The sequence below is a fragment of the Canis lupus genome, chromosome 25 (genome assembly GCF_003254725.2).
Source record: "Canis lupus dingo isolate Sandy chromosome 25, ASM325472v2, whole genome shotgun sequence".
In the NCBI taxonomy this organism is placed as follows: Eukaryota; Metazoa; Chordata; class Mammalia; order Carnivora; family Canidae; genus Canis; species Canis lupus.
Window position 1 is genome coordinate 14,347,950 of NC_064267.1, and position 144,179 is coordinate 14,492,128.

Sequence of the window (144,179 nt, forward strand, 5' to 3'; positions counted from 1 at the left end):
TTCTTCTCTTCTGAGAAAAGTTGAGTATCTTTTCTCTGTTTAAAAATCAATAGCATGGGACGCCTGGGTGGCTCAGTGATTGAGCGTCTGCCTTTGGCTCAGGGTGTGATCCCAGAGTTCCTGGATGGAGTCCCTGCATGGGTCTCCCTGCAGGGGACCTGCTTCTCCCTCTGCCTGTGTCTCAAAACTCAATTGCATTTGTTTTTCTGTTAACTGTTCTGGTCATTTTTCTATTGGACTGTTGGTCTTTTTTTTTTTTTTTTTCTTATAGATCTCTAGAAGCATGTTGATCCCTCCCACTTCATGTGTTAGCATTACTTCCAGTGTTTTTTGTTTTGTTTTCTTTTTAAAAGATTTTATTTATTCATGAGAGAACGCTGAGAGAGAGAGAGAGAGAGAGAGGCAGACACACAGGCAGAGGGAGAAGCAAGCTCCATGCAGAGCGCCCTGATGTGGGACTCGATCCCGGGTCTCTAGGATCAGGCCCTGGGCTGAAGAAGGCGCTAAACCACTGAGCCACCCGGGCTGCCCCCAGTGTTTTTTTGTAATACGAAACTTTAAAAACATTTTTATGACTTCTGGATTTTAAGTCATAAATAGAAAGGCTTTTACCACTCTACAATTATAACAAATGCTCTCATATTTACTTCTAGTACTTTTTGACTCCACTTTTACACTAAAATTTTTTATTCATTTGGACTTTTTCTGGATGTATGTTAAACTGCATGGATTCAACTATACTTCCACCCCCCTGCCCCCAGAATGCTACCTGTTGTCTCCAAAACATTTATTAAATAGTCCTTTCCCCAACTGATTTGAGATGCAATTTTTTTTAAGTAGGCTCTACTCTTGTGATGCAATTTTTATTGTAATGTCTTATAAGGATTTGTATATATTTCTGGGCTTTCTGTTTAATTACATGGGTCTTTTCTGTTCATGTTCCAACACTATAGGTTTCTAAAACATTGATGACAACTTTATTTTTCAATGTTTGTTTTTCTTTTTCAGAGTTTTCCCAGTTATTCTGGTTTGCTTGTTTTTCAACATAAATATTAAAACTGATTTGTTTAATTAAAAATGAAATAATAACAGTAATAGCAACAAAACAATAGAAATATCTGTCGGTGTTTGATATACAAATTAACTACAGAAGAATTGACATCTTTAGAGTGTTGAATTTTTTTGTTCAAGTACGTCGATGTCCCTCCATTTGTTTAAGTGTTCTTTGGTTGTTGATTTTAAACTGTTTTTACATAGATCTTGCAATTTCTGGTTTGTGAATCCCAATGGAGTTTTTATTCTTTGTTGCTATTGTGAGCTCTGTATCAATAAAGTTTCTTTTTTTAAAAAAAAGATTTTATTTATTTATTCATAAGAGACACAGAGAGAAGGCAGAGACATAGGCAGAGGGAGAAGCAGGCTCTCCGCAGGGAGCCTGATGTGGGACTGGATCCTGGAACCCCCGGGTCATGCCTTGAACCAAAGGCAGACTCTCAACAGCTGAGCCACTCAGGCATCCCAGTAAGTGTTCTAATAAAGAAACAAATGACACCATTTAGGTTGGATAACTTGAGATAAATAAGAGAAAAGTGATATTTACAAATATCTCAACAAAGTATAGAAGAAGCAAGAGGACAGAGTAATACATTTAGGATAGTGACAACACTTCCAGGGTCTTTCATTTTCACACATAGGCTTGAATTATTAAGGGCAAGGAGTTGCTGTACCCCATATACACAGCTCCTATTGGAGATAGGAGTTATAACCTTGGTCCAGGAGTAGTACCACTAGCCTTCTGTGGTCCCAGCAGAGAGAACAGAAGTAGAGGAGAAGTAAATATGCTACCTCTCCCTAATCCCTCCCTTCAGATCTTCCACTGGGGCACTGGCTCAATCCAACCATAGGCAAGAGCCCATTGATAGAGTCAATAGGCAATATAATTAAGCCTATCTGGGTAGAGAACAGGGTAGGATTAGGTGAATGAATCTAGTAGAGAAGCAGAGGATGTCCAACACATTGTCCTTTCTTCCACTGAGTCTTTTACTGGTTGATTTTTTTTTTAAAGATTTTTAAATTTATTTATTCACGAGAGACACAGAAAAAGAGAGGCAGAGACATAGGCAGAGACATAGGCAGAGAGAGGGAAGCAGGCTCCCCACAGGGAGCCCAATGTGGGACTCAATCCCGGGACTCCAAGATCACACCCTGAGCCCAAGGCAGACCCGCTCAACCACTGAACCACCCAGGCATCCCTACTGGTTGATTTTGGGTTTTTTAAAATTATATATGAATTTTAAGTAATCTCTGTGCCCAGTGTGAGGCTCAAGCTCATGACCTCAAGATCAAGGGTAGCATGTTCTACCAACTGAGCCAGCCAGGCACCCCTGATTTTTTTTTTTTTTTTAATATTTAAAACATACTGATATTTAGCAGATGGATTTTTGGCAATGTTTGAGATAATTTTCTATTCAGTAAAATTCATAGATTTTAGAAGTATAGTTGTATGAGTTTGCAAAATGTAGACAATGAATGCAAGCCTCACCAAAATCAAAATTCGTGTTCCCTGTCAATCTGTTCTTTTAGCTCTGGCCCAAGACAACCACTAATCTACTTTTTGTCACTCTGATTTTAACTTTTCTAAAATTTCTTATTTAAAAAAAAAAAAGATCTATTTATTTATTCAGAGAGAGAGAGAGAGAGAGAGGCAGAGGGAGAAGCAGGCTCCATGCAGGAAGCCCAACGTGGGACTCGATTCGAAGTCTCCAGGATCACACCCTGGGCTGCAGGCGGCGCTAAACCGCTGCGCCACCGGGGCTGCCCTAAAATTTTTTATGAGTAATGTGTGTCTCTTGTGTCTGGTTTCCTTCAGCGTGCATATTTTGGAGTTCTGCTTATGTGTCCTACATGTATCAGGGGTTCGTTCTGTGATTTCACCAAGCAGTGTTTTATTGTCTGGATATACAACAACTTGTTTGCCAATTTACTAGTTTATGAATATATTAGTTGTTTCCAGCTTGGGGCAATTAAGAATAATGTTGCTATGACCATTCACATACAATGTCTTTGTGTGGATGTATGTATTCATTCTTGGCTATCTAGCAAGGAGTGGAATTGCTGGGATGAATAGTAAGTGTGTATTTAACATTGTAAGAAAGTGTCAACTTGTTTTGCAAGTGGATAGATCATTAGAGTATCACTACTAGCATTAGGTGAGTATGCTGGTTGTTCCATCTCCATGCCCATACCGGGTATTGTGAGGCTTCTTAAATGTTAGCCTTTCCAGTGAGCATATAGCAGTATTTCTTTTTGTTTTAATTTGCATTTCTGGGCAGCCCCGGTGGCTCAGTGGTTTAGCGCCACCTTTAGCCCAGGGCGTGATTCTGGAGATCTTGGATCGAGTCCCACGTCGGGCTCCCTGTATGGAGCCTGCTTCTCCCTCTGCCTGTGTCTCTGCCTCTCTTTCTTTCTGTATCTCCCATGAATAAATACACAAAACCTTAAAAAATATATTAAAAAAAGATAATTTGCATTTCTTCAAAAACTAATGATGTTGGGCACCTTTTCATTCCCCCTTTTTATTTTTTTTTAAGATTTTATTTATTTATTCATGAGAGAGAGCCAGAGACACAGGCAGAGGGAGAAGCAGGCTCCCTGCAGGGAGCCCAATACAGAGCTCGATCCCAGGATCATGACCTGAGCTGAAGGCAGAGGCTCAACCACTGTGCCACCCAGGCGACCCGCACCTTTTTGTTCCTTATTGGGCTTTTACATATATTCCTTTATGAAATGTCTTTTTTAAATCTTCTGTCCATTTTCTGACTAAGCTGTGTGTCTTTTTATTGGCAAGTTGTAATAGTTCTGTATATATTCAGGACACAAGCCACTTGTTGGATGTATTGCCAATTTTTTTCCACTTTATTTTCTGAAGAGTCTTTTGAAGAGCAAAAGATTTTTGTTTTAATGAAATCCAATTTATCAATATTTTTCTCTTGTTTCATACCTTTATGTCTTTTAAAAATTTAATTAAGTGTAGAAAGAGAGTGCAGGAGTGGTGGGGGGAAGCGGTAGGGAGGAGAAAGAGAACCTCAAGCAGACTGTGTGCTGAGTGTGGAGCTCAATGCTGTGCTTAATCTGACAAGCCTAGATCATGACCTGAGCCAAAACCAAGTATTGGATGCTTAACTGACTGAGCCACCCAGAAACCCCCATGCCTTTATGTCTTAATAAATTATTGCCTAATCTTGTGTTACATATATTTTCTCCCATGTTTTCTGCCTAAAACTTTTAAGATTTGAGCTTTTAAATTTAGGTCTATGATCCATTTTCACTTAATTTTTTTCATATGGTGAAAGTAAGAGTCAAGATTTTTTTTTTCCGATGTGGACAGTGTGGCATGGTTCCAATGCCATTTGCTGTCTTCCCATCATTTAATTACTCTGACACCTTAGTCAAAAATTAGTTGATTATATATGTATAGATCTATTCCTTGACTGTACTCTGTTGCACAGATTGGTGAGCCTTTCTTTACATGTATATTACACTTTCTGGATTACTGTAGTTTTACAATGTCTTCTTATCAGGTGGTTTAAGTCTTCCAACTTTTTTCTTCTTTTTTTTTTTTTCTTTTTTCTTCTTTTTAAAATTGTTTGGTTATCTTAGGTTATTTGCAATTCCATGTCAATTTTAGAATCCACTTGTCAGTTCCTAAAAGAAAATGCCTGTTGGGACACCTGAGTGGCTCAGCGGTTGAGCATCTGCCTCTGGCTCAGGGTGTGATCCCAAGGATCCGGGATCGAGACTCATATCAGGCTCCTTGCATGGAGCCTGCTTCTCCCCTCTGCCTATGTCTCTGCCTCTGTGTGTGTGTGTGTGTCTCCCATGAATAAATAAATAAAATCTTAAAGACAAAATACTTAAAAAAAAGAAAAGAAAATGCCTGCTGTGCTTTTGATTAAAATTGTGTTAAATCTGGGTACCTGACTTAGTTGTTAGAGCAAGCATCTGACTCTTAATCTTTGGGCTGGGAGTTCAAGCCCCAATTGGACATGGAAACTACTTTAAAAAAAAGAGAGATTGTGTTAAATCTATTGATTAGGGAAGAATTGCTGTTTTAATAGTAAATCTTCCAATGTATAAACATGGCATATCTCTCCATTTATTAAGGTCTTTTTAAATTTCTCTCAACATTGTAAAAATCTTCTACACCTTTCATTATATTTATTTCTAAAGATATTTTGTGCTATTGTAAATTATTTTTAGATGCCATTTTGCTTGCTGTTAATGTGTAGAAATAAAATGAATATTGCATATTAATCTTTTATCTTGGAGTCTTGCTAAATCATTTATTAATTCTCATAGATTTTATATTCCCTTAGGATTTTTTATATATGTGATCGTGTGGACTGTAAATTCAGTTTTACTTCTTTCTTTACAAACTCTATGCTTTGGGATGCCTGGGTGGCTCAGCAGTTAAGCATCTGCCTTCCGGCTCAGCACATGATCCTGGAATCCCTGGATTGAGTCCCACATGGAGTTCCCCGCGGGGAGCCTGCTTCTCCCTCTGCCTGTGTCTGCCTCTCTCTGTGTGTCTCTCATGAATAAATAAATAAGATAAAATCTTAAAAAAAAAAACCTCTATGCTTTGTATTTTATGTTTTCTTGCCTATTCACTTGTTTAGGACCTGCAGCTGATAATAATGCTAAATACAAGTTGCAACAGTGTGTATCTTTGTCTTGTTCATGTTTTAGGGTAAAAGCATTTACTTTTTCAACATTTGATATGATGTTCCATTCTAAGGTTTTCACTGATGTTTTTTCCAGGTTGAAGATATTTCGTTCTGTTCTGAGTTTGCTAAGAGTTTTATCAGGAATGGGTATTGAACTTTGTCAAATACTTTCTCTGCATCTGTTGAGATGATTGTGTGCTTTTTCCTCCCTTATTTTATTAATATGATGAATTACATTAATTGATTTTCATATATTAAACCAATACTACGTTTTTTGGACAAACCCCATTTGATTATGATTCATGATTCTTTCACTATATTGCCGGGTTCAGTTTCTGAATATTTCCTCAAGGGTTTTTACACTTATATCCATGATGAATATGGGTCTATAGTGTTTTTTTTCTTGTTATGTCTTTGTTAGACATTAAATCAGAGCCATACAGTAAAGTATTTCCTCCTTTTTTGTGATGTAATTTGTGAGAGATTGGCATCATTTATTCTTTAAAGGTTTGATAGGATTACCATGAAATCAGCTGAAACTGGGGTTTTCTCTATGAGAAGACTTTTAATATAAAACATTTTTAAGCTTTATTTGTTATAGGTCTTCTATTTTCCCTGAGTCTGTTTTTGTAACTTGTGTCTTTTGAGGAGTTTGTATATTTCATATGTCATTGAATTTTTTGGCATAATGTCATTCACGTTCAGACCATTCCTTTATTATTCATCTTTTAGTGAGTATAGAACTATATAGTAAGAATCTTCTTTCAGTTTTTCATCTTATTGGTAATTTGTGCATTTGTAATTGACCAGTTTACCTAGAAGTTTATGTTTTATTGATGTCTACAAGAGACCAGCTTCCAATGTCATTGATTTTCTCTTTAGTTGTGTCCATTTTCTGTTTCATTGATTTTTACTGTTACCTTTATTATTTCTTTCCTTCTACTTGCTTTGGGTTTAATTTGCTCTTTTTTCTAGTTCCTTAAGAAAAAAGTTTATATCATTGAATTTATTCATTTCTTCTTGATCTCTGATATAAGCAATGCCATAAATTTTCCTCTAAGCATTTTTTCACTCTATCACACAAATTTTATGTGATACTTGTTTACATTTTTGTTCAATTCAAAATATTTTATAATTTCTCTTCTGACTTCTTTTTTCCTCAAAGGTTATTTAGAAGTAGGTTTAATTTCCAAATATTTAAGGATTTTCCAGGGAGCTTCTTGTTATTGACTTCTAGTTTCATTCTATCGTGGTCTGAGAATATACTCTAAGCAATCCCATTATGTTTATATTTATTGAGACTTGTTTTATGGCTTTAGATATTCTATATTGGTGAGTATTTCACGTGCACTTAAAAAAGAACATATTGCCAATACATTCTTTGAATGCCAATTAGGTCAGGTTGGTTGATGATGTTGTTCAGGCTTTATCTATCATTACTGATTTTCTGCCTACTTGCTCTATCAATATTCGTCGAATTTTCTCTGTACTGATTTTCCGTCTACATGATCTGTCATTAACTGAGAAAGTGTGGTTTCTTCTGTAGCTGATTTCATGGATTTGTCTATTTCTTTCCTTTTTTGTCAATATTTAATGTTTTGGAACTCTTATTAAGTTAATATACAGTTGTAAATGTTCCATATTCCTGCCTTTTGATCTTTGTATCGTTTTGAAATTCTTTGTTTCTCATAAAACTCCTTCCTTAAAAATCTATTAACCTATAACAACATAGCTACTTGGGCTTTCTCATGCTGTTTCCATGATATGTCTTTTTCTGTTCTTTTACTTTCAACTCATTTGCATATTTGCATTTAAAGAACATCTTTTGTAGACAGCACATAGGTTGGTTTTGTTTTTATATTCCATCTGCCAATCTGTCTTTTGATTGGAATGTTTAATCATCCACTTATATTTAATTCTTGATATGAATTATTTTAAGTCTGCCATTTTTCTATTTGTCACATCTCTCTCTCTTTTTTAAATTACTCTAGTCCTGCTTTTTTTATCCTCCTTTTTATGTGTTAAACCTTTTTTAGTATACTGTGTAACTAATTTCTTGGCTTTTAAGCTAATTTAGTTTTTAGTGGTTGCTCTAAGATGGCAGTATTTGCTTCTTAAATGTCATTTTCAGTCATTTGCTGTTAATATATACAAATAAAACGACTCATATTGATCTTTTATTCCTGGTTATATTCTGGAAATCTTTTGCATTCTTTCTCACCATACAATCTTTTTAGATCTTATCTTTATTTAGCACATGTATAGTGGTCAGTGTTTGTGTGAGATAGTATCATATTCATGGGTCATATATCATTTTAAATAGCTACATATATATTTATTTAAAAAAAACACATTCTTAATTTTTAAGGCAAAATTTTCCAGTTTTCCTCATTGTGTAGCTGCCTTCATTTGCAATTCATCCACAGAAACACTTCCCACTCTCACAATCTGTCAACATCAGCTAAGCTTATAGAAGCTTTACCTTGTAATGGAGATTTAGTCTCCCTATCAGATAACAATTTGAAGCAGATGGCCTTAATTATCAGCAATGGGGAGCTGAACCCATCAATTAGTGCCCACAAATCTGGCCTAGGATATTGTCAGTATATTGATGAGTGACTAGGAGAAAGAAGATACTTTATACCTTAATTCTACAGTCTACATCGTATAAAGAAAAACCAAGATCACAGCACACATATGAGGAATCAAAGCTATTTCTCCAAAGTAATACAGTTAAAGCACCAACTTCTTTCTAGACTTGGCAGAGGCTGCAGGCCTTGTCGTAAGCACTCCTTCCTCCCCCTCTTAGCTGGGAAAGCCCCAGCATCCTGTGATCTAAGCTGGAGCATCACTCGACTTTCCCAAGTCACTGCTCCGCCCAAACCACCTGCCCAGATTCTCCAGGCACGTGGCCTCCTCCATCACAGCACTTCCCACCCCTGTGATTTCACATTATTTGTGTGACTAATTAAGGAATCTATCTTTTCCAGCAAACTGTAAGCTCCAAGAAGACAGAAACCACATCCATTTCTGCTCTTGGTTGTGTGGCTAGCCCCAAGCTGAGCAGAGCCTGCACACACTGCTCATTACCTGCTTGTTGAGTGACAGCTCCTATGACTTTGTGCCACAACTTTTGGGGCATGAAAGAGATCAAGTACCTTTGTGTGATTCTGATTTGTAGAAGAGATCATATGAGAATCTGAGAGCAGATAAAAGAATTTTTAAAAGTAAATGAACATTTATCTGCTCAAGAAAGAGTTAAAAGACTAATTCAAAGGCAAAAGGGGTAGGAGAATTAGGTTTAAAGAGATTTAAACATTTTTAACTCTTTCTCATTTCCTTTCTTTCTTAATTTCTTTCCCTGTTCTATTCCCCCTCTGCATGTGCATGTTCATAGGCATACAAACAAACATACTACTTTTTAAAAAAAATATTTTATTTTTAAGTAATCTCTACATGCAACTTGGGGCTCAAACTCACAACCTCGAGATCAAGAGTCACATGCTCCACTGACTGAGCCATCCAAGTGCACCACAAATATACTACTTTTGATGGGGGAGGGGCAGAGGGAGAGGAGAGAGAGAGTGCAGCTGGATGCAGGGCTTGATCTTACAACCCTGAGATCATGACCTTTGCCAAAATCAGGAGTCAGAGGCTTAACTGACTGAGCTGCCCAAATACCCCAACATACTACTTTTTATACATTTTTTTCTTTACAGGTAGCCAATGATCCCGTCCTGTAGATCACTGACACTCTCTCATTTGTCACTTATGATGCTTTCAAGAAAATCTCTCCTTTTTAACTTCTCTCGGTTGATGTGACCCAAGAAAAACTAGAGTCATGGAATTATATTACATATATTAAGTCTCAAATGAAGTTATTTTTTAGTCTCTTGAAATGAGATCTTCTTACACTGTAAAGTTTGGATTTAAGAAAAACGTTTATATTCAACACTCAAAACTTATTAAAAAGTCATATCAATATATTATATTCTCTAGAGACATTTTTACAGGCTCTTTTAGATCTTATGACCTCGTTAAAACCTTATGAAAAGCATAGGCTCTCTGGAAAAAATACACTGACGTGCATTCTCAAAAATTTGCTCACAACTTTAGGAGGGTCACAGAACTAAAGTTCATTCATTAACAACAAAGATCTGATGGCAAAATTCCCTATTCAAGAGTGATCTAAATCCTACTAAGGAACATAATTACAAATTCAATTTTGCAAACATTACCTCATAAAAAGCATTAACATTTAAACATAAATATTTTGTAACAGCACTAAGAGTACTCTGCAAATGTCTTTCACGTACACATACAGAACTCAGAGTAGTGCATGGCACATGGTAAGTAACCAGATGCATATTTATTTGGACCACCTCATGAGTTGATACCAGCAACAGTAATGACGACCATCATCACCATGACTGCGTGTCCTTCTGCACCAGTCCTTGTGTGCTAAGCACTTTATAAATATCGTCAGTAACCCATGTAACAATCTGGTACAGTGGAGATTTTAAGCTAGTTTTCATTTTCATCAAAGTAATGTATGCACATAGCTCAAAAAAAATCAAATGTGGAAGGCTCAAATCAAAATAAAGCCATTCCTTGCTTTTGCTTTTCCCCATCCATTGCTATCATTTGCCTTTTCAGAAACAACCAGTTTTAACTCTTTGTGATGTTTGTTCTGGCACTTAAACATTCCCAGAGGCCTAAACAATATATGTATATTGGTTTTTTTAAATCAATTTCAACATGACTTATTGACTTTCTATATTTCTGATCCACCATCATGTTTTCTGCCTTTTCTCCTCCTTTTGTTCAATATAGTTATAATTTATTTTTTATTCTTTATTTTTTAAGATTTTACTATCAAGTCATCTCTACACCCAATTCAGGACTTCAACTAACAACCCAGAGATCAAGAGGCACATGCTCAATTGAGCCAGCCAGGTGCCCCTCGAAATAGTGATAATTTTAGATTAAATCTGTGTTCACTGTCCACATTTTTCTGCTTATGCAACTATTAATCACAGTTCAGGATTTAGTGTACTGTGATGATTTCCTTTCTTTTCTGGAAGTCAGGAATTCCCTGGCTTATCAATCAATTAATGATTTTCCTCATATTCTCCAATAGTGTCTCTCATGGCTAAGGAATTCCAGAGTTCCTTGGCCGTGATCCTCCTTAAGGTCTCTCTCCTCCTGTGAGGCTGACAACTGTCCAGTCTGCTGCAGCTGGCATCTAGCTTTTTCTAACCTCTTCCATGCATTTCCCCACTCCCTGGATCTCATGACCCCCTCTGTGTTGCTTCAGTCTTTTGTTTTGCAGGGGCTCATCCTCTAGTAGTTCACTCATTAAAAGTTGGTACAGAGGCAGGCTGACCATGCCAAGTGCCCTAGGCTCTGTCTTTGAGGGTGGCTGGCGCCCCCAGGCTGGACCAACGGCCCTCTGCTCTCAGGGATCAGTTGTCATCCCGCATCGGCCCTCTGGAGAGTCCTTTGCTGTTATTCTCTGGATCTTCAGTCTTCCACCTCACTTTCATCTCTTTTCCAGTTTACTCCTCATCTGAATAGAAGACATCCTTAAGATACTATGTGTACCAATTTTAGAAAAAGGCTCTAAGGCCAAAAGAATGGCCTCAAGTCTCAAACTGGTAAGTGCTGGCTGGACTTCAAAACTGGCTCTTTTGCTGACCTAAGCACCTGCTCTTTTTGTGGCTCCATATAGAGAAGGCAAGGAGGGAACAGAGCATCTCTGTGTGCCATGAGTAGAGACTAATTGCCCCTGCCCAGGTAGCCACACAGCAGAAGGGGGACTTGGGCTTTTGGGGCAGGTGCCCGGGCTCTGGTAGACCTAAGCTGACTGGGAAAACAAGATTATGGTAGAATCCAGTTTCAATGCTCAGACATAGATGGGTCAGGTCCAAAACTGAGCCTGACTTAGCTTCCTGCTTTGGATCAGCCCACAGCATTGGCTTTCCCTCTCATTTTGCTGGCTTCGGGTCCATCATTGCTATGGGTCTCTGGAGTGCAACCAACACTGCTTCTGTATAACTTTCTTTTATTTTTTAAAGGAAAACAGCTGAAGAAAGGGGCAAGACATTGACATATGAGTGACTAAAAAACAAAGGACCTGGACTAATGGGGGTTTAACTGAAGGTATTAAGGAAAATATAGGTGTACTATTGTCTACTATTGTCATCTTGTATATTTACGTCTATTCACATTAGTGTATTTTCCCCCCATGATTTCTATGATCATGTAAATGCAAACGGGGCTTGTGTCAACCAGAGCATTTGTTTTATTTATTTATTTATTTATTTATTTATTTATTTATTTATTTATTTATTTATTTATTTATGATAGTCACAGAGAGAGAGAGAGAGGCAGAGACATAGGCCATAGGAGAAGCAGGCTCCATGCACCGGGAGCCCGACGTGGGATTCGATCCCGGGTCTCCAGGATCGCGCCCTGGGCCAAAGGCAGGCGCTAAACCGCTGCGCCACCCAGGGATCCCAACCAGAGCATTTAAAGAAAAAAATAGCAAATGGGATTTGCAACAATTTAACTTAACCAGTTTATATATCTCATGTAGCCATGGTCTTTAGAGAAGTATGACTTGGCCCTAATGTGTACATATGTATTTGTGTTTCCTGCTTATATAATTTATCTGTTCTCTGACCTTTTTTTCCCTTTTTTAATATTTTATTTATTTATTCATGAGAGACACACAGAGAGAGGCAGAGACACAAGCAGAGAGAGAAGCAGGCTTCCTGTGCGGAGCCCGATGCAGAACCGGATCCCAGGACCCTGGGATCACACCCCCAGCCAAAGGCAGATGCTCAACCTCTGAGCTCCCCAAGCATTCCTTTGTCCTTTTTTTTTTTTTTATCAATTAAGGATGAAATTGAGAGGCATTATGCCTGGTGTCAAAATACAGATCATTTTAGAAACTTAAATAAAAAGATCCAGGGACTTATTTATGAGGGCACAATGACCCTCTTGTTCTCAACAAAATCTTGAGATAGATTTAGAACTATTGGAATACTCTATTTGAAAGTGGCACTCTCAGAAAAATCTAGAATGTTGGGCTGCCAAAAAAAAAAAAAAAAAAAAAGCAGCAGCCAGGTCTGTTCTGGATCACTTTCCAATCTTCTGACTCTGAATTCCTGCTACATTTCTTATTTGTACTTAAAATAATAATAACATTAATAATAGCTGATATTTACATAAAGGCTTAGTATATGCCAAGCTTTGTCTTAAGGCTTAACAAATGTTAGCTCATTCAGTCCCCAGAACACTGGGAAATGGATCCAATGTTATTCTCATTTCACAGAGAAGGAAACCAGCACACACAGGGGCTAAGTAACTTGCTTGAGGTCTCATACATCCGGCAAGAGGCAGGAGGCCAGGAGGGCTGCCCCCTATGGGCTTTCTTATCACCCTCTCTCCTCTCATAGCCCCCTTCCTCTCTCCAATTTCCACCTGTTCAAATCTAGTCTCATCTTTCATGGCATGATTCAAAATCTTGAGAAACACAAATGGAAGGTCTTTTTCTGAATTTTCTTAACACTTACATGTACATTATTTCTCTTCATGCAGCCATTCCATGTGCATGAACTAAATGCCTCTGTATACCAGATCTATGACCCCTGGGTAATTCCTGCCCTCAAGTAGTTCAGTCTGGGGATCAGGGAGGTGGATAGATGAATTGACAGGCCATTAAACAGTGACATTAGTGCCAGAGATGCTCCGCTGAGCAGGATCTCCTGTGCTGGGAGGTCAGAGGATGCTTCCTGGCAGCGGTCCTAAGCTCAGCCAAGCCAATGAGTCTGGGGAGCAAAAAGGTTTTCTTGACAGAGGGTTTGTAGAATCCCATGAAAGAAACTGCAAGTGAGTTCAGCATATTGGAAGTTTAGGGTGAGACCCTAAGGGGTGTGTTCACTGCTTGATGGCTGGGGTTTTATTCACAGCACAGCTTATTTGGCCTCACTGAAGCTTCACTCAGGGTGAAGATCTCTCAAGAGCAGGAAGCTAAGGTCACCTATTACTCCTCTTGGCTGAGAGCCAGATGGGGGCAGGCCTCACTGCTACGAAAGCGGGACAGTTTAGGATACAGGGCTGACAGGGATACGTGTTGGGGGCCAGAAACGGTGTGCACTGTTGCTCACTGGCCACCTCAGTCCACCAGCTACACTTATGCTTTTTCATCCGAATCCATTTCCTCCCCCTCCTTGGGACTCAGGTGTCACCATGAGGCTGTCTACCTCAGGGAATGCCGGTGGCACAAAGTAGCAGTCCTGATGTCTTTCCAGCCTCATCTCAGCTTTTGTCGTCCTGCTGTCTGGACTGGGGTGCTGGGGTGGGGAACACCATGGGAATAGTAACCACTGTGCCCCTCCTCGCCCAGCTCCTGGAAGTTAGGGGACCTCAGAGCTGCAAGGAGATGGGGCTGTGGCAGCAGGTCCACAGCTGCTGCACGATGCTTCCAAAACACTGTCAGGTGTGATAGAATTTGATCCACAGATCACAACACTCAAAGCTTTTTGAAATTTTCTCCATTTAACTTCCTCGTCTTCTCTCTGATTTTTTTTTTTCTTGAATCCATTATCAAATGCAACTTCCTTTAAAGATGAGTCATCTCAGATGACTTAACACAGAGATCAGGATCTGCCATTAGGCCCCACAGATTTTCAATCAGTATTAAGATGCAGAGAATCCTCAGCAGGTCCTATGTTCTGAGACCTTCTTTATGCCTCCATTGTTGGTATTTTTTTAACTAGTGACCATAGCTGGAAAACAAAAGTACCTGTTTGCTAGCTGCTCAGCATCTTCCTGAACACTTTCTAAATTCATGGGGACTGGTCATAGACATTTAGTATCTTTCTCCTTTTTTTTTTTTTTTTTTAGATTTTATTTATTTAATAATGAGAGACACAGAGAGGCAGAGACATAGGTAGAGGGAGAAGCAGGATCCCCATGGAAAGTCCGATTCCAGACTCAATCCCAGGCCCCCAGGATCATGCCCTGAGCCAAAGGCAGATGCTCAACCACTGAGCCACCCAGGTGTCCCTCTCCTTCTAAGTTCATGAGGATTGAAGATCAAGTCTTACATTTTGAAATTCAGAATTCATTAAATAAATATTTTTGAATAGTTCTCAAATATTCTAGGAGCCAAAGATAGAACAGAACAAAATAGAAAAAAATCTTTTCTTTCTGGTGCTTTTTTTTTTTTAAAGATTTTATTTATTTATTCATGAGAGACACACATAGAGAGGCAGAGACATAGGCAGAGGGAGAAGCAGGCTCCCTGCGAGGAGCCCAATGCGGGACTCGATCCCAGGACCCAGGATCACTAACTGAGCCAAAGGCAGATGCCCAACCGCTGAGCCACCCAGACGTCCCCTCTGGTGCTCAATTATAGTGGGAGAGGAGAGGCAGTGAGCACATGATTAAGCATATAATATGTCAAGTGGTTGTATGTGGGATGGAAATATAAATATGAACATATCATGTATAGTTTAGTGGACTAAAAGCATCAAGGTTGCTAGTTAAATGGCATAAATCAATGTGTTTTATTTTCTATTTTCATTGCTTTGTCTTTACTCAGGCCATAAACACTTTTTAATGGAATGTGTATCCTTCTGTGTTCCTGAAAGACAAAGAGGCAGGAGAGGACTTCTCATGTGTGATCTCTTAGTTTCCAAAAGGAGGCTTGTGGCGCATCTACAGGTGCAACTATTAGCATCTGTGGCTCTCACACCCTCCTAACAAAGGTCTCAAGGTAATTGTAAAAGCCCTCCATCAAATGCTTTCAGGAGCTTTCTCCTGTCAGGGCAGCCAGAGAACTTTCAGCATCCGTGACCTGAATCACAAACTTCAGAATGGCTCTCATTTTTCAAAAGTAGAAGTTAGTTGCCAACAATATCCTGTTTGGCTGTAGGTGACTCTGGGATTTTTCTCACCGGCCTATCACTGATATTTTATATATCTACTCAAATGTCTTACAGGAAAACACACATCCTTTTAAGAACAGTTAGTTGTCACGGGTACATTCTAAGTAAAGCATTCTGGGCAGGAGGTTTAGTATTTATGAAAGAATTTAGCCAACGTTAGCCACAGTGTACCATGAAGAGACAGACACAAATGAGCATACGTGCACACACACCATCAGTTCGTGGCAAGAAGAGAAGTTTTCTAGAGTGCCAGGTTCCCAACAACTACAATTTCAAGAGGATTTCAAAAGAAACTAATAACTGCAAAATTATATGTGAGATTGATATTTAAGAGGGAAATAGCCTGAGGGCACAATCTTACCTTTTGATAATGTTGTGCCCACAGTTGAAAGATTCTTCAAGGGCACCCCGGTGGCTCAGCGGTTTAGTGCCGCCTTCAGCCCAGGGCGTGATCCTGGAGACCTGGGATCGAGTCCCACGTCAGGCTCCCTGCATGGAGCCTGCTTCTCCCTCTGCCTGTGTCTGTGCCTCTCTCTCTGTGTGTCTCTCATGAATAAATAAATAAAAATTAAAAAAAAAAGAAAAAGAAAGATTCTTTGATTTCAAGTCAAATGCCAAGAAAGATATAACAAATTGTACATTTAAAAAGTTAAGGGACACCTGGCTGGCTCAGCAGTTGAGCCTCTGCCTTTAGCTCACGGGGTGTGATCCTGGGGCCTGGGATCGAGTCCCGCATCGGGCTCCCTGCAAGGAGCCTGCTTCTCTCTCTCCCTGTGTCTCTGCCTCTCTCTCTGTGTCTCTCATGAATAAATAAATAAAATCTTAAAAAAAAAAATTCAAGAATCTACAGAGGCTTCCATAAGGGGCTGGATAAAAAGATAAAAATTATTTATATTGAAAAACTAAAGATAATAACAAAAAAAATCATCGAAATCTAAAATGTCTAGACTGGAAGTGGCAGGCAAATTCCCAAAGTATTGCATATTATTTTAGGAAGGCACTTTTCTTCATTGCTTCTACAGCACCTTGCTCAGACACTCCTACTCGTGTTCCAACTATAGTGTCAGTTTTCCCAGTCTGTCTCCACCATTAGTCTATGAATTCCTCAAGAGCCGGAAGCATGTTGCTTTGTTTCTTCCATGCGTGGCACAGAATCCAGCACCTGGTTTGTGCTGAAGCAATGCTTATTGAGCAAATGCATGAGTGAAGGGCAGTAAGCTGAGTGCTGAATGAGTTATGTACTCTGTGTGTACTCTGTGACACATGAATATCCTACCAAGGTAAGCAAAAAAAAATAAAAAATAAAAAGTAGATCATTTTTCAATGATTATAAAGACACAGCTCATTATTTCCAAGATATGCACAGGCTAAAAATAGAAACAGTTCAGAAAGGATTTAAATAAGCTAATGGTTGATGGTTCCACATAGATTATTTGAAGGAAGCTAGGACAGGAAAAGATAAAACATGTCACAAAGGTGTGTGTATCCAGAGAGCTGAACAAAGGTGATGGTGCCAGGTATGCAGAATGTGTTCAATAAAACTCTTGTCACCTTCCCTTGTTTGTTCCAGGGTGAATAGTCCTTGATCAACTGGAGGCTGTCGCCAGTGATGTAAAGATGCTTCTCTGGAAAGGCTGCTATTTTACATGGCAAGAAGTTGTGGCTCTCAGAGACATTGGCTCTTCTGTGTGTTTAATGAAGCGCCTGCTTGTCTCCGTGGAACTTAAAGAACTAGTGGAACCTGGATGGATCCGAGTGTGGTAAGGAGCAGCTGGCAGAGAGCTGGGGTGTGCTTAGCTGCCTCTCCATTTCCTCCACATCAGTCTCCCTGGGCACAATTCCTTTCTCCTGGAGTCCCTTGAATCTGTCTCAATCTTGCCCTGTCCTGAGCCCCAGCCCCATGCTGTCCATTCCTGGGTGACCAACAGCTGTGATCGTTTTACTGCTTTGGGCCACAAGGCTGTCACAATGATACAAGATGGTAGCCCTTACTAAAGGCTGTTTTTTGTTTTTTTGTTTTTGTTTTTTTTAACCAAACTCCCAGGTCCTTGAGGGTGACAGTGGTCATTTAATCGCTGTGCCTTAGATCAGAGGCCCCTTCTCAACTGGTGCCATGGTATCTTTTGCTCTTTGGGGTTCCATTTCCCACCCTGTGGCCTTCCCCCCTTCCTTCCATTTAGCACCCTGGTCCGGGTCCCTCATTGTGTCCAACGCCCTTCTCACTACTTATGTAGCTTGAGGAACTTTCATGAAGAAATCTGCCGTCGGGTTGCCTGGGTGGCTCAGCGGTTGAGTGTCTGCCTTTGGCTCAGGGCATGATCCTGGAGTCCCAGGACTGAGTCCCACATTGGGCTTCCTGTATGGGGCCTGCTTCTCCCCTTGCCTATGTCTCTGCCTCTCTCTCTCTCCCTCTCTCTCTCTCTCTGTCTGTGTGTGTTTCTCATGAATAAATAAATAAAATCTTAAAAAAAAAAAAAAGAAATGTGCCATTCCTCAGCAACCTCTCACCTTAAAAATGTGTCTTTATACTGAAATTCCAATTTACAAATTAAGACTGTTGTTTTACAATTGTATTCTTTGCTTTATAAAAGAATTTTTCACAGAATTCTTCAAATTGTTCTTTTATTTTTTTTCAAGATTTATTTATTTATTTGAGAGAGAGAGCATGCGTGCACAAGTAGGGAGTGGGGGAAGGAGAGAAGCAGACTCCCTGCTGAGCATGGTGGAGCCTGATGAGGGGGCTCCATCTTGTGACCCTGAGATCATGACCTGAGCTGAAATCAGAGCCAGAAGCTTAACTGACTGAGCCACCCAGAAGCCCCACAAATTGTTCTTTTAAAGTCACATTTAAGCAGCAATTTAATTTACAGGAAGTAGATTTACACATATATGTTCTCATTATATTTTCATGTCCTTATGGACAAAGGTTTTTAAAAAAATTCCCATGTGCCAGGCGTCTTGCTTCATACAGAGTTGTGCGAAAAACAGCTGCCAAGTGAACGAATGAACACAAGTCAAAGTGAGGAAGAACAATTTGTAATGACTTCTTCAATAGCAACAGAGCCATGTGCAGAGCTGGTCATAATTAATGCTTTTGGGAAAATCTGATTAGCAATTGATAAGGGCTTCCTAAGTGGTGACTTTACAACAGAACCTTGACTCATCTCATTTCTCCTCCCTCCGTATCTACCTGGTAGACTGAGAGCCAGGAGGTGTTAGTATGTAGCAGCATATCATAAGGGGATTCTGTGCTACGATGATCAAGTTTGACGTCGGTGGTTAATAACACTGTCAGAGCTTGTCAGTTTTGCTTATAAGCCTATTTCTCAGGGGTACACAATGAAAATGATGAAAACTGACTTTAATTAGGATCTCAAGGTAAAATCCTAGTTTGATGCCTAGAATTGAGAACAGTAGACATATGTGAATCTTTATCACCACCCCACCCCCCAATTTCTTTTCATTTAATTTGAGTCCCAGTAATGCACTAGAGCAATTCATGGGAAGTCGGAATAATATTACATTTGGAAATTTAGAGATTCTAAAGCATGTATTTGTGTTTGTAAGCAGCATAAAATAATAAACTTCCCCCATAATTAGCCTAACAGTATTTGTGTATTAGGAATCCAGGAAGAGAACACAATGCATTTCTGTGTATTTCAAATGCAGAAGAAATTCTCATCCAAATCAATTAACCATACATGATCACAGAGGCTAAGAAAAGAATTAACAAGGGTGAAAATTGAGTTAAATCTTGTAGATGACAATATCTAACAAAGTAGTGTGTTCATAACAAGATTCAAGATCTCCAGACAAGTGAACAAATATTTTACTGTATTTAGAGCATGCTACTAGGAGGTAACATTAGTGTCTGGCCATCATTTGTGAGCTACTTACTTTTTTTTTTAAAGGTTTTATTTATTTATTTATTCATGAGAGACACAGAGAGAGAGAGGCAGAGACACAGGCAGAGGGAGAAGCAGGCTTCCCACAAGGAACCTGATGCGGGAGTCGATCCTGGACCCGGGGATCACACCCTGAGCCAAAGGCAGAGGCTCACCCGCGGAGCTACTTACCTGAGATCTAGTTGGCACCTCCAGGTGTGGCTGAATTACCGGTTGTCTTTCCTGGAGTCCCAGGCATTGCTGATTCATGCTGCTGTGCCACGGGGCTGCCGTTCACCATGGCCCGGCCTCCCCCACTCCCCTCTTCTCTCCTTCCTCGTTAGTCTCTTCCTAATCCTTTGTGTGAAGGTCAATCTCCAACCCAGAAACACTATCTAAATGCTTACACAGATAAATTTATGGCTAATGTCAGATCTATTTCTCGGTGAGCTCTCAAAGTAGGCTTGCAACAGAGATGGGAGAAATACCCATCCAGAAAACTAGTCAAAGTCATTCACAGGAATAAACAAAAGAAGAAAGGCTGATCAGCAAATTAGTTAACAAGGACTTACTGCTCATAGGTTGTAGAGGACCCTCTTAGACTAGAACCTGGGGGAATGGACATAATTGTTAACCCCTGGGTCTCTAAAATGATTTTATTTTATTATTTTTTAAAGATTGTTATTTATTTATTCATGAGAGACACACAGAGAGAGGCAGAGACACAGGCAGAGGGAGAAGCAGGCTCCACACAGGGAGCCCGATGTGGGACTCGATCCCGGAACTCTGGGATCATGCCCTGGGCCGAAGGTGGTGCTAAACCGGTGAGCCACCCGGGCTACCTTAAAGTGATTTTATTTACTCTCAGAATCACTGTAGTAATTCTACTATAGTGCTAATGAAAGACAATTACAGACACATATACACACACAGACACAGGTATATTAGATTTTTCTCCTATCATCAGGAAGCAAAACAGTAAATGTTCCAAAAGTACACAAAACAAATATGTACAATTAAAAAAATTATAATTATTTGCATCTTGGAAGCTTCTAGATCTCTTGCCTCATCACAACTCCATCCTTCCCTTTAAATGTGATACTGTTTTTCAGGGCCACCTGGGTGGCTCAGTCAGTTAATCATCTGCCTTTGGCTTGAGTCATGATTTCGGGGTCCTGGGATCAAGTCCAGAGTGGGGTTCCCTGCTCAGTGGGAAGTCTGCTTATCCTTCTCCCTCTGTCCCCTGCACCCATCTTGTGCACTCTCTCTCTCAAATAATTAAATAAAATCTTTAAAAAATATATAGTTTTTCATGAAATACATCATGTCTTTTTACTTATTTTAAATGGACTGAAGATTAATTTTTGTACGGTTTGCTTACATTGCTTTCAGAGTTAGTTCTAAAAGGGTCTTGATGAAAACAGATATAAATGCACTAATTTACATAAGTATGTGAATGTGTGTTCATCTTTTCTGTTCTCATTTCCCGTGTGTTATATTTTCCTCATCTGCCTGTTTTTAATTCTCTTTCTTGTTCTATTGGATTGGATGTATTTACATGTGCCACCTAAAATTCTTTCCAGACCAAAGTGTGACGTTAATAAAACAAAAACAGACTTATTCAGGACATACTGACAACCAAAATTAGCGTTTCCAAAAGTTTAAAGTTTAATCCATTAAAAATGGATTCCAACACATATATCAGAAAATAATATTTTATTTTTTAAAAAGATTTTAGTTATTTATTCATGATAAACACAAGGAGAGAGGCAGAGACACAGGCAGAGGGATTAGCAGGCTCTCTCTGGGGAGCCTGATGTGGAACTAGATCCCGGGACTCTGAAATCATGACCTGGGCCAAAGGCAAGCAGTCAACCACTGAGCCACTCAGGCGCCCCCGGAAAATAATACTTTGAATAACATCTCCCAATAAAACCAAGTATGAATGCTTAGAGAAGTGATGCAACATTGTACCTAGAAAAGAAGGAAACAAACTCTTTCTCAGTTTAAGTGGAACATTCAAGAGGTTTATTCTTAGATCTGCACACATTAATTTAGATAGAACCCTTACTCAGGGCAACTTTATGCTCCAAATCCTTCTTTTCTTTTCATTGACCTCTAATTTCATTTTTCCCATTTCCCTGATGCATCTGATGCCCACCAAAATTTATGCATTTCAAAGCACTATGCCATATGGGGGGGATTGCTCTATAAGCTCCCTTTGGAACCTTGGAATATTTCCATGGTTTCTTCTACTGGGTCCTCAATCAGAAGACTTATTTCTAGGCAGTGGGCTCTGACAATGTCTGGTGTAAAGACATCTGGGTGTCTTCCATGTTCTTACGTTTGGGAAGTGGGTGATGAGAGGAGTTGTTTTGTTGGGAAGCAGCCTTCAGTGGACACCCCACAGGAGGACTGACCAGGGCCCTCTGGGAAGCAGTTTGACAGGGGGGACCGAAGGTAGGGTCTCCTCTGCTCTACCCCCTGCTGCCCAGAGGCTGGTCCAGACTAACCTCCTGTGGTGTGTTTCTCCCTGGCACCTTTCAGGGTGGGGGTGGTGATGGGAGGCAGGTCAGGTGCAGCTCTTCTCTCTAACTCACTGCTATGACCCCAGAGATACATCCAGCTGGCTCCCAGGAGCTAGAAGATGTACCTCCCTCTCATTTTTGTATAAGAAAATAATCACATATTATTATTATTATTCTATTGTTTTTTAAGTTTTTATTTGAATTCCAGTTAGTTAACATACAGTGTAATATTAGCTTCAAGTATATAGTATTGTAATTCAACACTTCCATACAACACCCAGTACCTATCACAACAAATGTCCTCCTAACTTCCATCACTTATTTCTCCCATTCCCCTACATACCTCCCCTCAGGTCACCATCAGCTTGGTCTCTATAGTTAAGAGTAGGCTTCTTGGTTTGCAACTCTCTCTCTTTTATTCCCCCTTTGCTCATTTGTTTCTTAAATTCCACATATGAGTGAAATCATATGGTATTTGTCTTTCTCTAACTTATTTTGCTTAGCATAATACCCTAGCTCTATCCATGTCGTTACAAATGGCAAGATTTTTCCTTTATGGTCATGTAATATGGCCACATTTATCCATAAATCAGTCTCTGGAAACCTGGGCTTTTTTCATAATTTGGCTATTGTAGGCAACACTTTTATAAAACCTAAGGGGGGGGGGAAACCTCAAGGGGCGTGCATCTCTTTGAATTAGTATTTTTGTATCCTTTGGATAAATGCCTACTAGTGCAATTTCTGGATCATAAGGCAGTTCTATTTTTCACTTTTTAAAAAAATTTATTTATTTATTTATGATAGTCACACAGAGAGAGAGAGAGGCAGAGACACAGGCAGAGGGAGAAGCAGGCTCCATGCACCGGGAGCCCTACGTGGGATTCGATCCCAGGTCTCCAGGATCGCGCCCTGGGCCAAAGGCAGGCGCCAAACCGCTGCGCCACCCAGGGATCCCTATTTTTCACTTTTTAAAAAAATTTTTTTTTAAATTTTTATTTATGATAGTCACAGAGATAGAGAGAGGCAGAGACACAGGCAGAGGGAGAAGCAGGCTCCATGCACCGGGAGCCTGACGTGGGATTCAATCCCAGATCTCCAGGATCACGCCCTGGGCCAAAGGCAGGTGCCAAACCGCTGCGCCACCCAGGGATCCCCCTATTTTTCACTTTTTGAGGAACCTCCATACTGTTTTTCCAGAGTGGCTGCAGCAGCTTGCATTCCCACCAACAGCACTGCAATTCTATTATTAAAGAAACAGCAAACAAGGAGAATCTTCTCCTCTTGCTTCACAGTGGTTTGTTGCTGCCCAAAGTAGCACATGCCCTGAAGGAGCCCGGTGCTGTGGGCTGTAACCTGGCTTTGGGAGGGAGGGATTAGAAGCCCAGCTCCACAGTAATGTGCTGCGAGCTGTTGGCAGGGAAATTGACCTCTCAGATCCTCTTTTGAATTTGTACAATGGTTCGTGGTAGCTATGACAAAGAGATAATGTGGGTAGAAGGCTAGCAGGGTGCCTCGGTAACCATTAGCCTTCTCCCACTCACATCTTACTTCTCTTTATAGGGAAAGAATTAATTACAGATGACCAGCAAGAATTAGAAAGATGCATAGTCTTATAATCAAGCAACCACAGCTTTCAAAGCATGTGCCACAGGCTAGCCTCCTGAAGGCCAGTGGCTCCAGTGAGAAATTATAATAACTAACCCTGAGATTTTTGTACATTATCTTATTTAATATTCTTAGCAACTGCTGAGGTGGTTTTTATTTTTTTATTTATTTTTAATTTTTTTTGAGGTGGGTTTTATTACCCATGTTTACAAGTGGGGAAACCAGAGTCAGAGATGAAGTGTCTTGCCCAGCTGATGGATTTAGAACTCAGTCTTTAGTGCTTGTTGACCAGCAACATTGTCAGACCCTCTGAATCTCTGTGTACACTAAATTAGTACAACAACTTTCTCTGTCCATTCTAAAAACTACTGAAAATAGAGACTACTCTTTGTTTGTTTGATGGGGAAACAGGTTCAGAAAGGCACCCATTTGCCCATATACCTAATTGGACCTAAAACCCTACCAGAAAACCTCAATTTAGTCTCCAGTCTTAGTGGGTTCCATCGGGGAATTTATGACACTTCCACACTCCCTGGGCTTCCAGCACCTTTCTAAATGGCTTTATTTTTTTTTTTATAGCAATAATAACTGCCTGACTCTTATTTCTTTGTTGTCTGTTCTGCACTCCAAGTTTGGCTCCCAAGGCAGGGACCTGGGCTCTTTCCTTGTCAGTGGTCTCCCCAGCATGCACCATCCACCGGTAGATAGCCAGTGAGGATTTGTGCAATGAATGGATTTCTAAAGTCTGTAAGTCTAGCTACCTGCAATTGCAGAGGGGTAATGAGTACAGGTCATCTCTTTCAGCTAACAGGTTTATATCTTAACAGGGAGTTTTCTGTAGCACTTTAACTCAGATTTACTATCAGATTTACTGATAGTAAAAGCACCAGGCAGGCTGTTTGGGGGCTGAGCCTTAGGCAGAAGAATCTTTGCATCCATTCAGATCACCTTACCCAGGTAACTACCTGTACCTTAAGTGGTAGACTGGATCTGAATTCCAGGCTGTGCTTTAATGATGATTCTCCTGGTGGAAATTTCTGGTAGGAAAGAGAAACCGTTCTGGAGGGCTGCTTGTTTTGTCTGGGTAAGAGTTCCCCGCCAATGGCTTTTACTGCTTCTCAGACTGTCCTTGTCCCCTAAGTGAACTTCCTAGGGCTTATCATTTTTCTTACTCTATTTTTATGTTCTGAAAATGGGTTCCAATTAGCAACTTGACTGTTTATAGATCAGAATATCTAGCTTTTGGGGGGAATGGTGGAGGGCTGTGCCAATCAATGATGATGCAGTTCAATAGAATGGATGCAATTAGCGGGGTCTGTATATACAAATTTTCAACCGCTCTCTTCGGTATGAAGAGCACACGGTTCAAATCATTGTTAAAAATCCTCGGGGAAAAACAAACAAACAAACAAACAAACAACACCAGTTAGTCTAATAGTATAATTAGGAGCAAGAAATTTAGTCAGGACCGTCTTGAAATCTCCTTTGCCCAATTCAGGCTTTGAGAAATGGTGAGAGTGTGTGAGTGTGTGTGTGTGTGTGTGTGTGTGTACGCGCATGCGACCGGTGAAATAGGGGTCCTGCGTTTGCTTATTTAGGTTACCAGTTATTTTCCCACCCTCTTCTCGCAGCGTTTCCTTGCAAATCAAACCGTTCCTCTCCCTTCCCTCGGCTTCCTCAACCCGGAGGATTCAAAAACGATGGAGAGAGACTCCGCCCTCTCATGAATATGCAACCGCGAGGGGCGGGGACGGAGCCGGGGAGACCAGCCCTGCGAGGAAATTGACCCAGGGCCGCGGGATCCGGCTCCGCCGGCCGCCACGCCCTGCGCCCGCGCCCCCGCCGACCTGCGCGCCGGCGGAGCCGCGGGCCCGGGGAGCCCCTCGCCCGGAGGAGGGTCAGCGCCCTTGCCCTCGCCGGGGGCATGTGGCATCTGAGCAGCCCCTCGGAGCCGCAGGGAACTCCCGCCGGGAAGGCCAACGCCGGCCGGATTAACGTCTCCCGACGGCGGGGCCCGAGGTCCCGCCCTTTGTGGTGCAAATGAGGGGCGCTCAGGGGCCCGGGGGCGGCGCTCGCCCGGGTGCAAGTTTGCGCGCGGCTGCTCCGAGACTTCCTTCACACTTTGAGCTCGGCGCGGGATGCTCGGATCCTCCCGGGGAGCCCCCTGCCATCGTGGAGGGATGCTGAGGAAGGTAAGTGGGTGTCCTTTGCCGGCTGTCCCCTCTCCCTCACGTTTGCAGGGGGGACCACCCAGCAGCAGGTGGCTGCAATCCTGTGCGCGTGTAACGCTTTTTCGGAAACGAGGGTGAGAGAAGGCGGGGGTCGGCGGCTCTGGGGAGGAGCCGGGCAGAGCCGTTGGACGGCGAAGGTTGGGAAAGTTGGTGCCCAGCAGGTGCCGTGGGCGAGCGCGCCGAGCGGTCCCCCGGCGCCCCGAGCACAAAGCCCGCGCGCCGGCGCGGCCGCGTTGCCATGGCAGCAGGGGCGGGGCCGAGCCACGGCGTGCCTGGGTTGCCGGGCGACGGAGGGGCGCGGGAGGGGGGGGATGCAAAATCTTCGGGAGCTTTTCCCCAAGATGAGCCAACTTTTGTCTCGCCCCGATCGTTAACTCAAGTGTATTGGCCGACACTTGTCCTTCGGTGAGGCAATCAGGCTACCACCTGCTGAATGCTGTAGTCCTCTGCTTTCGAAATGTTGGATTGTGGTCTGATAGAAGGCATGGAAAAGTTAGAAAATACTCCTTTCTAAAGTAATAACAATAAGTACTCTGTTTCATATAGCATCAGCTGAAGGATATTCCTTAATTTTTATTTTTTAAAAAAGATTTATTTATTTATTCATCAGACACACACACACACACACAGAGGCAGAGACACAGGCAAAGGGAGAAGCAGGCTCCATGCAGGGAGCCGGATGCGGGACTCAATCCCTGGACTCCAGGATCACGTCCTGAGCCAAAGGCAGAGGCCCAACCGCTGAACCACTCAGGCGTCCCTTTATTATTAAAAAAATACGGAACCCGGTTTGGATGCATGCAGACGAATTGGCCTTCAACCTTCCAACATAGTGACCAAAATCTTTGCAAAATAAAAGCACATGCAGTAGGTAGCAGGCACAGTGTGAAACGTTCAAACAGTTGCATCTTAACATGTTTTACAAAGACACGAATTTCACAAAGCTTGAAGGAGAATATCTTTTTTTCACTGGACATTTTCTTACATGTAAATGTGCCAGATAATTTTGGCTTATTATCTCAAAGATTATTTGTTTTAGCCATACACTGCAGAAAAAATATTGGAAAGGAATTTGAATGCTCTTTTCCAGAGTAGTGATTGACAGCTACAGTAGTATTTTTACACCCTCCCTGCCTTTCCCATTTATCCTATTATAGCTAAAGCTATCTTTTGGTGTTTTTAGTTTGTTTCTCAGATTTTCATTGTGTTTGTCAAAGATACTGATCTGTTAATAGTTCATAAGCTGCATTCCACACATTGATTTATTTCTTTTTCTGCTTCCAATTATTTAATTAATTAACTTATTTAGAGAGAGTGCACGAGGGTAGGGATGGGTGGGCAGAGGGAGAGGGAGAGAGAGAATCTTAAGCAGGCTCCATGCTCAGGGCAGAACCCCACGTGGGGGCTCCATCACATGACCTTGAGATCCTGACCTGAGCCGAAATCAGGGAGTGGGTCGCTTAACCCACTGAGCCACCCAGGTGCCCCTCATGCCTCTGATTTGAAATTATCTATGTGGGGACGCCTGAGTGGCTCAGTCAGTGAAATGTCTGCCTTCAGCTCAGGTCATGATCCCAGTGTCCTGGGATGGAGCCCCCCGTGCCTATGAATAGAGCCAGACTTGGGATTAAGTGGTGAGAGAGACATACAAAGTTGAATTAGAAAAATTCACAGTTTAGGGAGAGGAAAAGGCTAGAAAGCAACTATAAATCCATTCTGATATGTTCTTATATAGAAATTGCACCCAGGATATCCCCTGCCACTGATCTGAACAGAGTTGAGCTTTGTGCTTCATCTATGCCATCACCTTTGCCTTTGCAATGCACACGTTATTCATGGACCGATTTAAACTCTGAGGAAGATGAGACTTGGAAAGTACAGTAATTTGCCTCAGGTCTTACAGTTAGTAAGTGGTAAAGTCAGGATCTAAATCCAAATATGACTGCTAGGACATGCTGCTGCTGAAGCGTTAAATCTTTTATCCCCATATCCCTACCAAATTACTGTATTTGGATCATTCTTAATAGTGACTATAAATATCTAAAAATAATTATGTGGTTTTCTTTTTGGTTGAGATGTTTTCAAAGTCAGATATCTCTAAAGTCAAATATTAGTTGCATTTCTGAAGAGTATATGTTCTTTCTACTGGAATGTTGCTATTGTCAATTATCTTATTTTCAGGGGTCCCTGAGGAGCTAATGAAAAACAAAGAATTTGATTATTCAAATCAAGTTTTAAGAATATTAGAGATACTTGTTTATGAAAGCATTCTATTTTATAAATAATTATAGAATTAGATTTGTTTAAAGTAAAATACACTACTTAGCATTCCGGTTTTTATTACCTTTCTTCATTTTAAATCTTTTAAATCAGATTTATTAGCTTTTGCTGGCAGTGGCTTTAGTACATGATAGTTGGAAAGTGCTTTCTGAGTAGTTGTCCTGGAGAGTTCAGGTAGGTACCTGATTTGACCTGATCAGAACCCTGAAAACCACTGTGAACTGATTTTATAAGCGTATTTTACTATAAAAAATATTTTTCTAAATAGATTACAGGATCCATGAAGGCAAGAACCAGGTCTTTTTTGTGTTCAGAACCCATCTTTCAGTATCAAGTACAACATTCTTCATAAATATTAAGTGGCAGGAGAAACAAAAGTAAATTTTATTGGGCCAATGAAATATAGAGTAGAAATAATCCTTTAAAATACATAGTATCAAGAGTCACAAAAGTTCTAATTATTTGCTGATCTGTTTTTTTCATGGTACTATACTACAAACTTCTAGGCAGTACCTATTTTACCAATAGAAAAACTGAGCCACAGTGATTAGTATATAAAGTATTTTCCGAGGACGCCTGGGTGGCTTAGCGGTTGAGCATCTGCCATCGGCCCAGGGCGTGATCCTGAGATGTGGGATGGAGCCCCACGTCGGGCTCCCTGCATGGAGCCTGCTTCTCCCTCTACCTGTGTCTGTGCCTCTCTGTCTCTTTGTGTCTCTCATGAATAAATAAATAAAATCTTTAAAAAAAATAAAAGAGCATTTTCCAATGTTCTGTCTGAATTGAAATTCACAACCACCCCATGCAATAATTCCCATTACTATTTTTTTAAATATATAAAGACATAGAAACTCAGAGAAGTTGAGTGACGTGGTCAGAGTCAGCCAGAGAGGATACCAAATGATTTTGTGCACTAGGCTCTTGAAAACTAGATGCTTCGGGAACCTAAGCCTCTAGACAGACACGGGGATGCCAGATGTAAGATGCCTTCCAAGGTTTCACATCTGGGCAGAAGGGAAGAGACCCTCTTTTAAAAGACAAGTATAGACAGAGTCAAGGCCAATGAAAGGAAGACATGCTCAGTAGGGTAAAAGAAAGTGAAGGGAAACAGTGAAATGAAGTTCATAAAAGAAGGAACCAGTGTCCACAATTGGTAGTGAGGAGCCCTGGATATATTAGTTTGCTAGGATTGCTCTAACAAGGTAGCACAGACTGGTTGATTGAAACAACAGACATTCATGGTCTCATAGTTCTGGAGGCTGCAAGTCCCAAGTCAGGGTGTCAGTGGGGTTGTTTTCTTTCTGATACCCTTCCTTAGCTTGCACATGGCCATCTTTATGCTGTATCCTCACATTCTCTTCCTCTGTGTGTACATATGTCTGTGTCCTAATCTCTTCTTAGGACACCTGTCCTGTTGGATTAGAGCCCACCCACATGACCTCATTTTACCTGAATTGCCTGTTTAAAGGCCCTGTCTCCACATACAATCACATTCGGAGGGAGGGTTAGAACTTCAACATGTGAACTTGGGGAGAACTCATTTCAGTCCGTAATGGAAAAGTGAACTTGATCTATTATTCTGAAGACATGGCCTATTGCAGTTGCTTTCTTCCTACGAGTATTTTCTCCTGGCACAAATAAATGTTTGAGCAAGTTGTGGCAATTTTTTTACATCAGTGTATTCCACTGGATGTACAAAGGGGAAAAAAAGAGAAGATGAGAAGATATTCAGAACTGGATTCTTCTATATTTAGCTTGCTTCATACTTTATTTTCACTCTCACCTCTGGAGGGCCAGCTTCAAGCCTTGTCAAGTTTTGACAAGGGCAGACGAAGCAGATGATAATCCCATTGCCAGCTAGGTCTAACCTATCTCTCTGCCTTTTTTTGAGCTCTGGAGTGCATACAATTTGAGTCCTACAGTCTTATGCACTCCCCGTGTACCGTGATGAATCCAGTAAAAATGAACACACAATACTGAGAGGACAATGAAGCATAGATTTTACAACCCTCACAGCCATGGAGCTAAGCTAGGGTGACCTATCTGAATGGTTTTTCTAGCTTATTTAAATAAGATGTGTTCAGCGTAAAACTTCAGACTGTAAAAGGCAGCCAGAAGAATTTGAAAGTTTTCTCTGAGGCACTGAGCAGCTTACAAAGTTATAATTGGAATGTGTTGCAAAGACTCAAAGTATTAAAAAGCTGTGGTCATAGAATAACAGGGGCGAGGGGGAAGCCTGTGAGTCTTGTGGCCAGCGCCTTGCTCAAAGCACAGAGACTGCTTTGTAAAGGTAGGAATCAGTGCTGTGTTTCAAGACAGCCAAAGAAGATTCCAGAGTCTTCTATAATAAAAGTTTCTGTATCTAACCAGTCATCAGAATCTCAAAGTACTTTTGTTTCCTTGACTTCCTTCATTACTTCACGTTCAGCCTTCAGAAAAGGCTGAAACATACCTGTCTACTTTTCTTCATGCAATATCTTGTGATTTGCTAAAAGAGTTTTTATAGGTCACTTCTTGGCCCTTTTTTTGTAAGTTGAACTGAAACTCTGTCCATTGTTTTTAGGAATCTGTTTCTATTAGTCCCACAAAAGCTACCCCTCACCATCTGGCATTGTGGAGTTGTTATTTATGTCTTCATGGCACCTTCCTGACTTGTTCCCTTTGGGGACCATCCTATTTACGTCAAGTATGAGGCTCCGGACTATATTCTGAAATATCCCTACTGAAGAATATGCATCCAATATACTTGGTGGAGCTTTTTCAAGAAATACCAGAAGCTTTCGAAATGCACTCTCTGGATGTGATCCAGTAGCTTTCCATTCCATGATGGGTGGTTTCAGAAACAGGTTCTTGTGTGGAATAGCTATTGTTACCCAGCCAAAAAAAGAGTGCCTATTTCTCAGAGCAATGCATACTTAATTAGTAAAGGGATTGATGCCAGTGCCTGGAATTTGAAAAGTCAGCTTTGAAAGTTAGTGTAAGTCCCTGAAGGGCAAAACTATGTATTTTTCCTGATATGAGCCAGATGTTGGTCTAACTGGTCAGTTGTGCGTTTCGGCTGACATCGGTCCAGGAGGTGGGTTGACCTGCTTCATAGCTACTTCTGTGACACTTTTTCATTAAAAGTTTGCCTCAGAGGCACTCCCCTTAAATTAGGAGAAAAGTGCCAAAGATATGTGTAAGGAAAACCTACCGTCCATGGCTGTTTAGACTTCTCTAGATTTTGATACAGTGAAATACCTTTCACTCCCCTGTGTTACTGAAGAAAATCATGCCCTTGAAGTGGCTTGAAAGTTCCCAGGCAGTCAGCAAGTATTTATCAATCACTTACTATCTACTCAGTGCTGACAGGGCATAAGAAGATATATCATGAGTTTTCTCCTCAGGTAGCTGATCCTGGAGTTCCGGGTAAACAGGCATGAAAATAGGAAAGCTCTGTTGTGTGCACCGCTAGACAAAGGGCAGCCTCAGCTGGGGCTGGGTGGCCAGGGAGCTACATCCTCCTTCCTCTCTGTGGCTTTGAAGATGCTTATCTTCTTCAAGTTCTCATCTTCCCAACCCCCTAAGCCCAGGCCCTTTTTGGCTTTCAGAGTCTTGCTTCAATCCGGTAAGGATGCTCAAGAAATCCTATCTTTGAATGTGTTTACACCTGGGTGAGTCTGGCCACAGGATTCTAAGCCTTTATACACCTGGAGGAAACTCATCACCATTTGAAGGAAATAAAAGAAGGGGCTAGGGTTGAAGGAGCAGAAGAGACAACCATTTCTAATCTCTTCCCTCACTAAGAGTAGTTGTAAATCCTTGGCAAGCCATAAAAACACTGCTTGAGTGTACATTTGAAGGACAGAAAGGTATGTGGCAACAACATAAGACTATGAGACTGTGTTGAGGGCAACAGCAGGGCAGAGAGGAGAAAAACACTGGTCCAGAACCCTAGATGGTGACAGAAGATAGGGCAGCAGCAAGTGGTCATTATCTCAAGCCTGGGAAGAAAATAAACATGGCAACTGGGAAGCCAGCTCCGGAAACAGAAGTACCCCCTGGGGTTATCCTCCGGAAGCCCCAAGCTTCACACTCCTCACCCACTGGACCCCAGCTGAGCAGCAGGGATTTGGAGCTGGAGGGGTCCTCTGTAGGAAGTGTAGATGCCTCTGTTCCTTGCCTTTCAAGGCGGAACATACATTCAGTTCAGTGTCAGATTTACAAGAAAACAAGTTTGCTTGTTTGTTTTTCAAGCATACCACTGTTTCATGTGCATGCATTCAGTATTTGGGGCTGGCTCCGAGACATAGTCATTGTATATCTATTGCTAAGGAAAATATATGCCAAATTCCAAACAAGTGAAATGTATTTTTATTGCACTAAGTGTTTGTGAAGATTAGTGAAGATTAGTGCAACAAGAACTTTATTTGGCTGGCCAAATGTAAGAGCAAAGAGCATCAGTGGAGGGTTAGGACATGTGCATGTAAGCTTTGTGTCTAATACCAATTAAGAAATGTTTAGCAAGCCAAATTCCCAGAGGTTACATTTTGTTATCTGTAAGAGGAGGGACTTGATTACATAATTTCTAAGGCTCTTTATTGTCTGGAATCCTGTCCTTTCTAAAAGGCAGCCTGAAATGGAATGTGTCTTCTCTAAGAATCCCAAATGCTCAGTCCTGTGCCTTTTCACCCATTAGTTTTCCAGGGACCCTATGGGACTATAACTGTCAGTGATAATGTTACCAACCTGTTTTCATGCACAAAGTTGGGAAAGTCCAGGAAAAGTTTTAGAGGTGAGAAGTTACTAGCTTTTCTTAATTCATACTCTCGGTTCATGGCTTTGTAAAAATGTAATTGTCTTTGGATGCTCCTGGCTTTCGTGTCTTGACTGTGAGCTCTCAGCTTTGAGAAGCCATCAGGCTATACAGCAGTCATAGTGCCATAAAATGTCACAGTCCTTTGAGGCTGTTTTTGTTGTGATTATATTATATTTCAAGTCGAATATCACAGGATGTATCCTCAACCCAAACGCGTAATTTCTTTGGATTGGGAACTTAGAAGGATATCCCTGTGTAGTCAATTGCAACAAAACAAAGTGAAGTACAATTATCATTTAGTGTAGAATATGTAATAGGGTAAATACTTACATATTTACAAATAGTGTAAACTATGAAGCATAACATGAAATTCTGAAAAATTTTAAATTTTGGTATTTTAATTTATATTTTAAATGAACTAGTGGATCAAAGCTTAAGAGAAAAAAAAAAGAAAGAGAACAATTTTTTCCCATCTATCTCTTAAATATGTCTGTGACTTGAAAGCTAGGAACCACACTACTTATACTCACATTTTTAGTGGGTTGGAAGATAGTTAAAATAATGTGGAAATCAACTGTTCCTCTGTGGGAATATATTCTCTGGAGAAAAGTGTAAGCAGTTTTACAATTAAATATATTAATCACTGTCAGCTCTGGGAATCTGCCCAAACAAATCATTGTTCCAGCAATGTTTGTGTTGAGCCAACTTGAACAGTCAACCACTGAATGAAGCACTTTTTTACCCCTAAAAGACATGATTTGGCCGGTAAGAATTTGGCTATGCAATTAAATGTTCACCAATTAGGAGCTAAAAGCTCTGGATTTGGAAAAGTTTGGTATTTTAATGATCCAAAGTATAAATCGTTTTTTACCCCCCACAATAAATAACAGATGTAAAAATTTTAATTTCATATTGGCCAGTCTTCACAGCCACACTGCAAGCCGTATACTAAAGGTATTGAGGATAATAAGAAAAACTAGAATGCCACTAGCAGTGAGAAACTATTTTTAAAAGAAAAAGAAGGGCCAATTCCTTCAGAAAATGACTTAAGATTCTTTTCCTATTAAACTTGAGAAAAGTGAAAGAATTTTCCAAGAATGTTGACCAGTGATGGAGTCTCTGTCCATCTAGTAAAAATACAGTTTTTACTAGAACTCTAATCAGAAGTTTAGGAGTCACATTGCCTCTTCTAAAGGCAATAGGAGACAACATGATCAAGATTTGATGAGTATTATACCTGCAGATTTTAATCGCAGGCACTTTGTGCTAGTTATGACTAGATGGGTGTAAAGGAGAAGAGACAGCAGAAGTCCCCAGCCACTGAATGGAAGGCACCAGGCAGGACAGAAGCTACGGAAGCAGACTGGAAGGAGGGTAGGGACAGTGCTTCCCAGTGTCCTTGTTTGGCTCTTTCTTTGGGAAAGGTGCTTCTGGAATTTTTACTGGCATCCGATTTATGCAAACAGCTTATGAGAAGATGGGAAAGATTGGGGCAGCCCGGGTGGCTCGACGGTTTAACACCGCCTTCAGCCCAGGGCCTGATCCTGGACACCCAGGATCGAGTCCCACATTGGGCTCCCTGCATGGGGCCTGCTTCTCCCTCTGCCTGTGTCTCTGCCTCTCTCTCTCTCTCTCTCTCTCACTCTCGCTCTCTCTCTCTGTGTGTCTCTCATGAATAAATAAATAAAATCTTAAAAAAAAAAGAGAGAAGATGGGAAAGATATAACCCAAGTAGCTGGGCTAAAGGCTATGTATGAATTAGATGATAGAAAACAACATCCTTCATTAGTTATTTTTATTCAAGTAGTTTCATATTAAACATTAGTGTTCTTGATGGTTTAATTTGCTAATTGAACAAAAAGATCTATCCCGCTGGTTTACTAAAAATCTAACTTAAAAAACTGATGATTTAAAACATGGGTTTTCATAGTGGGAAAGATGGCAGGAAAGCACGAAAAACTCTTATTTTACTTAGAAAATTAAGTGTATTAATTTTTAAAAATTGTGTGAATTTAAAAAAATATGTAACTTATTTATGTGCTGCGAAATTAGAGGGTAGAAAACAGCATCTACTGAAAAGTCGCCTCCTGTCTTCTCCTGTCTTCCACCCCACTACCATTTCCATGTCACCAGCTCCCTGGAAGCTGCCAGTATTACCTGCTTCTTCCATATGCTTCAGAGGAAGTCTGGACCTGTGTTAGTGAATATAATTTCTTTTATCCCCTCTCTATTTGTTATATAAGTGATGACATCATCCACATGCTATTCTGGATCTTTCATTTTCAGTGAATAATGCATTTTGGAGATTATTCCTTATTGGTACATAAAGCAATTCTCCATTCTTTTTTCTATTGTGGTAAAATATGTATAACATAAATTTTATTATTTTAAAGCATACAGTTCAGTGGCATTAAGTACTTTTGCATTGTTGTGCAACCATCAGTACCATCCATTTCCAGAACTTTTTTATCATTCCAAACTGAAACTCTGTCCCCATTAAACAACAGCTCCCCATACCCCATAGCCCCTAGTAACCACCATTCTACTTTCTGTGTCTACGAATTTGACTCTTCTAGTTTGGCTGTTCTAGCTGCTTCCAACAAGTAGAATCCTACAATATTTGTTCTTTTGTGTCCAGCTTGTTTCACTTAGTATAATGTCCTAAAGGTTCATCCATGTTATAGTCTATATCAGAATTTCATTTCATTTTAATGGATGAATAATATTCCATTGTATGTATATACCACATTTTATTTATCTGTTCATCTGTCAAGGGACATTTGGGTTGTTTCTCCTTTCCTTCATCTTTTTTGATGGCTGCATAGTATTCTGTTCTGTGGTTATAACAATACAAAAACCAGTTTCCTATTGATGGTCAGGTTATTTCCATGTTTCAGTGGATAATTGTGAACTAAAACCATTTCATACATGTATATCTATTAAACTCATTTCTTGAAATGGATTTGCTGGAAAAAATGTTATAGGTATATTAAATTTGAGGCCATTACTAAATTATCCTCCATGGAAATTATACCAATTTTACACACTCTTTAGAGGCTGTCTGTTTCCCTACCTCTTTACCAATACAGAGTGTTACCAAACTCCTTCATCTTTGTTCATCTTTTTTTTTTTTTTAAGATTTTATTTATTTATGCATGAGAGACATAGAGGCAGAGACACTGGCAGAGGGAAAAAGCAGGCTCCATTCAGTGAGCCCGACGTGGGACTTGATCCCGGGCCTCCAGGATCACACCCCGGGCTGCAAGCGGTGCTAAACCACTGAGCCACCTGGGCTGCCCATCATCTTTGTTCATCTTATGGTGGAAAAGAGTGTCTCAGAATAGTTGCAATCTCCATTTCTCTTATCTTGAGTGAACTCTGGGAGTTTTAGGGCCTTCCCTCCACCCAGGACTATCTTCATTTCCTTTGTTCATTTCTCAATTGGGCTATTGAATCCCCCCCACCACCTCTGCTATTATATTGGCTGTTGTTGAAAAATTTGCTTTTGTTTGGAATCCTTAATATAGCTTACGGGAGACTTTTGGAGACTTTTTGGAGCTCTGCTGTGAAACAGGAGCTTTGTCTAAGAATAATGGAACCTGCTTTTCAACACCATTGACCAAATGCTGGCTCCATGACAATACATTTTACTGAGGGGACAGACCATCTGATGCTGTAGGAGGCTTTATTGAAGAGGTTATATTCAGAAGAAAGTGTATCGCTGTGAGAACATTATAAAAACTTCTCACCATGTGTTTTAATGCTGTTTAGGATTTACTCATCTTCCAAAAGGTAGATGTAAAAACCCAAGGTAATAAATAGCTTGGTATATACTGAAAAAAAAAAAAAAAAAAAAAACCACCACAACAACAAAACAAAATAGCATATTGTTAAATTTCATTTTGCTAATCCAAATACCCCATCCTGGATACCTCCAAGTCAATAGGCCCCACTCTGGACTCATGTTCCTTGGACCCACAAAGCTCGTCCTCAGTTCCTCAACTTCCCATGTGGATTTTCTAAGGCAGTTGTAACTCTCCTCCATATCCAGCTGGCTTATTGCCAGTGTCCCTACCATGTACCCACCAGCCTGGGTCCCCATGTCCATCATCGTGTCCAGACCCCCACTGGAGCTCTTTGGGGTTACTGGAGCAACCTCCAGCTCATCTTCTGTCTCCAGAGTTGTCCCTGTTCAGTAGTCCTATAATCTGTAGCCAAGAGCGAAGTTTATGAAATGCAAATCAGATTGGCACATCTTTGCTTAAAATCCTTTGATGAGGGATCCCTGGGTGGCGCAGCGGTTTAGCGCCTGCCTTTGGCCCAGGGCGCGATCCTGGAGACCCGGGATCGAATCCCACATCAGGCTCCCGGTGCATGGAGCCTGCTTCTCCCTCTGCCTGTGTCTCTGCCTCTCTCTCTCTCTCTCTGTGTGACTATCATAAATAAATAAAAAATTAAAAAAAATAAATTAAATTAAAAATAAAATCCTTTGATGGTGCCCTTTTGCCCCTAGGATAAAGCTCAAACTCCTTAACAGGGCTTCCAAGGTCAGCTCGCCCTGGCGAGCTGACCAGCTCTCACTTATCCCTCGAGCCTCCTTCACTCACCCTTTTTTCTACACTTCTTCTTCCCTTTGTCATCTTTCAGTTTCTCAAACTCAGGGTGCACACTCATGTTTTGGGAACTTTGACATTTTTTTTTTTAAAGATTTTATTTATTTGTTAATGAGAGATACAGAGAGAGAGGCAGAGACACAGGCAGAGAGAGAGAGAGAAGCAGGTTCCATGCAGGGAACCCGATGTGGGACCCGATCCAGGTCTCCAGGATCACACCCTGGGCAGAAGGCAGGCGCCAAACCACTGAGCCACCCAGGTGTCCCGGGAACTTTGACTTTTCTGGAATGTTCTCCCCCGTTCCATTCCCTCTACCCCCTCCACCTGGAAAACTCCTACTCACTCTTGATCCAGCAAGACCTGCCCAACACTCCCCGAGTCTGAGTCAGGGGTTTCTCCTGGGCCCCTGAATATTTATCTTACTTGACCACCCTTTACTTGGAGGGCCTGTTTCCTTGTACAAATAAGTGCTCCCCACCAGACAGTAAGTGCCTAAGGAGCAGGACCATGTCTCCATTGCCCCCACAACTAAACACATTGATTGCTCATAAGTGTGATGAATGGTTGTTGAAAGATGCCTAAAGAGCTGAAAGAGAGTGTCTTCTGGGAATGGAGTGTTGCTATGTGTGAGTGGGTTGTGATAATATGTTACATATTGAAACCTTGAATGCCTTCCCTGCAAATTCTGAAATCTGTGCAGCAAGTGGGTGAGGTTAGCTGTGCTTTTGTTTGCTTAATGGCATGCTGGCCTCATGAGTGTGACACTGAGCATAAGACTTGCTCAAGGTCAAGACTGGGTAGCTGGGAAACAAAGGGCACCTGCCAATATTCTGGGCAGAGTCCCAAATAGGGAAGGAGCTCCCTGAGGGCAGTTGGGGTGTTCAGGTTTGGGGCAGAGGTCCCAGCTGTGGTCTGTGAGGAGGGGATTGGTTTTGAGCATAACATAAATTGCCTTGGAGTATAGCCTTCAAGAGAGTCTCTGCTGTCCTTTCTTTTTTAATACCATCACGTCCTCTTTTTGAGAAGTAAGTGTGGTTTGGGGCTGATTCAGGACAAGGAATCCCGTGTTTGCAAAACAGAGTCGCTGATTTGGGACTTAGCATGCAGTAGAGTAAAAATAATAAAGGTCCTGCTTTAGTGGATTCTGTCTAAAGTAAGCAAGCAAATCGTGAGCTTAAGACACTCTTGAAGGGCATCCCTCCTGCTCACCAATTCTCCTTGGAAATTTACCGTGAATGTCGTGGTCATAAGAAATTTTTCCTCTGCCGGGCTTCCCCTGCAAAATTAGTGTGATCCAGCTTCCCGGTGACCAGTGGTCTTTGTGCTGTTATTTTATTCTCTCCCTCCATAGGTCAATAGAACTAGTTTTCATGGCGAGGTTAACAAGGAAAAAGAGAGGGGATTGTAACTGTAGTACAGTTCATGTTGCCATTGGGATCAAAGGCACCACTTTTGAGGACAAGCGTTTAAGAGGTAAATATTCATCTCATTCCTTAATACCAGGAGAACCGAATATTCAAAATACTGTGTGACCTCTATTTATAGAAGATTGGGTCAGAGAGACTGTACTAGTTGGTGTTGGGGAATGCAGTTTTTGTTTTGTTTTTGAGAAGAAAAATCTTATTATTTTTTTAAAGATTATTTATTTATTTATTAGAGAGGGAGAGAAACAGGCAGAGGGAGAAGCAGGCTCCATGCAGGGAGCGGGTCTCGATCCCGGGTCTCCAGGATCACACCCCAGGCTGCAGGCGGCTCCAAACCACTGCACCACTGGGGCTGCCCGGGAATGAAGATTTTTAATACACTGAAATGTGTAAATATATATAGTGACCCTGAACAGGAGGAAGAAATGGTCATGATGACCACATGGTTATTGTAATGATAGGAGCTAATGTTCTTAAAGCCAAGCCCTCTGCTAAGTGTTTTACCTGGATTATTCCACATAGCTTTTGCAATAAGATACAGAGTCTGTAAAATAATTAGGCCCACTTGCAGCTGGATGACTGAGGCACAGCACACTCCCTGATGCTCCCCAAGTGTTCGGCAGAGAGCTGGAGTTGACCCAGGTGCTCTGAGCCCTGGACACAGCACACCCCCTCAGTGCCCAGGAGCCATGGCCTGGGGTGAGCCAGCTGCTTCCAGCTGGGTGACCCGTGCAGTTTACAGAAGGCCCCGCTTCAGAGCCACATGAGGCACACAGGCTGTTGCTAGGATTAAATATAACAGCGTCGTGTCTTAGAGTAACACTAAGTCCTACAAGAAACAAAGCCCAATGTTCTGGTGGCTTGATGCAGGAAAAATGTACTGTTTCACTAACGGCGGAAGGCAGATGTTCCTGGTCAGTGGTGGGTGGCTCCTTTCTCACAGTCTGCAGGGACCTCAGTTCCTGAAGCTTCTAGCACCTTCAACAGGTGATTTCCAGGCCCCCAGGGCCTGGATGACTTACCCACAGGCCAGGGGAAAGGTGTTGGCAGGAGTGGTGGCAGATATGAGGCCTGGAGAGAATACCATTTGGGAGACACCTTTAAAAAAAAAAAACAAAGTGGCCTGTGACCAAATTGCTACAGATCCTTACAAGGCCCAGATGGGGCCCTGCAGCCGAGATTCATTGGTTTCATGGCACATGCACCTCTGTAGTTTACACTCCTTTGGCTGGACCCTGGGGGCTGTCGAGTACCCAGAAACATGTCTGGTATGTCCAGGTGAAATCACTGCTAGAAGTCTCTGCTATATGTATGAAAGTACTTCTAGCACATGGCAAAAGCTAAATAATAGTGCCAGCCACTGGTTTATAATGCTGCATGAGGATTTCTATCAAGACCAGCATGCCTTGATGGTTACTTGCCATTTATACCAGTGTGTGTCAGGCATTGTGTTAATGCTGGACCTACAAGCAAGCTTAAGTGTTCAACAGCCTAGATGAAGAGATACCATGTTTCTTTAGAAAAAAAGAATGGACAATACAAAACCCTGTCACCAAAGAGACAAATGTAGTATCTATACGAGTAATCCTTTTGGGGTGGGCAGACCGATCAGAATGTGTGTATACACATACCCACAAACATACACATACATGCACATGTGTGTATATATCAGAATATACATGTATCTTTATCCAGTTGAAACAACCTAACTTATAAATTAATAAAACATGTGTATAGGGACATATAGAATTTTTAAAATTTGTTTATAGGGATGTGTAATTGGAAAGGTATGGAGACCATTTAACTTGACAGTAGATGCCCTAGGAATAAAATGGCAACATAACCTTTTAGAGTGTTTTTAAAAAATATTTTATTTATTTATTCATGAGAGATACACAGAGAGAGAGAGAGAGAGAGAGGCAGAGACACAGGCAGAGGGAGAAGCAGACTCCCTACAGGGGAGCCCAATGTGGAACTCGATCCCAGGATCATGCCCCAAGCCCAAGGCAGATGCTCAACCGCTGAGTCACCCCGGTGTCCCAACCTTTTAGAGTTTAATATGCACACACCTACTGGGTACAGTACAGACATTTTAAAAGAACACTCTGAGACAGAAAGATACTGTCTTTGAAGGTTGATGTGATGGTTAACTTTAGGTGTCAACTTACCTGGACCACAGGGTGCCCAGACATTTGGTTAAATTTTGTTCTGGGTGTTCTATGGGGTTATTTCTCTTTTTTTTTAAATTTTTTAAAAATTTTTATTTATTTATGATAGTCACACAGAGAGAGAGAGAGAGGCAGAGACACAGGCAGAGGGAGAAGCAGGCTCCATGCACTGGGAGCCTGATGTGGGATTCAATCCCGAGTCTCCAGGATCGTGCCTTGGGCCAAAGGCAGGCGCCAAACCGCTGCACCACCCAGGGATCCCTATGGGGTTATTTCTCGAAGAGATTAACATTTGAATTGATGGGCAGGGTAAAGCAGATGGCTCTCCCCAGTATGGTAGTCCTCATCCAGTCCACCCAAGGGGGAGTTTGCTCTTTCTGCTTGTCTCTGAGCTGGGACATCTGTCTTCTCTCACCTTTGGATTCAGATTGAAATTTATGCCATCAACTCTCCAGCATGTTGACTCACCGGGGAGATCTTGGGACTTGTCAGCCTCCATGACCATGTGAGTGGATTCGTTATAATAGATCAGTTTTTCTCTCAATTGGTAGATAGATAGGTAGATATCTCCTATTGGCTCTGTTTCTGTGGAGAAACCTGATGGACACAGCTGGTTAGGTCCTTGCGGCAAAGCAGTGTTAGGCAAGGTGGTTCTCAGTCTGGCTGCCTGTTGAACCACATGGGGAGCTTTAAAAAAAAATCCCAACGCTTGGGTCCCTCAATCAAAGATTCTGATATAATTGGACCTCTTTATTTTTTTAAGATTTTATTTATTTATTCATGAGAGACACAGAGAGAGAGAGAGGCAGAGACACAGGCAGACGGAGAAGCAGGCTCCATACAGGGAGCCTGACGTGGGACTTGATCCCGGGACTCCAGGGTCACGCCCTGGGCCGAAGGCAGACACTAAACTGCTGAACCACCCGGGTTGCTCCTAATTGGACCTTTTTTAAAAGCTCTCCAAGCATTTCTAATTCTTAAGGTCCCCTAGGGACGCCTGGGTGGCTCAGTGGTGGAGCGGCTACCTTTGGCTCAAGGCCTGATTGAGTCCCACATCGGGCTCCCTGTGGGGAGCCTGCTTTTCCCTCTGCCTGTGTCTCTGCCTTTCTCTCTGTGTCTCTCATGAATAAATAAATAAATCTTTAAAAAAATACATAAAATCTTTTAAACAACAACAACAACAACAACAAAAGGTTCCCAAGTGGTTGGGACTGAGAATTGGGACAAATTCTCTGTAGCATTGTAGGTGTTAGAAATGTGATTGGTCAGCACTGAGAAAGTGACCCTCTGTTTCAGGTGTGGGCTCAGACTGGCCAAGCATAGGACTGAGGAAGATGCCAGAGTGCTACGAGGACTAATTGCCATCTGAGACTGTCACTTAGAGGAATAGATAGGAATAGATAGCTACCCCCCACCCCTCCTACCCGATGGCCAACAGAGGTGGGGAGTGGAGCCTGGTTCTGTACTTGGAAGATGGCTTTGTGAGCATGTGGGCAGGAGAAAGGGGCCGCGAGGCTGGATGGTGTCATATATGGGACCCCTCACATCCCAACTTTGCCACCCTGCTGTGAGCCTTCCTCTAATTCATCCATGCCTGAGTTTACCCATCTGCAGAATTGAGATGGTTAATGACAGAGCCTACCTTCTAGAATTGTTGAGAAGATGGAGTTAATATATAAAGAGTGTTCAGAGCAAGAATTAATTGTCACTTGCTTAGTGCTCAGTAATGTCAGTTATTGTTCCTCATATGTTTGTGGCCCCTCAGCGAGATAGCAGATGTCTGGGATGTAGCCCTCCTTCACGTACAGTTATACTCTTTCTTCCAGTTTGCATTCTTTCCATTGCTGACCATTACCTCCCTTTTTGGTTCTTTCTTGACTATAGTAATTAATGTCTTTACTAGGTGTACTCAAGTTCCCTAGATCCAGAAGGCTGCATATATTTAAGTCTGAGAATAGCCCTGCCTAACTTCGGGTTTTTCTGCTTGGAACCTGTGTTAATTTTTAAAGTGCAATTCTCAAAGGGACTCTTTAGTTGTATATCAAGGTAGGATGTCTCACTTTTAGCCACATTATCTACTGACAAGGTGCAGTGGTGTCACCTGCGCTTTCAGAAAAGAGTGGAAAGCACTAGGAAAGATGTGGTTTTAAAAAGTCAGCGACCTGAGCTGCCACATAGAGGATGAAATGAGCCAGCTCTATGAAAGGCCATGAACATAGAATCCCCCAAGCGTGTCCTGCCATGGCAGATCAGAATCCTAAGCCTGATACTTTGCACCTGAAGAATTACACACAATTTATTGCCTCCTGGAGAAGGACAGAGTATCCCGGGGTCAGTGGCATTTATAGTTCAAGGCAACAGCTTTAGATGGATGACAAATTACTAAATGTGGTCATTTTTATTAATGGTTTTGGTTGATCTGCTACTAAGTAGTCTGGGACTGGTGTAAATTGCATTAAAATGCTGTTATTTCTAACAATGTGTTATGCACAAAATCAGGCATATTTCCCTTGTCAGCAATTTACAGCTATAAGGCCTGTCTGCAAATAAGAGATAACACCACCTCTCAAGAAGGCTGACATTGTTTCATGGATGCCAAGTACTTGATGCCAGATTCTGCCAATGACATTCTCAGCCAGGGAACCGATAGGATGTGCATTTATCATCCCCATCCCCCGCCCCTCCTCACAGACTGCCTATATTACATTCTTGAACCATAGATTCAAACCCACAAAGCTAAGATAAAGAATTTACCTAGAAAAACCCATCTTCTGGCAAGATGGAGAGAAACTGGCGGATCCCTCTCTGATGGGGTCTCTGGGTGCTTTCCCAGAGAACCCCTTCATCTGGCTGCAAAACCAATCCTACTCACAGCAGGTGATATTTATGCTGCTTGAGGGTGAGATTGTTGAATATTTGAACAACAGATTTCGTTAGGAAATTAAATTCATTTACTGTGTTCAAGGCACTAGTGGTTTGGAAGGCGGGGGATGCTTCTCTGGAGTCTGAGAAGTGGGAAGTGTGTCATGCTTCTTCAGTCTTTTTTTTTTTTTTTTTCCTGACGAGTAACAAGCAGTTACAACGAAACATCCTTCTTCTCAATAATGAGGTGATGGCCAAGCTTTGGAGTCAGAGCTCATTCTTGCAGGTTTGGGGCAGGCTGCTGCAGTTTGGGGTAAAGGAGGTGTATTCCTGGCACCATAAACTTCAACTTGGAAAAATTCTCTAATGGAAACATTCTCTAATTTCACTACTATAAAATGTATTAGGGGCTTAATACCCATAATACTGGCTTACAAAATCACCTTTAAAAAACTTTTGGCAAAACTAGGGTTTAAAAGGTCCTATGTGGGCTTATGTCATAAAGTTGTCAAGAATTTGAAACATAATGTAGCATGAATGGAACACTAACATCTCTAAGAGCTTCCTTCCAAGGAGGACCTTGACAGATTCTGCCGTGGCCCTGGAAAGCAGACTTAGGGTGAAAGCTAGAGGATGTTGGAGTCTTTCTTAATAAAGGCAGCACTTTCTATCCGAATAAAAATAGAGATATGGTTGAGAAGATTCACATGTAGGGTTGGCCAACATTATTCTGAAGGCATCTTTCAGAGGTGAATTCTGTGATCCTCCAAGTGGTGGAAAGGCCCCACCCATACATAATTGGGAGCCTGTCTTTAATGGCTACAGGTGGGAAATGTTGGAGTTTCCTGTTCTTAAGTGAGTAATGACAAAGAGGGGAAAAATGAATGTAGAGTGACTTAAAATTTTATTCAGTTGTTATTAATTGATTGCTTCGCTTTGCAAAACTGGTGTCTCTGAGTACTACTTTTGGGATACAGAAAAGTAGAATTGTAATAGGCAACAAGCAATAGATTTTCTCCTATAACTCCTTGGAATTATGTAGAAAATAGCTTGTAACCAAGCCCTACATTTTAGGAATATAAAGCAGATTAGAAAGTAAATTTACATGGGGAGAAAGTAAATTTAAAGTATCTGCTTTAATCTACAAAATGTTTGCTTTAATTGTTACTAAATAAGTGAGCTAGTTTAGCTGTGTTCTCAATGGGGAGAAGAGTGATTTTGCTTCCAGGGGACATTTGTCAGGGTCTGGAGATGTTTTTGATTGTCCTGAGGTATGAAATAGGATGCTTTTAGCATCTGAAGGTAAAAACCAGAGATGTTGCTAAACATCTCTCAATGCACAGGATGGCCCCTAAGCAAAGAATGATGTCCAAAATGTCAATAGCGCCAATGTTGAGAAACCTTGGTAGTCATAGGATATATAGCAATCTTTTATTTGTTTTTGGAAAACTATGAAAAATTATGTGTTAAAATGATTTATCATTCATGGCTGATCTTCTGATTCCTAGAAAGACAAAGAAAGAATTGATCTTTGAACACATATGAGTTAAAGATTATTTTGTTTTTCCACTTTGCTTTGATCAGATCCAAGGAGAGTTCAGTGTTGTCCTTGGATGAATTCTATTTAACTCGGTTTGACATTAACATCAGCACTACTGGGTCTTAGTTTCTAGACTGGTTATTATTTCTAGCTTATTTTTAGAACATTGATTATACTGATAACTTGAAATGAATCATGCCCAGATGCAGAGCCACAGAAAGCAATCAGCTTGGGCAGGTGGCCTTAAAATAAGATGACAATATCAACACCAAAAAATGCAATCCTGTGGCTGACTGAGGTTTTCTTTTTGTAATAAATATGTGGTGTTATGTTCATCTTTATATGATATGCATTTTCATGTTTATAATAATCACATTCTGTGATCTGGATCATTCTGATTCTTCTTACCAAAATCCACTGAAAAAAAAAAAAAAACAAAATCCACTGAAAAAATAATGTAGATAGTGAAAGGCAGGGAAATGAAGAAGGTGATGTTAAGTAGCATATTTATTTGCAACTGAGAACAAAGGATCTAAGTCTGAAAAGAGGAGAGGATAGGGCAAAAGGCACAGAAATTCAAATTGGCAGCCTTCCCAACATGGAAAAAATGAAAACGTTCATCCTCTGGCCATGAGAATTCCTAAGAGTGAGGCTGCCTTGAATTGGATGGGAATCAGTGATCCATTACTCCTAGTACTGATCAGACTCCTAATAGCATGTGTTCTTTCCATATCTGATTTTCATTTTTTAAAAAAGATGTATTTATTTATTAGAGGGAGATCATGTATGTGTGGAGTGCAAGTTCGGGGAGGGGCAGAGGAGGAGGGAAAAAAAGAATCCTCAAGCAGATTCCACACTGAGTGTGGAGCCTGATGTGGGGCTTGATCCCAGGACCCTGAGATCATGACCTGAGCCGAAATCAAGAGTCAGACCCTTAACTGACTGAGTCACCCAGGCACACCTGAGCTTCCTTTTTGAAGAGGGGCATGTGAGTTTGGAGAGCAGGTTAAGTGGAGAGGTACAGAGATACTGAACAGGTCAATATGGTGTCTATGAGATGCATAGGAATTGAGATATTCATTCTAGAAGAGAACAGACCCTTGATGGTGGTCTTTGAGGAAATGAAGGCTTGTGCATAGATTATGAATATATTAATTTCTTCTCCCTGCTGTAACATGTTACCAAAACACACACTTAATGGCTTAAAACAACACAAATTTTTATCTTATAGTTCTAGGGGGCAGTACAAAATAGATTTCACTGGGCTAAATTCAGGGTATCAGCAGAATTGCTTTCCTTCTGGAGGCCCTAGGAGAGAATCCACCTTCTAGAGGCCACCTGCAATCTTAGGCTTGTGGTGTCTTCCTCCAAAGTGAGTGAGCACATCACTGCAACCTTTGCTTCTACTGTCACATCACCTTCTCTGGCTATCCTTTCCCTCTCTCTCTTTATAAGGATCTTATAAGGATCCTTGTGATTACATTGGGTCCATCCGGATAACCCTGTAGATAGGTGTTATTATTCCCATTTTATGGGTAAGAAAATGTGGCTCAGAGTTCTTGCTCTTTCTCTTAAGAACAGTGAAAAATGGAATAAGTCGTATTAGTTCTAAGTTTCTAATCACTCTTGTAAAGATCAGTTATGATTAGCAGAAAAACCTAGGCACCTAAAAGTAATACTTTTTAGGCACACCAAGGTGGCAGAGTCAGTTAAAGGTCAGACTCCTAATTTTGACATTGGGCTCTGTGTTCAGCAGGGGGTCTGCTTCTTCCCCTCTCCCTCCCCTGATTTGCAGTCTCTCTCTCTAAAATAAATAAATAAATCTTTAAAAAAATAATTATTTTTTGTCTATTTAAACATCCACTAAGTTTAAATTAGGAATATTATGAGTGGAAATGGTCACCATTTTTGTTTTATCTTTGCTTTTTTTTTTTTTTTTAACTTATTAAGGTATAATGGACATAGGATAAGTTGCATATATTTAAAGTGTACAATCTGGCAAGTTTTAACATACGTACACACCCATGAAATGATGACAATAAAAACAATGACTATATCCATTCCTGCCAAAAGTGCCTCATGCCCCTTGGTAATCTATCTCACCTTCATACCCTCATTTCCAGACAAACATTGATCTGCTTCCTATCACTATAGATTAGTCTGCATTTTCTAGAACTTTACATAAAAGAAATTAAACAGCATGAACTATTTTTTGTCTGACTTCTTTCACTAAACATTATTTTAAGATTTATTCCTGTCGTTGAATATATTGCTAGGTCATGCCTTTATATTACTTAGTAGTATTCTTTGCATGTGTGTGCACGTGTGCATGTATCAAAATAATTTCCCCCAGGGCACCTGGGTGGTTCAGTTGGTTAAGCATCTGACACTAGCTCACGTCATGATCTGAGATCACGTGAGCCCCACATTGGACTCCCCACTCAGTACAGAGTCGGCTTGTCCCTCTCCCTCCGCACCTCCCCTACACTTGTACTCTTTCTCTCTCTCAAATAAATAAAATCTTCTAAATAAATAAATAAAACCCCTCCCCCCTTAGTGATTTTATTTTTTAAAGTAATCTCTACACCCAACATGGAACTTAAATCCACAATTCTAAGATCAAGTGTTGCTTGTTCCACCGACTGAGCCAGCTAGGGGCCCCCAAATAATTTCCCCTTTATAAGATCAAATGTTGCTTTGTATTCTATTGTTTATCTAGTCACCTATGAATGGACACTTGTGTTGTTTCTAGCTTTTGGATATTACAAGTAAAACCATTGTAAGCATCATATATAGGTCTTTGCATGAACAGATAGATGCTTTCTTCTTTCCTGTGGTCACACTTGCTAATGGAGTGATTGGGTCATGTGGTAGATGTGTTTAAATTTTTAAGAAACTGACAAACTTTTCTAAAGTCATTGTATCGTTTTATATTCCCACTAGCAGTAAACGAGAGTTCCAGTTACTGTATATTCTCAACAATGCTTAGTATGGTGAATTTTTAAAATTCTAGCCATTCCAGTTGGCATCTTAGAGAGGTTTTAATTTGTATTTCCTCAATAACTAATGATGCTGAACATTTAAAAAATTTTTAGATATTTTTCTTAGTGATTTTTACACCCAAAAAGCGGCTCAAGAGTTATGTGCTCCACTGATGGAGCCCGCCAGGCACCCCTGAGCATTTTTTTCATGTGCTAATTTGCCATCTATATATCTTTTGTGAGATGACTATCCAAATCTTTTGCCCATTTTTTAAAATTGGATTCTTTGTTTCCAAATAGTTGCATTTGAGAGTTCTTTATATATTATGGGGAAAAAAGTCCTTTATCAGATATGTGATATACAAACATTATCTCCCAGCCTGTGGCTTAACAGTGTCTTTCAAAGAGCAGAATTTCTTAATTTTTATCAAGTCCAATTTATCAAGTTTTTTCTCTTGTGGATTATGCTTTTCTTTTCCAGTGTTATATATATATGAAACCTTTGCCTAACCTAAGGTCACAACGATTTTCTTCTATGTGTTCTTCCAGAAGTTTTACATATCTAGATTTTACATTTAGGGCTATGATCCAATTTCAATAAATTTTTATATATGATGTGAGATATAAGTAAGGGTTTTTTTTTAACCTTTAAACATATGTATTCCTTTAACCTTTTTAACCTTTAAACATGTATTCCATATATATTTAGCCAATTTAAACATATGTATTTCTATTTGTTTTGGCACCATTTGTTGAAAGAACTATTTTTTTTTATTGAATTGTTTTTGCATTTTTTGTCAAAATCAATTGACTATGTATGTATGAGTCTATTTGTATACTCTCAATTTTTTAGGTACTAGAGGCCCTCCAACTTTTGTTTTCAAGGCTGTTTTGGCTATTTCAGTTACTTTGTATTTCTATTTATTTTAGAAATAGCTTTTCTATTTCTTAAAAAAAAAAAAAAAAAAGATGGGATTTTTTTTTTCCTAAAGATTTTATTTATTTATTTGAGAGAGAGCATGAGAGAGCATGCACATAAGAGACAGCACAAACAGGGGAAGAGGGAGAGGGAGAGGGAGAAGCAGGCTCCCTATTGAGTAGACAGCCTGATGCAGGACTTGATCCCAGACCCCAAGATCAAAGACAGTTGCTTAACCAACTGAGCCATCAAGGTGCCCCAGACTGTGGGGATTTTGACTGGAATTATATAGAATGTTTAGATCAATTTGGAAAGAGCCGACATGCTAGCACTGTTGAATCTTCTGATCCATTAACACAGCATATCTCTCATTTTTGTCTCAGCAGCATTTTGTAATTTTAAGTGTATGGACCATGTTCTTCTGAAAACACAATTCCATCTCAACTCAGGGAGATCTCTAGACTGAGTCTGGATCCTTCCTCCTTGTCCAGTAGCTTAGCTCTCTCCTGGCATTCACTGGAGCAATCAAAAGCTCACCTAATTTGTTTTTTTAAGTAAACTCTGCACCCAACCTAGGGCTTGAACTCATGACCCTGAGATCAAGAGCCCCATGCTCTCCTGACTGAGTCTACCAGGCACCCCAAAGGGCTTACTGAATTTGTCTCCTGTCTCTCTGGGATCACTCTCACGTATTGCCTGATTTTTAATGTTTGAAAACTGTTGTTTCATATTTTCAGATTTTTAAAAAAAAATTATTGCTGTTTGGTATTTTTTAAGGTGAGATGGTAACTCTGGTTCCTAATACTCCATTTTTTTCAGAATCAGAAATCTTTTTAATTTTTAATATCAGACTTTCCTCTACTTAGATATTTAGGTAAAATGAATCCAAAGCCACTTTATTATTAAGATTCCTAAGCCAAGTATCTGGCCTGTAACAATACTAAGTGGTCGAGGGCGGGGGGTGGGAGTGAATGGGTGACGGGCACTGGGTGTTATTCTGTATGTTAGTAAATTGAACACCAATAAAAAAAAAAAAAAAATTCCTAAGTGGTCAATTCACTAAACCTGAGAGACAGTATAGTAAAATATATTCAACAACAAGCAGCCCCAAAACATAAAAAAATGCTCACCCTTATCGGTGAGCATCAAAATGAAAACTAAAACCACAGAAAGATGGCATTTGATATTCCCCAGACTGGCAGAAAATTTAAAAGTTGGGTAATACTAAGTATTGAAGAGGTTGTAGAACAATTGAACTTTACTGGTGGAAGTAAAAAATTGGTATAACCACAGTAATATAGAACTTTGCCTTATCTAGAATCTTAGTCTAGATTCTATGGAAAAGAGAGCTTTAGGCAAAGCTCTGCTCACATGTTACTGGGGAGCACAGTCCCAAGAAGCAGGAAGGAAGGAGACAGAAGGGAAAGCAGAGGGAGTTGCTTCTCTGAGTGACCTACTGGGCTGTTCTGCAGTGGGTAGGGAGAGTGAACTTGCCTGATGGTTCTCTCTCTCTCTCTCTCTCTCTCCCTCCTTCCTCCAGCTCCCCATGGATTCAAGTTTGCCCCATGGGGAGCTGACTTCCCTATAGTTTCAGGTTACATGTGGCCTAACAGCTAGAAAGGTAGAGTTCATGGCCAGCATGGCGCCTCATCAGAGTTCGAAGCAGGGAGGAAATTAGGAGCTAGCAGTAGAGGCAGAAACTGCCTGAAGTTGTCTCTGCTGGTGGCAGCTGAGCAAAACTCACCAAGCTGATTGCTGCAGGGACACCAGGACAGAATGTGTAATCAGATTTCCTGGAGATGGCTGAGAGGTTCTGAAGTGTCAGAAAACTGATGTTTGGTATGCCAACACAGGTGAACGTGTGCTGTGCTCTTAGATACTACTTCAGAGACACAAACACACATACAAGGAGATAAGCGTAGGGATGCTCATGACAATGTTGGGGTTGTTTGTAACGGTCACAAATTGGACTTTTAGAGGCTATGAACGGTAAAAAATTAGAGAAATTGTGGTATATTCATAAAATGGGATAACTGTCCAGCAGTGAAGGTGACCTCCAACTGTACACATTAATATGAAGGAATCTCAAAAACATAATGCTAAACAATAACAAAAAAGCAATGCACAAAAGAATATATACATGCTCTGTTAAATAGTATATTACTTCGAGATACATCCTTATCACAAAAGCAGGAACACAGTTAATAACATTTTGGATGGAGGATCCCTGGGTGGCTCAGCGGTTTGGCGCCTGCTTTTGGCCCAGGGTGCGGTCCTGGAGTCCCAGGATCGAGTCTCATGTCGGGCTCCCAGCATGGAGCCTGCTTCTCCCTTCTCCTGTGTCTCTGCCTCTCTCTCTCTCTCTATGTCTGTCATGAATAAATAAATAAATAAAACAATTAAAAAAAATAAATAACATTTTGGATGGCAGTTACCCCTGGGAATAGTAAGGGGATGCTATTAGGGAGAGCATACCAGAGGCTTCTAAGATAACAAAGGCATTTTATTGTTGAACCTGAGCAGACGTGAGTACTCTTTTTTCCTTTAAATTGTACATACGCATTTTACACATTTTAATGTATCATGTATTTGCATATGTATCTATGCAAGATACTGAGTTAGGAAATGTGGGGTCTAGTCCCTGGTTGGCCTCTAATAATAAGCTATGTAACTTTGAGCAAATTGCTTCATTTCTTCATCAAACAAATATTTTTTAAAGCAGTGATATGCCAGTGTTGTGCTGGGCACTAGGATACAATGGTGATCAAAACTGATTATGATTCTTGCCTTGAGGGGCATATGGTCTTCTGGGAGAGTTAGACATTGATCCAATGGAAAATTTCATTTCTGGTAGGAGGAAGATGTTGTGCCAGAAGGTACAACAGGGAGCCTGACCTTGTGTGGGAGCTGAGAAGCCTTCACTGAGGAAGTGGTGGGTGTTAGAACCTCTGAAGTATGAGTAGGAGTTCAACCGGACAGATATGGATAGACAAAAGGAGTCCTGCCTTGGAGGAGAACATGCTGGGTGTGTGGAACCAAATGAGAGATAGTGTGGTAGGAGAAGAGACTGCAAAGCCAGGCAGGCTTTGAGTGTCTAGGAACATTCCCAGACATTGTGCATGTGATGATGGACAAGGCAGAAGCAGCCCTTGGTTTCTCAAAAGAAATCTTGTGGAGAGACAGACCACAGCAAAATACATGACAGCAGAAAGTTCACTAATGGGATCAGATCTATGAAGGAAATAAATAAGGCTAAGATAGAGAACTGCTCCAGAAGAAGTGACTCCGGATAGCACCGGCCAGGGGGGCCTTTCTGGAATGTGACATTTAAGCCGAGAACTAAATCACACAGAGGACCTAGCCATGTAAAACCGGAGGCAGCCCCAGAAGAGGATTCTAGGGGAGTACATGAAGCATCCCTGTGTGGGAGAAGGATTGTGTTGTGTTTAAGGAAATGAAAGACCAGTGAACAGTGGTGCCAAGGGAGAGTGAAACCAGATGAGACTAGAGAGGTAACCGGCTCAGAGCAAGTGGCACTGCTACCGGTCCTCCTGAGTGATCTTGAGCTCTCTCTTCCAGCAAGGAAATGATGACACCTTTTGCCTTGGAGTTGTTGGGACAGATAGAATATAGAGGATGACTTGAGAGCATTCAGAGTTGGTTGGATGTGGGACCATGCGGATGGAGTAAGAGGTTTTAAGAATTATCATCATGTTTCAGGGGAATATGACTTATTGCAATAGGAAACCTTATATTTCTTTCCTTCTTTCTTTTAAAATTTTGATTTGTAGTGTTTTTCTGACATTCCACAAAAGGTGTCGAGTAGCCAGTTAAGATAGTGGATTGGTAGCTTGTGAGAGAGGTCTTAGATTGGAGATAGAACTGTGGGACTCGAGAGTGTCTCAGCTTCCTATGGCTGCTGTAACAAAACATCACAGACTGAGTGGCTTAAACCACAGAAACTTACTGTCTCACAGTTCTGGAGGCTGGATGCTGAGGTCAAGGCATCTGCAGGCCTGGTTCCTTCTGAGGGATGTGAGGGAGCATCTGTTCCAGGCCTGTCTCCTTGGCTTGTAAGTGGCTATTTTCTGCTCATGTCTTTGCATCATCTTCCTTATGTGTATGTCTGTCTCTCTGTCCAAATTTCCCCTTTCTGTAAGGACAGTCATACTAGAGTAGGGCCCAGGCTAATGACCTCATCATACCTTCATTATCTGAAAGACTCTTTCCAAAGAAGGTCACATTCACAGGTGCTGGGGATTAGGACTCCACATTTTTATGGTGGCACTATTCAACCTGTAGCAGACAGTAATGCAGCCTGGGTGAACTTACCTAGGGAGAGAGTGTAGAATAAGACAGAAGAGGGTCAAGGACCAAGCCTAGAAGAACCACATCAGGTAACGGCCAGGTGGAAAAGAGGAACCTGGGAAGGAGAGGGAAGGGCCTTGTTAGAGAGGACAACAAATAGAGCATGGCATCACAGAATTCAAAGGAGGAGATGTTTTATGAGAGAGAGATGATTAAGAGTTTCAAAGGCTGCCGAAAGGTCAGGTATTTTGATGTACATTGAGGACTAAAATATCTCCATTGGATTTCGTAGCACAGACATTATTGGTGCCCTTTTGTATGAGTTTAGGAATGAGAGAGGAACCCAGTTGAAGAAGGATCTGAAGGGAAGAGATGAGGCATGTCTTGTATCTTGCTTTAACTGTTCAGGGAGAAATGGGGTAGGGTGGTATAGCCAGAGGCATGTGGGGTCCAGAGAGGAGAGCCCTCCGCTCTAAGTGTAAGACAAAGGAGAAGGGACACATGTAGCCATACATAGGTTTACAGGCATGGCAAGGGACTTAATGGACTTTCTGTCTGATGACATGTATTTTCTCTGAGAAATAGGAAGTGAAGCTGTCTACCAAGCAAGAGGTTGTGATAATTGGGTAGTGGTTGGGAATTTGAGGAGAGTGGAGAAAGTGTGTAGTAGTCACCACAGGACGTGGGAGAATGAGTTGATCAGAGAGATGTCCTTGTTGAAGTTGGCGATCATGAATTGTCTCTTCTTACTTGACTGTGATGCTCACTAGGAGAGCCCACAAACTGATGAAGCAGGGAGTTGAATCCATCTAGGTGAGTGTGATGGGTGGGATGACAGAGGGGTGAGGGGGCTAGGATACTGGCATGGCTGTTATTTAAATGATGACCCTTAGATAAGGAGGGCCATGAAGAAAAGAGGGGACTGATGGGTTGGAGAAAGTAGAGGACTTAATGGAGTCCTCTAGAGCATCTCCAGGGAGGTGATAACTGAGCAGGCAATCTATGGGGAAAGGCTATGGAGAAGCTTGCTGAAGAGAATGGGACATAGATTCTGGGAGAGGACAGGTCCAGGATATGACTATGGGAAAGTTGGCAGAATAAAGGAAAAGATCATGGGAGGTGAGGAGATGAGGGGAATTGAGAGGCCAGCAGTCATTTATGTAGACATTTAACTCACTTAAGGTGATGGTGGAGATGGAGAGGTTGACTGAGCCCCATACCCAGGCTGCAAAGACATGATCTGGTGCATGCTTGAGGTATGAGCTTCTAAAAAGCAGTGTTAGGGTTTTCTTCCCCCATAACATGACGTGGTTGTGTCAGAGGAGGTCTGGTCACATCCATTTATTTATTCATCTATCCATCCCATAGCTCATCCTATCACCGGACCTAGGATCTAAAAGCATTTCTAAAGATGTGTTGCATGAAAATATATTGAATGACAAGAATATAGCAAACTCTGAGTTAGGCTTGCAGTTCCAGGGGTAAAAGAAAAAGTCTCTTCCTGGGGTATTTGCAGTCATAGGCAAGCCTGGTGTGTTGAGAAATGGATTGATTCCAGTAATGGATAAATGTCACTCTGGATCTGTATTTCATAGAGGAGAGAGTTAACATATTTGGGTGAGAGAGTAGGGGAGCTGGTGATGGCTTTCCTAGGACAGCATTCTGGGCTTGGAAAAACACACAATTGGCCTACATGGCTTGAGGTATGGACAGAAGTGGGATTTGTATTGGTCTTCGGGATTCCTCAATCCATGCCTGTTGGACTGACCTGACTATAAGGATTAGAAGCCAGGGAAGAGTTTCCCCAGTTCCCTCAGGGTCTCCATGAAAGAAGATTGCCCCAAGTCTAGTCTGGCTCATCTAGGGATGGATTCAGAATCTCAGCATCCCTAGAACCCATCCCGTAGGTGGGGCACAGCTGTATTCTCTGACGGAGATTCCTGCCTGATGCTGCTCTGCTTCCCTCATTCTTCAGCTGTGTCCTTAGGAACCCCCGCTTCCCTGTCCTCATAAGTCATAATATACAGGATTGGTACAACCTTAACGTCACCTGCTGTCCCCTTTAGGAACTGGGTCCCTGTCAGAACCTTTGCTTCTGATGTTCCCAGAAGTGGTGCAGCTAAGTATTTTTCTTTTTTTGCATATGGGGTGACCAGAGAATATCTCTGTCGTTTCTTCTGTTGATTGTCCCTGTGAACTCAGGCCTGGGTGTGTGGCTGGCTCCCTGGCTCCCTGAGGCGATCACGAAGTCTTACGAAGAACAGCATTTGCAGTAATTCAGAATCCTTTTTGTCTGGTTCTACATCATTCTGTTTATAGCACTCTCCCCCTGTCTCCCCACATTGGTCTATAAATGCAGTGTGTGTGTGTGTGTGTGTGTGTGTGTGTACATATATAGAGAAGGAGGGGGCGTACCTGTATCAAATAACTCCGGGAAAGGGTTGAATTACTTCATTTTCATGTCTCAGTAACAGACATCTCAAGCTAAGTAAGCATTGCTTCTCAGACACTAGTGACAATTGCATTGCTGGGCCTTGAGATAACAGCAAGTTTACAAGAGGAGGTTTGGTAAATTAGACTTTAAAAAAGATTGACAGCTTAAGTAATGAATGGAACACACAAAGAAAAGACGGTGTTGTGTGTATCTGTGTGACGAACATGAATTAATAGGCTGCTGTGCTAAACATGGAGTAATGTCCTCTTGGGAGGCATGAAGGGACTTGATGATAACAAGTAGCTTTTGAGAAAACCTAAAATTAAAACAATAATAGAGTTAAGATTAGCATTTTCATTATGTAATCAGCTCTTTATATACTGTATTGGTAGTACCCTAACACAGACTGAACTGCATATGATGCATTTCAAAAAACCTTGAATTAAAGCAAAAAATAAATTATTAATAATATGAAAGGAGAAAGTCTGTGGTTCTTTTGCAAATGCAAAATATTTGCAGAACAATTTCTTTTACATTATTCATCAGCCATTATTCACTATGTTAATGATATCTTAAAATATAGCTTACTTTTTGTTCTATATTTATTTTTTTTCTATATTTAATTTAATTTATATGTATAATACAATGTTAGAAACATTTTAAAATATATGAATAAAAACACAGTACACATCTGTGTACACAGTACCCATAAAAAGAACCAATATAGTTGAAGCTCCTGCCAGTTCCATTTTCTTCTCTGGCCACCTCATAAATCGTTTTGTATATTTACTACATATATGAACAATCTATGTTACTATTGTTTTTTAAATATAAAAATTTACTCTTCTCTCCTTTCGTATGTCCTGGTGAGCAGTCAGGAGTTCTGGTCTACCTCTAAAGGCTGTTCAGGGACATGGGTTCTTTCCAGGCATGCTATATCCTCTCCAAGGCAGAGCCTCTCTGCCTTTGGTAAAGGATTACTGCTTTTTTCTTTGTTTTTCTTTCTTCTTTTTAAAGATTTTATTTTATTTACTCATGAGAGATACAGAGCAAGCGAGAGGCAGAGGGAGAAGCAGGCTCCATGCAGGGAGCCCGATGTGGGACTCGATCCCAGGTCTCTAGGATCAGGCCCTGGGCTGCAGGCAGCACTAAACCGCTGTGCCACCGGGGCTGCCCTCTTTCCTTTCTTTTCTTTCCTAGGCTCTGTTGCCTAACATGGGACTTGAACTCATAACCCTGAGATCAAGAATCACATGCTCTATTGACTGAGCCAACCAGGTGCCCTGGTAAAGGATTGCTTTTTAAAATCTCCAAGTATCGGGGATCCCTGGGTGGCTCAGCGGTTTAGCGCCTGCCTTTGGCCCAGGGCACGATCCTGGAGTCCTGGGATCGAGTCCCACGTCGGGCTCTCGGCATGGAGCCTGCTTCTCCCTCTGCCTGTGTCTCTGCCCCTCTCTCTCTCTCTCTCATAAATAAATAAATAAATAAATAAATAAATAAATAAATAAATAAATAAATAAATCTTTAAAAAATAAAATCTCCAAGTATCATGAACAATATTTGTAAATTACAAAAAGAAGGAAGTTATTATACAAATGAAATAAAACCACGAAATATTGCTTTGCTGTCAACTACATAGTTAGGAGTAAAATAGTGACTCCTTATACTGACAGGCTATGTGTGCATTTTGAATGCATATCATTTATATCAACGTTCAAAGTTTTTAATGTGTCAATTGCTTATTTCTTCCTTATCAAATTGATATAATTTAGGTTGGATTGACATTTATATATTTGTGATTCATGAAATATGGAAGCCTGTGCTACAGATCATTTATTTTCAGGCTATGTAGTTCTCCAGGTTTTTGCTTTCTTGACTCACTGGCCATCCAGGAGTGTGGTGCTCCCCTTAGGGGAGAAGACTGAACAGTCGGTGAAGAAGAGACTTCCTCCATCATGACTCTGTTCCTTCAGGTGTTTTCCTAGAACTGGTAGAGGCATCATAGAAGACATCATAGAGTCTTCCCTACTACTGGGAAGACTCTGGAAGGATCAAAACACTGTACCAATTAATTAAGTTCCAAGATTATTCTGTTACAAGGGCTGAAAATTTACTTTCCATACTATTTATCATCCCAAATGATGTTCATTCACATTATCCAATGTCAGTTACCAGGGACTCTACAGTGAGCTTAAGCCAACAGTAGGATGAAAAGGGGCACTCAGATAATAAAATAATAAACCTCTTCCCACCATCAGCTTCCCAGGGAGAACTTAGCTCCTACTTTGCTTCTTTATTATTATTATTATTATTATTATTATTAATTATCTACTCTAGGTGAGAATAAATCAGAGGAAGTAATTGATAGGCATTTGAAAATGCGTTACATTCCCTTTTATATTTCTACCTTTTACTAAATATAAATTATCTTTGCCAACTTGCTTTCAATTTAAAAAACTCTAAAATTTCCTTAAGTAAATAATACCTGGAAAGTCCTTATTTTATAATAACCCTGCTTTTTCTGCTCTCTAGGGGAGGAGTTAAGTGCTAGATGACATAACATTTAATTGTAAAGAAATTCTGTTCTTTGGGGTGCTGGGGTGGCACAGTTGGTTAAGTAGCTGCCTTCAGCTCAGGTCATGATCCTGGGGTCCTGGAATCAAGCCCTGTATCGGGCTCCCTGCTCCATGTGGAGTCTGCTTCTTTCTCCCTTCTGCCTCTGCCTCTGCCTCTCCCCACTGCTTGTCATGTGCAATCTCCTCTCTCTTTCTCTGTCAAATAAATAAATATAAATAAAGTCTTAAGAAAAAAAAAGAAATTCTGTTCTTTGACAACCTGCATACAGTGCTCACATTTTCATATTGTTTTCATTTCTCATATTCTGATAAAGTTGAGTAAATTTAGATGGATATATGAAACCATGTTCTAAAAGATATGCATGTTTAGTAGCAAACAAGAATCAAGGACCAATTTAGGTGAAATGGACAATTGCCTAGTCTCTCAGACCATGGAATTAGCTCACAAATAGGGTGCTAGCTCAGGGCTTAGCAGGGGAGGTCCAGAGGCAAGAGTTCAGATTTAAGTATGAAAGATAGAGTACAGTTGACCCTTGAACAATGTTGGGGTTACGGGTACCAACCCCACACACAGTCTAAAATCTGTGTATGTATAAATTTTGACTCCCCCAAAACTTAACTAGTAGTAGTTAACTGCTAATTGTAGTCACACATTTTACTGTGATATACAATTTACTGAAGAGATGAACTACTCACCAGAAGATGATTAGCATTATAGGCATTTTAAGCAGCTACCTTTTTTTTTTTTTAAGATTTTATTTATTTATTCATGAGAGACACAGAGAGAGAGAGGCAGAGACACAGGCAGAGGAGCAGGCTCTTTGCTGGGAGCCTGATGTGGGACTCGATCCCAGATCCTGGGATCATGCCCCTAGCTGAAGGCAGATGCCCAACCGCTGAGCCACCCAGGCATCCCATGTTTTTATTTTTCTTAACTGGAAGTGGTGCCACGTATGGTCTTTGGGTGTGTAAGTTTTGATAAATTTTAACTTTTTAGAATAGATTCATATATATTATAATGGTAGTAAATGATAGACTACTATCTACATATATTTTATGTATTCATAACATATCTGACTTTTTAACTTTTTATTTCTAGGCTAAACAGTTTGTGGGTGAGTTCAAAGGGTCACAAATCTCCAAAAAATTTTCCAATCTATTGAAAAAATTTGTATATAAACAGACCCCTGCACCTCAAACCCACATTGATCAAGGGTCAACTGTATCTGCAGGTATCAAAAAAACAGTATTTTTACGGGTGCTTGGGAAATATGGAATCAAGGCTGAAAAAGTGCAACTGGATAGCTTTCTTATCTGGTGAAAGAATGAATTCATGTATTTTGACCACTCTTGGTGTGGGGATGAGGGTAAGATGGAGAAGATTGTAGTTCATGAAACTGTCTTCCAAAGAATCACTCTGAGGAAGAACAGCTGATAAATGTCACATTGAAGGGTCTGAGGACACGCAAAATTTAAAAGGGCATTTTCCAAGGAATGCACATTCTTTCAGATTTGTCAACAAACCTAAACGTTGCCTCTGAGGCACAAGCAGCAGCCTCGGCATTTTTGTCAATAGAGGAGTAGATTCCTTTCTACATACACAGCAACATAACTGACATTTTTTTCTCTCCTTAATAAAGACTTCCACTCCCTTGACCTTTAGAATTGACCTTCTAAGATACAGTCCACCATTTCTTGCATAATTATCACCTGTTCTGCTACACAATTGCCACGCTTGTACTCACATTTCTGGATAGAAGACGTTCAGACCACTTGAGCTGGAAGCACCCATAGGTGCCTTCTACATTCCTTCGGTTTTCACTGTGAGCCACAGAGAAAATATAGCAATTTTGTGAGTAACCATCCATAATTCTGTTAAGTGAGAGGTGAATAATGGACAGAGTAAAAACATATCTGAGAGGATATGAGGGTAAGTTTATATGTTAGCATCCATTAGGAGTTATTAATTTCTATAAAAATTTTCTTATTCTGAGTGTATCTATGGGCTGACACCCTGAGTCTAGGAGACCCACCAATTCATTAGCAGGTGAATATATAGGGCTTGCCTAGTGTCCTTGAGCATTGCACAAAACAGTCTTCTAGGCATTGAGAATGTGATAGAAAAAAAAAAAAATCTGGGGGCACCCAGGTGGCTCAGTGGTTGAGCATCTGCCTTTGGCTCAACCCAGGGTCCTGGGATCGAGTAGCTCATCGGGCTCCCAGCAGGGAGCCTGCTTCTTCCTCTGCTTATGTCTCTGCCTCTTTCTCTGTGTCTCTCATGAATAAATAAATAAAACCTTAAAAAAAATCTGTAACTGGTATTAGTAAGCAACAGTTTCAGACAAACACATGGCAAAATTTTTTCCAGTGTGTTCTCACTTCATGTACTGTGATCTATGAAGAAATGGAAAGAAGGCCAGCATGGAGGGCAGCCAATGAAGGGAGAGTTGGGGTACAGCAGAAGAGCTGGTGGGGCCCGCGAGCAGGCCTCTGTAGTAACTACTGCTACTCTTACTGCTAGTGCAAAGGGGAGCTGTGCTGTTGGGCACTCACTGTGTGCAGTGCTGATGTGAGCACTTGACACGGGCCAGTGTTAATCCTCACGATAATGCCATGGCAGGTACACAGTGACCAGCCCAGGTCACGGCTGTGGGACTGAGTCTCAGGGAGGCCAGCACCTCAGGCAGGGGGGCGCGGGGGCGGGGGGGGGGGGGGGGAGGCTGGTGGCAGGTGGTGGCAGGAGAACACCCAGAAACATGACCCAAGCCCCTCCCACTTACCCATCGTGCCTGTCAGCTCCCAGTGAGTGCTGTGGGTTTTGTTCAAGTGCAGAGGGAGCCAGGTCCGCGGGGGCAGGGAAAGGGATGCTCTTGCTGTGTGATAAACATAAAGCTGCGGCTCAGAAGGACAATGCACAAGGTCCCTGCAGCTCCCACTGTTTCATCGTTTTGGACCAGCCTCTCCTCGTGCCCACTGCCCCATCCTTGGTGATCTTACTCGCCCACAGCCGGCCTTTCCTTGCAGATCCAGTTGAAATGCCTGCTCCTTCACAGAGCCCTCCCTGCGGCTCCCCTCAGCTCAAAGCACCTGTCCTGCCTTGGCCCCCACTTGTGCTTCTTAAGAGAATCACTTTCTACCTGTAGTTACTGTAGTCATTCTGGTGACCTCTTGCCCAGCTAGAGAGCATCAGGTCCCGTAGGGGTCCCCTAAAACAATAGGCACAGCACCTGTGTAGAGTCCGGACGAATTTTGTTGAGTGGCCTCTGGGAAAAGGGACGGACCGGCTGGACAACCTCCTCATGTCTTCCTAGGGGGCAGTTGGGACCAGAGCTCTTTGGGAGGGAGCCTCCTCTGTGTGTGGCATCACAGCTGGGGTTAGGAGTGGGGCCCTGGAACCCAAAATCCTGCTCCTCCGATGACAAGCTGTGCAATCTGGGGAAGTTACTAAGGCTCAGGCTTTTCTCCACTTTAAATTTAGGGGTAATAGTACTATTTGCCTCAGGTGTCGCTGTGAGGATTAAATGAAATTTTATATGTGCTTGATACATAGTAAATCATAATAAACAGCATTTATTCTCATCAGGGTCTGTGTGCACGTGCCACCCCAGAAAGTGCACATTTTACTTCTACTTTAAGCCGTGAAGCATAACTGGGAAGTTCTGCAGGAAAACTGTGGTAGCTGCAGCTAAAAGGCTGCTGTGTGGGCCTGGGCTGCAAAGTAGGGTGGGCGATTAGAGGTGGGGTCACACTCGGGGGAGCTCAGGTGTAGACTGTGTGTCTCCTGACTCTCTTAAAGCAAGGTTAAGATGAGTAGGTTCAAGGAGAGACCAGTATTCCAGACTTATTTCCTTTTTAGTTTCCTAGTCTGCTGAATGAGAGAAAATGTGGCCCCACATTCTTCCTACTCCTTTCCCATGCTCTCTCTTCCTCTCCTTCCCTGGGTGCTCCCTCCCCTCTATTTCCATGGGTGCTCCCTCCCCTTTCTTTCCATGAGTGCTCCCTTCCTACCCCTTCCCTGAGTGCTCCCTCCTCACCTCTTTCCAGAGTGCTCCCTCCCCACTCCTCAGATTGCTCCCTTCTCACCCCTTCCCTGAGTGCTCCCTCCCTACCCCTTCCCTCAATGCTCCCTTCCCTTTCCTCACACATCCCAGAGAGCTCTTAGTTTTCTTTTTCTGCAGCCTCTACTAAGAAAAACACTTCGTGCCTCCAGCTGATAGGGTGACTTAAAGGCCCAGGAGCCCATGTGGCTGAGCGGGAGGAGAGGTGGCAAGGATACAGTGACGGGACCAGGGGCTGGAGGCTACTCATAAAGCAGGATGCAGGGTCATGTGGCCTCTGGGAACACATGGGAGCACTGGGAAGTGAACCCAAGGAGCACTTTGCTGCAGGTCCCTGAATGGCCAGGCCCTGCCAGAGGCCTGCGGGTTGTGGGGGGCGGGGGGTGTCACCGCGCAGGTGTGAGCCGGCTTGCAGCCCGCCGTCCAGACTCTGCTTCGGCTCCGTCAGGAGCTGCCGAATACAGGTCTGCGCGTCACAGACATGCCAACTCGGGGGCCAGAGCCGGCCTGCTGGTCTTTTCCTCTTCTTCTCTGGGCCCTCGCGGTCCAGCAGGGCCACCTTCTCTCCCACCGTCCCTGCTCCCCTCTTCTACTGCCGGTGCCACTTCCCATGTCCTTTGATCTTCCTTCCACGAATATCTATTCCCATCCATCGCCTCCTTCCATTATTTCCTGCCTTGGTTCCCTACCCGTGGCTCCCTACCCGTGGCCTGCCGAGTGTGTCCCGTGCCACGTGTCCGGATGCTTTGGCCTGCCCCTGCCCGGTTCTCGAGGGACAGCACACTGGCTTTCCCTATGCAAACTCCCTCCCTGAGCCTGGGAGGGCATCTCCACCTTGAACTCTTAGTCTTTTCCCGTTTCCGTCCTGCTGTGATGTGTCTGGACGCCCCAGCAGGCTGACCCCTGGGAGACCTCGAGGTTCCCTTCTTCCCTGGACCTGATCCATGAGCGGGGCCCCCTCCCGGCGCGGCCGTGCTTGGCCCTGGGTCCGCCAGCTCCAGCCTAGGCTGGGCCCACACTGGGGTGTCTGCTCCCGGCTTCAGTCAGCGCTCAGAGGTCTCACCTGCCCCCGAGGGAGAAGTGGGTGCAACACCCGGTCCTGGGGCTCTTTCCTCTCCCCGTTCCCGAGGCAATGCCAGCGTGGCTCTCCTGCTCAGTCGTCACATTCCACAGTTGGTCTGGGCCCCGAGACAGTCCTGGGCTGGAACTTGGCCTTGCTGCCCCTCCCCTGGGCACCATGACCCGGCTGCGGGGGCCTGAGAGTGGGGCTGCTGCCGAGGACAAATCCCGGAGCCACAGAAGAGTCCTGGAATCCTACCACTGCTCCCTCTGCGGGCTGGGCGGTGTCCGTGAGGCCTGGGGCTGTCCTACAGCCGGCGGACTCTGCTGGCACACCCAGTGGCACCAGGACCCTTAGACTTGTCCAAAACAGACTGATCCTGCCTTGCTTTCTTCTTCAGGTGTGGCTGAAAACACTGGCCTGTAACTTTACTGGGGGAGCAGAGCTCCTGTCTCTAATATCCTGCCTGGCAGAGAACACACTGAGACAGTGGCCTCCTCCTCTGGCCAACACCTGTCCATCCAAGCCTGCCCGGTCAGGGTGGCAAGAGGCAGCCAGTGATGCCGACTGCAGGCCCCGGCCCGGGGCTCAGGGCTGGCCCTCCCTGCACAAGCAGGTCTGGGAAGGGCCCAGGATGGGCACAAAGAAGGAACTGGCCAGAGCTTATGAAGCCCTGTAGTTTTTCTGCACTAACAAACCCAGAATTCTCAGAGCGGGTGACATCCCCAGGCATCTTTGACCTTCTTTATACACTTGTAGTGGTGGCTTCCCTGTCCACCTCCTCCTGCCTTCTAGACTGTGAGACTCGGGGACAGGACCTAGTCTTGCCCACCACTGTATCTGAAATAGAACTTAGTGCGGGACTCACTGAGGATAGAGGTCTTGGGTGTCCTGCAGCGACTGCCTGTGGTCGCTGCCTGTGACCAGGGGCCCAGCAGGAAGGTGAGGGACCTGGTCGCTGGCAAGCCATTGCCGAGAAGCCCAGGGTATAACTGGCCAATGATGCAAGATCTGCCCGGGAATCTTGCTGCCTCCTCTGCATCTCAGCCAGACCCTCCATCATGGGCACCGGGTCTGTGGACCATTCCAGAGCTGGGCACTTTTCTCTGCTTTCAGACCAAAATACATTTAGACCCTGGGTGACATGGGAAACAATGGCAGAAGGAAATGTAGATGAAGGGAATTGTCCTTATAACCTGCAGCCCGCCAAGTACTTGAGGCCGGCAGTGTCCTGTTCCTCCAGGAAGCTCCCAGCTATCTTAATGTTAATGCCTTACTGGAGAGAAAAACAACCTTGGTTTGACAATAGCCAGGCCTCCACCATTAGCATATGAAAGCCCTTTTGAAAGTTTCTTACATTTTCTTCGATCCAACCACAAAGTGTATAATCAGTCGCCCCTCCCAATCCCGGGGCAGCAGCTCTTCCTGCCCATGGGTCCTGCCCCTGTGCATTAATAAAACCACAATTTTGCACTGAGGTCGTTTCAAGAAGTCTTTCTTGGCTGCCGGCTCTGGACCCTACCAACCTCCCCAAAACATTCCAAATGGTGTATCATGGGGTGAGGGGAGGGCAGGCCAGCTTGTGGACGAAACTCTCATGGTCTCCTCTCAGATGCTCCCTGCTGGTCAGTATCTGGAGGAGCCACAGGCCACCTGGAAGTACCTTTGGGGTATCATCTAGGTAACTAGGATGAGTACAAGGATTATACCTCCTGGATCTAAGGGTGAGAGAGACCCCCTTATAGGAAATTCTGACAGGCTGCCCTTTGGGATGTCAGGTTAGGACCCCTGAAATTGGCCAAGGTGATCATGGTCATGGCTTTCCAATTTTAGTGGCTCCCGTGGTTCCTTCCTCTCTCTGCCCCTGGCGTCTGTGGCTCACCTATCTCTCGTTACCAGCCCCACAACCCAGGTGTGTGGTAGGAGGCTCTGGTCTCCAAGAGGAGTCCTTGCCATAGCTGCCAGGTCAGTCATCTGTTCCCACATCTCTACCATGTGATGAGCTACTGCAAAGCCTAGTGGCTCTCAGCATTCAGTTAGGGCATGGGTCTGCAGGCTGGGGGTTTACCTGGGCTGGCCCAGGCTCCCTCACCTCGCGGGCGCCCAGACGGATGGTCCAACTGAGCCAAAGGTCTCTTCTCCAGCAGGTTAGCCTGGACATGTCCTTAGGATTTTGGGCGAGGGGAGAGGTGAGCAAGTCCAAACCTGCGCTGTGTCCCATGTGTTAGTGCCCCATTGGGCAAAGCCCACATATCTGCCCCAGAACCAGGGTGGGAGGATGGCACAGGGTCACCTGGGAGATGTCGCCAAAGCTTGAGGAACTTTGACCTGAAACACAGACTGAAAGGGGGTGTGAGCTTGGCTTTTCTGAGCAGCACTCGGTGCATTTAGTATGCCCTCCCCATGCATGCTGCTCCGATCCCATGTTCCCCCCTCACAGAATTTCTCCAGGTCCCACTGCCTGCTCCTTGAGTGGGGCTCTCACTTCTATTTGAGTTCCTTGGTTTGCAGAGCATCTCATTCCTTCTACCTGACCCGTGCCTCTCTGCCTGACCCCCTCAGATGACCATTGTCTGGTCTGTGACTCCACTTGCCTCTTGGCATCTCGGCTCCAGGCTCTGGAGCACCCGGAAGAGGCAGGGCCACACTTCACCCTGTGCCTTCCCCAGCACCTGAGGACATAGTCCAGTTCCACCCATTCTGAGAATGAGGATGAGATATCTACAACCAAGATCATCCTAAAAAATACCTTTTTCTTGGGCAGCCCTGGTAGCCCAGCGGTTTAGTGCCACCTTCAGCCCAGGGCATGATCCTGGAGACCCGGGATTGAGTCCCACATCGGGCTCCCTGAGTGGAACCTGCTTCTTCCTCTGCCTATGTCTCTGCCTCTCTCTCTCTCTGTGTCTCTCATGAATAAATAAATAAAATCTTAAAAAACAAAACAAAACACTTTTTCTTGACCTTGTGTGTTCTTCAAAGTCCCATTTCTTTTTAACTTTCCTTTTAACAATAAAAAACAACAATGGGGCATCTGGATGGCACAGTGCTTAAGCATCTGCCTTTGGCTCAGGTCGTGATCCCTGAGTCCTGGGATTGAGTCCCACATCGATCTCCCCTTGGGGACCCTGCTTCTCTCTCTGCTTATGTCTTTGCCTGTCTCTCTGTGTCTCTCATGAATAAATAAATAAAATCTTAAAAACAGCAACAATAACAAAAGCTTTGAAAGAGTGGTTCACACCTACTTCTTCCACTCCTTATTACCCACTTGCTCCCTGGTTCCCTACAAGTTTTTCTGAGTTTTTTTCCCCTTTTTTTTTGCCCTAGAAAATACTTTCTTGAAAGTCAGCAGAGTTCGGAACATCACATGTGGTTTTTTTTTTTTTTTTTAAGATTTTATTTATTTATTCATGAGACACAAAGAGAGGCAGAGACACAGGCAGAGGGAGAAGCAGGCTCCATGCAGGGAGCCCGACGTGGGACTCGATCCCCTGTCTCCAGGATCACGCCCTGGACTGAAGGCTGCGCTAAACCGCCGAGCCACCCGGGCTGCCCATCACATGTGTTTTTTATTTAATTCTTGAAAAACCCTGACAAGACAGGCCTGCATGTTACCATGGCCCTTTCACAGAGGACGAAATCAAAGCTTGGCCTGAGTCAGGACAGGTGATGGAACACGGGCCTGACCGCAGGGGCTAAGTTTTTAGCCATCATTCTAACCCTGAGTACAGTGCTGGAATGTGTTCAATGTCGGATCCCTCCGAACCCTGGCTGTGCTGAGGGGGGTGTATTCGTTTGCTTAGGGCTGCTGGAAACAAGTACCACAAACCGAAGGCTTAGGCAACAGACATTGAGCATCTCACACAATTCTAGAGGCTGCAAGTCTGAGATCGAGGTGTCTGTAGGGCCATGCTCCCTCTGAAGGTTCTAGGGGAGGTTCTGTTCCAGGGTCCTCTCCGGGCTTCCAGTAGCATGACTGCAGACTTCACATGGCATTTTCCGGGTGTCCACATCTATGTCCAGATTCCCCATTTTATAAGGACATCAGTCATAGTAGATTAAGGCCCACCCTGATGACCTCATCTAAACTAATTGTATCTGTATCAACCCTCTTTCCAAATAAGGTCATGTTCTGAGGTACTGGGGTTTAGGACTTCAACGTATGAATATGGGGGTGGGGGTAGCAGGTGATCCATGGACAGCCCATAAGCAGACAATGTAGATGGTACCTTCAAGCCCCTCCCCTGATGTACTGAAGGAGCATTTGCATTTTAACAGATGCCCAGGCAATTCCAATGCACATTAAGATGTGAGAAATGCTTGTCTATAACACCTTCCGCAAAGAAGTATGGCAGCATGAAGCAAGATTCTTAGGATGATCCTAATTGTCCAATTTCAGTTAGAAGAGAAATAATTTTAAAGATGGACAAAAACAATGTATACAAAGAAGTTTAGTCCAGGTTATTCCATAGAAATAAAACATTTTTGTGCGGTAAGCATTACTTGCTACCATTTTTAGCTGGAAAATTGTTTGTTTGTTTTTTTATTGTTCCATTTCAGGTGACATTTGAGTTAAAGTTGCTTTTGTGGGAAATGTTTCCTGAAATCTAAACTGGCTTATAACCAAATTTCTGGAACACGACCTATTTGTAAACTTGGAGATTACAGCAAATCAATCATTGAACTCAAGAGCTTACTTAACTAAGGAATACTATTTTTGTTCAATATGATAATGGCATTATGTTTATGTAGGAAAATGGGCCCTTCTTGAGAGGATATTGTATGATTCAGGGGTGAAGTGGCATGAAGACTGGGATTTGCTTTTTAAAAAAACAGCAAAATGAAAATTAATGGAATGAGTGTAGTGAAATGATGGCTGTTAAATCTGGGTGATGGGTTCATAGAGGAAATTTCTTTCTTTCTTTCTTTCTTTCTTTCTTTCTTTCTTTCTTTCTTTCTTTCTTTCTTTCTTTCTTCCTTCCTTCCTTCCTTCCTTCCTTCCTTCCTTCCTTCCTTCCTTCCTTCCTTCCTTCTTTCTTTCTTTCTTTCTTTCTTTCTTTCTTTCTTTCTTTCTTTTCTTGGCTTAAAAACACACGGCTTGAACTCATGACCCTGAGATCAAGACCTGAGCTGAAATCAGGAGTCATACACTTTACCCAACTAAGCCACCCAGGTACCCCCATGGAGGGAATTTCAACTCTATTTTTTAGCGTACTTGAACATTTTTACTATAAAAAAAGTTTAAAAATACAATCATGTAAAGTGTTAAAAATTAATTTTCTCTCAGGTGTTCTTTTGACTGCCATGTCTTTTCAGTTATTTTATTTATTTTTTATTTTTAAAAAATATTTTATTTATTTGTGAGAGAGAGAGAGAGTGAGCATGAGCAGGTAGGAGGGAATGAGGGAGAGGGAGTAGCAGATTCTCCACAGAGTAGCAAGCCCCATGCAAGGCTTGATACCAGGACACTGAGATCATGACCTGAGCCAAGGACCGATGGCTTAACGGACTGAGCCACCCAGGTACCCCATCTTCTCAAGTATTTTAGTCACACGATGTTTAACCATCTATTCCTCTGTTTCCTCAGTTTTTTAGTTTGTGACAAACTCATGCAGGTCTTCCTCCCCATGTTGATCATTGTTACTTACTGGCCTCCTTTAGAAGGAAAGACTCCTTTAGAAGGTTTAGTGTGGGACAGACGAAAGGAAATAATTGCCCTGCTGGCTAAAGTTGTAATCTACACACATTTTGTTAGCCTCCTACCATCCCCTTTCTGGTGCTTTTATGACTCTGGATTTTAGTGGTAAGAACAACAATAATTTCTCAATAGAGCAAGACATGATATTTCTAAACAATGACCTAATATGAGTTTTAACAAGACCGGCCTTGGAAGAAGAAAATCTACTATGATGAATGCTTACTCCAAAACTGATGCATGGAGTTATTAAATGTTTCTTTTTTTTTTTTTCCTTTTCTTCCTTCCTTCCTTCCTTGAGTAAGCTCAACACCCAGCATGGTGCCCAACATGGGGCTTGAATTCACGACCCAGAGATCAAGACCTGAGCGGATATCAAGAGTTGATTGCTAACCATCTGAGCCACCCAGGCTCCCATTAAATGTTTCTTTTAAAAAGTATTCTGAGAATGTCAGTTAAAGCCTTACCAGTTTACCTTTCCCTGCCAGGTACCAGATGGACTGGACACATTAAGAAAACTCTTCACAGTGCGGATCAATAAACACGAAATTTCAGAGATAATACCCAGCTTCCTAGGTCATTTCTTTCCCTGAGGTCCCTTCTCCCCCAGGGGGTGATTTATCAATAGCACAAATCTGACCGTGTCCGGGTGGCTGACGATCTTCAGGATGGGTTCTAAACCCCCAAGCAAGCCATCTGAATCTGTCTAGCTCTTCAGCCACACTTGTTGCCACCCCCTGCTGCTCGGGCTTCTGCTCTGGTCATTGTTAATCACTTGTGGTTCTCTGCAGCCACCTCCCCACACAGCAGCAGCACAGGAACCACCTCCTACACCTGTAGCCTCTAAGTCCTTCCTCCCAACCTTCCCCCTGCCCCCAGGCAGTCCTCTTGGTCCCCGATGCCCCGATGCCCCCGCTCCTTCATCAGCCTTCACAGGCACCACCTCTCCCAGGATGGTTTTCTTGAGAACCCCTTGGATCATGAATTTTGGCTAGCAAACCTTCTAGAGTCTCCATCATGACAAAATCTAAATAATTAAAACAAAGTTAATTTTACTTAGAAATAATTTACCGGGCAGCCCGGGTGGATCAGCGGTTTAGCGCCGCCTTCAGTCCAGGGCGTGATCCTGGAGACCTGGGATCGAGTACCACGTCGGGCTCCCTGCATGGAGCCTGCTTCTCCCTCTGTGTCTCTGCCTCTGTCTCTCTCTCTCTGTGTCTCTCATGAATAAATAAAATCTTAACAACAACAACAACAACAACAACAACAAATAATAATAATAATAATAATAATAATAATAATATACCATCCAAAAGGGATACTTTCATCATTTAGTGAGACTTTATCATGAAGCCAAAGCACCGTTTTGTGTTCCCTACACCCCCTGAGTGCTGGCTTCCTCTTCCCATGTGGAGACAGAGTTGATGGTGCTTTGTTCTCTGACGGCACCTGTAACCCCAGCCCTATGGTGATGTGGTGGGTGTAGGGTGTGTGTGTTAGGACGTGGTGGCCATGGTGACAAGTGTCTGGGTTCTGAGCCCTACAGTAAAATAGTAGGAGCCCCAATCCAAGCCCTTCTGTCCCCTGGCAGGATTTGAGACACTTGGTACATTTTCCCCAGATGTTCTTACAGTCTGTCAATCGTTGGGCTTGGCTTGTGGCTTTATCCTTCTACTCTGCTCCTGGTGGTTTCTCCTGATTGGTCAGGCTGAGGCCAGTATGATTTGGGAGCACTCCTCCTTTGACAGGACTCTAGTAGCTCTGAAGGGCAGTAGCTGCCCTTCCTGAGCTGGGATGGCTGTTTCCCAGCAGTTTCAGTTCTCATCAGTGTCCGGTTGGAAATTCTTCCCATTTCTGACAGCACCCTGCATGTTGCACTAATTCTATTTTTATTATGTTTTATTTATTTATTTGAGAGAGAGAGAGAGAGAAAGAGAGAGAGAGCATGAATGGGTGGGGTGGGGGGGCAGAAGGAGAGAGAGAGAAGCAGACCCCCTGCTGAACAGGGAGCCCTTTGCTGGGTTGGATCCCAGGACCCCGGGATCATGACCTGAGCTGAAGGCAGATGCTTCACTAACCCAGGCACCCCTGCACTAATTTATTTAACTGGCTTTCAGCTTTCTTGAGTTCTTGCTGAAAGAACTTGGGACATCTATCCTTCAACAGCAGGGAGAGAAAGTGATACAAACTACACTCATACCATTGGGCCTAAAATTGCCTTCCCATTCCTACAGCCAAGGTGTCATTGGGCTGACCTTGACACCACCGATGCTACTGGAGCTGACTCCCTTTCCCAGGAACCTATGCATAACCCAAGAGCCTGAGCACCCTCTACCAGCTCCCTTCCTCCCTTGCTCTTACCCTCTGAGCCATCGTGCCTCTAGTATTCTCTCTTCCAAAAGTTTTATTGCCTCCTTGTTCAGAGAGTAGCCCTATAGGATACTCCAGAATGTGGAGTACACAGTTTGCCACATAGTTCCAGCAATAGGGTGGAGGTTCTGTTCCCACCCTGCCTGGACCCCCAGCATGGGAATAAAGACATGATAAGTCACGTGGGTGCAGAGATTGCCGGCCTCATTCATGCCTATGTTGTTCCCACCCCGACCCAGGGCCAGCATTCACTAAATATGCGTTAGCTTGGTGAACGAAAGAGCGAACAGCTCTCTATTCACCCAGATGGTATGATGATCATAAATTAACATGAACCTAACTAAGAAGTGGCGGGCGACATCCAGGAAAGGGTGGTTTCTGGAGGTAAGAGATGGTGATGAGCTCGGGACGCATGGAATGAGGCCATAGGGACTGGGGATCAGAAATTCTTTACAGACGGGGAGCCAAGTAGTGAGCCAGGGGAGAGAGTCTAATAAATATCTATAAAGGAATAAGGATTCCTGAGAAAGTGTCCAGTTTTTAGCCATGGAGAGCAAATCCCCAAAATAACTATATATTTGCATATGTTTACAAGTGCCAAGCCCTGCTCTAAGCCCTTTCTATACATTAATTCACGTAGTTTTCACTCAATTCTGCTTCAAGCCAGGCAGAGAGGTTACATAATTGCTGTGGGTCCTGCAGCAAGAAATGATGGGATTTGACCCTATGCAGCTCTGACTTTGGAGTCCATGCACTTAACCAAAGATCAATGGATTTGAAACCCAGTGCTTTCAGTTATAAAATAACACAGCCAGAACCATGGGGCCGCTGCACAATCCAAGTATGTTGGGTAGAACATGTCATTTTCTCAATGCTATTAAAATCTGCTATTAAGGCCACTTGAGATGTATGTGTGTATATGTAAATGTCTACATGTATGTATGTGTATATATTTTTTTCTTTATACATTTTTTTTCAGGTCAAATAGAGATCTAACATCCAAATTTAACTTCAAACAATCTTTCACACATCTGTGTGCTAACAGCACATCTTTTCCTTCCTTTCCAGGACTTGTCCTTACGAGTCTCCAGTGCTCCAAACCTGGTAAGAAGGGCTTCCATTCCTGTCCACTCCCCTACCCCACTATCTCTTCTACACTTCTGGAGACTCAGACTGACAGCTTTATGCTTTTCTTGACTTTCAACATTCACCTTCTATCAAAGCCTTTGAGTGACATCTTCCTTTTTGAGGTTAGGCCTCCTCTTCCTATAATTAAGAATTAGACCATAAATGAACTTTATTAATCTGCAGTATTGGTACCAAATATTCTGCTGTTGTGGCCTATCCATCTGTAGGCAAACTTTGGGATGATTTTATTTTGTAAGCAAATGCAAATGAGTCACCTCACATCAGTGGAGAGTCAAGCATGAGATTTCTCACATTTTTAGGATATTTTATTGTGATAAAAAACCTGGGAGTGTTTTGGGGCTCTTTGTTTTTTATTGGATGGATATACACTTAGGGTTTAACACATTTTAGTATACACGTCCATGTATATAACATATTCATGTCTTCTTACAAATTAAGTTGTATTAACAACCACCTCATGATTGTAAGGCCAAAATGTCTTTTCTGATGGATGGATAGATAGAAATGTTACAAAAGATCATGTTTTTCATCTCAGCATTGTTTATAGCCATAATTTACCCATTGAGGTTAACTAAAGACTAAAAAAGAATCTAAGGAAGGCCATTTAGGTCTTGAATGAAATATCTTTTTATACTCCTTATTCTCCAACTGAAGTAGATGAAAGCTTATGGAAAGCTTTAGCTGAGCTAGGCAATACATAATTTAGGAAATCCAATTTGAGATTACATTCACATGTCAGAAACCCAATGATGTCTATCCATTAGTAGACAAGTAGATGATAAATAAGGTGCAACTTATTAGCTAGGTGATCAGCTGGCTTGGTTGAAGTTCATTGATTTCGCACACCATCAACCTTACCTGACATTTTGCCATTTACCATTGACCTGGAATAAAGGCAATTTTAAACATATTTTGCTTACTTGATGAATTTTTAAAAATTTTTAGCTATTTGTGTTTGTGGAAAAATTACATAATGGGATTTGGGTTCCAAAATTTTTTCTTATTAAGTGGATAGATTATCACATACTTTTTAAATATCTTACTTCAAAATCATTTGGTGTACATTCAGATGAAAAGCAATTATGATAAACTCTTAAAAATTTACTCAGCCTATTTTACAATGTTTTTAATATTTAGGATGAAGGAGAATATTGAAGCATCCCTGACCAGGTGGATTTCAGTGGGCATATTATTATAATTTAGGTGATTCTCAGGGAAGGTGAATGTGTTTCTAAAGAAGGAGGAGCCCCAAAGTTATATGATTTTTATTAATGATGGAGAAAAACAGTATACATTTTTACTGTAGAAAAACTACAAATTTAATAGCAATAGAACTAGGTACAATTTCTACGTGTTTTTTGTTTTGTTTTGCTTTTTTGGTAAACTTGTGATTTAAAAAAAATCTCTTACCTAGCAATAATTTATGTGTATTTTAAAGCATTTTTAGTCACACGCTAAAGGATGATCTAACTTACAATGCATACGTGTGTTCTCCTCTTTTATCTTGTGCTTCCTTCCCAATTAGAATAAATATCATTAATGAAAATGCTTTGCTGAAGTCAGATTTTATACAAAAATACAACCACAGAAGGGAACCATCAAACTGTTCACAGAACTTATGTTGCTTGGAATTAATTGTTGGAATCCTAGACAACAATGGGAACCCAAAGGGAAAGAGACAGTCTGTATACAAGAAAAGCTTCTGTTAAATAGATGTTTTAATTTCTCAAACGAGGTCATTTAGCAATGACAGATGGAGACTTCAGTGATGCCCCTCTCTTTCTTCTCTTCCGCTCTGGAACCAGGGAGGACTGGGGGAGGTTAGGATCCCCACCCCTTTGTCCCTGGAGTCCTTCTGGAGAGCCTTCTGGCCAGCTGGAGCTCTTTGTGTGCTGCCAGAATTCAGACACTTTATCTTTACTGAAGCTTAGCCTCTCACCGTGTGATGTGCTGCACTGAGGCAGGCTGCTCCTTAGGAAGCCCAGCACAGAGCGTGGAGACCCACCCACAGCCAGACCTTGACCTCCTCTGTCGCTTTTCCCTTTATGTCAGCAACCCCCTGGGATCTTAGGCATGGTGGCTTGAAGGATTTGGACCTTGTTAAGTGCTGTACTTTTGAGTTTAAGGTTTTGCAATTTTACTTGGTCCCTTGTTTTAAATTGTTCCATTGCAAACTGAGCATTTGATTGTATAGTTACAATGCTTGAGCTTTTAAACTTATTTGTCATTGAAACTGTTCCAAATTTTGGAAAAAGCAAAAATAGAATGTTCTATATTGTCACTGAGTTCCAAGGTATGTTCATTCTCATGTAATGAAAAAACATATGTGACTTTCTGAAAACTTGCTTTTAAACCTTAATCAAATATTTATTAACATTTAGGGATCCCTGGGTGGCGCAGCGGTTTGGCGCCTGCCTTTGGCCCAGGGCGCGATCCTGGAGACCCAGGATCGAATCCCACATCGGGCTCCCGGTGCATGGAGCCTGCTTCTCCCTCTGCCTGTGTCTCTGCCTCTCTCTCTCTCTGTAACTATCATAAATAAATAAAAATTTAAAAAAATATTTATTAACATTTAAATTAAAATATGTTAATTTTTAAAAGCAGGTTTATAGTCATTTGAGATGGAAACCATTGACCAATAACTGTCTCTATTCTTCACATAAAAATGACACCTTTATGTCAAATAAAATTTACCATTCGGTGGTAACTAACTTTTTAAAAAAAGATTTTATTAATTTATTTGAGAGAGAGAGAGAGAGAGAGAGAGAGAGCACAAGTAGGCAGGGCGGCAGGCAGAGGGAGCAGGAGTCTTCCCAACTATCAGGGAGCCCAACACAGAGCTCCATCCCAGGACCCCAGGATCATGACCTGAATCAAAGGCAAATGCTTAACTGACTGAGTCATCTAGGTGCCCGTGATAATTAACTTTTAATATCAAAACTGAAATTGATTGAGAATCACTTCAAATGAAAATTCTAAAAATAAAATGAAATTCTGTTTTAACTCTGGAGGCCAGCAAGCTCAATTTCCCACAGAGGCCACGAGAGGGAGCTGTTGAATCTTAAACCAAATATATTTGAATTTCAACAAACCTTTGGGTAAACTACCCAGATAATCTGGTCTAAACAATGTAATGCATTGTAATAAGCAGTAGCACGGTTTTCATTCCTATTAGGACAAAATTTATGCCTATAATTAAGAGGTACTGCAGTTCAATTCGATGAATACTTTAAAGACATGTTGTTCATAAGTCACTCTCTTTTAAAAGGGGATATAAAGCATTCAAATGGTTCATGAGCAGATGTGTATGTCTGGGTATGTGCACTTGCATGATGATATTAGAACATAATATATAAGAACCATAAGAAAGAAACAAAGTACCATGGAGTTTCAAAAGAGAGAACTGGCATCCTGCAAGGTGGGTTGGAGAAGGTGGCATTTAAGGATGCACAGAGGGGTACCCCGGGGGTGTGACAATAGGAGATGGGGAAATATGCTAAGCGCAGAACATAGCATAAATGAAGGAAAGGAACTTAGGAGAAGCCTGAAAATTCCCATTTGCTTGAAGCTTCAGTTATGTAAAGGTAATTAAAGGAATATCAAGCAGGAAAGGCAGGTCAGGATGCATTGTGAACCCATGTAAATAAATACTGGAGGACTTATTTGTACCTAATTACTCTGAATGTCAAAGTGTGACCAAAGGAACTCTTAGCCTGCACATGCTAACACTATTAAATGCTATAGTGTTCACTGTTAATTAGGCATTATTCATCAAATATCTCTTGAGCACATACTAGACATAAGTTCTTAGAAAATATTTTTTTTAAAGATTTATTTATTTATTTGGGGTGGGGGGGGAGGGCAGAAGGAGAGAGAATCTCAAGCAGACTCCCTTCTGAGTGTGAGCCTGATGCAGCTCTTGATCTTCTGTCCTGAGATCATGACCTCAACAGAAATTAAGAGCCAACTAAGCTATCTAGACACCCCAAGTTCTTAGAAAATCTTAATAGTTTTTAGTTACAGTATTCTGAACCTGCTAAAGCATTTGTAAATTTTTCAAAAGTCATTGAAAGTGATCTTCTTTTAAAAAATGGTTAATAGAAACTTCTACTATATTTATTAAGACAGAAATGACTGCTTCTTAGAGTACTGTGGTATCTTTAAAAATACAAAATAAGAAAAATTTTTAAGAGTTAAAACAAAACAGAAACTATCTACAGGAAGTGGGATGAATTTCATTCTGAAGTTTTCTGACCACCAGTGCAAGGCAGGCAGTCCTGTGGTCCACGTTGTTTGCATTTGATGAATCCATCTGCCGAATTAGAAGTTTTCCTGGAATTAAACTCCAGCAAAAATTTATAGTGTAGGCTGTTATATTAAAAGAACATTTAATAGTATGCCAGACAATAACTTTAGCTGTTTCTAAAAATTACATAGAGGTTGTTCAATCACCCTTGGATCCTCTATAAACGTAGATGTTAAGGCATAACTCAAGTAATTAATTTCTCTGGAAAGTAGAGATAACATGGTCCTGATAGCTTGCTTAGATTGTCTAATTTAGAGAGAAAATTAGGGAATAACAAGTGATGTCTCATAGTGTGATAGGTGGAATAATTCCATGCCTACCTCCAAAGTTGTCCTTGCCCTAATCCTTGGAACCTAAATATACTACTTTGTATGGCAAAGAGTGCTAGAACAAAGATCCTGGATTATCCAGTAGACCCAATGAATCACAAGGGTCCTTAAAAGGGGGGAGGGGGAAGAAGAGTAGGTCAGGGGAATTCTGTGTGAGGACTTGATCTGACATTGCTAGGTTTGCAGGTAGAGGAAGAACCAGGAGCCCAGGAATGTGGGTGGCTTCTAGAAGCTGGAAAAGGCAAGAATATAGATTCTTCCCTAGAGCCTCCAGTAAAGAATGCAGCCCTGCTGACATGTTAATTTTAGCTCTGTTGGGCTTTTAACCTACAGGGCTGTAGGTGACAAATCTGTGTTCAAGCTACCAAGTTTGTGATAATTTATTACAGCAGCAATAGGAACTAATATATATAGACCCTCTCTAATATCACAGTCAGTTCATAATAAAAATCCCCTGATTACCTGTCATGTAGATATCTCATGTTAGTACATGTGAGCTGTGAGCTTCAGTTACTAGGATTGAGGGGATGAAAATGGCCAACATGTGGGAAAGATTTATGAATCATATGCTATGCAGGTTTATAAATCTGAATAATCCATGTCATGACACATTAGCAGGAGAGGTGGCCAAGAGAGAGTGATCAGATGTACCTTAGACTAGACTTCATCCATGTATCTATAATTTGCCAAATCGTTTGCCAATCATCTCCCTAAGATTCTTCAACTCATGGAAGTTGGAAAGCTGAAGTCTGGAGATTTTCAGACCTTGGAAGGTGCTTAAATATTTATTGAATGGATGGATGGATGGATGGATGGATGGTTGGATGAATGGCTGGACGAGGAGGATGAACAGGTAAAGACAAACCAGGCTGTTGGCTAAAGAAGAAACACTACTTTATTCTCCTGGGTTGTGGTTGGGTCAATAAGACCAGCCACATACATGAATAGGGAGTCCTATCTGGAAAGTTAGTGACCTGGTGCCCCTGAGTCCTCTGCCACTGGAGATCTGGTGGCTGCACAACACCATTCCTACAGAACAGCAGACGCAGTAGCTACTGTGTTATCATTAAGTATTGAATGCTGACTATGTGCTATACAGTAAGTTCTTTTTCAACATTTTTCATGTTTTTATAAATATTTGGTAATGCAAAAGAATACTTGTGTGTGTTATAATGCATAATAATAGACTGAACATCTGGACCACTGCATATATATTAAGAGATAGAACATTATGTTTATAATGTTTTATAATAATATATAGTATATAAAATGATATAATACAATAGAGTTCCCTGTGTGTTAGTCCTTGATTATGTACCCTGTCTTCTCTCAAAAGATAGTATTCCAAAAATTGGTTTTTAAAATTTTTTTATTTTTATTTTTTTAAATTTTAGTATAGTGTACAGTGTTATTTAAGTTTCAAATGTACAATATAGTAATTCAACAATTCTGTATATTATTCTGTTCTTATCAAGATAAGTGCATCTTACCCCATCACCTATTTTGCCCATTGTCCCACCCACCTCCCCTCTGGTGACCACCAGCCTGTTCTCCATAGTTAAGAGTCTATTTTATGTTTGTCTCTTTCTGTGTTTGTTTTGTTTCTTAAATTCTACATATGAGTGAATTCATATGGTATTTGTCTTTCTCTATTTCACTTAGATCTATCCATGTTGTTGCAAATGGCAAGATTTTTATTTTTTATGACTAATAGTCCATTGTTTATATATAACCAAATCTTCTTTATCCATTCATCTATTGATGGACACTCAGGTTGCTTCCATTATTTGGCTATTGTGAATAATATGACTACAAACACAGGAGTGGATGTATCTTTTCAAATTAGTGTTTTTGTATTCTTTGGGTAGATACCTTGTAGTGGAATTCTTGGATCATAGGGTAATTCTATTTTTAATTTTTTGAGGAACCTCCATATTGTTTTCCACAGCAGCTGCACCAGTTTGCACTCCCACCAACAGTGGAGGAAGGTTCCTTTTTCTCCACATGTTCTCCAACACTTGTTTTTTATGTTTTCGATTTTAGCCATTCTCACAGGTGTGAAGTGATATCTCATTGTGGTTTTGATGTGCATTTCCTTGATGGTGAGTGATGCTGAGTATCTTTTCAGGTGTCTGTTGGCCATCTGTATATCTTTGGAGAAATGCCTTCTGTCCGTTTTTAGTTGGATTATTTGTTTTTTTGGTGTTGAGTTGAATAAGTTCTTTATATATTTTGGATACTAACTCCTTATTGGATAGATCATTTGCAAATATCTTCTCCCATTTCTGAATATTGTTTTCAATTCTCTTCTCTTTGTTGTTTTACCATAAATACATATGCCCCTAAGGGAGAGAGAGAGAGAGATGGAGAATGTGCACATAAGTTGGGGGATGGTTTGCAGAGTGAGAGGGAGAGTCTTAAGCAGCCTCCGTGCCCAGTGCAGAGCCTGATGCAGGGTTCAATCTCATGACCCTGAGATCATGACCTGAGCTGAAATCAAGAGTTGGTTGTTTAACCAACTGAGCTACCCAGGCTCCTCAATTGTTGCTTATTTTTAAAAATTTTATTAAAATGGTATCATAGTGTATGCCTTCTCCTTCTCATTGCTTTTTCATTCATCATACTGATTCTTGAGGTAATAATGTATGCATTTTCTCTACTCTAAAGTATTTCACTGTACTTATATCACAAAGTGTATGTGTATGTATCCATATTATCTTATGAATAAACATTTGTCTTAACCGTTGCAGACACGCTTCTATGAATATTCTGTACAGGTCTCCCAGAATCCATATATAAATTTCTTTAGGACATACATTTAGAAGTTGTTGGATCATAGTGGAGCTATATGTTCAAATTTTTTTTTTTAAGATTTTATTTACTTATTCATGAGAGACACAGAGAGAGAGGCAGAGACATAGGCAGAGGGAGGAGTAAGCTCCTCTCAGGTAGCCAGTTGTGAGACTCTATCCTAGACCCTGGAATCACACCCTGAGCAAAAGGCAGATGCTCAACTGCTGAGTCACCCAGGCATCCCTATATGTTCAACTTCTAAATATTTTATATATTTATTCATGAGACACACACACACACACACACACACACACACACACACAGAGGCAGAAACACAGGCAGAGGGAGAAGATGTGGGACTCGATCCCCAGACCTGGAATCACGGCCTGAGCCGAAAGCAAGAGATGCTCAACCACTGAGCCACCAGCCATCCCCCTATATTCAACTTTTAAAAAGAATCCTAAATTCTTTCCCAAAGTAGTTGTACAAATTTATACATAAAACCAGTGGTTGGTGCAATTTCTTTTTGCTCTAAATCCTTATTAAAGTCAATATTTTCAGTTTTCAAATTTCTGTAATTGAGTGGGATACAAAATTATATCACACTATGATTTGAATTTTCCTTTTTGTGAATTCTAATAAAGTTGATTTTCTTTTTCTTTCTTTCTTTCTTTCTTTCTTTCTTTCTTTCTTTCTTTCTTTCTTTCTTTCTTTCTTCTTTCTTTCTTTCTTTCTTTCTTTCTTTCTTTCTTTCTTTCTTTCTTTCTTTCTTTCTTTCTTTCTTTCTTTCTTTCTTTCTTTTTCTTTCTTTCTTTCTTTTCTTTCTTTCGATTTTGTTTTTATGTAATCTCAACCACCCTTTGTGAGACTCAAACTCACTACCCGGGATCAAGAGTTGCACACTCCACTGACTGAGCCAGCCAGGTGCCCAAGCATCTTCTCATAATTATTAGCCATTTACATTTCTTTCCAATAAAATATCTGATCATATATTTTGTCCTTTTTTAAAAAAATTGGCTTATTTTATATATTTTGGGTACTAATTCATTGTTAGTTATATAGGTTCCAAACATCTTCTCCCTAATGCGTGACTTATTATTTCATCTATTTTTATGGCGAAACAGAAGTTTCAGAACAGAAGTTCTTTTTTTTTTTTTTAAGATTTTATTTATTCATAGAGAGAGAGAGAGGCAGAGACACAGGCAGAGAGAGAAGCAGGCTCCATGCAGGGAGCCCGTCATGGGACTCGATTCTGGGTCTCCAGGATCACACCCTGGGCTGAAAGCGGCGCTAAACCTCTGAGCCACCTGGGCTGCCCAGAACAGAAGTTTTTAATGGATTCATTCTTTTTTCCTTTTATGATTAATGCTTTTTGTGAGTTAAGAAGTTCTTTCCTATCCCAAAATCATATAGTCTCCTCCAAATACCCTTTTAAAGTTTGAAGTTTTATGTCTTTAATATTAAGGGTGCCATGAATTATTATTCATGGGTGTAGGGGAAGGAAGTATGAGGTGAAGCAGAGCTCCTCTCCTATCTCACAGATCTGTTTCAATATTATTTACTCTTTTTCTGTTCTGTTTGAGTTTGGGTGAGATAGAATTATTTGATCCTTTACTGTTTAGTAAAATTGTTTATAATAGTGTGTGTAGAAATTGGTTACAAAACTACTGTTCTTTTTATAGGAAGGTTTTATTTTTTATTTATTATTTTTTAAAGATTTTAGTTATTTATTCATCATACACGCACACACAGAGAGAGAGAGAGAGAGAGAGAGAGAGGCAGAGACACAGACAGAGGGAGAAGCAGGCTGCATGCAGGGAGCCTGACATGGGACTTGATCCCAGGTCTCCAGGATCACACCCTGGGCTGAAGGCAGCACTAAACCGCTGAGCCACCCAGGCTGCCCTGAACTTCAGCTCTTATCTTTAGAATAATACTTGGTCAAAAGTAGACAAGTGCTCCCCGTGACTCCCATCTTCTTCTTTCTCTTCCTTTTCTTAAACTTCACATAGCTATCAAACATCAAAAACTCTGATAAAAAATATTTTTGTTATAATTCAATTTTAGTTGTTTCTACTTTCCATTATACTGTTTCTTTGATACATGAATTATTTATATTTTATAATTTCTGAATATATGAGAGGATTTTTTTTAGCATTTTAAAAATTGATTTATCATGTAAGTATAGTGTGATCAGAAAACATGGTCTATTTGACAACAACTTTTCAGAATTTGCAAGACCTGATTTGTGGTCTAATGTGTTTTTATAACTATTTTTTTGTTTTGCTTTGTTTTTATTCCCACAGGTTAGACTATTAATACTATCTTATACTATTGATCATTGTTTAGATTTACTTACATAGTTACCCCTTTCTTCACTCATCATTCCTTTTTGTATCTGGGCTTATTTTCTTCCTCCTGTGGTAAATTCTTCTAAAAGTCTTTAGGGACAGTCTCTTGTTGGTATACAGTTCCCAATTTATCAGAATGTATCTGTTTATCTGAAAATGTTTCTATTTTGTCATAGTTCTTGAAAGATAGTTTTGCTGGATGTATAATTCTAGATTGATAGTTGTATTTCTCCTAGTACCTTATAAATGATATTCTTCAGAGTTCCGTGGATGCAACTGTGATGTCAATTGACTGTCTAATTAGATATAAGGTAGTATCTTTTTCATTGGCTGCTTTTGATTCTTTTTTTGTGTGTGTGCGTGGCTTTGGTGTTCTTTGGTTTTTTTAGTAATGTTTGTTTATTGTTTTAAAGTGATCTTGCTTGGTATTCTTTATAATTCTCAATTCTGAGGATTTATCAATCCTCAAAACTACTATCAGTTTTGGAAAATTTGATCTCCTCTCCTTTTGGAATTTTAACTGAATGTTGGTTCTTCTTACTCAAGTTTTGGTATTCTTTACTTACCCATCATATTTTTCTTTCTTTTTCTCTGTGTTGGATCCGGATGCTAAATCATTGATTCTTTATTCAATTATGTCTAATCTTTGAGGTTTTTGTTTCAATAATTATATTTACTTTAGAGGTTTATTTTTATATTTCTGGTTTTAAAATTCTTCTTGCTCATGGTTTCAATTCCTCTTTTATTTCTGTAAACAATTTATTTTCTATATCTGATCATTCCTATATCTAAAGTCCTGGTGAATCTATTCTATTATTTTTTTTTCCTGTGGTTCTTTGTTTCCTTATATATATATATATATATTTTTTTTTATTGTAATCTTATATTTGTTTGAAATCTATTTGTAGCACACCTGGGTGGTTCAGTGGTTGAGCGTGTCTGCCTTTAGTCCTGAGATCAAGTCCCACATTGGGCTCCCTGCTCAGTGGGGTGTCAGCTTCTCCCTCTGCCTGTGTCTCTGCTTCTCTCTGTGTGTCTCATGAATAAATAAATAAAATCTTTAAAGAAAATCTATCGTGAGAATGTTTTAAGGCCTGAGGTAAAGATACATTTTTACAGAAGTAAAAATACGTTTTTACAGGAAGAGACTTTTTGTTTGCTTTTACCAGCCACCTAGGGATACCACAGAATTTATCTATTTAATATAAGTATTTTAACTTACAGTTTTTAGACAGATAATGTGAATTTAGGACCCAAATCCATATTAGGTCTGGCAAATAGCCACGGAGTCTCAAGGGTAGTGTTGTCATAAAACATACAGGATGACTTGTTAAATTTGAATTTCAATAAATAATAAATATATTAGTAGTATATATTATTTATATAAAATAAATAGACTTTAGTCTTTAGAGTAACTTTGGGTTTATAGCAAAATTGAGCATCAACCATAGGGTTTTCACATACCCCTCCTCCGCATACTCGCACAGTCTCTCTCCCAACAACATCTTCTTCCTAGAATGGTATATTTATTACAATCAATGAACTGGCATTGACACATTATTATCACCAAAGTCCGTAGTCTACATTAGGGTTCATTGTTGTTGTACATTCTATTGATTTTGATGAATGTATAATGACATGTATCTACCATTATAGTATCAGAGAATAGTTTCACTACCCTAGAAATCCATGGCACTCTGTATTTTTATTTCTAAATATGACAACCTGACTCATGGGATACTTTTTCTTCTTACACTAAAAGTCAAGACCAAGGCAGGTAACTTTCCTCGTCTACTGCTTGGGTAGGGTGTTTATGTTTTCCCTTTATTTAACATTTCTCTGAGGGCATAGCCTTTTAAGAGCCTTGTCTTTCTGTAGTGGTCTCTGGTTCTCCTCCCACCAAATCCCTTGCCCACCCATGTTTCCTTTAAGATGAAAGCTTGCACCATCTGGGACTGGAACATGCCTCCAGGCTAGCTGAATGGCCAAGAACTTCTCATTTCCTTGGATTTATCCTACAGCTTCATTCCTGGTTACAGAGGAATGTTTTACTCTCTTGTGACCTAGTCCATACATTTTTAAAGATTAAAAAAATAAAAATACTGAACTTAGCATTCTTAAGTATTCTGTAGTAGGAAGATTTTTACAATCTGTAGTTCACTATATTGCCAGCAATGGAAAATTTTATATCTTTACATAGATTCTCTCTTTCAATCCTCATTGCCTAATGAAATTGATATTATTATTATCTCAATTTCACAGAGAAAATTGAGGTTTAGAAAGGTTAAATAATTTGCTTAAATTCACAAAGTAACCACCAAATGCAACCCTAGTTTTTCTAACCTCTAAAACCTATATTTTCATCTAGTTTGCTATATTCTCTACTATTTCTTGATACCTTTTACCATTCAAAGCAGCAAAAAAAAAAAATAAATAAATATTCATTTATATAGTTTTGTCTTTTCTATTTATGTCACCATTAGGACTGGTAATGGGTGGCACTGATGCTGGTATCAGGACTGACCTGCAGCATAGGTAGGACCTCCCTTCGACTGCCATCTCTTGAGGGTTTGGCAAGACTAAGGTCTTTTCCTGAGCTTTACTGATTTGGAGACTTGATTATTATCAGTTTACCTGGAGCTAATCAGACTCTAGTATACTGACTCATGCTAACAAATCATGAGCCAGAATTCCAATATAAAATTTATAGTGGGAGACAGTCCTTTTCAGTGACTAGACTATTTGTACCCACTCTCCAGGGTCTTTCTAGATATCAAGACAGTGGGTGAAACATACCTGTGGTGACTGGTATGCTTGGCAAAGTTTGAATTAGGAAAAGGAAAATTAACTAAGAAAATTAAATGGCCTCCAGGCCCAGTAGGGATATCTGATAAAATTAATGTTTCTAATAACCAAGATTTCTACCATAAAATAGATCAATTATGAACACGTACTGAGCATTTATTTCATTTTGGTCACCATGCCACACACTGTAGATGCAAAGATCAATAAAACAGTGACCTGTCCCTGATGAGTTTATGATCTCATATGTTCTCACTCCCTTAAACAGTACTCAACCAAAGTTGAAAATTCTCTCTTTTATATCTATATGCAACGTTCTTTAGTTAAATCCAGACTTAAGGACATGGACTTCAGATACCCAATTAGACTTCTGGGCCCCCAAGATGTTCTCAGTACCAGATTTACAAGCTATCTCTTTGGGCAAGTTGCTTCTTTGGGTCACTCTTCTCCATTTTTAGATAATTCTTCACCCACAGTTGTCCTCTGGGTGCTGAGTACTTGGGGGCACTGTTGTTTCTTAGCAATTACTCATATGGCAGTAGCAAGAAGTGAATGCTTTTGGAATGAATCCACCTATGCATCTGCCAGAAATTTCACAAGGAGTGATTATAAGTATCTTGAGTTTCCTTTTGTATTTGTTCACAGGGGTGGTTGTGTGGAAAGTCTGCTTACTTATTTCTTTTCTGTAGTAATGGAGAGTATGGAAGCTTTGGGTTGCAAATAAGACATTACAGATTTGGGAACACAGGAAAACCTAGTTCCTGACCAGAATAACTTCAAATTAATTTTACATTTGAGAGTTAAGTTTGCTTCAAAATGTAACCAAACTTTTAAATGAGAGTAAACCTAAATCCCCTCACTACATCAGGGTGGCCTTCCCTAGAGGGTTGCCATAGGTCAGGGTCTGGTTTTCATCCTTATAATTCAGTTTAGTTGAGTCAGTAGGTCTGAGACTTAATCTTTGTTTTCTGAGTCACTAAAAACTGGAAATACTGGGGCATTTGATATAGTCTTGGCTGGGGAGTGGTTGACTCATTTATTTGTTTGATTCAATTTGGAGTAGATTGGAAAGGTTAGCTTAATACAATCCTCTTGATGAGGAGAAAGAAGAAATTCACATTTTATCTAGATAAATAAGATATTAGTTTAGCTTTTTAAAGATATTTAACTGTTAGGGGCTTGTAGCAAGTCCTCTGGTGTTAGGTAGCTGATGAAAGTACCCTGGACCTGCAGGGTTGACTGTACCATTGAGGAGCAAGATCACTCACCTAACATCATAGGATGTGTGAAGTCCCCAAATTTTATAAAACTGCTGAGAAAATAGAACTTCAAAAATCTAATAAAAATGAAAGCCAAAAACAGCCAAGTTGAGAGGCATGTAAAAAGCAGCTTTGTGTTTGGAAGGGTCCATGGGATTTCTCTACATTATCCATAGCCAAATCCTCACAGTATCAGAGATAGACTCATTTCCACTAATAAGTATGCTAATATGATCTGTGTGGCATCTTCCCTGACCCAAAGTATTCTGCTAACTTACTGGTTTCAACCCAGAATGGTAAAATTGACTATTGTAATTAACTCTGACATGGAAGAGAGGACTAAGGAGAAACTGGCCACAAATCAGCTGTTTCCAGTCTCCGTTTTGTAGGGCTCATTAAGGCCCTGGTCCCTGTCCTAGCCTGCAGTGGGACCCAGCACGATGCTGGAGGAGCTGTGGGTGCTCTGTGTACCCTCTGGTCTTATCCCAAATGAGGCAAAGCTTTGTTTAGGATATTGCTTAGTGTGTCATAGGAGAAAATCACCTTTGCCCTGGCTGCCTTTCCGTCCATTCCATGGCAGGTGAGTCTTACAGTTCAACCATGTGACTGCTTTAGGTAGTCAGTGCCAGGAGAAATGTGTTAAAGTGAATGCAGTTATGGAAGCTACCCGTTTATCAAAAAATAGTCTTTTCAGTAAATAGAAAGGAAGAAGGCAATAGGGAGTTTTCTATAGCAAGTCCTTATTTATGGAAGAGGGGACAGTTTATGTTGAGATTCTGAGGATCCCACACTGTTCCTTTCATTGTTGTGGGTGAGCTTTCAAACATTTAATCAAGAGTCAGAGGCGGTGGCTTCCCCCACCCACAGAGAAATTCCTTTAAGGAATCATGAAACCATCAACATTCTGCAGCTGTTTAAAAGACTGTTTAGACTCCCTGGAATGATGCTGGGAAATTCTTGGATTTACAGTCTTGGGCAAAAAGGGCACTCAAGAGTGGGAAAATCAAGTAGTATAACCACCTAAATCAAAACCAGGGGAACCTTCCTTACATAACCTACTAATCTGCTCCTCTTAATATAGTTACTGCCAAGTGGCAGAATTTAATGGAAAAAAAAAGGTTAATATCCTTTCTGCTCTGGATCAAATACAACGCAAGAGACCAAATTCTCCATGAAATTGGCTGGATTTAATCATTTCATGATGAATGCTTACTTTAGAGTCTGTAGCACTCATTGTTGGTTCATTGTCCAATAAACCCTCTCAGGTCTCAGTAGATGAGGTGACTTGTAATGTTGGTCCACTGCACCATCAATTCAGGTACTCTCTCCCTAAATGACATTTTTAAGCCACCTGGTTTAGCTTTGGCCATGGAGACATTGAACAGAGTGGTAGAAACCTTAAAACCCAGGGGTTCCTGGACACATAGCTTAACTTAGAAGAAATAAGAAGCAGACATGAGGAAAAACATGCCAGAGAAGTAAGACTAATTGATTGCATGTCAAGTTGTATTTAGTTCATATAAGGCAGTGGTTCTCAAACTTGTTGGTCTAGGACCCCTTTGTGCTCTTAAAAATTGAAGAGGCTGGGGGTGCCTGGCTGGCTCAGTGGTTGAGCATGTGACTCTTGATCTCAGGGTCATGAGTTCAAGCCCAATATTGGGAGCCTAGTTAAAAAAAATTGAAAAGCCTCAAGAGCTTTTGTTTACAATGGGCTAAATTACTAATATTTACTATATTAAATAAAATTGAGAAATTTAAAAAATACTGATTTATTTTAAAAGCACAGTAATAACCCTATTACATAAATGACATATTTTTTGAAAATAAGTATATTTTCCAAAAAAATATTGAGTAAGAAGAATGGCATTTTTGGGGCACCTAGGTGGCTCAGTCCTTTAAGCATGTGCCTTTGGCTCAAGTCATGATCCCAAGGTCCTGGGAACAAGCTCCAGATCAGGCTGCCTGCTCAGCAGGGAACCTGCTTCTTCCTCTCCTTCTGTTCTCCCCCCACCCCCATGCTGCCTCTCTCAAATAATAATAACAAAGTCTTAAAAAAAAAATTCAGCTCAGATCATGATCTCGGAATCCTGGGATCGAGCACCAAGTTTAGCTCCCTGAGCAGTGCGGAGCCTGCTTCTACCTCTCCCTCTGCTGTTCCCACTTCTTATACTCGCTCTCTCTCAAATAAATAAGTAAAATCTTTATTTTAAAAATTTATTTATTTATTATTTATTTATTTATTTATTTATGTAAAATCTTTTTTTTTTTTTGAAGTGGCACTGTTTGGGAGTTTTGCAAATTTCTTTAATGTCTGGCTTAATAGAAGATAGGAATTTCATCTCTGCTTTTGCATTTAATTTGAATCTGTTGCAATATGTTGTCTTGGTTGAAGTGTATGAGGAAATCTGGCCTCACACGATATATAACTGGAAAAAAGAAGTAAACAACCCTTTCAAATGATGGTGGGTTTGAGTTTCTAGACAAGCGTAGTTTCTTAAAAGTGAATCACAGTGTAGAATCGAAAGTCCTATCAGTTTCAGATTCATTCTGTTATGTTAAAATCTGTTGTTCTATTTTGCACTCTCAATGGCTGCTTTACTCATGCATGATTTGATAATATCATGCATTGATCACTTGAAAAATATTGGTTCACTGAATTATACAGATCTTCCAAATGTTGACATACATATCAAGAAAGCACATCTGTTAATATCAACACCAATCTTATCAGAAAAGTCTTGAGATATTGGAAAGCTGTCAACCTAATGGTGATGGACAGGTTTTCAGTAACCTCATTTTTGCTTGAAACTTGAATTTTACTATTGGCAACAAATACCTCCTGTTGTTTTCCTTTCAGTGCCTGGATTTTTCAGAAAATATCTAACAAACCCAAGTGTGAGTAACCAGAGTCTGTCTGTCAGTCATTCTTTCAAGTAAAAATAGTGCACCATGGTAACCAAATGCTTTTGCAACTCAAGCTATTGCACAAGGATTCTTCTGCAATTATTGTACTTCTGGGGTACAACAGGAGTGCTTTATGAGTTCTTTCATTTTGTTACACAGAATATTAAAAAGGTTGAAATTTAAAGTTTTACTACATCATCATGGACATTTTTTGTTTTTTTTTTAAGATTTTATTTATTCATTCATGAGAAACAGAGAGAGAGAGAGGCAGAGACACAGGTGGAGGGGGAGAAGCAGGCTCCATGCAGGGAGCCTTATGTGAGACTCGATCCTGGGTCCCCAGGATCACACCCTGGGCCTGAAGGCGGCGCTAAACTGCTGAGCCACCCAGGTTGCCCCATCATGGACATTCTTAAGTGAAACTGTTTGGTTTTTGTTTTGTTTTTTTGTAACTACAAGTACAGGGTAGTGACAAACTTACTGGGACTCCTAGTACAGTTGGGGGCCATGACTCAGGCCAAAGACCCTGTAGCTTTACCCACCATTGCTTTAGCAGCCTTGGTACAAGCATCAATATAGTTAGAATCAAATGACATCTTCATATTTTATTACAGAAATAATTTTGATCTCTAGGGCTCCTCAAAAGGGTCTTGGAACCCTTGGGTCCTATAGAGACCCCACTAGAATACCACTGACTTAAGGCATCTGGATCTTTTAGAACCATACAAACGTCTCCATTTTTGTCTAGTTACAAAAGACTTAAATTACATGGCTGGCCATTCCCATCAAAGCAAGCTGAATTTGACTCTAGAGCTTCCTGCCCATATTTAGCTTAGCCAAGCTCTAGTTTTTTAATTGTCAGATTCAAATATTATACTTTTTATAGAAAATGGTTGGCTCCCCTAAATGAAGTATCATGAAAGCATGTGGTCCATTAACACTTTCCTTCTGCTCATTTATTTTACATTTTGTATTTATGCCCTGAGGAAGAGTTCAAATTCATTCTCTTAGTAACAGAATCATTGTGGTGGTCTGTTGGATAAATACTAGGTTCTTTCTCTACATCTTCTTTTTTTTTTTAAGATTTTATTTATTTATTTAGAGAGAGAGTCCCTGAGCTGAGAGAGGCAGAGGGAGAAGGAGAGAGAATCCCAAGTAAGCCTCCTATTCAGTGCAGAGATTGCCATGGGGCTGGATCTCATGACCTGGAGATCATGGCTTGAGCCAAAATCATGAGTCAGGCACTCAACTCAGGCACCCATCCTTTTTTTTTTTTTTTTTTTTTTTTTAAGTAAACTCTACATCCAACTTGGGGCTTGATCTCAAGACCCCAAGATCAAGAGTCACACACTCTACCCATTGAGCCAGCCAGGCACCCCTATACTGAGTTCTCTAAACCAAGTTCGAACCTTGACAATTCCACCTTTTTTTTTCACTCTATTCAAACTTAGAGTTCTTCATTCTCAGAAGAAAAGCAAAATCTCCAATAGCAACGAAGTCCTGAAGGAAATTGCTTTGAATTAACTGTGCAATGAACAGATCATGAGCCTTATAAAGGAAGAAAAGGCTGGTCCTTCATGCAGGTCAATGGATTGGAGCCTCTTGAACCAAAGACTCTGGATGGGTAAAAGGGACCAACCCGAATTGTTACAGCAACTTGCGGGAATAAAAATACAGAGTAAGCTTTAAAATAAAAGGCATAAATAGTGAAATTAAAAATAAATATTAAAATCTTTCTCCCCTCATTTAGTTATAGCATTTATGGATTGGTTTTCTTTTTAAAAAATGTGATGGAAATCCTAAAATTTAGGAAAGCAAATTTAAAAAAAAAATTTTTTTTTAAATTTTTTATTTATGATAGTCATACAGAGAGAGAGAGAGAGAGAGAGGCAGAGACATAGGCAGAGGGAGAAGCAGGCTCCATGCACCGGGAGCCCGACGTGGGATTTGATCCCGGGTCTCCAGGATCACGCCCTGGGCCAAAGGCAGGCACCAAACCGCTGCGCCACCCAGGGATCCCTAGGAAAGCAAATTTTAATCACACAAGTGAAAGATTAGACAGCCATTGCTATGAGAGAAGTTAGAAGATTATAATTTGCTTCATATTAATCATTCAAAGGAGTTTAAATTTATTCATAAGACCAGGTGACAAGTCCTTAGTATGGCATATAAGAATTGGGGCTCTCTCACCCTTGAGACTAGTGTCCCCGCTTGGGGATGGGGGCAGTGGTTCATTTTCTTGTCTTCTTATCCATGTTTGATCATATTACTATTGGATCCATTCTTCCCCTAGGATCAACACTGGCTACAAAATTTGCAGGGCCCAGTTCAAAATGAAAATGCTGTCTTTTTGTTTAAAAAATTATGACAGATTTCAAGAAGGCAACAGGAGAGCATTAGGCTGAGCATGCATGAAGCCCACTCTGGCTGAGATCCACTGTTGTCCTGAATGCAAATCACAAGAATACCAATAAACAAGGTACAGAGATTTCTTCTGAGGCCTTAGAAACTGGAGATGTGTAAGGTGACTCTTTTAGGGATGTTTTGGATGCTCCTCTGCCTGGAGCCTGTTGGAAAGAAACCTAAGACTGGAACTAAACCTAAGAACTGTCTGAGCCTGGAAAACATTTGTGAACCATCCGTCCCTGCTTCTTTCTGCACTTCTAACACTTAGCTATTCTTTCAGAGCTTAGGTGATTCACATTTCTTCTGTGAAGGCTTCTCTCACCCTACTGAGCAACAATAATCTCTTTTTCCCTCAATTTCAATAAAGTTAGTTGCCAAGTATGTACTTGTTAATTGTTAATAAAGTTAATTGAAAACAGGTTCTTTGCCTAGTGCTTTTTAAAATTTATTTTCCGGGCAGCCTGGGTGGCTCAGCGGTTTAGCGCCGCCTTTGGCCCGGGACGTGGTCCTGGAGACCCAGTATCCAGTTGGGTCCCACATTGGGCTCCCTACGGGGAGCCTGCTTCTCTCTCTGCCTGTGTTTCTGCCTCTCTCTCTCTCTCTCTCTCTCTCATGAATAAATAAAATCTTTAATAATAATAAATAAAATTTATTTTCCCACAACTAGCAAAAAAAAAACCATCAGTTTCTTAATCTGGTTTTTTGGAGTTGAAGAACCTCTGGAAATTATAAATGAAATTGTGGATGCCTACGTATATGTCATTTTGCAGAAGTAGTAACCATTTCTCCCCAAAAGGGTTAATAACAACCAAGCTAGATTCTCAACAGATATACTCTGATTGGTTCTTTGGGGATTTTATTTATTTATTTATTTTTAAGTAAACTCTACCCTCAATGTGGGCCTCAAACTCACGACTCTGAGATCAAGAGTCTCATGCTCTACCTACTGAGCCGGCCAGGCACCGTGGTTTTTAGGGGATTTTAAACCCAAGATCTATTATAACATGGTCAGGAAAGTTCTCACAGACCATCTCATCCTTTAGACCCTCAACTATAAATGCAAATCCTTCTTGAACTGTGCCAGTGGGCTTTTATTTCTCTCTGTTGTGTGTTGACAAGGGGGTCTGTGTTTGGAAGAGAACTCTTGGTTTGCCCCCTCTGTCTTGTCCCATGCAAATATGAGGTTAGTCCTCGGAAAATAGGCCAGATGACTACAATATTTATCACTGTGCCCCTGTAGTGCTAAGAAGCAAGACAAGCATTGAACTCAGGACTCAACAAACTTTTTTAGTAAAGGGCAAATAGTAAATATTTCAGCCTTTGCCGGTTGGATGGCCTGTTGCAACTTCTCATTCTACTATCGTTGCATGAAGATAGCCATAGGCAAACAATAAGTGTTGTTGTGTCCAAGTACAACTCTATTTACACCGTCAGGCAGGGGCTACATTTGGCCCGTGGGCCAGAGTTTGCCAACCTCTGATCTAATTCATGGCTCACTGGGACCTAGGAAATCCCAGTTATAACCAAAAGGCACAACACTGACTAATTAGGCATGCCTTTGAAAACTCTGCATTTCACCAATAGCATGTAATTCTAATCTTGGCCGAAAAATGAGCATGTGAATCCAAAGGAACCAGCTCATCCCAGGTAATGGCTCAGACTGGCAGCCCAGTGACATAGGCAAGGAAATAGGGGTGATTTTGTTGTCACTCTTCCAGTTCTCACGCACCCTTTATCAGAGACAATAAAAAAAGGTTATTGTTGACACCACCACCGACAAGGAGAGGGCAGGCTCCTGCTATAAAATCCAGATTGCTCCCTGATCAGCCTCTCTGTAATTAGTCACCCTTTCTTTCTCTGTTGTGTGCAGATGATGAATAAAAGGCTCACGGTGTATGATGTCACCAGAGTTCTAAAAACAATCTCTTGATTGTTCCACGTTAAATTCTACATTTGCACCCGGCTGTGGCTGCAGCTGCTAGTCGTTTCTCTACCAGCTACTACTCATTTACCAAACTGGCTTTGTCAGCTTCCCCGCCACTGATTTGCCTGGCAGGAGGAAAGCCTGGGGGGGAGCAGGAATCATAGGTTGAAACTTGATAGTGTCATGGCTAAGAGAGCGCAAATAGTGGAAGTTGATTCACAATTTATTTTACAAGTTTAATGATCTGGAAACAGAGGTTTAAGCAGTTCAACTTGCAAATCAGAATTTTAAAACACGGCAAATGCTTAGACTTCTTTAGATTTCTTTTTGTTATCAAGTTTTATAAAAGGAAGCCTTGGATCTCAAGAGGAATCCTTTGACTTTGGTCCTTTCTTGTCTTTTGCTGCTCTATCAACTAGAGGGATTGATGAGTTATATACATTTATTTTTTTGTCTTTAGTAAGTTGCCATGTGTTCTCCCAGTCATGTGTGTGATTGGGAGTGGAGAGAATTCTGTAGCTGGCTCTGGTCCTGTGTCTTCTCTACCAGAACTTGGTTTTCTGGCAACTATTAATGCTGTCATTGGTGATGCCGCGTTTGCCCCAAAAAAGCACCCTTCCAGTGACCTCTGGTGCTGTCCTCACTCAGGAGAGACTGACCCCTGGCCTCTCTCTCTAGGGTTGCTATTCTCTGTCAAAGTATGGTGAGGTCTTTTTCTTTCTCTTTCTTTCTTTCTTTCTTTCTTTCTTTCTTTCTTTCTTTCTTTCTTTCTTTCTTTCTTTCTTTCTTTCTTTCTTTTTCTTTCTTCTTTCTTTTTCTTTCTTTCTTTCTTTTTTATTTTATTTTATTTTTTTATTTTTTATCTTTTTTTATTTTTTTTATCTTTCTTTCTTTTTTAAAGATTTTATTTATTTATTCATGAGAGACACAGAGAGAGAGAGGCAGAGACACAAGCAGGCTCCCTGTGGGGAACCCGATGCAGGACTCGATCCCAGGACCCCAGGATCAAGACCCAAGCCAAAGGCAGATGCTCAACTGATGAGCCACCCAGGCGTCCCTGGTGAGGTTTTTCTGACTGTGCTGAGTGCCACTGCGTGTCACAGACTGCATGCCACTGCCCTAGAAACAAGGGAGACTGAAGACCAGACTATGTTTGGCCAATCACAAGCAACTTGTCATTAGATTAGCACCCTCAGTAGCAATTCCCCTGAATTGCCACTAAAACCCAATCAACAGACATTCCCAAAATACAGACAGGGTCGAGGTGCTGGATGGCCAAACCAAATAGCAAGGGTCCCACTACTCTAGCTAAACTGGATAGACAGTGTGAGCTGGGACTCTGGTCCTAGAGAGGGAGCAAAGAGAAAGGAACTAATCTTTTTACTGAATGCTTACCCTGTTTCAAGCTCAGGCAAGGCACATGTCTTATTTAAAGCTCCACAAACCTTTGAGCAGTGAAGTTCCAAGGCTTTATAGGTGGTAAGTGATGGAGCCAGGATTTGAAACAAAGTCTGTCTGAGGCTGTCTGTTCATAGTCTTTTAAACAAATTGATTTTTTTTGTCTTGTTTTGTTTTTGTTTTTTTTTACCAAATAGTAATTAGAGTATGGGGCAGAAACTGATAATACTGTGAAGAGAAACTGGCAGATCTCCACTTTTGTGTTCTAAGTTAAAATAGGTTGGGGAGAGAGACAAGGCCATGTGTTGGAGAGAGAGACAAAGCCATTCACCCTGGCATTGTAGCCATCGAGAAGGCAAAACACAAAACCAGCAAGACCAATTTTGTGAAGCCCAGTTTTGTGAAGCCCAGTTTTAATGAGGAGAAATTCCTTGAAGAAGATCCAAGTGGGATATCTCTGTTATGGATACAAATTTTTCCAACTGGAAGGGTCTTCGAGGCGCTTCAATTTAAATATTTTTATTAATATCAATTATTAATTAATATTCTAAATCTGCTTCCTCTGGCTCTTGCTAATTAGTTATTATCATACCTTTTATAAAGCTCTTCCTTGTTTTTTGAGATCAGGGACTGTGGCTGGCCAATACAAGAAATTTTGGCTGAGATCAGATCACAATGTGAACTAAAATACTGTGGTCATGGTCCGCCAGGAGACCCCAGCCTTGTGGTGGGAGCAAGCAGAGAGAAGGAAGCTTGGGGTAGGTGCTAGTACGTCAGTTAAAGCCACATCCAGACATGTGCAGCAAAAACAGTTTTATTTTGAAACAACAAACAGAACAATATATAAATACCAACCTGTGGTCTTATCTATGGGAACACTGTAGGGTGGGGATAGGATGGAGCTGAAATAGTTCAAGTTTGCACACTTAGCTCAACTCAACCCACAGTATGCTCAAAAAGCACCGGAAATTTTGGAAAGCTTTTTCTTGTAATAAAAACGACATGTTCTCTTTGTAGAATCCCCTGGCAGTTTCAATGTTATATAGATGACTTGGATTTTCAAAAGGATGGGTTCTCAACCTGGATTTTGGATATAAAGATTTTTTTGTTTTGTTTTTTGATTCTTTTTTTCTCTCTCACTTGCTCTTGCTCTTCCCCTCTCTTTCTTTCTGATAAAAATATCTATTTATCTATTTATTTATTTATTATTTATTTATTTATTATTTATTTATTTATATTTTTAAAAGATTTTATCTATTTATTCATGAGAGACACACAGAGAGAGGCAGAGACACAGGCAGAGGGAGAAGCAGGCTCCCTCTGAAGAACTTGATGTTGCACCCTGTCCCAGGATGCCGGCATCACAACCTGAGCCAAAGGCAGATGCTCAACCACTAGCCACCCAGGTACCCCAAAAATATCCTTTTAAAGCTCATTTTCCTAATTGAAAATTTCTGGCCAGGTTCAAATTAGTATAGTCTGATGCTAATGTCAAAGTTAAATGCCTCAGAGTTAGAATCTCACATGTAAATAGCCCTGGTATAAAAGATGTTGTTATATGTTATATAAAACCAAACAAAAAAGTCCGTATCAGTTTTGTCAAATAATTCGTAGATCGAAGTTTTAAAGATAATAGAAACACAGACAAGCCTGGAGTTGGGTTAGGGAATCATGGTGGTATTAAGAAAATGCTTTCGTTTTAGTTTTTTTGCACCACCCTACCACCCAGCTCATATTTTCATGCCTCCAAACTTGGAGGGGACATACCAATCAGAGAGTAGAAATATAGGAGGTATGGGCTGGGCATGGGGAAAAGCAAGCATTAGCATAGATGGTGGATCAGGGCTGTTGGCTTAGTCTCATTCACTCAAGAAGATGGTCACAAGCACACTATACCTACAAGGAAGGAGGCAAGGGGCAAGATAGGTAAATAAAGGGAGGTTCCTGTCACCTGAGAACAGGACAGAGGGGACTTGGCAACCCACTGCAGAACTGCAAAGGCCAGCTGGAATCAGAGTGAGTCATCAAGGTCAATATTTATGCTTTAACACACAGCCTTCTCCTTTTCATCATCTTATTAGAAAATGCAGTGGGAATTCCTTGCTCTGGGGTTGTGTGTGGGACACAGTGAAGGCTGTGTGTGGACCAACGTTGGCAACCCGGTAAGTCTTCCCTCGAGTACATTGACTACCAGAGCCGAGGCTGCAGGCAGTTTATGTAGATGGTGAGAGAGAAGGCAGGGGTCAGAAGATAGTTTTAGGGACTCAGTACTTGCTCTGAAGGCTCATGGAGGAGTAACATTGGTCTCAGTGGAAATTTTAAATTCTAACTGAATGGAAGAAGGAGGGAAAAGTAACACAAAACTAAAAAGCACAAATGGGATGGGGAGGCAGTGATGAGGTGCTGGGCCGTGTTCTTAAATGCTACATATTTAGAATACTGGAGCTTTCAAAGCACACGAGGTTGCCAGACGAAACCATTGACCACCCTCCGCACAAGTCACGTAGGTGTGAGGCACAGGGTGCATCAACACACCTGCTCTAGCTCATCATTTCACAAAACTGGCTCCCAAGTAGTCATTTGTGTGCTGACCATCAGGTCGGCCTTCCTGAATTAACTCTAGGATGGACCTTCTCGAGATGTATTGTACATAGATCTAATCTGAGCAGTTGACCAAAAGAGGAATTCCCCATCATCAACCCCAAGAAGGGCTGCCCTATTTGGCCAGTGCTGGAGCCTGGTAATCTGCATTTGATCAAGCCCTCTCCATTCTCACACATGTTCTCTGAGAACCCCACTTGGAGAAGTACCGCTGGGAATGTACAGTAGAGAAATTGGTTCTTCAGAGGTCTACTGTTTATTGTGTTTTAATTTTTAGAAAAATTTATTTATTTATTAAAGATTTTATTTATTTATTCATGAGAGACAGAGAGAGAGAGAGAGAGGCAGAGACACAGGCAGAGGGAGAAGCAGGCTCCATGCAGGGAGCCCGACGTGGGACTCGATCCCAGGACTCCAGGATCAGGCCCTGGGCTGAAGGCAGCGCTAAACCGCTGAGCCACCTGGGCTGCCCAAAACCTTTTATTTAAGTAGTCTCTACACCCAACGTGGGCTCGAACTCATTACCCCAAGATCAAGAGTCACGTGCTCTTCCGACTGAGCCAGCCAGGCACCCAATCTACTGTTTGTTTAGCTCACACTTTCAAAGCATTAACAACAGTTTGGCAGGTGATAGGGTGATGCAAACGTGGTATGAAAAGATACACAAATATAACTTCATCTTGTCTGAGTTGATAATGAAGACTTTGGCATTGTGTGGCCTGGTTAAAAATGCCAATCATGGCTCAGTTGAATGGATCATACAAACGCATTAAATCTCAGGTACTTATTTTTGGTGTTGGCAAGGTCCTTTCTCTTCTTCGGCTTTACATTCATAGAGAGATGCGAACAGCGTACTGGGTACTGGAACAGTCTCCATTTTCCCTTTCTTTTGCTCAATGGCATGTTCCTTCTCTGCTTGGCCTTAGCTGCCTTACCATGGATATTTGCTTTGGCAATGACACTTGTGAGGCACAAGAGGATAGGATGCTTACGTGACATATGTTATGCTTTTTTCTCCTTCTGGTTTTACTGAGATATAATCGATGTACAACATCATGTGTGTTTTTAAGGTGCAGAGTATAAAGACTTGTTAACTTAAGAAATAATTACTATGAGTTTAGTGAACTTATTGTTAACATCTAATTACAATTTTTTCTTATGATGAGAACTTTTAAGACCTACTATCTTAGCAGCTGTCAAATAATGTCTTTAAAAAAATCGAACACTGTGCCAACTTCTCCCATCTCAAGGGTGGTGGCTCTTGCAACTTGAGAGATTTGTAGCAATCACTTTTCTACTCAGGGAAGAGAGGAGGTTCCATCTGCCAGATTCTGGGCCTTCATTGTGCGATAGTTACAAAAACACACATATGTACATGAACATATGTTTATGTACACACATCACACATATGCACATACACACACCGAGTGTGGGGTTCCCTGGTAATTTCCAGATTGGAATGCATGGTTGTCAGCTCAGAGAAAACGAGCATGCCTCTCTGGAGGATAAAGTGCTCAGTGAGTTGCCTCTCATAACTTTAAGTGGGGGAATTTTTGTATTTGTAGACTCATGCCAGAGGGGAAGAACAGAACACTGGGCAACAACAACTCATAGTGAAAGGTCACATTTTTGTAATTCTGTGCTGATTCATCACACATTGAGATCTTCTAATAAATGCCCTTCCTGACAAAAATGGAAAGGACGCTAAGGCGGAACAAATGAAATCACCCTCAAGACATAGGTTATGAGAATGACAGATTTCTCAACCTTGAAAACATGGTTGGTTTTTTCCCCTATTTTGACAGCCCTGCTAGAGATGAGAAGGTAGGTTTATCCTGGTAGAGCATGTTGCCTTGCACAGAATGCTGTAATGTGCAGCAGGCAGGGTGAGGATTGCTATTTCTGTGTTTTGCTTGGCAGGAAAACATAAAGGCCTTGAATGAAGGTGAAGGGCAAACCTGGCCTCCTGGCCTCCCAGAGCTGACAGAGGCACCACAACCGCCTGGCCAGCCCAGTGGGTGTCCGCTGCCTTTTAGAAACCAGAACCTTGGGGATCCCTGGGTGGCTCAGTGGTTTGGCGCCTGCCTTTGGCCCAGGGCGCGATCCTGGAGTCCCGGGATCGAATCCCATGTCAGGCTCCCAGCATGGAGCCTGCTTCTCCCTCCTCCTGTGTCTATGCCTCTCTCTCTCTCTATGTCTATCATAAATAAATAAATCATTAAAAAAAAAAAGAAACCAGAACCTCTCTTTGCTTCTCTTCTCCTTCCTTCCTTTCTTCCTTCCTTCCTTCCTTCCTTCCTTCCTTCCTTCCTTCCTTCCTTCTTTCTTTCTTTCTTTCTTTCTTTCTTTCTTTCTTTCTTTCTTCTTTCTTTCTCTTTCTTTTCTTTTCTTTTCTCCTTTCTTTCTTTCTTCTTTCTTTCTTTCTTTCTTTCTTTCTTTCTTTCTTTCTTTCTTTCTATTTTTTTTTCCTTGGAACTTATTCTTGAAAAATAAAATCCAGGGATATATCATTTGGAACATGTCCTCCTAAAATGACATTTAAAAAAAAGATTTTATTTTTAAATGATCTGTACCTAATGCGGGGCTCAAACTCACAACCCCAAGATCAAGAGCTCCACCTACTGAGCCAGCCAGGCGCCCCTGCAATGATACTTCTGTCGCTTTATATCTACATATGATTTGTATCATTCATTATCAAACCTTTTGTATAAGTTTCTTTGGCATGCCTCTTGGAAATTTATATCTGGAAAATTATCTTCTTTGTATAACTGATTTCTTTCTGTCAGATTAGGAGATTTATGTACTTGTTTTCCAGAAAGGTTAGAGTTCAGTGATTTGATTTCAATGTTCAGTGATGGCTTTTGTATTATCCTAAATTAGTTTCTTTCCCTTTCGTGAGGTTTTTAAATTGTGTATTTCAGCTTTATTTTATTTTATTTTTTTAAAGATTTTATTTATTTATTAGAGACACACACACAGAGAGAAAGGCAGAGACACAGGCAGAGGGAGAAGCAGGCTCCATGCAGGGAGCCCGATGTGGGACTCGATCCTGGGTCTCCAGGATCACCCCCTGGGCTGAAGGCAGTGCTAAACCCCTGAGCCACCGGGGCTGCCCTCAGCTTTATTTTATATGCACCTTTTATTATGTGCCAAAACTGCTTGGAAATAGGCAGGATGTGTGTATACATTTTGAATAAACACTTTTTGATCTGAATTTAACTTGCTATGAAATAAAAACATCAAATGCCCCAAATAAAGCTGCAATATTATTAAGTGGAATTGGGTGGATCACATAATACATGTTGTTGTTGTTGTTGTTGTTTTTTATCATTGCAAATACTATAAGGACAGATCTTGTAGCAGAAGAAATCTAGTGTATAAAACACTATAGGGACAGCCCGGGTGGCTCAGCGGTTCAGCGCCGCCTTCAGCCCAGGGCATGATCCTGGAGACTCGGAATCGAGTCCCCTGTCAGGCTCCCTGCATGGAGCCTGCTTCTCCTTCTGCCTGTGTCTCTGCCTCTCTCTGTGTATCTCTCATGAATAAATAAATAAAATCTTTAAAAACATAATAATAAATAAATAAAGTCTTAAAATAACACTATAAACACCATCAGGCTTTATGAGAAAGGGTGCTAAAAGAAAACCAATGTGCAAGGGAAGCTGAGAAGTTCGATGGAGGAACACTAAAGTTTAATTTCAGTTTGAATTATCTCTAAGCAATCATATGAAATACCATGAAGGAAGGGAAAACACCCACTGCACCCAGGGTTGCGGTGACTTGTACTTGCTCCAGGCTTGCAGCTTCAGCAGGCTGCCAACTGGATCCAGCAGCCTCCAAGGGGGAGGGATCAGCCACTTAGCAGATGTGTGGTCTTGAACAAACTGATTCTACTCAGAGCCTCCCTTTGCTAATCTGCAAAATGGGATCATAAAACCCACTTCATTGGGCGGTGCTGATGATTTTACAAAATGACTTATGAGAAGACATTCGGATGGTGCCTGGCACACTTTTCCTTGAAGTTTGAATTTCAACCTCGTAAAAGAGGTAAAGTGTAAAAAAAAAAGAGAGAGGTAAAGTGTGACATTTTCTGTTTCATGATAAATCCTGTGGAGAGCCTGTATTAGATTTTTACCAAAAATGTTTGCTGGAGTATATCACACACACAGAAAAGTGCCTGAAGTCTTACGTACACAGGCAGTTGCTGGGATCTTCCCAAAGCGACCACACTCATGGACTAGCATTGAAATTGAGAAACAGCCCGCGGGTGCCCTCATCCCATCCCTGTTGCCACAACTCTTCCCTAAGAGAGTGTCGATCCACTATCTAGATTTCTGACGCCAGAGACTTGTGTTGCCTATTTCAGAATTTTATATAAATGGAATTCTCTAGTGTGTACTCTTTGTGTCTGGCTTCTTTCATTCAACATAATATTGGCAAGATCCCTCCGCAATGTGTATAAAGCTATAGTTTGTTTATTTTTGTGGCAGTATAGAAGTCCATTATACAATACCAAAATTTATTTATTAAATTTACTATTGACGGAAACTGGGGCTTCCAGCGTGAGAGCCGCTATGAGCATTCTTGTACGTGTCTCACAGTCAGTGTGTGCGTACATTTCTATTAGATCCCTGAGAATGTAGCTCGTGATGTGAGGCTGTGCATATTGACCAGCTTCAAAAAATCCCATCAGTTTTCCAAAGTGTTTGTGCCAATTTATACCCCCAATACAGGGTGGGAGCTCTCTTGATCCTCCTCAACACTTGGCCTTGTCTGTCTTTTTCATTTTGGTGTTCCCACTATCTGGCGGCAGAGCGAGATTTCATTATGCTCTTCATTCGTATTTCCTGGGTGACTAATGCTTCTGTTGCATTGTTAACATTACCTTGTGTGTTGGGATAAAGTTAGATACTGACGTAAAAAACAACGTGGATCTAAACATAAAGCAAAAGCTATTAGAACTATAAACAGAACTTGATAAGCACAAATATAATGAATGTTTTAAATATTTTTATTTCATGATTCAGCAGATCTGGTATACTTTAAATTATCCAGGAAAAATAGGATCTTCACACATTCATAATTTCCTGTAATAATACATAATGAAATTTGTATTCTATAAGTGGAGAATATACAATTTTTCCTTTTTTTTTCTTTAACATTTATAAAATTCAGTTTGCTACTTGATAATGAGAGACATTTCGAGGGCTCAAGAAAGTAGAGATTTTATTATTTATTTATTTATTTAAAGATTTTATTTATTTATTCATGAGAGACACAGAGAAAGAGAGAGAGAGGCAGAGACATAGGCAGAGGGAGAAACAGGCTCCATGCAGGGAGCCTGATCCCTGGACTCCAGGATCACCACCTGAGTCGAAGGCAGACACTTAACCACTGAGCCACACAGGCATCCCGAAAGTAGAGATTTTAGTTAGCACCATCTGCCTCAAAATCCAATCAAATTAGATAAATTACATAAAGACCCAGTCTAAAATACTTAGAAATTAGTGAACACTCTCATTGGGTATGCACAGAGCAAAGAGGAGGTTGAGGGTGAAGTTTCAAGGTATCTAGCAAAGCTTTAAAACTAGGAGACCTGGGGATCCCTGGGTGGCGCAGCGGTTTGGTGCCTGCCTTTGGCCCAGGGCGCGATCCTGGAGACTCAGGATCGAATCCCACATCAGGCTCCCGGTGCATGGAGCCTGCTTCTCCCTCTGCCTATGTCTCTCTCTCTCTCTCTCTCTCTGTGACTATCATAAATAAATAAAAAAAAAAAAACTTAAAAAAAAAAAAAACTAGGAGACCTTAGGAGTGCCTAGCTGGCTCAGTAGGAAGCATGGAAGCGTGTGTAGCTCCTGATCTGGGAGTTGTGAGTTCTAGCCCCATGTTGGGTATAGGGATTACTTAAATACACTTAAAAAAAAAAAAAAAAGCTAGGAGACCTTATACCAAGCCTATGGACTCCAGGAAAAGTTGTATTTAGAGGAAATAGCCTTTAATACCTCTTCACTAGAGAAGGAATTTTAAAAAGGTTAGAATTCATTTTAAGAAATGAAGGAAACCAAAAACCCCCAAAAGACTTACGAAAGGAAATTAACTAAGATAATAATAAGTTGACGCTAATGAAGTAGACAGGAGGACTATTAAATCTTTGGCTCCTTGATTTCTGTATTAGGGTTCAGAAATGTCTGAATTCTAACTGAAATCAGATGAGAGGCTAAAAACAAACATATCATTTCTCCAGTTAGTTTCCTTCATTGTAAAATTAATAATAGCAGTACTCTGAGTTGCAGTACCAGTAATAATAATAATACCTAAGACAGTGTAAATGGTCATAATAGGTTTTAAAAATGTAATATTGGGGGATCTCTAGGTGGCTCAGTGGTTTAGTCCCTGCCTTCCACCCAGGGTGTGATCCTGGAGTCCTGGGATCGAGTCCCACATCAGGCCCCCTGCATGATGCCTGCTTCTCTCTCTCTCTCTCTCTCTCTCTCTCTCTCTCTTTCTGTCTCTCATGAGTAAATAAAATCTTAGAGGAAAAAAATGTAATATTGTTGTAGTGCAACTCAGGGTAGAGATTTCCTCCATATATCTGCTATCTCGCTTCTATATACTAAAGACTCAAAATTGATGTTAAAGGGAGAGCAGAGGTGCTATTTATAGAGGAGGGTTTTGTGCCAGGTGTGTAAATACTCTGAAGAAAGGACCTGAAGTACCTTTACAGTGAGGCCACCATAGTCATCCGCAAGCCAAGAGGACATTAAGTCTGATTATTTACATCTGTGGATGCTTTCAGACTCTTTCTGAACCATCTGTGTACGTCAGAGATTGATACTAACCAAGAATTTGTGGGAAATTGTTGTAATGTTACTTGTATATAGAAGATATTAGAAAACAGGTAGAAAGTTGATTTTAGCTAACAGAAGACTAAAACCTTCCTTGTGCTTCCAGCTCCGTGAAATCTGATAACCCCGACTGGTCACTTTCCTAGAGCCAGATTAACCTGCTCAACTGGTCCTCCCAAGAAGCCAAACATCCTTGTTATAAGAAGAGAATGTTGAAGCAAACAAACAAACAATACACACACACACAACACCACACACTCAGAGTAGTTGAGGTGCCTTACGTTCTACAGTCTGCAGGATCCGAGGCTGGCTCAGCCCCTCTACCAGACCTCAGGGCCCACTTTCCTGAGTCTGGCAACAGCCAACAAAAGAGGAAGGGGAGACCGGGGTGGTGGCCAGCCAGAGCAGCTCTGGCCACAGAGGGCAACAGTCCACAAGAGGAAGTTAAAATGCCTGGATGCTAATGCACTGTCCTAATGTTATGTAAAGCTTGCCTTGGTCTACCTCCAAAACCGGGACAGGGCGTGCTGTGGACGACCACCGTCTCTAAGGTCCTGGGCGGTGCAGGCAGGACCTCTGTGCGCAAGGAGCCGTGTATGGCCCACAGCCGAGGACTGTGTTGATTTGCACAACACTCAGAAACAAAATCGAGGGGGAAGCCTGAATAGATGCTCCCATAATGTCCTGCGAGGTCTACCCACTTCTCAGAAACCTGCCATTTGTACCTTTTTTTTTTTTTAAGATTTTATTTATTGGGTCTCCTGGGCATCTGCCTCTGGCCCAGGTCATGATCCCAGGGTCCTGGGATTGAGTCCTGCATCAGGCTCCCTGAATGGAGCCTGCTTCTCCCTCTGCCTGTGTCTCTGACTCTCTGTCTGTGTCTCTCATGAATAAATAAATAAAATCTTAAAAAAAATAAAGATTTTATTTATTTATTTGACACAGAATGAGAGTGCACGTGTGTGAGTACACAAGCAGGGAGAGGGGAGGCAGAGGGAGAGGGAGAAGCAGACTCCCCGTTGAGCAGGGATCCCACTGTGAGGGGGGGACCCGATCCCAGGACCCCGGGATCACGACCTCAGCCAAAGGCAGACGCTTAACTAACTGAGCCTCCCAGCTACCCCCCCCCCCATTTGTACTTTTGTAGTAAAACATCTAAGTTGTGCTACTTGGGGGTTTTTGCCCCCCATCATGTTCGTAGAGAGGCATGTCCTAGGAGTTAAGCGGTGTTCTAGACCAGATCTGCCATCGATTAGGTGGGAAGCTGTGAGAAGCGTCTTCTCCTCTCTGGATTTCCTGAACATACAAGAGAAGCATAGAGTGTGTGACCTCTACGGGAACGCTTCTGGTGCTAACCTCCTTAGATTCTCCGAGCTGTTAGCTCCCTGTCCTGTTTGTCCACACAGCACATACCTTGTTGCAGGGGCCTTGTGATCGGCCACGAGGATGTGAGCAGCAGAGGGTGGTTTCCAACGTTGGTGGACAGGTTGTGCCTGCAGAGGTCTGAGTTGCCTGTCTTTGTCCTGACATTTTAAGCGAATGACATTCTGCTTGGGGCTGGAGGTAAAGCTTCCTCAGAAGCCAGATCTTTCCTGTCCTTGGTGTTCCTGCTTGGCACCCCCACCCCGCCCTAGTCTGTCCAGTGGCCCCACTGACACCTGTCACCACCCTCGCCCCCACCCTACAAACTCCAGTTTGCAGCCTGTCCTGCCACATCAGACAGCCCTTATGGACTCCCTCAGGGCTTGCTGGCCTGTCACGTTCTGGCCGCACCCTGGCCGCTTACCTCTGCAGGTTCTGTCCAGCTGCAACAGGTGCAACTCACAGGGTTCCGTCTCATGCCTGCATGCCCTTCGCCTCCTGCTTGGGGGTTCTTCGAGGATGCCAGGCATGGGATTCTGGGGGGAGGCATTTGGGGCACACACATGTGCAACCTGGAAGGTAAGGGGAGGTTAAACCCAGGGGGTCAGTAGAAGGAAGTGGATGAATAAATGCTGTGTGTCCGTAGTTGAGTACAGCAGAGCCCAAGGGAGAGAATGACCCCTTTCAGGGGTTCTTGAGGGATAAGGGAGGCTAGGAAGAGATTCCACAGAGGAAACATCTGAGATGAATCCTAAGAGAAGTGGGCAGGCAGGGTCCGGGGATGGGGGCAGAGGTAGCAGAGCTATGAACATCCTAGGGGGAAAAGCATGCTGTTAGTTGAGTCTGCGAGAACAAGGAGGAAGGCAGGGGACAGGGAGGGGTGCTGTGGTGGACGGACGAGGCGGTGGAGGCTTGGGGCCCCACGAGTTCCCATGACCTTCTGTGCACAGCCCCCTTGTCGCCTTATCTCCCAGTCCACTCCTGCCTGGGTCCCCTCCCTGCCCCTCCCTGCAGCAGCAGTCACCTGCCTGGCTCTCCTGCCGTGTTCAGATCTCCTGTCTCCAGCTTTTCCATGACATCTGTGCTCGTCATCAGTTGTCTCCTTTCTCGTGGAGGAGCTGAAACCTTGCTACTTGCTGGGAGTGAGTATGGCTGTAGGTGAGGCTTGGCTTTTTCACGTGACTCACTCATACCTGGCCTCCAGGGCTCCTCAGGCCTCTGTTCTGAATGCAGTTCCAGATGGAAGAATGGAGGACAAGCATGGCTCGAAAGGATCTTGGGGCCTCAGTGGTGTAGTTTGGTCATGAAGTGTTTGTTTCTTGATCACCATTAAGAACTGATCTTAGATTTATTTTTTATTTTATTTTATTTTATTTTATTTTTTGATCTTAGATTTAAATTCAGAGCAGACCAGGTTCGTTCAGGTATGTTTACGTTCAGGCATACAGGTCTGATACATAATATATAATATATATAGTTGTTACCTGGGTTTTGTTTTCACTTTTTAATCTACTATAGGAGAAATAAATGTTCCAGGCAGATGGCTAGGAACCTCCGCCAGAGCATCTCTGCCTGACTCCCCCCCATTTCCAAATGAAGGCCAGTTTCCACATCTGCTGGCCTGATTTCAAGGGGAGATGGGAATTATAAATGGATCTTGCTTTAAGGAACTCTTTGGACACAGTAGAATGTGATGAAATTTCTTTATAAAATAAGACACATTTTCCAAGAAGAATATAAATATTCAGAGTCTTGGCTTTGGAACTCACAGCTTTCCTTTGGGGAGGGCAGGCTGACACCGGAGCGCCTGCTTGGTCAGCTTTGCCCTCCTTCCTCCACAGATGACTTGTGTTGCTCACAGCCCTGCCCGGCTTGTTATTTATGAGACATGTCTCCTGCTTGCCATGGAAAATTGTTCCACTGAGCTTCCTGTAGGGATATTTTGGGACTAAGAACCTTGGCTTCTTCTTTCCCCCCCTCTACCTTGTGTAACAGCTCTGATTCCCAACTCTTTTGAATTTTCTCTCTCCCCTGCTGTTCATTAATCTGTAAAATAGCAAGTCTCATTTAGCATCCTGTTTTAAGTTTATGGGACCACCCTGTATCTACAGCATAAAGTTATTTACCTCTGTGACTTCTTTTATTTTAGACTTATTACAAACTTTTATTTTAGATACAAAACATCCAGCGTTTGGGGAGCAAGTGTATTTGGTTTGCTTGCATTTTACTATCATGAAATGCAGAAAAGGTCTTGTATGAGTTAAGTTTGCAGAATTTCGGAGCTAGAGAGAGCACTGCCTCATGTGCCTCCTCTAAGCTTGTTTGACCTGTTCCTCATTTAGACTGGGATGTGAACTTTGACTTTTTTTTTTTTTCATAAAGCAGTGAGTGCCCTGATCAATAAAGGATGGATGATAGGAAAAAAAAAAAAAATGGATGATAGAATTTGGAAAATCATTGCATTTAGATGCAAATACCTAGTGAACCATAAAACCACTGAACTCCCTCACCCACTAACCATTGTTGCATGGGTGATTTGCACCGAGTTCCTGCATATTAATATTCAGGTAGCGGTGACCTGGGGACATAAGTACTAACACCACCCATTACAGGTGTGAAATTGGGTGAGCTGTTCTAACCCCAGGCTTCAACTTTCTTACCTGGAAATGAGGAGTGTAAACTAGCTTGCTGCGTAAGCACCATTCTAGACCTTTCTTGAGAGTGGAGGTGGCGAGCTAGGCCACTAGGCCAATAGGCCACTCGATACCGATGTTTCTGGGAGACCCTGGGGCTACTTCCTGTTGATGCTGCTTCTGCTGGCTTTGTCCTCTCTGAGAGCTCCTGAATCCTGCAGATGTGAGGACTGTGATGTGTTGGTTTCATGTTTGTAATATTTGGGGGCTGGTGACTCAGCCATTGACACTCAGACAAGAATTTTAAGAGACACCAAAACAATCCCTTCATTCTCCTGATGTCTCTTTGAAACCTGACTGGGAACCATCACACTTCCAGGAATGGATTATTGTGTGTGCCATGGAATAGGAATTTACAAGGATTTTCCCAACATATATGAATCAACAGAGGAAGAGTTATTATGGATTATTTATAAGCTTAAGGTGTAGACATTTTGAAAAATGAAATAGCCATCACAGGCATCCCCTCTGTGTTCAGCATCTGCCTGAGGCTCCTGCATGGCTTTGCCTGTGCTGGGTCACTCTGAATAATGGGTGCCCTGTGCTCAGGGTCAGCTCTGCAAAGGGGAGAGGAAGAGGGGAGATGTGGAGGAGGATGTGAAGAAGCCCACAAAGAGTAGTCACTTCAAGGGCAACATGACAGATCCCTCCTACGCTACTACCATCGTGGGAAAGTCCATGGTTCCCATCACACCCTGTCCTGGCAGCCAGTGTGGTAGACCACTGGTTCATTTAGCCAGGAAAGGAAGAAAATCATTCAGGGGAGTTTAAAGAGAACTTCAAATCCATTTGCAATAGTCCTGGATAGGTAAATGTCAAGTTTGGCAAAATTAGCTCCATTCAAGTTTTTTAAGTTTTTGAGGAGGAGGGACTTCTAGAAAATAACCGCCAAGAGGAAGTGTACATGGTAGGGCATTAGGAATATCAGCACATCCAGACGTAACGTTCCAATTTAGTGTTGGGGGAAATTGTATGATAGTGCGAGAATCATAGTTCTTACTGATAAATGGTGCAATAATGATGTTAACTTCTTTTATCTTTATATGTTCTCTGGCACTAGATTTACCTAGGTATCTTTCAGAAGGTGGTTATTATGACTACCATTTTACATTTATTTTTTTTATTTTTTTGCCATTTTACATTTATAAATCAAATTTTTATGAGCAACCTAGTATCAATTGCTATAGTTCAAAATTTATAAAGCAAGAAAGCAAATGTTGTGCTCTACCTTACTTTACGTAGCCTTTGAGGTCCGGATCAGCAACCCTACAGTGTCTAGCAGTCTGTAAAGGTATCAGACTGTGGTTAATGTGTATACAGTATAAAACGCATATATTTCTGATAATTTTACACATTTGTATGACACTCAATTTTGGTTTTGTGGTTCTTAAATTCTTCCCCCAGCCCTCTTCTCTTCCTCAGGGTTATATAATCTGTTATGATGTGTCCATCCCTTCATTGTTGGTACCGCATAGTCTTCAAGATCACAGACTCAGCCAGGGGCCCTGGAAAATCCTGGCTCTGACCTTTTCTATTTGTGTTCTCTTAGGCAAACTTTTTTTTAAAAAAGATTTTATTTATTTTTTCATGAGAGACACAGAGAGTCAGAGACATAGGCAGAGGGAGAAGCCCTCGGGGAAGGCTGATGCAGGACTCAGTCCCAGGACCCTGGGATCACTACCTGAGCCAAAGGAAGCCACTCAATCACTGAGCCACCCAGGTGCCCCCAAACTTCTTAACTTCTGCACACCTTGGTATATTAAGGGGATTAACAGTACCTACCTCACTGGGTTGTTGTAAAGAATAAATGAGTTAACACATACAAAGGTCTTAATCACACCTTCAGGATTAACCATTCATCCATTTAAAATGTATGTATTGCATGATATTTCATGGCACCACATACCAGGCACTATACTAAGCCATAGGGAGCCAGTGGTGATGGTAGGAAGAGCACCAGAGACCAAGGCCCCCCCCACCAGTCCTTAGGGGCTACTAAATCTTACCAGCCAGGTAGCTCTGGGGCTTTAGTTTTTCCCTTTTGCCAAATAATAAAGATGGTGTCAATAATCTCAAAAAGTACTTTCCAACTCTACATATTCTTGGATGTTCTAACATGAAGTCAAATAGGCTTGGTGAAAATTCATCTCAGTGAACTAAGGAGGTTATTAATTCCCACAGACCTAGAAAAAAGTGATTGTGATGTCTTAGATGAATGACCTTGGCAATGTCATATCTTATTATGGAAAGCAGTTTCTGGATGGTTGGGATGAAAGGGGATATAAAGATATCACATATTAATGTTAGTGGTTTGGACAATTTAGGGAGCATATTAACAACAGTTTTTCATGATGTGAGGAGCCAGCAATGCTCTCAATGAAAGCCCTCTTGGACACTGTAGCTTGTCTTTTGCAGGAGGAAGATGGGATAGAGGGAGCTCTTTATCATTTCATGGATGCAAAAACAGTCAAATAGAGGAAATTCGTCACTTTTTACCAAATGAGTAAATAGAGCAAGTTACCCCTAGATGAGATGAGAGACTAGAAGAAGGGTCTGAACAGCAGTGTCTGTGGTATACCCAGCTGAAAGTATTTAGGATCCAGTTAGAGATGCTTTGGGAGTTCCAGAAAGGGGCAGGTAGGCAAGGCTTAAGCATCCGATTAACCCAGGAGATTGGTGTTTGGACTTTTAAAGTAGTAACAGAATAAACCTAACCTTAGATCTGTTATTCTTTCTCCATATAAGAGGTATGTCCAATTAAGTCCTCCTCCTACACATTCCCAGAGCACTCCACTCTTCAGCTGAGATGACACTCTTACTTTCTTGCTTTGTGCTGTGTTTCCCCCTCCAGAATTTCTGCTCTGTGGCTGTGGAGATGTTATCTGATGGTTTGTTGTTATGCCCTAAGGGCCTAGCACAATGTCCAGCACGTAGGAGGAGAATATGCAGACATGTTTGTATCTTGAGTGAATGAAAAGATTAGTTTGTTTTAGTGGACTTGTCTTCTGAACTGTGCATTCCCAGTACTTGAAAGACCTTGCTGGGGCACCTGGGTGGCTCAGCATTGAGTATCTGCCTTTGGCTCAGGGTCATGATCCTAGAGTCCTGGGATCAAGTCCTGCATCTGGCTCCCCACCAGGAGTCTGCTTCTCCCTCTGCCTATGTCTCTGCCTCTGTCTGTCTCTCATGAATAAATAAATAAAAATTTTTTAAAAAAGAAAGAAAGACTTGTCCATTTCCATGTGCTCTGGTGGCTTTTTTTGGGAGAGAGGACTGAGGACAAGAATAAGCAAGTTGCCCTGTGTTTCTGACAAGATATCCAAACTGTGCAAACCACAGGTCCCACTGTGCTCCTCAAATTGTCCCGAGATAAAGGGGGCGGGCTTCCTTACCTGCCAGGCTTCTGGGGGAAAGGAGAAATGGAACTTCTTAGACTCACCCCCTCTTCAGCCTTTGATACCCGCCATCCCCCTGCAGCTGCTGATCTTCTTGAGAATATCCTCAACTTCCCCTCTCAGTCTGCAAAGGGGTGTCTTCACTTCACTTCTGGTGAGCAGTTTTCTGACATTCTCCAGTGGAGAGGCCCTCAACCAAGCCAGTGTTCCCTGAGTCCTAGGATAGCATCCATGTCAGACCAGGTTGCTGTGGGACGTTCTGCATGAATGTCTAAATGTTGAAGGCACTGAAAGGTCTGGTTCAGTGTGATATAAACTCTGTTTCTTTGTTCTCCTGGTCTACCCCATCCCTACCACCTTCTCCCCAACCTTCAACCATCATGGCACTAGAGATGTAGAGTCTCAGAGGTGGACGGTATTTGTCTTTTGGATTCTCCACGCCACACATGTCACTGCTTTCTTTTCTCTTTTCTGCATGCAATGACTCTAAACTAAGGCTGTAATTGGGGTGGGTGAGAAGGTTCACAGCCCATCCCCTATTCCCCAACCTCAGGGGTCCAGGAGGACTCAGAGGAAATCAGACTGAGGTTCATTACACCAGATCCCCTTCCTTTGTTTTCCTGTGATCTCAGCGGCTGATGTGACTTGCCAAACCCCACGCTGCTGTATCTTCATTCTGTGGATGCTGTGGCAAGGGGCTGTAGAATGCAGAAAGGAATGTTCAGGGTCAGATTCAAACTTGGCAATCTGCTGCCAGCATAGCAACATGAGCATCTCGTAGGCTCCATCCTGGATGAACTCCCATTGCACCACACTCATGGCCTCCATGCCTCATGCCACATCAGAGGATGTATCTTTATTTTTGTTTCTCTTTGCATACTCATTATGCCACATAAATTCAGTTTTTTCTGACCATGAAACAAAACCCAGAAAGCTTACTTTGGATGACATCTTTTAATTATAAGGGGAATGCAGGATTCCAATACAGAAAGCTGCCAATAACCCACTACCTGGTATTATTGTTTGGGTATCGGATTAGAATAACAATGGTCATAGCAATGCACTGTGCTCCTAGCCCTATTTAAACCGTTTAAATCCTATGGGCTCATTTAATCCTCACCACAGTATTTTGAGTAGGTAATTCTAATATCTCCATTTCACAATTAAGGAAATCAAGGCAAAATAGAAGAGCGTTAAACCTCCTACCTAGGGTGGCTTTTGTTGTATACAGGATAAAAAAACAGCTCACAAGTGGAAGCTTTGTCTTTGTGTTTATAAAGGCCATTTGTTATTTAAAGTAATAATTAATAACCCGATTAGAGATTCTTTTTAAAAATTTTTTTATTTCTTTACTTGAGAGAGAGGAAGTGAGAGAGAGAGAATGCGCAAGCAACAAGGGGAGAGGGGGAAGAAGAAGTAGATTCCCCGCTGATCAGAAAGCCTGACCAGGACTCGATCCCAGGACCCCAGGATCATGACCTGAGCTGAAGGCAGACGCTTAACTCACTCAGACACCTAGGCGCCCCCTGATAGAGATTCTAACAAAGAAAATTATTAGTAACTTTCTTGGTTTGCAACCCCAGGTTTGGAAAATGCCTACATAATTATGAAATTCAAGTAATTTATTAGTTGCTTATTTTTATATGGTAAAACCATGCCAGATTAGTAAAGAATAACTAATTATTTGGGGAATTATCTACTTGATTTTTCTAATGATTTATGTACAGTCTTTATAGGTTTATTGGTTAAGATATGAGGCAGCAAAATTTATTTTTATTTTTATTTATTTATTTTTTAAAATTTATTTTTAAACAAAGTTTCTAGAATATCTTTAACCCTATATACATTATTTTTAAAAACTCCACTAGCAATGCCACAGTAGCTCATATAGACCCGTGAGCCTCTCAGGACAAGGCCTATCGTCTGTTTACTGTTGTAGCCACACCACCCAGTCCAGTGCTTGGGACATGGTGAACGTCTAGAAAAGTTTTTCATTTGCAGAAACTTTCTCATTGAAGAAAATAATTCTTGCGAACACAGCAGCTGCATCTTGCATTGTCCGTTTGATCGCTGTCCTTTATCACACTTGAATCCTAATAGCTTTGGTCCATGTTCAAAGGTATAATTCGCCCTCAGAATGGAACGATTTGGCACCACTCAGTTACTTAAATGAATGCTTCACTTTTTGAGGAGAATTCCCAAAGGAGAAAGAAAGAACATTATTTCTGAGAATCTATTATGTACTGAGCACAGGTATTTTCATTTCCGTCATCTTATTTAATCTCATCAGTTTTGTAAACTAAGCATAATTACGGCTCTTTTTTAATTGGAGAAGGTACAATTCAGAAGGGTTAAGTAACTCACCCAAAGTCACACAGCTGGCTAGTATGTTTTAGAACTAAGATTTACTTTGGGTACTTTTTTTTTTAAATTTTTATTTATTGATGATAGTCACACACACACACACACACACACACACACACACACACAGAGGTAGAGACACAGGCAGAGAAGCAGGCTCCATGCACCGGGAGCCCGACGTGGGACTCGATCCCTGGTCTCCAGGAACGCGCCCTGGGCCAAAGGCAGGCGCCAAACCGCTGCGCCACCCCCAGGGATCCCAACTTTTTGCCTCAAAAGCCTACTTTGCAGTGCTATTGCTATCTTGAAGAGGAGGTCCAGGGATTTGGTGAGCAATAGAGACCTCACTGGAGAGAGACATAATCCACCAATGGGAGAACTGCGAAGGAGAGCACGCTCATTTCCATGTGTACTTGCTAACAGGTTTGGTGGCATCTCAGACTGTTTTACCAACAGTGACTGTTCCCAAGTTATTGCTTAATGCTGATGCTTTTCTAGGAGGAGCTGTCAGAACTTCTAGCCCCATGCCCAGTTCTTGTGGTCTCAGAGTTCTGTTTACTGAGCACCACCCAGATGGTTGTGGGTCTGGGTGAGGTTGCATCATTTGAGAGAAGGCAGGGGAGCGGTTGAACAGGACCATCCGGGACAACTTAGGGCAGGTGGTCTTGACGGGATTCTCACTCTGATGGCCTTCACCCGGACAGTGAGGGTAGAGGCTGGTCTGCAGCAACAGGGAGGGGTCCTGCCTTCCCCTTAGCTCCAACTTCCCAGAGGCTCGCATTCCTGGTCAGACCACCTCACCCTCTGGAACTTTCCTTTCTTATTTGCAAAACAGAGGACATCAGTTCAGGTAACTGAAGAGCTTCTATCCAGCTCTAAGTTTCCAGGTCTTTACAAATCCGAGGCTTGAGTGTGGGTGGAGCGCAGTAAGGGGACCCAGGGCAGAAGCAGTGCGGTACCTGTATGGGGCAGGAGGGCGTGCGTGCTCACATTTGCATGTGCACCTGTTTGCATGTGTCATTGCTGTCCTGCTGTTCGTCTCAGAGTCCCATCGTAGGATTAAGTAAAGGAAGAATCAGAATTGCTACACTTTGATTTCAGATCGATTGTACTCTGGGGCTGCTGCAGACGGTGCTTTAGTTGTTGGTGCTGTTCTGGCTACAGTTAGGGTCCTGCCTGTGACACGGCCTGGCCTCGGTTAGCTCCAGCACCCTTCAGGCTGGGTGTCCCTCGGGTGGGGAGCTCAGAGCCCGCAGGCGGCAAGGACACACTTCCCACCTCTGCCTAGAGCTTCCCGCCAGCCTGGAACTAATAGGCCTTTCTCTGGAACCCATGTGAGCCACGAAGAGCCCAGGCTCAGTAGACTATGTGTGCCTCCTCCGGAGGGGCCAGATCCGTCTAGGTGGATGCTGACTGTTTTTAGAGACCACAGCCCCTCACCAGAAGTTATTTCTGTTTCCCATATTTTGTTTGTTTTGTTTTTAAGATTTTATTTATGTATTTGAGAGAGAGCACATGCACATTAGGGAGGCAGAGTGAGAGGGAGAAGCAGACTCCCCACTGAGCAGGGCGCCTGACCTAGGGCTCGATCCCAAGACCCTGGGATCATAATCTGAACCAAAGGCAGATGCTTAACCCCCTGAGCCACCCAAGCCCCCCTGTTTCCAGTATCTTGTAAGTCTTGGGAGCCAAAGACCAACTTTGGCTTTTCCCAACTCACTTCTAGGGCAGAAAAGAAACCCTACTCCTGCATTCGGCTGTTCCTGAGAGGCCCAGGCCACACTTGTCTTCGTGGATGCTGATGGAAGTGATGCTACAGATAGCCTGACGCCGCAGGTCTGTGGGGTGACATCAGATCGTGACACTTCCGCACTCAATGTGCCACTAGCCTGGCGTTGATTTGGAATAAAGTTCAAAGACCAGAGCCTACCTGCTCCAGGCCTTCCGTCCCACTTCTCCTTTCCCTCCCCTGCCGCTGCGTTTTGGCCCCTCTGTTCTGGAAGCCTTCCTCCACACACCAGATGGCTGCCATGGCCTCTGCGGGAAGACTCCTCCTCCCGCTCTCCCAGCTCCCTTCAGCTCTCTGCTCAGTGTCATCCCTCAGATAGGCCTCTTCTGACCACCTTACCTAAGAAAACACCCCTGTCCCTCTCAACTCCCTTACCTGCTTGATTCTTCCTCACAGCACCTCCCCAAAGCCCGAAGTCTGCCCCACTAGAAGATGCTCTGCACGTGGCGGGGACTTTGTGTTATTCACGTCTGTATTCTCCTTGCCAAACCACCATCTGGCATGGAGAGCGCACTCAATACATATTCATAGGATGGATGAGTGAATTATTGTAATTCTTGATCCACACCCAAGTTATAAGGCCCTCTGGCCAACCACCATCCACTTCTCTTGACCCCAAACTGATCTGGGCTTCCTCTCCCCTGACCCAAGGCCTCTGCTGACTATCACTCAAACATTTCTGCCCTACCCTCTGGAGCTCTCATTGCAGGAAAACACACTCCCCTACATCATCACTAAATCTTCCTCCACCTCGTTGCCTGAACTGACCCCGGCTGTCGCTCAAGAACACAGCTGCCCTGAAGCCCACTCAAGTAAGGGCGGCTTCTTCTCCCATATCCTCTGTACCTTAGGGTCAGGAAGAAGGGTTGTACCCTGTCTCTACAGCAGCCAGATTCAGAAACTCAGGCTAGACCCAACCAGCAGTCATGGAACTTCAGCCTGGGAAGGGACAGACCAAACCAAGAAGAGGCCTGGGGTTGCCATTTGCACTATTCTAGCTACAGCAGCCTCCATGAATCTTATAAACCTAGTGCTCAGTTGATTTCTCCCATGCTATTCTGAAGATAAGAATTCAAGGCTCCATTGGAAGCAGATGACTTGGTTGTACTTCCTTCAGCCCTCTCCCAATCTGTCATACAGACTCCCCAATCCAGGCTCTGCTGCCCTTCCAATACCAAACCTCTAAGTCCTGTACTTTTCTCATCCCTGGTCAGAAGTTAACTCTGTTATGACTTTCATGAATAAATACCAGAATCCAGGCAGCAGTGGAAATCCCACCGATCCTAGATTTCTGATTCTTGCTTCATGTTTTATTTACTTATTTTTTTTGGTTATAAATTGAGCAGGATTATGATTAGGTTGAATAAGCATTTATTCATTAACTTCAGAGCATCAAAACTACGTGGTTTAATAAAAAGCAAATTGTGAAGAAATACCTACCCGATAAAGCCTAAATCTTTGTGTAGGTCAAAAACATGAGTAGATTGAGGAGGGTTACATAAGTAAATTCACAGATGACATATCTATAATAAATATGAAATCAAAAAGTCATTAGATGGGAAGTTTAGGCTAATATTTCTTTTGAAATTGGCAGCATGGAAAGGAACCTCTTCTCTTACCAACTACCTCCTATTTCTTTTCTCAGGGAAAGAATTTGGGGATAATAAAAAGCTGCTGATTTGATGGAATACAGTTTTTGCTTCCACAATTATACTTGCCAGTAACAACTGTTCTCTCTTTGATCATTTATTTTGTTTTTCCTGTCATATTACCAATGCAATAATTCTTCCTATCATTTAGTCATAACCCACGACCAGATGGCACTGGCTACTGAGAAAAGGAGAATGCTGTCCCCCAAAGGTGACCCGCAGCTCAAATCTCAGGGCCAAGGGAATGTTCCAAATGGGGGTTCACTCTGGGACAGCATTCCTGTCTGCTTGAGATTTGGTGGTTTGGTGGGGCAGGGTAGAGAGGTCATTCTGGTAAAACTAGGCAGAGGTGATGTTTGAGGGAGACTTTCCAGCTTCTGTACATAATTTAGCTCAGACAGAGTCCCAGATACTGACTGCTTTTACAGAGACAGAGCTCAGGAGCAGAGCCCAGATTGCTGACAAGAATGGTCCTAGAGTTGGAGTGAATAGGCCAGTTAGACTTTATGCTGCAAGTTCCAGAAAACTCAACCATTTTGGGTTGCACAGTAGAGGATGGATCTGCTCAGGCAATACAAATGTCCTGAGGTAATCAGACTTTACATATAGCTTGATCAGGGCCACAGCATTCCTCTGGGACTTTCCTGGCCTGCTCTGTGCTCCTTACACTAAATTTCCTCAGGATGGTGAACAACTATAGCAACTCTAGGAATCCCATTGAAAGGAAAAGAGGAGAGGATGTCCTTTCCCAGAAATCCACAGTATATGACTTACCTGATCTGTTTCATTAATGGTTTGTCATGTGTCCAGCTTTAACCAGTGGAATCTTACTGATTAGCTGAGACCTGAACCTTGGGACTATATGCTTATTGTAATGGTAAATTTTATATGTCAATTTGACAGGGCCCCAGGGTACTCTGATATTTGTTCAAACGTTATTCTGGGTGTGTCTGTGAGAGTTCTTTTATTTTTTTTTTATTTTTATTTTTTTTTAGAGTTCTTTTAAATGAGATTAATATTTCAGTTGACAGAAGAAAGCAGATTGTCCTTTCTAAGGTGGGCGGGCCTCAACCAATCAGTTGAAGTCATAAGCAGAACAACAACAACAAAAAAAAGCCAGACCTTCCCCAGAGTAAGAGAGAATTCCTCCTGCCTAAACAACCTTTGAATTGGGACACCAGCTTCTTTTCTGTCTTTGAACTCAAACTAAAACATTGGCTCTTCCTAGGTCTCAAACTTGAACTATATCCTTGTCTCTCCTGGTTCTCAGACCTTTGGACTCAGACTGGAACTAACCCGTTAGCTCTCCTGGGTCTCCAGCTTGCCAGCTCATCCTGGAGATCTTGGGACTTGCCACATTCTGCAGTCACATGAGCCCATTCCTTTACATATTTTCTTTATATTTATATCTCTAATATACATCCTATTGGTTCTGTTTCTCTGAGAACCCTGACCAATACACTTATGGTGCAGGGAAGGGCTTTCCTATAATCAGGGGAACTAGAGGTGCTCAGAAAACTAATGCCTTCACTCAGTCATAAACTGATTGAACATGGCAGTGTCATTCCTTTAGAGAAGGGAAGTCTATATCCCAGGAGACTCAGAGGAGCCTAGAATTCATTCTAAACACATTGGAATAGAAAGAAAGGCCAAATGGCAAGGAAGCTAGACATTGTTGGAACTGGCACAAAAGCTAGTTGGAGCTCAGCCTGCTATGATGAGCTTCAGAGGCTGTGACCAAAGTGGAGTAATAATGATGCCACCACTGTTATTGGTGTAAGGCATGGGAGTGAGACTCCGTCTGCATCAATATGTTCAGTCCTCATAAGAAACCTGTGATACAGGTCTGATTATCCATAATTTATAGATGGGGAGCAAAGGCTTAGGCCCTTACTTCACTGAGGTGGAATGGTGGGCGGGGGGTGAGCAGTGGGGAACAGGCCCTCCCAGATGTGAACCTTGGTCTGATTCAGGCCTCTGTCATCTAGAGTTTGTTCTTGTCATCTCTGCACTGTGAATTTAAACATTTAAACAGACTTCTTGCCATGGGTCAGGTCAGATTTAATATTCATCGCTGGCATTTTGGCTGCTAAAACTTTTTGTTGTTCCATACGTCATAGCATTTTGTGAGAAGGAGGAGGCTCTTGGCATTGTCACCCACTTTGCTATCTTTCTGGAAGCCCATGAGCTCTGTTTTTGCATTGGCAAAAGTTTAAACATTGCAGGAATTTAGAGAGTTCTTGAGTAAGGGAATTCTCTCCTTGTGCACTTGATGACAGCTGTCCCTGGGTGCTCCAGTAGCCAGAGGATGTAAAGAAATCAGGCTCTGCAGCTAGTTGACAGCATGCTGTTGCTGGTTTTGCTGGCATAAATATGTAGCATGTGCTGCTATATTAATCATTCAACTCATATGCCCTTTACCCATTTTTTATATTTTATTTATTTATTCATGAGAAACAGAGGGACAGAGAGAGAGAGAGAGAGAGAGAGAGAGAATGGCAGAGACACAAGCAGAGGGAGAAGCAGGCTCCCCTCAAGAAGCCCGATGTGGGACTCGATCCCGGATCCTGGGATCACACCCTGAGCGGCAGGCAAATGCTCAACTGTTGAGCCACCCAGGCATCCCTCTTTTCCCAATTTTTATAGAAAACTTAAAAAGTGCACAAATCCAATCAAGGATATTAAGTAAGAATGAACTGGACACACTACAAAATTGAACACACAAGTATGTAAGTTATTCTCTGTCACAGGGTAAATGTTTTCTTAGAAATGATTTGTAACTCACCCTAGAAACACAAAACAGAAATATCTAGAGTTACTGGTACAAACTTGTTTCTTAAAGCCCCCGAATTGCTGCCAAAACCAGCATCTCTATTTAAGTACCTATTTGCAGAACTATTCTAAATTGAAACAGTCTCTAGAATCTTTGTGCCTGAATAAACTCAATGGAATCTTTGCAGAAATATAAATGAGAGACCAAGCATATTTATGAACTGGGCACACAGATGATCAATGTTCACGTTGACCCGTAGACGGGTTGATCTCCACAGTGTGTGCTCATGTGGGAGCTGAATACCAGCCACTCTGTTATGTAAGGGTTTCTACCACATTCCCCCACCCCTTCCTTTTAGAGACAAACTTCATAATAGGGTTGGTTGGCGTAGACTTGGCTGCCTCCCCTCTGGGCCTCCTACTCATGCACCACCTAGTCCCCTGAGTTCTAGCTTGCACTCACAGTTTGGTTGAAGCTATGTTCTGGAGTGTCACCGAGACTAGAGACTCTTCTCTTTCCCAGTCTCTGCACCCTTCTGTGCTTGTGATGCTCTTGGCCACTCCACTGGCCTCACTTCACTCCCGGTTTTTCCCCTAATCCTCAGCATCCTGTCTTGGCTGCTTTTCTTTTACATCCTCATGAACTGTTGCCCAAGATTTTATCCTTGGCAATCATGCCCAACAGCAAGCCTAATGCACAAATGACTCCTCCATTCATATGTCCAAACCAGACATCTCCTCGATTCCAGATTTGACTTTCCCTTTAGTGTTTCAAACTAAACCATTCCAACATTGACCCCACTGGTTCTTGTCTCCTTAAGCTTAGAGGTTGATTTAAGGATCATTGATATTTTGATGTCACCAAGTTTTTCCACCCAAGACAATGATGGCAACTTTTTGGTCATTTTTCCAGATCATGTGTGGTTATGAGTTTCAGTGTAAGGAAGAGCATATGTTGATGCTACAAGTCTGAGTCAACTGTACAGACACATTTGTTAAGATTCTGGTGGCCCTGTACTTTTCACTGACACTATTTTGTAAAATTTCCAGATTTATGAATCCCATGATCCCAAGAGAAACCCAAGAACTCACTTTGCCATATCACGTAGGGCACAGGCAGGTGACTTTCACCCGTCAGTCCTAGTCCATATACAAGTGAGAAATTTGGAACAGGAAGTTCTACATAGAATTTATCCGTGCTGGTGAATGACAGCTGAGGCATGTATTTTTTTTGGGGGGGTGGGGGGTAGAGTCTATCCCACCTACAAGTGACATTGGTTGCTGACAGCAGCAGTAGTTACAGCTACAGCTGTGTAAATGATAGCATTTAGGATTGAGTGACATCAGTGGTACAGTTTTCCAGCCAGCTCCAGACAGCAGCATGCTTTGAGCTCTCTAACCCATGTAATATCCTTTAAATAAACTCATCTCCTTCCAATTTCTGTTGCTTGCAACAAGAACCTTGACTAACACATCAGGGAAGTGTGAGAAGGGAAATAGTATTTTTTTAAAGACTTTATTTATTTATTTATGATAGTCACAGAGAGAGAGAGAGAGAGGCAGAGACATAGGCAGTGGGAGAAACAGGCTGCATGCAGGGAGCCCGACGTGGAACTCGATACCGGGTCTCCAGGATCATGCCCTGAGCCAAAGACAGATGCTCAACCGCTGAGCCACCCAGGTGTCTGGGGAAGGGAAATAGTCTTAAGTGAAAATTCCATCCGTAGTCACCATGAATATCCAGGTAGTCTGTGAGCTGAACAGATCTGGGCTGGCAACCATGTAGACTAAAGTGATAAATCGAAACTCTTGGAGATGTACAACTTCTCATGTCCCAGTAACTTTTGCTACTGTGTAGCTGCTACTCTGTCTCTACCTTGATTTGATTCTTACATTGTACTTTATATTCAGCACTTTAAAAAAAAATTTTGGTGAAATACACATAACAAATTTACTATCTTAGCCATTTTTAAGTGTCTAGTCCAATAATGTTAGGTATGTCCACATCATTGTATGACCATCGTCACCAGAACTTTTTCATCTTTCCAAACTGAAACTCTGCCCCCAATAAACACTAAGTCCTTGTTCCCCCTCCCCCACCCCTGGCAACCACCATTCTACTCTCTGAGAATTTGCCTACCCTAGACACCCCATATTGGGTGAAATTGTACAATATTTGTCTTCTTATGACTAGATTGTTTTGTATAGCATGATGTCTTCATGGTTTATCCATGTGGTGTGTGTCAGGATGTCCTTCCTTTTTAAGGCTGAGTAACATCCCATTGTATGGAAAGGCCACATTTTGTCTATCCATTTACCCATCAGTAAACATCTGGGTTGCTTTAATTTAAGCAATTGTGAATAATGCTGATATGAACATGAGTGTATATACTTAGCACTTTTTATAAAAGATTTTATTTATTTATTCATGAGAGAGGCAGAGACACAGGCAGAGGGAGAAGCAGGCTCCCCACAGGGAGCCCAATGCGGGACTCAATCCCAGCCCTGAGCCGAAGGCAGATGGTCAACTGTTGAGCCACCCAGATGTCCCTACTTAGCACTTTTGATGTTAATAGTAGTGATCGTCCCTCGTATCACACTTAGCATGTATTGGGCATTATTCTAACATACATGAATCGCTTTGAAGCTTGCAACAATTCTGTGAGTGGGAAACTACAATTATCCATATTTTACCAACAAGGAAACAGAGAGTTACAACACCCTCAGAGGAGTTAGGGGGCATATTCCTGGTACTTGAATTCTGGTGGTAGAACTAGGATTCAGATGCCCCAGTGTGGCTCTTGTGTGGAGATGCTCATCTGTGCTGCCTCTGAATACACTGCCTTTGGACCTCAGTCACTTCCTGGGAGGAAGTGTGCCCTTCTGGCTGCCAGGAATGGTGTCCTGACCTCTGATGGCTGGTTCCTTCTTGCCACTTACATTCCAATTTAAATGTCTTTCCTCAGAAAGACCTTTCATGACTCCTCACTTTAGTTTGTATTTATCACAGTACCTTGCTTCAAATCCATACAAAGCCCCACTTCCTCTCCAACATCTTAGTATTCATTTACTTTTTTTTGCCCACCACCGGTCACCCACTACCACATAAGCTCCATGAAAGCAGAGGCCTGTGCTGACCTTATAAGGTTATATCTCCATCACCTAGAACTCCAGTTAGCAGATCATAGGTACTCGGTGAAGAGTTGTTAGCCATAACAGTGAATGAATGCGTAAAGGAATAAGCTTGGCCCTTGTAGAATTTCACATGAAAAAAATTAAAAATAGAGCAGATGTTAATATAGGAAATTCTCTCCATTGAGCCAAGGGTTTAAATAAACCCAAGAGCAAAGCAGAATGGCTAAAATATTCTCTCATTGCTAATGACCACGCACTATTCTGATACCTTCTAGCTGCATCTGCTGATTAGATTCACCTTAATGCTGGCATTGTTTCTATTTTATGCAATTGGAAAGGTTATGACAAAGTTGCTTATCCAGCTTCATGAAAGTTAAGTATTTAGTTCCAAGAAACCTGAAGATTGTCTGTAATTTCAGCTGAAGTTAAAATGAGTGAAAGTTTTTCATCTTACCCTTCAAATCAGGAGTGCAAGAGATACTAGACAGGAAGCTCTGCTCACTCTGCTCCTAGTCACCGGGTCACCTGTGTCTCAGAGACACTCCTGAACTGAAGGGAAAGCCAAATCCTCAGAAGCATCTGCCTCTTTTCTTTCTCTCTTTATTGAGAAATTCCTGTGGAAGAGAAATCCTTATAGAAGAAAAAATTTCTGGGGCACCTGAGTGGCTCAGTTGGTTAAGTGGCGGACTCTTGGTTTCGGCTCAGGTCATGATCTTATATGGGTTGTGGGATCGAGCCCCGTCGGGGGGGCTCTGCACTCATGTTGGAGTCTGCTTGAAGACTCTCTCCTTCTGCTCCTCCCCCGTCTTGTGCTCTCTCTCTTTCTCAAATAAATAAATCTTAAAAAAAGAAAGAAAAAATTCTGTAGCAGCTTAGGAATAAAAATGGTCTAGAATAGAAAAAAAAAAGTACCTAAAATAAGGAAATCGTGTGGCAGAAAACTTGATTTTCTGTAAGGTCTTCTGTTCCTATCAGTATCTTTAGAATGTGCTGTCTAAACCAAGCTGACCATTTTCTTTTTCCCTCTCATATAAACATGTTTTTCCATCTGTAAAATAAAGAAAGTGTTTACTTTGGATTTCATTAAGATAATAAGCATCATTAATGTACATTGTTGACTGGGAGGTTCTCAGAGATCTTTATATAAAAACAGAAACATAGCATTTTATGTGTTTTAGCAATTTAAGAACAGCTATAAATTGAGAATGTAACTAAACTGTGGCACGTCAGCTAATGCAGGAAGGTTGAAAGTTAGGATCCCAGTATATTAGGAATTAGGATTTTACTTTTGTAACTCAGGGCCAGGAATCCAGTATGGAGATAGTCAGCTGAAATCTGTTTTATATCACTTCTAGAATTGAAATACTCTACTCAGTGTCCTTAAGGAACTAGCAAAGAACACAGCTGCTATCCACTTGCTTACTTCATGGACAGGGAGTACGTTCCACTGGGAAATAATCTATTCAATTTTCCTCATTAAAGTTGAATGAAATACAGTGTCCATACTGATTATAAACTTTGCAGATTGAATTCCTTATGGGGTAAGAGTGATTCATCTTCGTGTGCCAGGTTACAGCCTCGTCTGGCAAGTGCTCCATCACTGAATGATGGGTGAAAAACTAAACAGATCAGTGGTAAAGCATTGTCAAGGACTGAGGAAAGTAGATGTTCCAAGGGAGAGTAACATTTACAGATTTTTGTTGTTGTTTTGTTTCTTTATTCTTTTTTTTAAGATTTTATTTATTTATTCATCAGAGACACAGAGAGAGAGGCAGAGACACAGGCAGAGAGAGAAGCAGGCTCTATGCAGGGAACCTGATATGGGACTTGATCCTGGGACTCCAGGATCACAACCTGAGCCAAAGGCAGATGCTTAACTGCTGAGCCACACAGGGGTCCCTTGTTTCTTTATTCTTATTGGATATCATTTGTGAAAGAAAGAAAGAAAAGAAGAAAGAAAGAAAGAAAGAAAGAAAGAAAGAAAGAAAGAAAGAAAGAAAGAAAGAAAGAAAGAAAGAAAGGAAGGAAGGAAGGAAGGAAGGAAGGAAGGAAGGAAGGAAGAAAGGAAGGAGAAGGAAGGAAGGAGAAGGAAGGAAGGAAGGAAGGAAGGAAGGAAGGAAGGAAGGAAGGAAAAGGAAGGAAGGAAGGAAGGAAAGAAGGAAGGAAGAAAAAGGAAGGAAGGAAGGAAGGAAGGAAGGAAGGAAGGAAGGAAGGAAGGAAGGAAGGAAAAGAGCTCTTTGTTAATAGAGGAAAAAATTACTATAAACAAACTAGCAGAATCTGAGACATTAAAACTCAAGGCCATATAGTTGTTGTGGCTCTGGTTACCCATAGGGCACCATGGGGTGCTGAAGTAGGTGTAGAGTGCTAGAACTAAGGCAGTGAGAAGGAAGGAAGAAAGGAGAGAGAGAGAGAGAGAGATTTTGTTTTACAGGAAACAAAAAATCTAGAATGTTCTGCTTAATCAAAAGACAATTGCTGGGATCCCTGGGTGGCGCAGTGGTTTGGCGCCTGCCTTTGGCCCGGGTCGCGATCCTGGAGACCCTGGATCGAATCCCACGTCGGGCTCCCGGTGCATGGAGCCTGCTTCTCCCTCTGCCTGTGTCTCTGCCTCTCTCTCTCTGTGTGACTGTCATAAATAAATAAAAAAATAAATAAAATTAAAAAAAAAAAAAAGGCAATTGCTTCCCCCCCCCCCCCCCCCCCCCCCAAGAAAGGAAGGCAGAAGCCAAGCAGAAGGCAGCTGAGAAAGCAGAGTTCAAGTGAGGTCCTCCCGAAGTGCAGGCGAGACTCCTCCTCTAATCCTCGTGCATTAGGCGGCCTGGTGGGCTGGCACATCCTTACAGCAGGATGACCCCATTAACCTTGCTATGTTCTCAAGAACAACTAGCTTTCAATCAGAAAATGCCAAGCTGTCTCCCTTTAATTTATATGTTGTTGAAGGGACCCTGGGTTCCTTTGTCAAGCCACAGTTTTCGGTATTTCTGGTTTTTGTTAAAATACCATCTCTTGTGGATAAAGAGAATGAGGACTAAAGTTGAGGAGGAGCATGATATCATTATCGTTGAGCTTAATCATCAGCAAATGGGTTTTTCCACTGGGGAGGCAACCTATGAGTGGTTCTGTTCCAAGAAGTTCTCTGGGATTTGGAATGAATTTTCCCACAGGAAATAGAAATAGGAATTAGACTCCCAGTTCCAGTCCACAAGAGCTGGTTTAATTCACAGTACAGCTGAACTATAGTTATAGGGGTCATATTTTCTGAACCCCAAATTGAGATCCATGATTTGGCAAGTACATATGTTCTGACCACAATAAAAGAACAGAATGGGAATACTGAAATGGGATTTGTACTGGGAGATCCAGGAAGTCATATTGTAGGACTTCGATGCTCCACTGTAGACCTCAACACCATGTATGACTATGCGTCCACAGGAAAATGCACATCCAGCTCCAATGTGGCGCATCAGGGTCACACTCCTCCTGCTGCTACCTGCCCCCCATGCTCCCCACCCCTGGCTTCAAGCCTCAGGAGGGGGCTTTACCACTGTTGTGATACCTGCTTCACCCCACAACTCTGTTCCCATGGCCACGCCTTCATTCCTCCCTCCTGCAACCTAGTGCCATCCCAAGCTTCTAGATTAATCCCAGTCTCAAGCTACAGACCTCTGAAGCCTGGTCTAATATCACCAACCATCTTGTTCACCCCATACTAACTTTTCAAACTGGTACCAGCCACTGTCAAACTTTTTTTAAAGATTTTATTTATTTATTCATGAGAAATACAAAAATAGACAGAAACACAGGCAGAGGGAGAAGCAGGCTCTCTGAAGAGACTCGATCCCAGGACTCTGGGATCATGACCTGAGCTGAAGGCAGATGGTCAACTGCTGAGCCACCCAGGTATCCCACCACTGTGAATTTTGATGGAGCTTCCTGGTCCCATCACTTGGTCCCTGCTTTACTTCTGTCCTGTAAACTTAGACTTTGTCTAGGTACCTGTGGCCAGAACTCTGTGTACCTGGCTGCCTGCCCACCTGTACCTCTGCTCATGCTCGCTCTCACCCCACAGCTGACCCAGTCTAGCTAATTTGCAGACACTGAAGACTGTCAGCCTAGAGGCTCAGTGCTCCCAGCCCCTAAACGCAACAGCGTCAAGAGAGGAAAGACTTTGGAGACAGATTCACCCCGGTTGAGTTCTAACTTAGCCATTTGCTCACTCTGAGGCTTTAAACAAAGTACTCGAATCTCTCTGAACCCCACTTTCCTTACGGTTAGAACGAGGATGATAATAATAGCTATGATACCCGTAGTGTTTACCATGGGCCAACTACCCTTGTGTACTACTTTGTGTGTGTTAGTTCATTGAAACCTCACAATAACGGTCTAAAATAAATGCCATCATTTTCCCATTTTACAAATGAGAAAGCAGGAGCCTCCAGCACTTGAATACTTAAAAAAAATTTTTTTTTAATTTTTTTTGGGAGATTTTACTTATTCATGAGAGACACACAGAGGGGCAGAGACATAGGCAGAGGGAGAAGCAGGCTCCCTGCGGGGAGCCCGATGCAGAGCTCCATCTCAGACTCAAACTGTCAGCCTCCAGAGACATCACGTGAGGCCCAGCACAGTGCCCAGCACGCGGGGGCCTCAGCAACCAGTCGTTGCTACGTGCTGTTTCTGCCCGTCTGTGTCTCCATTTCCCTGTGGATGTGCTTGGGAAATAGTTGTTGACCTAATCGAAGGTCGTGTTACTAAATCTATCAGCCTATCCACCTCTGCCCTACGTCTGCCATCCCAATCGTATGAGCGGATTTTGGCCCTGGTTTGTTCATCCCTTCCTTTACCCATTTAGGCAATTATTAATGAAATTGCTGTTCTGGGCAGCCCGGTTGGCTCAGCGGTTTACTGACGCCTTCAGCCCAGGGCCTGGTCCTGGGGTCCCGGGATCAAGTCCCACGTCAGGTTCCCTGCATGGAGCCTGCTTCTCTCCCTCTGCCTATGTCTCTGCCTCTCTCTCTTTCTCTCTCTGTGTGTGTCTCTCATGAATAAATAAATAAAATCTTAAGGAAAAAAGAAAGAGAAAGTGGAAAGATCTGTCTAAAAAAAGAAAAAGAAAGAAATCGCTATTCTGGAGAAGGTGAGCACAATTTGCAAGATGGACACAGCCTCTTTCTTCTCAGTGTTTATGATTCAGTGGGAAACCCCATCAAAACATCAGCCAGTGAATGTAAAATTACAGTTGGCAAGTGCTCTGAGGCGGGTGTAGAGTGCTATAAGCCTATCATGGCATCTGATCTAACCAGAGAATCAGGGAGGGGTTCTTGGAGGAAGTGATATTTACTTGAGAACTGAAGAGTGAGTAGGAAGCAGTAGACGATGAGAGAGAAAACATCCCCGTCAGTGAGAACAACATGTGCAAAGGCCCTTTGGTGTAAGGGAGCAGGATGTGTAGAAGGCCAGTGTGGCTATAGGCCAGTGTGGCTACAGCAGAAATTGTGTGGCATGAAATGAGTCTGGAGATAAATAGGGGCTAGACCATCCAAGGCCTTGGAAGCCACAGTGGGGTTTTATCTCTATACCCAGCACACTAGGAAACTGTTAAAGGTTTTTTGTTTGTTTGTTTTTTGTTTTTAAAAGATTTGATTCATTTATTCATGAGAAACACAGAGAAGAGGCAGAGACGCAGGCAGAGGGAGAAGCAGGCTCCATGCAGGGAACCTGATGCAGGAATCGATCCCAGAACTCCAGGATCATGCCCTGAGTCAAAGGCAGACGCTCAACCGCTGAGCCACCCAGGGATCCCCTGTTAAAGGTTTTTAAGCAGAGTTCAGGTTGGAGAGGGGATGACATGATCCAGGACACTTTTGAAAAAGATCACTGATGCAGGGTGAATTAGAGAGAAGTCAGAGAAGGAGAGAAGAGGGTTCTGGTCTGGACTTTTCCACATGAAAGACTCTGGTTGAACTTTCTTTGCTGACCTGGTAGCTCATTGCTCTCAGGGAGTCTTTCTAGAAGGTTTAGCTAAGAATCCTGACTTAAGACTTAAAATGTACAGATGTCTAATGATTCTGATTTGGGGAGAGTCTTGAGGATTTGGGGGAGAAGCTATTCCTACCAGGTATGATCTCCAGTACTTTCCTGGCTCCTGCTTCTGTCCCTCAGCTGACGATGGTGATTCTTGTGTGTAGCCACATGCCTTTTACACTAAGTCACAAAGTTAGGCTGTATCCCCAGCCAGCATCTCTCTAAAGATGCTATGACTTTCAGAGTAAGATCTGACAGCATTTCTTTTTAAATATTTTATTTATTTATTCATGAAAGACACAGAGAGAGAGGCACAGAGACACAGGCAGAGGGAGAAGCAGGCTCCATGCAGGGAGCCTGACGTGGGACTCGACAGACCCTGGGATGACACCCTGAGCCGAAGGCAGATGCTCAACCATTGAGCCACCAGTGGTTTACATTGATTTGTAAACACCAATGTCTCAGAAAGGAAATGACACCAGAAACAAGAAGTAATTCCATATTAAAATATGCAATAACACCAAACTGAAGGAGAACATTGAGAATTCTGAATGGTCTTGTTTCTTAGGGTCCTTACCTACAACAGGCCAATCCAAATCCCAAACCCTTATAACCCCAAAGTTCATCTTTGCTTCATGACAGTCTGTCCCCTGTAGCTCTGTCTGTCAGAATAGAAATATCTAGAAAAAGGTTCTTAAAACAGACTCCAAAAGTTTTACTGCTATAAAGACAACTAGGGACAACACAGCAAATGGGAAAGTCTCCTGCTATGGAATGAATGGCCTGTGAAGAGATTAATTAGGTAGCAAGGATGTATCAGAAATTAAAACAAAGAATTGGACACGCTGCTTGATCTCGATCACTTGCCACCATCACATGCCTCATTGCTTCAAAATGAATAAAATGCTCAAAAGGCACATTCTCACCCAATAAATACAGAATGGGGTAGTAAGGGAAAATCGGAGTCATTGTGCACATTTGCAGTTGGGATGTGCAGTTGGGAATTTGAGCCCAGGCAGACCCTGGAATCCATTAGCCTTGACATGCCATATATCATCGCAGAGGTAATTTCCCCTTAAATTTGCAATTAGGCCTGGGATTTGGCCCTCGACCCTGATGTCACAGAGCATCAATTACCCTGCTTGGTGTACCGTGTGCCTTACCCCGTAACAAGCAGAGTCTTCTTCTGCCGGGTTCTATAAAGTTCAGAGTCCAACGCACTGGCCAGTTTTGTGCTTTCTCATGTCTCGTGGGTGCTTCCTATTGTTTCCTCTGCTTAAGGCTTACGTCCCTCCAGAGATGATACCAACCTCCTTGAGGTTTGGGAAACCAGCTCCAGATGACTCTCTTCCTTCCTCCTCATCTCCAAGAGGCATCTGTGCCTCCTAGTAACTTCGCAAAAATGCCTTCTCTCGTTCCAAGGTTTCGGTCAGCCTCCAGGACATAAACGCTCTATGTGAGCATAAGTGTGTTTGGTTTCAGACATTCACTCAAGCATGGGTTTTCTGCTTGTCACATTCTAGGTGCTGTGGGTATAAAAAGGAGTCTCCAAGAACTCCACTGGGTCCTTGCATTTCCTTTCAAGGAAATCTATCCAAGCCACACAGCAGAAACCAACACACTTTTTTTCTAACATAAAGTGAAGGGATGCGTTCATCACTTCAGTTCGCCAATAGTCTGGAAGAGCCTTCTCTTGTTTTATTTCACTCCTTTTTCCCCACTTCTTCCTCACTCCCCACTCTCATTAGCCCTTCTCTCCTCCGACCCTTAAGCACCTGCCCTGTTACGTTTGGCACACATCCTTGGGTCTGTACAGATCTTCGAAGAGTACTGAGCATGGTTGCCTGAATGTAAGCATTTTAAATTTACAACAACAGTAATAGTAATAGTGTGCCGTGAGAGTCATCCTATTTCTTAATTTTAAACAAATGGCAGACTGTGTTTTGAAGACCAGTGGATGGGGGTGCCTGGCTGCCCCAGTTGGTAGAGCATGCAACTCTTGATCTCAGGGTTGTGAGTTCGAGTCCCATACTGGGTGTAGAGATTACTTTTAAAAAGTAGAAATCTGGGCAGCGTGGGTGGCTCAGTGGTTTAGCACCACCTTCAGCCCAGGGTGTGATCCTGGAGACCCAGGATCGAGTCCCACATCGGGCTCCCTGCATGGAGCCTGCTTCTCCCTCTACCTCTGTCTCTGCCTCTGTCTCTGCCTCTCTCTCTCTCTCTCTCTCCCTCTGTGTGTCTCATAGATAAATAAAATCTTTTTTAAAAAGTAAAATCTTTAATAAATAAATAAAGACCAGTGCATGTTTCTGATGGTACCTCTGGCTTATTCCTGTGTCTGCTTCAGTCTTCGATCAGGGGCAGCCACTGTTTCTCCCAACCATTCCCCCAGGTTAAGCCCCATTTAAAGTGCCTCCCACTTTCCCCACCCACAGAGAATGCTATGATCAGTCACCTGAGCCTTGTCTCTTGTGCTGTGCTCACTGGGAGTCTCCTTCTAAAAGTGGGACTTATGGGTCATAGGTCGGATACTCACCTAATTTCACTGAGTTCTGCTGCCACATTGCCCTCAGATGGCTGCACCATTTACACCCACAGCACCCCTTCACTCTCTCCATATAGTCAGCTTGGTACCTCAAATCATCATCATAATAATAATGCCCACTGCCACTGCCACTTGTTGAACATCTGCTACCTGCCAAGCTGTATGCTAGTTGCTTCTTGTGCAGAATCCAGAATACTTACATCTTTGCAAGGCGTTTATCAACATCTTGTTGGCAGGTGAGGATAGCAAGGTTCAGCCAGGGTAAGTTCCTCATCAAGGGGCAAGCAGCTCTCCTGTGACCGAGGCAGGCTCAGTCCCTGGTGCTGAGCTCCATGTGACTTGAAAAATATGTACTACCGAATGTACTAGGTTAGTTTTATTAAAATCACATAACTAGCTGTGATGGAGGAAGGTGACACTGGTCAAGCACTCCCCTTTAGATGAGGGGGTACCCCTCTGCAGAATTTTGCCCATCACAGTGGGGTGCTCAGAGAGCCACAGAAATTCTTCTTTGCAACTAGAACTGAACTAAAAGTGAGATCTTCACGTCATTTCCACATAAATACACTGACAACAGTACCCCAAGATTCCTAAATAGTCTCAGTATGAAGGGCAGTCTTTACTAGAGACCTCTTTGATATATTAGAATAGTAGTTTTGTAGAATTTTTTCTCAGTATTTTAGAGTATAAATCTAAATGGTTAATGGTTGGAAAAGTCTAAGCTTTCTAAGGCAGACTAGAAATTATAGCTTCCATTTGAGGGTGAAAACTTATTTGTTTAATAAAAAACCTTTATGGATGCAAAGAGTAACAAGGCATTCTCCAGCCCTGAGGGGCTTACAACCTCCGGGAGAGAAAGGCATCAATAAATAATTTGGAGGGTGGCTGGGTGGCTCAGTGGCTGAGGCTCTGCCTTTGGTTCAGGTCACCATCCTGAGGTGCTGGGATCGAGTCCTGCATCAGATTCCCCATGGGGAGCCTGCTTCTCCCTCTGCCTGTGTTTCTGCCTCTCTCTCTGTGTCTCCCATATATTCATTTATTTGTTATAAATAAATGAATTTATACAGAAATATATTTATAAATAAATAAAATGTTAAAAATATGTAAGTAAATAATTTGGGGACCGACTAGATCCCGCACCAGCAAATGGAGAGCTCCCAGGGAAACAGAATAGAGGCAGATGCCCAAAGGCAAATGCAGGGAGCATCAGCTCCTGGCATCTAACAAAGGGTGCCTTGCGCCCGAGTCAGCCTCGGCCCTGCCTCTTCGGGCACTATGAGAAAACGGGGACCGGACCCGCAGATCATAAACAAGCCGGTGGGGTCAAAGGAGGATGGGTCTGGCTTGGGCCAGCGGGTACCGGGTCATTCAGGGAGTAACCGGGACCCCGACCTCAAGAGAGCATATGGTGCCTTCTCTCCGCTTGCGGGTGGTTGGAGTTTCGTTAGATTTCCCTCAGTTTCCGACCTGTCCTCCTTCACCATCTGTGCAGAGAATGATGTTTCAGGTGTCAGGGGAGCTCATTTTGTAACATTAATCAGGGAGGATTAAAACTATGCTTTCTTCCGATCTGTCCTGCAAGGGTTGCTGGGGAGTCCGGGGGGGGAGTCCGTCTTCGGACACAAAGGCTGCGCTCACCGGTTTGAAGTACCACGTTCAGCCAAACGGTGATTAGACGGATTCCGCCTGCTACTTTCCAATTCTAAAGTTTTAACTGCTCATTTCCGGGCTGCTCCATCCCTTGTCCCTGGGCGCCAGCAATCCCCATCTAGAGGCCAGGTGCTTTTCTGACATTTTCCTCAAAGCAGGTGTTGGGGGGGGGGTGTCCAATGACATGTTTCTGGATTTCCGCATCCCGTATTCATCGGTGCAGCTTGCAAGAGCCCGCTGCACCCTGCCCAGCACCTGCGTTACCTGCTCTACGAGCCAAGGCTGGGCTCAGTGAGTATTTTCCTCCTGCTCCTCAGAAAAAGAGGGGGGCAGAGAGAGAGCACCGTGACTGGAATTGTAATGAGCTCCCAAACCTGTTCCTAATTATCTTCCGTAACTTAGCAACGTACTGGATGAGAAAGGAGCAGAACGATTTAAATTCGTTGCTGAGATGTGGGTGGAAGTCGGGGAATCGGGCACCCTGGCGGTGCTCCGGGTACAATGTGAGGCGGCATCTGCGAGGTGGGGAAAGGGTATGTGCCCCCAGTTCAGCTTCTGTAGAGGAACAAGGGAGGGAGGAGGAGCTGAGCCCACGGGGGTGGAGAAGTCGCTTGAATTGCTACTGTAAGATTCCTAGATTGCCCAGGGAAGGGAATCTGGGGCCCTCACTCTTACCTTCTAATAACCATGTGCAGTCGTGGGCTGGCCAACAATTGATTCCAGAGAACTAAGCAATTTCTGCAGCCTCCCCCCAGCCCTCTGAGCTCTCCTTTTCAAAATGTCAGGGTATCTTTGCTATCTTGTGTCTTGCATGGAAAGAGATATGCTGTACATTTCTTGAGCTGCAGATGAATTTCAGGTGACTACGCAGTACCCATCGGTGGGACTGCCAGTGGTCACGTGAGGCTCCAGAGCGTGCTCATCAGAAAGCACAGGTTGGGAATGATCGCCAGTGGAAGAGTTGCCAGAACCAGGTTTTGAATACAGACCTGAAATCAAGGAGACATGTAAAGGCACTTATTTCCTTTTTTTTTTTTTAAAGATTTTATTTATTCATTCATGAGAGACACAGAGAGAAAGGCAGAGACATAGGCCAAGGGAGAAGCAGGCTCCATGCAGGGAGTCCAATACGGGACTTGATCCTGGGTCTCCAGGATCACACCCTGGGCCGAAGGCAGGTGCCAAACCACAGGGCCACCCAGGTGTCCCCAGCCACTTATTTCCATTGGAAAATTCAAGTATAGGTCAGAGGAAGCCTCGCTTGATAACAATTTATGAGAAAAGCATTGGGTATTTTGCTGAATCATGAACTAAATATAAAACTTGAGGGGATCCCTGGGTAGCTCAGGGATCTTTAAAAAAACAGATTTTATTTATTTATTCATGAGAAACAGAGAGAGAGAGAAAGAGAGAGAGAGAGGGCGGCAGAGACATAGGCAGAGGGAGAAGCAGGCTCCATGCAGGGAGCCCGATGTGGGACTCGATCCCGGGTTTCCAGGATCACGCCCTGGGCAGAAGGCAGGTGCTAAACCACTGCGCCACCCAGGCTGCCCAAATAAATAAAATCTTTAAAAAAAACAACAACAAACTTGAGAATGACAGGGGTGATGAATACCTAACTGAATCTCATGTGTCCCATTAGAAGCATGGGATTCCGGTCAAGGGGAGACCATTGTTTTGTTTTTAGCTTTAATCCTGGAGACCCTAATGCAGAGTGTGTGATTTGGCTCTGGCTCTGCTTTTCAAAAAGCAGCATTGATTGACTTGAGAATGTCCAAGGTAAGAGTAATGAATCTGGAAGCTTTGTTAGGTGGGGACAGCTGCAGAAATTGGGAGTTTTTGGACCAAAGCGGGGAGCCCAAGGGACCCTAGTCCAAGAGGGAGGCTCCCTCACCTGCAGTAATGTACCTTGTATAGATGTTGAATTCGCCCCTACCTGATTTTTCCTTCACTTCCGTGTGAACCATCTCCCTTTGCAGGCAGGGCTTTCCTCCCATGCTGCGCAGGATTGTTCCAGGCAGTTTGCAGTGAGCTGCTTACTCGGTGTGAGCACTGCTGCAGCTGGCCTTTCTGTGGGACTCAAGCCTTCCTGCTCCTGCCCAGGTGAGGAGCAGAGTGCCATTTATGGCCAATGCATCCCCTAGCTCTTGGGGTTACTGAGTCCTAGGGTGCTCTTAATATTCCAAAGCGTCTTAACCAGATCAGAGCCATGGAGTAAATAAACTCTATAGGCTCAAGGTGCTAGCTCTCAGAGAGCCCAGGGAAGGATTCAGGGAAGAAAGGGAGTTTCAGAGATGCTTGGATTTAAACAAGCAAGGAGAGGGAGGGGAGACCCTGGGCTGGAGGAATATTATTGCCAAGGTAGGGAGTAGACAAGCCTGACTGTAAGGACAGTGGGACAAGGCTGTGGGGAAAGGTCAAATGATGGGGAGCCTTAAATGCCACATAAGGGTTTGACTTCTGTTAGGGAGGCAAGGGGTAGATTTGTCAGATTTGGCAAATGAAATACTGTGCCCAGTAAAATCTGGATTTCAGATCAATAACAAATAACTTTTAGTATAATGATGTCCTAAAAATTGCATGGGACCTAGTCTTGCTGAAAAAAAAAAATGTGTTTGTGGTTTATTTGGAACTCTGACTTAACTGGGCATTTTGTACTTTCGTAACTCATGCAAGGGGAATTCACTGAAGTTTTATAACAAGGGAGTCCTCTGTGTCAAGTTTGGAAAGAGTCATCTGGCTGCTGTGTGGCCAATGAATTTGAGGAGGAAGACACAGAGTCAGGGCTAGAGAAGGAAAAAACTCTATTCGTCCTGTACACCCAATACTTCACCTCTGCTACCAGATGTTGGGGGCAGTTTCCGACCAGATGGGTGTCCTACGATTCAGCTCAGTTCTGGCATTATCTACCTGGACAATGTCAGATCTCACAGGTTGAGAGCTCAGATCCCACAAGACTGCCCCTCCCCCTAGATGTCACTCTCCAGGCCAGGTTATCACACCAGCTACAAATCAGAGGTTCCCACAAGCCCTTCCTCCGTTCAATAATTTGCTAAAACAGCTTATAGAACTCAGGAAAAAAAAAAAAGAACTCAGGAAAACAGTTTACTTACAGGAGTAACAGTTTATGATAAAAGGATACAGCTCAACAACAGCCAGATGGAAGAGACACACAGGGCAAGGTATGGGGGAAAGGGCACAGAGCTTCCATGTCCTCTCTGGACATTCCAGCCTCCCACTACCTCTACCTGTATACCAACCCTTCAGTTGGGGTTTTTTTATGGAAGCTTTGTAATGTAGGCATGATTGACTGAAGCCTTGGCCATTGGTGATTAACTCAACCTCCAGCCCAGCTCCTCTTCTCAGAGGTCAGGAGGTGGGACTGGGGATACCCACGTGGGTCAGCGGTTGAGCTTCGGCCTTTGACTCACAGGATCCCAGATCAAGTCCCATATCGGGCTCCCCACGGGAAGCCTGCTTCTCCCTCTGCTTGTGTCTCTGCCTCTCTCTCTATTGTGCCTCTCATGAATAAATAAATAAATCTTAAAAAAAGAAAAAAAAAGGAGGTGGGGCTGAAAGTTCCAGCTCTCTAATCTCTTGGTTGTTTCCCTGGCAACCAGATCCCATTGTGGTTATCTAGAGGCTTTCCAAAAACCACCTTCCTTAACTTGGACTTCAGATTGAAAGGGCTTGTTACGAATAATAAGACACTTTTTTCCCCTTTTCTATTCAAGACTTGTCTCAGGAGCCGTGGACAAAAGACCGAATGTTGTAACAAAGGATGCTCCTATTTTTCTTATCACTTAGGAGATTACAAAGTTTTAGGAGCTATGTGCCCCATGTGTCCCTGTAGAACTACGGCCATGGGTGAAGACTAAAATATATACAATATTATGTATTACTATAAATCACAGTACCACAGGCAATAAATTGGAAAATGATTGAAATTGTCCCAACTTGACTCTATAAAAGAGCCTTGGTCTGCGTTATAGTAAAAATATGAACAAAGGGATGGATTCAGGAGATGAGCTCAATGGCTCAGTCAACAGGCTGTGGTGACTGGCCAGAAGTAGTTCGGGGGAGAAGGCAGAGGAGTGTGGCGGTAGCGAGGATGAGTTCAAGGTTTAGTCTCAGCGGCTGGGATGAATCCTGGAGGAAATAGTTCAGGGGAAGAATGACATAGAGGAAAGAAGGTGGAATTTTGAGTTCTCTGGAAGACCTTCTCATGGTAGATACCAAATGGGAGTTTCCGCAAGCAGGAGAGAGGCAGTACTAAATTCCAGAAGAGAGAGTGGGTAGGAACTGTCGGCTTGGTAGCCCCTGGATAGTGGCGGCAGCTGAAGTAGGTTGAAGAGTGGATGAGCCCTCCAAGGGAGGAGGAAAAGTGAGGTTCAATATAAAGGTGGCTCACGGAGGGAAGAAAGCTTAAATTCATTGCATATTTAATAGATTCCGGTCTCTACTCTGGACTAACAAGTGAGTCTCAATTACTAGTGGCTTCAACCTTTTCTTCTCATTTCAATAAAGGTGGAAAGCAGATATGGAGAAATAGTGTAGTTGCCATAACAGGCTTCCTTCTATGAACATAGTTGGGGGATGTAGTCTTAAATCTCTGAATGCCCAGAAAGACTGGCCCTCTGAGCATCACCCAGATGCTTCAGGGATCACAAGTAAAACCTGATGATGCTGTTGGCTCCCATGCTTGTCAGCCCAAATCTAGAGCGAAGGAGTTGAGGGGAGTTTAGGAGGCCTGACACTAAGGGTCTGGGGTCCTCCCAGTCCTGGCACTAATCCTGCACCAGAGCCGTGCTAGGTGGCTCACTCAGTGGCCGGCTCCTTGCCTCTGCACTTCTGCAAAGTGGCTCAGTCACAGCCAACTGCTGATCAGCCCATTGTGCCCCCACCCCCACCCCAAGGGACAGTATTTGGACACATACTTGACCAATCACACATGCTGGTTTTCTCTGAGTCAGGGACACAGGGAAAAAAGCAATCTTGACCCTTAGCTATGGACAGCATCCAGGGACTGCAAGTAGTGTAATTTATTGGAATCTTAATGAGATTCTAAGGATTTCTGGCTCCTGTTCAGGTGAAAATCTTTGGGTTTTAGACATTCTGACTGCAACGTTAAAGATTTTTAAGTGAAAGACTCAGTTGCAAAGTCAGAGAATGGCAGGATGCAATGAGGCATTCTCAAGTGAGGTGAGAACTGGCTGAAGTACCCTGGCCCTTCTTCTTTCCTTCCCACCCAGACACTCCCCTGGGTCACCCTGGGAAGTGCTTTGATCTCCCACTCACTGGATCTTATGGAGCCTGGCTCTCTGGGAGGCCACAGGGGGGCCCCTGCCTCTCTGCCTGGAGGCACTGCTGGTGATGCAGCTGCTGTGGGAGCCGACAGATAAGGACCTGCTAGGGCCTTTGTGATGCAAGTTGCTGGCTGGTTTGTAGCCACTCTGATGAGCCGCTCCCCCAGAACCAGCCTTCCAAGGCTCAGGCCTTCCTTCAGCTTCTCCCCTGGCCTCCTTTTTCCAACTGTATTTAATAATAACTTTCTAATATCTCCAGAGCTGTGTCTGACCCTCTAATTTGTGAATTTGTCAACTGTCTAAGTAGGATTAAGCAACCTGAGATCACACATTTCTGTTCTTGTGATCTTAATTCTCTAAGTGAAGACAAATTGTCACAGGAAGTTGTGTGCTGCTGAGACAGGGTTCCAGGAGACTGGGAATTAACGTGTGCTAGCTAAATTCTGCTCTGCGGCACTGGATCCCCAAACAATTTTTGGGGTAGGTCTTGTTTTCATCTTACAGACCTGAGGTTCAGAGCTTCCAGAATGTACCCAAAGCCACATAACTACCAAGTGTCTAAATTGGATGAGAATTTAAACTCAACTGATGGGACGCCTGGGTGGCTCACCAGCTGAGTGTCTGCCTTCGGCCCAGGGTGTGATCCTGGAGTTCCAGGATCGAGTCCCACTTCGGGCTTCCTGCATGGAGCCTGCTTCTTTCTCTGCCTATGTCTCTGCCTCTCTTTTGCTGTGCATGAAATACATAAATAAAATCTTAAAAAAAAAAAACTCAACTGACTTCAGATTCTGAACTCTGTTTAGACTCTATGCTCGAGTGTGGAGCTTCAGTTTTGGTTTTCTTCCCCTGGAGATAAAAATATATATGGAACTTAGTGTGTAGCTCTGGATGTTTACTGTTTTATCTTCTAACTGATACATTTGTTAACAAATATTGATTGATGGATCAACGACTGGAAGACAAAATTTTGGTGTTGTCCTAGCAAGTAGCAACTACATTTACTTTTTTTTTTTTTAAGATTTATTTATTTGAGAGAGAGAGTGCAAGAGTGGCAGGAGGGGCAGAGGGAGAGGGAGACAGAATCTTAAGCAGACTCTCTGCTAAGCATGGAGACTGACATAGGTCTTGATCCCACGACCCCGAGAGATTATGACCTGAGTGAAATCAAGAGTCAGATACTCAACCTACTGAGACACATAGGTGCTCCTTCCTTATATTTTTTAATAGACCTTAATTTTTAGAGCACTTCTTGGTCCACAGAAAAATTGACTGAAAAGTAAAGAGATTTCCCACATTCTCCCTGCTCCCACACATGCATAGCTTCCTGCATATCAACATCCCCCATCAGATTGGCACACTGGTGTACCAATCATCCAAGTCCATGGTTTACATTAGGGCTTGCTCTTAGTATTGTATATTCAATGGGTTTGAGAAAATGTATGACAGGTATCCATCATTATAGTATCATAAGAGTACAATTGATACTTGAACAACGTGGATGTTAGAGTTACCAACCTCACTGTGGGGTTGAAAATCAGCATATAACTTTTGACTTTACAAAAACGTAACTAATTTAAAATTAAAAAGAAAAAACAAACAAACCCCCCCAAAACTTAACTATTAATAGTTTACTATTGACTAGAAATGTCACCAGTAACACAGTCAATTAACACGTTTTCTATACTATATACTTCATTTTTACAATAAAGTGAACTAGAGAAAAGAAAATGCTATTAAGAAAATCATAAGTAAGAGGAAGTGCATTTACCATATTGTACTGTATTTATCAGAAAGAAATCCACATATAAAAAAATGGACCCCCTGCAGTTGAAACTCCTGTTGCTCAGGGGTTGTCTGAAGTTTCATTACCCTAAAATTACTCTGTGACCTGCCTATTCATCCCTCTCTCCCTCTACCCCTGATCATTTTACCATCTCCATAGTTTTGCCTTTTCCGGACTATCGTATAGTTAGAATCATACAGTGTGTGGCCTTTTCAGATTGGCTTCTTTCACTTAATAATATGCATTTAAGGTTCTTTTATGTCTTTTCATAGCCTGATAGCTCATTTCTTTTTGGCGCTGAATAATATTCCATTGTCTAGATGTACCACAGTTTATTCATTCATCTATTGTTGGACACCTGGATTGCTTCCATGTTATGGCAATTATGAATACAGCTGCTATAAACATCCGTGTGCAGGTTTTTGCATGAAAATATTTTCGACTCCTTTGGGTAAATACTGAGGATTGTGACTGCTGAATTGCACAGAAGAGCTTTGTGAGAAACTGCCAAACTGTCTTCCAAAGTGGCTGTACCATTTTTCATTCCCAACAGCAATGAGTGAGAGTTTCTAGTGTTCCTCATCCTTGATAGCATTTAGTGTTGTCAATGTTTTGGATTTTGACCATTCTAATAGGTGTATAGTGATATCTTGTTATTTTATTTTGGATTTCCTTAATGGTGTATGATGTTGAGCATCTTTTCATATGCTTATTTGTCACCCACCCAGTTCTCTGTATTTCTACATCCTGTATGGACTTGTATCCGTTTTTTTCCCCATTAAAATTCATATATGGGGGGCTATCTTGCTCTACTCTTGCTGGAGTTGAATGTATACATGACATTTGTGAACATTATTGGATGCAGATGGAACTTCTACTTTTATAGCTCTGTCCCAACCATCAGATCTTTATATCTAACTGCTTATTGACATCTCCACTTGGATGTCCCATGAATACCTCAAACTCAACCATCTAGCAGAAGCTTATCTTCCCCCACAAACACAAGCTCCTGCTGTCTCCACTCTCACTGAATGGTATCACCATCTAAGCCTCAACCTTGACATCTCCTTCTTGCTCACCTGCCCTCCATGCCACCACCAAGTCGTGCTGACTATCCAGTGAACATAGTTCTCGTCCATTCCACTTTTCCCCATTCTCACCATTGCTATCATACTTAGTCACCATCACCTCTTGCTTGGACCACCCAACAACCTCCCCACGGATGACCCTATCTCCTCACCTTTCCCTCTCTAACTCACTCTCCCCATAGTCAAGTGGGGAGACCATTTCAAAGTACAAGTTTGCCTATATATGTCACTGCCAGACCATGAATTTCACTTCCTCAGGACAAAGTCCAAAATCCTTAGCATGCTCTGTGGGGCCTGAATAATATGACTCTGTGCTAGTCTTTCCAGATGCAATAGTGAGCCAATCACAAGAGCCCTGTCCTCCTCATGCTCCTTCCAACCTAGAGATAGGAACAGAAAATAAACAGTAAAAAAAATATGAATAAGTGGATGGTGATTTGTGTTATGAAGGAATGGATGAGGTGTCTCAATTGGGAAGGGCAGGAGTTGTTACTCTAGATAGCATGGTGAAGGGAGGTCTCTTTGAGGAGGCCACAGATATGCTCCAGGACCTATCGTACGCCATGAGAACTAGTTCTATACAGAGGGAAGAGCATGTGTGAAAGCCAGGTTGGAGTTTCAGGAACAGAAAAGTCAGTGTTGCTGGAACAGAGAAAGCAAGGGGAAGGTGGTGCAAGATGAGCTGGGAAGAGTAGGCAGAGTTGTGGGGAGCATGCTGGGTTTCATCCTGGTAACGTGTAATGTAGAAGAGTGCTGAATACAGTGAGGGGACTTGTCAGAGGCTGGGTTCATGGAGAGCCCTCTGGGGAATCCGCGGTATTCCAGCAGAGATCTCATCACTGACACAGACATGGCAGTGGAGATGGAGGGAGCAGGTGCATTGGAGCAGTGAAGTGACCTGCACAGAGTTGGAGGAAACCTTGGTCTCCAGACTCTCAGGTTGGTTCTTCAGTTTGTTTGACCAATAGTTAAGTCAAGTTGGAGATTTTAAGAGTCCTGAAGTTTTACTTGCTTTGACAGCAATAGCTGTTAGGAGTGATCAAAACCTGCACGTTGCGGCACCCTGGTAGCTCAGTTGGTTAAGTGTCTGACTTTGGCTCAGGTCATAATCCCAGGGTCCTGGGATCGGGCCCTGCGTTGGGCTCTCTGCTCAGTGGGGAGTCTACTTCTCTCCCCCTCTGCAGCTCCTCCTGCTCATGCAACTCTTGTGCTCTCTCTTTCCCTCAAATAAATAAATAAAATATTTTTTAAATGTCAAAAAAAGAAAGACAGAAAACCTGCACATGAGTTTGCCTATTTCACTCCTAGTAAGAGGCCACAGGCTCTTGAAGGAGTCTTTGTTGTTGTTCATGTGTGGTTGGTTTATGGCTGGATACTGGAGGGTAGGTCTCTAGCATTTAGAGAGGCTGTGTGCATAGTGGTCCCTGTTCTCAGAGATGATGCTCTCTAGCTCTCCCATCAGGCTATGAACAGGACCATGTCATTCTTTTTTTTTTTTTTTTTGGTCTATTAAGATGACTATATAGTTTCTGTGCTGTAGT

The 144,179-nt window shown here is 42.2% G+C and overlaps 2 long non-coding RNA genes across 2 annotated transcripts; one reads left to right on the top strand and one right to left on the bottom strand.

Annotated features, from left to right (window-relative positions):
- The first annotated feature begins 25,628 nt into the window (after nucleotides 1-25,628).
- Nucleotides 25,629-92,662, top strand: LOC118355841 (uncharacterized). The gene is made up of 4 exons (XR_004819082.2): nucleotides 25,629-25,894; nucleotides 73,085-73,120; nucleotides 91,361-91,587; nucleotides 92,203-92,662. It is a non-coding gene; the product is annotated as an uncharacterized LOC118355841 (long non-coding RNA).
- Nucleotides 92,663-132,932: 40,270 nt separating this feature from the next.
- On the bottom strand, nucleotides 132,933-139,850 carry LOC112669523 (uncharacterized). Its single transcript, XR_007405988.1, has 3 exons — nucleotides 139,760-139,850; nucleotides 135,137-135,450; nucleotides 132,933-135,016 (listed from the first exon to the last, which is right to left on the bottom strand). It is a non-coding gene; the product is annotated as an uncharacterized LOC112669523 (long non-coding RNA).
- Nucleotides 139,851-144,179: the final 4,329 nt, after the last annotated feature.